Source organism: Amblyomma maculatum, chromosome 2 (assembly GCF_055883805.1).
Source record: "Amblyomma maculatum isolate TAMU_Amacu chromosome 2, ASM5588380v1, whole genome shotgun sequence".
Classification (NCBI taxonomy): domain Eukaryota; kingdom Metazoa; phylum Arthropoda; class Arachnida; order Ixodida; family Ixodidae; genus Amblyomma; species Amblyomma maculatum.
This window is the reverse complement of record NC_139345.1, coordinates 102,140,775-102,284,953: the sequence shown is the minus strand read 5'-3', so window position 1 is coordinate 102,284,953 and position 144,179 is coordinate 102,140,775. Positions and strand designations below refer to the sequence as shown.

The window sequence follows — 144,179 nt, the reverse complement described above, 5'->3', positions numbered from 1 at the left end:
GCTGGCTGCGGCGCTTCTATCTCCGCATCGCTGCAGGAAAGATGGTGACTTAGATTTAAGAAGGGCGACCCCAAAGCGGAACGTGAGATGCAGCCTGCCGTAGAGCGAGGTTTAATGGGTGGCAAATGTTTTTCACATTTCAGCAACCATACAGAGCTAGGCGCCAGAAGATTAAGCCCTGTGTAACATCGCTTTATCACGATAATCAAATTTTAGCTAAAATTACCTGGACTTTATTTTCATCCAAACCCGTTCGTTTTCACCATTTCGTCTTCAAATTTGAAATACAGCGTTATTGCGGAAGAAGGTAACAGCGTGTTTAGTGCTTTTTTTAATAAATGACGTCCTAGTGCTGAGTTATCGATATTCCTTAGCCATATTCAGAAAATTTTGATGTTCCTCAATTCTTGAGGAAAATACTGTCGAATTTCACAAGCTGAACAAAGGTTTCTTTGAGATGTCTCGCGGAGAGGTTGAGGTTATTGCTAGCCACAGGTCGTGCTAGCGTTTTGGATTCAGTCGGTAACTGCTCCACCATAAGCGGCACTTAAACTGTCAACAAGGTGCCCAGGTCAGACCCATACACACAGTCATACATAAAAGTAGATAATGTATTTAGTGCGAACCCGTGTCCTGGAGGAAAATTAAAAGAAGATGTGAGACCTGCTTTCTACAAGTCTGGTTTCCGCACCGGTAGACAATGTCCTAAAGTGAAATGCTAGGGACTCATCTTTTTTAGGGTGGTGAACAATATCCCTCTCTCCGCTGCCTATACTGGGGACATCACATGATGATGTAATGCTCTATATCCCCGCACACGCCACAAATTTCAGGTGTCTACATTTGAAACTCAGAAACTCGGAAAGCGTTTTTGTATTTATTGTTTTTTTTTATTTTGTTTTGTTTTTCATTTTTGGGTCCCATTACCAATCGATCTTGTGCGGAGACCTGCCCATGAGGCAGGCTACCCTTTGAAATATAGGACTTAGCGTTTCCATAGTTCTTTCGGCAAGCAGGTGACAGACCCATACATTTCTGCATATTAAATATGGCCTCAACAAACAATAACTTTGTATTCCTTAACGTTAAAGGCTCTGGAGGACCATCGCCATACTAGTCTCGCTGAAGCCATCAGTTGAAGCACGCTGCGATGAACTCTCTGCTGTGGTTTTCAACTTGATCCACGTGTTAAAACGGTTCGCATGCCCATATTCTTACTACAGCAGCATATCAGAAAACTTTGGTACCGAAGATCACTGAACTTGCCCAACTCCATTCCTGCGGGAACTTGGAACCAACGCTTTTCGGTAAGCTCTCCGATATGCTCTCTTCCCCGGCATGCTCTCCTGCCTGTCTCTGATATCAACTAACGAGGAAAAAAATCTCCAGTTTTTAGACCTATGCAGACTTGATCGTCTTACGCCCTTGTCCTGCTTGTTCAAACATCTCTTTTATTTCTGAGGCGATATGAAATACTAGGCGATACTGCTACGAAAGTACTGACGTGCAGCAGCGCTATGCTTTTAAACGTTGTCACGCGAGCATACTGAGTAGTTGATTTCACCATGGGAAACGAATTGCCGACGTGTGTAGAACACTTGTGATGAAACTGTAAAACAATGTAATATACTACTATGATACAATCATTGGCAAGAGCTAAATTTCTGTAGCGCCGCAACGTCTTGCTTTTAATTTTTCCTGCGACTGCAACAAATGGTTATAATTTCCACGGAAAACCAGTTTGGTGCGCTTTTGGCAATAAATGTGAAGCACATTGTAATATTGTAAAATACTGCTATGGACATGTTAATTGGAAGTATTGACCTTCCAACGTGCAACAAAATCCGTTTTAAAAGCAGTGCTGGTAAGACTGTACAAAAGATATTATAATAATGATGTATGTTTCTGAAAACAATTATGAGGCAATTGTGTAATATTGTTATATATGCTCTTTTGATAGCATTGGCATGTATGGCTTAACTCTCTTATGCAAAGCAAAATCTCTCCTTTTTAAAAGTTTCTCATACACCCGCACTGAATAGTTAATGTTGTTGTGCTTTGGACAATGTGTTGAACAACTGAAAGGAAGCTGCGCTAAACAAGGGTACGATTTGAGAGTGTACTAATTGTTAGTGTACAGTTTTATCATATGCAAAAATAGAAATTACTGATGGTTTAGTTTGCTTAAACATAGTGTGTAAGCGAAAACTTCATTACTTCTGGTTACATGTCGTAAAGCGCCTTATTTAAACATAGGTTTGATACCATTGGCGTAGCTTCTCGTAGTCTTTGTTCATGCCGTACTGAGTATGTACCGTCTTTGCCAAAAGTAACTAGGCTGCTCCGAAGGCTGCCAGAGTTGGCGCGCGGCCGTAAGGCAGCATTGCGTTCACTGGCGCCTGCCTGTGCTCGTCAGCTCCAAGGGTGCAGCAGCTGATGTACCTTCGCACCCTCATTCTCGCTCTTTGGATGATGAACCCTAGGCTTGTGTGATATGTACGCGGCGATTTCACGTGTGCGAAGCCCGGTTGTGCTTAGCGATGGGGCTCACTATAACAGCAGTTCTATTCGCTCTTTTTCGTAACTGCGCGGTTAACAAAAAACAGTTGATAATATGGGCACGGTGAGCTCCTGCTCGCTTATAGGACGAATGTCGAGATTTTCGAGACAGTGTTGCCCCGAAATCAGGTGTTCCGCGATTGAGAGTAATCATGTGCGCCTAATGGCTAAGCTTGAGGAAGGTTTCATTAGAGTTTGTTACTTAAACCATAAATGCATGAACTCATTAGAATCAGTCAATGAATTATTTTATAAAAAACTTACCCAAGACACTAACATGTAATTTGCAAAGCTAAAAGAGAGATAAGTGGGCTTCAAATGGTGCACAAGCTTTTCCATATCTTTGTACTGGAGCTACGGTACGTTACGTGGTAGGACGGAAGGCCCCTCGAAAGAAGCATATCAAAATTTCGAGTTGAGTTATCAATACTCATCTTACAGGCGCATAAAACACGCAGAAAAGAGTAATTGTGCTAGTGCGTTTCAGCAGCAGATGACAGAACGCAACCACTTATAATTATACAGTGAAAAACGCGACTTATATCTGCTTCAGAAGGGCGATTAGCACCGTTGCTATACTGAGTGCCCTCGCCGAGCCCAACCGGGCTTCGTACACGTGAAAACGAAGCCCGCACACCATATGCGCTTTGTTTTCATCATCCAGAGAGCGAGGGGAGGGGGCAAAGTTACGTCAACTGTTTTACCCTCGGAGCTAGCGAGCATCGATAAGCGCCAGCGAGTGCAACGCCGCCACACGGCCGCGCGTTTGCTCCGGCAGCCTTCGGAGCAGCCTGGTTACTTTTGGCAAAGACAGTACGTTGGCAATCCGCTTCTTCATCGATTGCACATCTGACAAGCTATCGCACGCGCTGCGGCTTTTCTCCGCCGCGGAAAAAGCACGGCGCATGCGCAGTAAAGCGTCCACCTGGCTAAGACGTCACGCACAGCGAAGCGCGAGGACCGGCGGTGTCGGGGGGCGGCGTACACCTGCGGCTCGGCACAACCAGTTGTCATGGCAGTGGCGAATGCGCTGTTGTCGTCTCTACTCCCTAGGGTGACTTTGGCTTGCATGGCGTAATGATACTTTCGCTTCCAAATAGCACTCGTAAACAACTTCCCGTTGAAAATATGCCCTTTTTCAGGATTTCTAGGCTTATGTACCGAACAGTGGACCACGTTTGCATATCTTTAATGCGTTTTCCTTTATCGCTATAAATATTCTCTTTCATGCTAAAGGAAATGGTAAACTCATTGTGGTGGACATCCATTCAGGGCGCTGGGCACGGTGATTGATCCCTAAGGGGCAGTGCACGCGCCTTGCACTTTCACTGAATGTTTTAATAGACATAATGTCTATTTTTGCCTAGGGTAGTTTCGCGGAGTCATTGATTTTGATCACGAAAAAGACAAACATGAAAGTGAAGGCATCTAGAAATTAGAGTAGCTTGTCCAGCTTCTAGACATTTATTTAATAGAGAAGTGGGCCTTTGAAGCCGGAGGCGCCATTAGAGGCGTAAAAATAAATCAAAACAGTGCAGAAGACGAAAGCACTCACGCGAGAGCTTTGTTTGGGTAGAGACAGTTACAGGAGGGGATATTTCTTACTTTTCTGTGCATTTTTTACGTAAAGATTTAAATTACGTTGCTTGCAGGCCAAAAGCAGGCGATACGAACGAAAAAAAAAAGACACGACGATTATGAAGAGCATGTTCTTACTTGAACTTAAAACATGTGGCAAGTCCCATATTTCTGAAAGCCCCTGGGTATTGTTGCCGTTTATACCTTCTTGGTCAGTTCCTTTTGAATATTAGCCGCTCTCGTGGACAGCATTTGCATCCCATTGTTCAATCGTCGATTTTTGTCTTATTTTTTCCGTGTTCTCTTGGAACGACTATACGACGGGGACCAGGCCAGAATCTGTCACAGTGCGCTCGTAATGGCTCGTTAGTCATCTGATTATTCTGCGTGGTCTTATTGGGCTTGTATACTTGATGGAAGATAGTTCCGCATTAGCCTTTAGTGCGGTCAGATTTCAGCATGTGGGTCTGCATGCTCAAGTAATTGTGCTCGTTCGTGTATTGGGATAAATAGTGCGTCTTTATTCTACTTTACTTACTGATTCTTGGGTATTCATATAATTTTTCTTTCTTTTCGGCACCCTTGATACCCTTCAGTATCGGACTGCCTGCTTATTCTGTTCATAGTATGGTTAAGCACGATGTAGTTACTGCCCCGCTGCTTAGCTTGACCTTTGCGTTTGTATAATAGCAATTTTGGTATGTCATGTCTTCTAACTAATGCATTGGCTCCTTGCGTAGTTTTTGGTAACATGCTATCGTGAAGATGCCTGTAAGCAGCCTTGCCACGCCTTTGCTATTTGTAGTGTTTTGGCTGTTAAGAGCTCAGTGTTCTACCATACTGCGCCACAATGGCACTCCCACATTTTCCTTGCTTTACTACTCGCTACCTAATACGTTTTTGCTTCTTTCCGGGAAACCTCTGCTGTTCATGTGTTCTCAATAACAGCATTTCGACACTAGGAAGGAGCGATCGAAATGTACTTCCCGAGGGATAATAAAATATTGATTTAATTTAAGAAGTCCGTGCGGCGATCCACTGCATATGCAATCGTATACACACATTTTGTGAGTGGTAATGCATGTTACATTTGATTGTACATGTCAGCTTACAACAAGATTCTTACGCTATCACACTGCCACAGGTAAGTGCAGTTAGGTGCCGCACAAGTTTCTCCGCTGGTAATGCTGAAATTTAAAAAAGGCGCGAAGTGAAAATTCGGGCAGCCACTTAAGCTCCGCCCTTAAGAGACTCATGCGTTTGTGCGCAAGGTTCCCGCCTGTGGGTTTCTTTGCGGCCTGTTGTTCGCGTACCTGTACTTTTTTACTGACTTAATCACTGCCCATTTTATTCTAGCCTCGGTTATTTCACACATAATCAATGGCATGCAGTCATTAGCTACTGAGTTATGTGAATGACTACCCGACACAAATACCTATAAAGCCCAGTTTAATCACACATAATCAATGGCATGCAGTCATTAGCTACTGAGTTATGTGAATGACTACCCGACACAAATACCTATAAAGCCCAGTTTTAATCAAGTAAAAGGAGCGTGTCTTGCTCCTCGGCCAAGAGTCTAGAAAGATTCGATTGCTTTCTCATCTTTCCATCTCAAATGACAATACCAAGTTGTCATCACTTCCCTGGCATACAGTCTTGTGACGCCACATCGTCCGCGAACGAATCAGTACACAAATAGCCCCTGTCAGAGCCATGCCGGTGAGTTTTCACGCACATAGCCAACCATAGAGAATTTCATTCAGACCGGGGCCTTTAGAGCTATACTGTTATTAGTTGTGTTGTCCAAGATGCCTTGCAATATTTTATTTGCAAACTCTTCTCCTCGACAAGTCTCGTTTTGATTTCCCGCTGCCAGTGAACAGTTAAGGTCAGACGGCAGTGGTTGTGACGGCAGGTTACTTAATATAAGAGATACATTAGTGCACGCATATCAATGGTGTATACATAAGGGAGAAGTACAGAGTTTGCTTATGAGATAGCAATAACGTGAACGTGCCATCATTGTATAGATCTTGTGACACGACGCTTCTATAAATTATAGGGTGAGGGGTTAAGTCACAGCAGCTATAAGTGGGCTTGTACTTCTACTTTTTTCGAGCAGAAGATTAAATAGCCTTCGCCTTAACTCAGCGCTAAAACATCAGACACGATATCTAAAGGCGGTGTGTTCGGTTCCCATCGGCGGTACGTTGTTGTATTTTTTCTTTTTTTCACTCCGTAGCCACTAGATTCCACAATTAATCATTATCTCACACAAATAAAAACATTCCCCGTGCTTTTGTTCGCGTTAATAGCAGTTGCCTCCATTATATACATCTCATAACAAAGCCCCTGATCATCCCGGAATTTCTTTGCTGATTAGTTATAGCAGGGTTACAGCTGGCATTTTTTTTTTCTTAGTCGGTTGTGATTGATGAGGACGACGTGCGTGCACATCCCTAGTCGTTAAATAAGCTAGCTAGTATTGCCTCCCTGTTTGCGACGTTTTGGGTTACATGTTTTTCCTTTGATAGCATTGAGTGTTATAAAACAGCGGCTGTGGTTTTGAGAGCGGGCACTGCAGGGATCTGCATGCCCCTATTTTTTAATATCATACTTTTATTAAGTATTTTTATTGTACATTCAGCACCTTTTTGCGCACGTAGGTTGTTTCCACCGTGGTGCTACCACTAAAATGTTTTTGCCCATAGCCTCGGGCAGGGTACGCAATTTTCATCACCGAAAGCATGGCTTACAGAAACATATGGGCTTCATGCCTTAGCACTGAAGTTTTATCGCAGGCCGTATAAATGTGTTATGTGTTAGGCTGCGTGTGAAAAAATTATAATATATAAAAGGGACAAGAATGCAGGTTGTTTTGTCTATTTTAACCATTGCAATCTCTGCTTGATTTTAGTAGGGTGGGGAGTATGAATTTTTAGTGCTTTCTATGATGGCAGGGAGAGGGATGCTGTCACGGTGTTTTATCTTTCTTATATACTCACAGTGGCGTCTATTGTCTTTAAACCTGTAATTGGCAGTTGCTCGACTTGAACAGACATATTTTTATAGTTAAAAGAAGCAAGGAAACTGGCACTTGTAACACAAAAACTGAATTCCGCACAAAGCAATATTTGGACCAGAAATATGTATGACTACCTAAACTACGATGAGGTCACGCGAAAAGACCAGAGATTGTCATGCGAGAATGACAGGTCCAGAGGAGTGTGCAAAACTTTATCACTGTCTAGCTTATTACAATAATTTATGGGCCTAACCAAGAAAAAGATTAAAAAAATAATAGGACTGCAATACGAAGTTCTATTTAAGGCTATCTTCTACCAAACATCCCTATTCCATTCGCATTAACTTCTCCAGGTACTTTAGGGGGGAATCTTTCCTTATAAGTGCAATTTAGAGAAAATTCGGTGATGTCAGTAGTGCAATCACAGATGATGGTAAACTACGTTATCAAGCAGCCGTATGACGCAAAACCTTTTGCGTCATAATGTCATAATGAGGGTTCATCCGTTAACAAGGGCCGATCTCTTCCGGAGAGTGTGTGTCGTTATTATTTTTGTAATCAGCAATGGATGGGTCTCCATGCGGTAGCAGCTTACCTGGCATACATATCAAACTTGTGAAGCCCTCGTTATTCGTACAGCATTACAGGTGCTGTAGTGACATTTCTTTTACATATAGCAAACGTCTGCCAGCCAGGTTGGAGGCTATCTAGCGACAGGCATTTGAACCGACCAAATTATGTACGTACCTTGAATTGCATGCCTTCCACGACTTTCGTGTTAAAATTGTGGTGCAACCGTTTTCTTTGTACAGGCTTCCAGGTAGTGGCATACGATTACTCGATGCATTCGGTATGCATCATATCAGGTTGAAGCCTGTCTCCATATAACGATTCGAAACGGAAGACGTGTGCACCTCTAATTTTATGCCTTTAAACCGAGGTATTGGTGATGACGGCTCGCAGACGCCTTGTGATGCACGTCAGTTTTCGTCAAATACGTATTACACATGAACTCCTACAGAATGCAATACCAGCGGAAGCAACTTTATCAAATGTCGAAAACTTCACTCCAAATAATTTTACCCGCGATTTTCGCATTCTACATGTAAGCAGTTTAAAGCGTCTCTACGAATTTATTGTCTTCTTTATTACACCTATAAACGTTACAGAACCACATGCATTTAGTGAGAACAGTGAGAGTCTCAGCTGGCTGAAGGCGACCTTGTTCTGCTTCAAATGATAAACACAGTCAAGGAACGAAAGAGAGTGGAGTCCTGGAATGAGGACCTGCCCATGCTTCTTCAGAATTCCAAACCTTTTTGGAAAGTTTCCCTATCTCTCTGTCGTGTAGACATCCTGGGAAAAAAGAAGTTATGGAGAAATATTTGCATTGTAAGGCTATTTTATTAAATGAAATCGAGATTTAAAGCACACAAGAGGCGAAAGCTTTTCTAGACTCATACTTGTTCGCGAGATTCCGCGAGACGGCGCAATAGGTTCTGACGTCGCTTCCCGATAGTTAGACCTTCATTCTGGCATGTCGAGGGAAGTAGTCTTGAGATGCTGATATTGCCGACGACGAAGACAAAGAAAAGAAAGAAAAATGAAATTATAACAATTGCACAAACATGTAAGATAGAAGTAGAAGATATGTCGACAGAAGAGGTAGAGGGAAGAGGTAGAAGAGAAGAAGGAGGAAATGTTTTCGCCATTATGCTTTGATGCGAATCTGAGAAATCCTGTAACTTTTTTTCCTTCGGTGAATGGCGAGTGCGCCCCTTTTAAGGCGAAAATCCTTAATAGGCTCTGCTGGCATGCCGAAATGTGTGTACAAAAAGTGACGCCAACGGGACAGTGATTTATCTGATAGAGTGTAGTGATAAGGGATTAGTGATTGATTATTAGTGATATAGGGGGTAGTGGTTGGTGATTACTGATTGGTGATTAGAGTATAGGGTTCGTGATTGATGGTTAGTGATAGCAGGGTCGGGGTATGCGATTACTGATTGGTGAGGAGTGATTGATGATTATTGATACGAGGGTTGCTGATTGATGGTTAGTGATACAGAGGTAGGAGATAATAGAATTAGTGATAACAAATAATGATAAGGGATTTGTGGTAATAGAACTAATGACAGGGAATTAGTGATACGATCGATATTAGTGGTAACGGGGTTAGTGGTAAGGCGTTAGTGATAAGTGAGATCAATGCCGTTGAAGGTAGTGGGTTCAGGTCATGCCATTTGGTTATGTGAGTATCACGTGACAAGGTCCCGTGATCGTCAAGTTGTGTGAGAATGGCACGTGGCTGTGAGAAAGCCACGCTACAGGATCCACGCCGTTCTGCCAATCCCACAGCTTTAGGAGCACTATAACGAAAACGCTCCAAGGATCACCACGTGACAGTAGCGAGGGGGTATCGTCCAATTCCACACTTACAGGAATACTATAACGAAAGCATGCACTTCAGAAAGTAAATATCCACTGTGCGGCTAGAGCCTTGGCATTGCTACCAAAGCTGCACAAGGGGCGCGCGACATACCGTGTGCAGCAGTAAACCCAGCTTTCGCATTTCTACAGTGCAGATTCTGCAGCGCTCTCGGAATTGTTTTTTTTTTATGAAGGTATTGAATTAGCAGAGATCTGTTATAAACTAAACGTACTGCATTTCTGTGGCAGGTTTTCAATAACGTCAGTATATTTCATAACGAATAACGTTAGCATATAGTACATGTATGTTTCCGCCATCGCCATTGGAAATCACTTCTTTAATAAGCTTAATGACTGCAGTTTCTCGTCGCTTGTAAACAAGATTTCGTTAACACACTAGCTCGGGTGTCAGTAGGGTGTGTTCAGGTTACATTCTTTCAAAAAATTTAAGCTACTTTACTCCCACTTTTCTTCAAGCTTCCCGGCTCGTAGAACATTTTTAAACTCTTCTAATTTAAATTTTCAATAAACATTTCTAAGGGTGATTGCGATACTCCCTGTTGTGAAATTTGAGCGCAGCTTTTCAAGAGTTTGTGCGATGTATTGAGGCAAAGAATTTGACATATACTTGCATGTATGTATATATGTTCAGTTACAAAGCACTCTTTATTTTTCTCACTAGCGAAGAATTCCTCAGAAGAAAAAAAGGGCCACAAGTGAGCAGCGCAGAGCTCGTGGCTCTGCTTTTTGTTCTTCTGAGAAATTTCTTTTGGCTCGTGACTCTCGTGGCTCGTGTCTCTCGCGCTCGGTTAAGCAGACAACGGGTTCTACCGCCGAACGGGCGCTGCGCTCTAGAAGTTGTGCGAATAGTGCGTTCATTTTAAACGAGACTACTTACTCACTGATGGGCAGATTAACGGCACTGGAAGGCACGGGGCTTAATTAAAACGAAAGGCAAACAAAAACGCTAGGTACGTCGCTCCTTCCTTTTTTCAAAAGAAACGAAATTCCAAACGCTAAAATATTGGCCTTCCATCCTTTTTTTATCCCACTAAACAGAAAAGGTTGTTGAATATTTACTGTGAGGACAGCAGACCTTCTCATCTCTGCGCGAGGATGGACTAAGTCTTACGCAAGAGATTGCAGCGACCTGCGAGAGCCGAGAAAATGCTGACACACGTTACAGCCACGGAAAGCTTATAAATATCTTAGGCTCACGTCCCATTCTCTTGATGCTGCCTCAAGGCAGGCGTTAGAAATACGTTAGCATAGTTTGAAGTTACTTATCCTCCAGCACTCCTTGAGAAAATAAAAAGGAAACGAAAGTGCTTGAGACTGCATACCTGAATCCAGTTTGTGTGGAGTCGTGCTTGCAATAGCCGCCGACATTAACTACTAAAGGCGAAAGTGAGAATATGCGGCAAGCCATACACCCCAGGGTACTAGTGGGGATAGCTTTCTTGACAAGGCAATTGTGCACGCACTTGCTAGTAACTCCCTCAGGGCAGCTAAATGTCCCGGTACCTTACTCGCCAATCTGAACCATCCACGGGTTCAATAAATTACGCACTATTTCGAGAGGTGGTAGCGAATGAAGCGAACTTCATATAACCAAAGGAGCAAAGGTGAAGTTTTGAGAGGAATACAATATCCGACAGAACATTTGCCTTTTTTACCGCCCACCTCCTCCTTTCTTCCCTTACCTTCGCAGACGTGCCTTTGTTCAAAGCTGTGAGATTTCCTCAACACCCCCGAGGATAATCTCTTGCAAGCCTTTCGGAGGCCGGTGACTTCGCCGCGGGCTCAGCGCAATATCATTTGGCAGCCGCGGTCTCCGTGAAGCTAACGGGCTCATATATATACAAGGCCGAAAATGGCGCTCCTCGCTGCGTAAATAACGACGGCCGTAAGAGGCAGCAGCTGTCACATGGTCGTCGCTTTGTAGAGCTTATCTCTTGGCCCAGAAAGTGCGCACGCCGCGTAGAAAGGTAGCGGATGCCATTGTAAGTTTTCTCCATGCTGGGGATCTCGGACGGTCGAGAACTCCGAAGTCGTTGTCTGAGAACTAATCTCGGTCGGTACTTGCAGCGGTGCAACCGGGGCTTCTTGCCTAACCGATATTCTTAGCGGACTTTGGCGAATACATGTGTGCTTATTGTGTACCCTGAAATTCGAGTTTCGCTGGCAGCGTTTCGCTTGTAATGTTGTGAAGGCAAACATGCATGCGTTGGTGCAAATTTGCTTCAGCGGTATATGAATGCCAGCGAAGTACAGAAAAATTGAAACATTGTGACACCAACACCAGTAGAGAGGGGTTAGGCAGGATAAAAACCACAGTAACAAGGGTAGGCGGCTTAGAAGACAATGATATATCAACAGCTGCCACAAACCGTAGTGAGAGCCGATAAGATCACGGAATCAAGCGACAACAGTGTTGAGATAATCTAACAGGAGAACGGTTGATTCCATGTAATATTGCGGTATCGGCAGCGTGAAGTCTGGTCTTAAGCGAAAAAAGCTAATCCGGGTCTGGTAGAGTTTTCATTTAAGTTTCTATTGTAGACTTCCAGTTTCAGAAGACTCATTTTGTTAACATCAGTTGCTATCGTTGATGCTCGACATGTTCTGGCTCTGGTAAGTTAGCAATTACCGGAACCTTAAAAAGACAACGAGGCGAATAGCCATGGACGGATGCAAAAGAGAGAGAGGGAGCGCATATTTTTCCAATTGTTTTAAAAAAGATGCTTCAAACTGTTCCTCCCCCTGCCCGCAATAGTCCCTGAGGATATGAAAGCAAATACATTACTTCCAAATACGTTCATAACAAAAGGTATTAAGCAACAAGACAAGCTCTCCGCAGTACTATTCACAGCCTGCTTAGAGGAAGTGTCCAGAGACTTGGGATGAGATCAGTTAGGGATACCCGGTTGATGGAGAATACTTAAGTAATCTGCGATTCGCTGATGACGTTGCCTTGCTAAGTAGCTCAGGGGATGAAGTGCAAAGTGAAAGGATGAAGTGACCTAGACCGCAAACCTGGAAAGGTAGGTTTCATAATCAATATGCAGAAAACTAAGCTAATGTTCAACAGCCTCGGAAAGGAACAGCAGTTCACATTAGGTAACAAAGCACTGGAAGCTATAGGTGAACATGTCTTGTTATGACAGGTAGTAACCGCTGATCCAGACAATGAAAGGGAGATAACTAGGGGACTTAAGATTAGGATATTGTAGCGTATTTGGCAAGTACTCGCATATTATGACTAGCAGCCTACCGGTATCACTCAATAGGAAAGTACACAACAGTTGCATCCTACCGGTACTCACCTATGGGGCTGAAACTTGAAGACTAAGGCAAAGTATTCTACTTAAGTTGAGGACAGCGCGGAAGGCTATGAAACGAAAAATGGTTGATGTAACGTTAAGTGATAGAAAGCGTGCAGTGCGAGTCAAAGAAGTAACTCGAGTTAATGACATTCTAGTAGAAATCAAGAAGAAATGTACTTGGGAAGGGCATGCAGTGCGAAGAGAGAATAACCGACTGTCCCTTAGGGTAACAAAGTGGATTTCCAGAGAAGGAAAGCGTAGCAAGGGGCGGCAGAAAGCTTGGTGGGCGGATGAAGTTAAGTACGCAGGGGTCAAGTGGTTGCAGGTAGCGCAGGACCGGGTTAATTGGAGGAGTATGGGAGAGGCTTCGCCCTGCAGAGGCAATAGTCCGGCTGATGAGGATAATAGGGACGTTATTTCCCACTAAAACTACTGACGTGCTTTTGTGTGTAACATTGGCTGCCTTGCTTTTGAAAAGATCAGAGAATGAAGCAAATAATAACAGCTTCTCATTTTTTGCGCATTTCTAATGGAGTCCTCCTACCAACCAGAAGTGCCACATACCTGAATGACGGATGAGATTTCGACTGAGTCAAATATCTTTTAATAATCTATCAATGCTATATATGTATGAGGACTGTTTGCATTCAGCGTATTCTACCACCTAGTTGATAGTGTGAATACAGTCTATAGTCGAGCAGCCTTCCCGATAGCCTGCCTTCTCTTTCAGTTCACGTAAACGTAAGGTTGCCGCAAATATATTGGGAGCTACCTGGGTAAATACTTTACAGGTTACAAAAGTAGGCCAATAGGTGCGCAATGTTTCACGTCCTTGATGAGTTCATTGATGAATTCTAATGGCTAAGATAACGTCAGCGTTCTTGGAAGTTTCTGGTACGCTCGTAGTAATGAGGCATTGCGCATACAGTGGGGCCAGTCTTTCTTGCATGATCTCTCTCTCTCTACCGATTTTTCGGGGATCGGCTGTTTCCTGATTCTTGCTTGTTACTTTCATCTTTTACATGGGTTCTACTGTTTTAATTACTTCGTTTTTCGCTATCAGCGGAATGACTAATTGTTCTGCCTATTGACTCTCTCATTATCATCTATAATCCTCAGCTATTTCGTAGATCTCGGCAAAACAGCTCGCTACGTTAGCTATTTTATCTGTGTATGTAACGACGCTGCCCGCGTTATCTCTTATGTCTTATGCCTGATTTTCGCTTGCGCCTAGTTTCCGCTTCACCGATTGTACGCCACCTCACAAGGCACGTTTGATTTTCTTCATATGCTTATGTCTGCTTCCATACTAATAATTATATATTTAACAGCTCTGCCAGGTCTCTTCTCTATGTCAGACTAGGGGTTTTCATGTTTGCACGTTCTTTAACTAGATCTTTTGTCTCCTTCGATAGCTTACAAATACCCTGTCTAAATATGGTGCCGCCTGCGTCTAATGTGTACTTCGTGTAGATATATCTGACGCATACTGTGCTGCATAAATTTATCGCCTCTCACTTCATTCTTCGACGACTGAAACCTGAGGTGATGATAATTGCAGTTGTCGTTATAGGATATTTTTCAGCACATCTCGAAGCATGTTTTCCTTTACATTGTGTATAAAGAAGCTTTTAAGATCATCCATTCGCATCGTGCTTCACACGTTGACCACACTGACCATGGTGGCTCAATGGTTCGACGCCCGGCTGCTGTGGCAGATGGCTCGGTTACAGTCAGTATCGTGGGAGCTATGCTTCGATGGAGACGGAACACAAAATCCACCAAAGGGCTGTGCAATATCAGTGAAAGTTAAATATTCCCAAGTAACCGAAATTATTCCTGAGCCCTCCCTGCGTCACCTGTTTCTCTTTTGATTTTTTACCAACTCTAGTGTTTTGTCTAAAGGCGCAGTAGAGGTGTACTCACAGCAGTGACATAGTAGCTGACCCTTATGAATACAAATAATTAATTTAAAAGCACGCATGTGTGCTAATCTCCGCATAGGGGGGTAGACAAAAGAAATAGATATAGAAGTTATGGGAGGCACTTGAGCTCCGCTTTTAAAGGTGTGAGGCGGTAGCGCAGGCTACCATCCGACATTCGCACTTCAACAAGGCTGTATGAATATGCCCGCGTGGCACACAAGTAGCGTGCCTCACACGGTACCCATGAGCACTGGAAGGTTGCTGCTTATTCCACTTTCCCACTTCAAATGAACAACTAGAGTCGGCAGCTGCTCTCAATTTTATCATATGACGCGTCCTCGTTAAGTCGCACAAATCATCGAAGAATCAATCGTCGGCGATGTCTGATGCCGGACACCACCTGGCAGCGACATTTCCATGATTGTTCGCTCACAGTGCTGATATCGGCACCGGGATTTTGGCGTAATGTCTCCTTTAAAAGTATTGCGTTGATATTGTGGAGGTTTATCTCCATCAAACTTATTTATCACAGCGTAAGCTGTAAGCATGACTACACGATCATAATGGCTTTTCTTCTCTATGCGGGCTTCTCGTTCTTCGTCGGGCCCTGCCTCGAGTCGATTGCCGATTCGCTGCTGCTTTTCAAGTTTCAAGTTTATTTCATACATACATAAAAGAAAATGAATACAGTCTATCTATATCGGCTGATTGATCAACTCAGTTGGACGCCTGCTCCAAAGCATGGTGTATGTGAACCGGCAAGCAGCTATGGCAAGACTGAGCAATCAATCGCCGCTGTAGCAGTTGTTAGACCCCTCCCTCAACTGCTCACGTGATATCACAGCGGAGAGCCACAATGTTCACGATCGGAACAATAGCTCGGTTTCCCCGGGTAGTGCTACGAACGAAGACGGAGGAGTGGAAGCGACAGCACAGTAGGCAGGGGCGCTCGCGCTAGGCCTGCTCTGGCGGCTCATAGAAAACGCGCACGTGAGTAACCTTTGAAGTTGCAGTGCGAGCAGTGGAGTTACGCTCTAAAACAGACGCTCTTGAGATTTAAAAACGCCCCCAGCCTGCATGAAGTAGTCGGTACGGCGGCTGAAGTCAGAGAGAAAGCGGCACATTGGCCATCTAGCAAACACAACACATCTTAAATATCATTCAGAAGTTGTGGTTCCGAAGCACACCCTGAGTGCACAGAATGCGAAAGATTGAGTGGCTGATTTTTCGGCTAGGCTTGTTCTCGGAGGCCTGCCTTACATGTTTCAATTATGAGGGCTTTCGCATTCTTTGTTACGCTCGCCGGGCTGCCTTCCCCATATTTCCACGGTAATTGTCCAGTGTCCTTGAAGTAGCGTTGTTTTGTTAAAAAGAAGTTAGAGAGCTCATAAATACGTCATGAGTAGCAGGTTCAGAATCTTCACATGGCGGCGTCAAGCGTACTTCGCTCTCATGCAATTGTCTGGCTTATAATAGACCTGTTTTTTGTTCAAAATTACTTATTTTATATGAAGTTAGGCTAGCCTACCGGTCTAGCCATCTGACTTATTTTTCACGCTTATTGTCCGCCTAAATAAGCCTCTTTTTTTGCTGCATGCACGCTCATCATATGGCTGTGAGTGTACAATAATACTTGAATGCGCATTTTGTAAGGTGCCGATTCGGCATAGTTGAAGCAGAAAGTTCAAACGCTCATAAGAGTCACCATAAGGGACAGAAACCCTGCTCTGGCCGCTCGGCTAACAAACGCGTGCCCTCTTAGTTTATAAGCTCTTTGTACACCTGGAGTATCAGCGCACATGATGTGACAATGTGTTTCTGAAGATTGAATATGTCGCAGTGAAAATTCTGAAATCGCTTAACTCTTTTAATGGACCCATTCAAACAGAATACGCTTTCACTGCCGTGTGATTCGCAAGAAGCTTCCGGGAAATTATGCAAGGTCAGTTTGCGTAGTTGGGCTAAAAACGATTTAAGCGTTCTAGTACCGCGTGACCATTGATGCATATTGTGTGTTGTGGGTTTGCATTGTTTATCGTGGCTGTGCTTTTTGATTCATAACCTTGCTACGTGTTTAAGCGGCGTATTAAGTGTGTTTTAAATGTAGCGTATGTTTGCATGGAATGAATGAAGCACAATAAATACAATAAAACTATATTCATCACAGAAATGTAGCTTTTTCACGGTTACAACTGCGTGGACGGATGCTCTAGTTACTGGTCTCTGCTTACTGACGCGGTCATTTTCCCTGTTACAGTTGATTCATGAATTAGTGTGGAGTAGCAGATGTGACGCTATCGCGGTTTACGCATCTCTCTTTCAATTCCTTGGAAGGCGAAACCAATTAAGATCCCTCCGCCGCAAGTGCTGCTTCTCCCTAAGTTCTGTCACGCACAAGTGGTCAGTCGTTGCTGTCTCAAGCCCACGGGTGTTGCTATTTAGCTTCCCACACTGTCACTTGGCCTCGAAATGCGAGCTAGGGTAGGATTTATTGAGGATCAAACGTTTTAACTAGTGATCGGTCTTGCAGCTAGCAATTTTATCCTTCGTTTCTTTTTAAGTATAAAATGTTTTTCACTTCCGTTATCCGCCACCTTGAGCTGACATGGAGCCAACACCGGGAGCGAACATACGGGCATAAACGTCTGAGCATACGAGCACCTAACGAGATTTAACTAGACGAGTTCTCTGATCTCTAAAGCTTCCGCTCCCTCCCCAAGGATGTCTCCACGGTTCCGCACGCCCGTGAGTAGCACGCCGCCTTACAGTGACGGTAGAGGCATCAACCGTTCGAAGCGCATTCGATAATTTGGGATCACGTCTGTCACTGTTGCAGCGTCAGCTCGTGTCGGTTCCCTCTTTGGCAGATGGTTTTATACACGCTCGGGTGCACTAGAACGCGCTGACTTTCTTACATTCTTGTCAGGTCAGCGTCTATTCGTGGCCGCGTACGCTTCTGCATCGTTTTGCTTTTCAGTACAGTCACCTTCACATTGGCTTAAGCCGAGTAATGGAGGCTAATGAAAGGAAATGTAGAAAGCGTCTAGCGCAAAGTGATCACTCTGAGAGGTATACGTCACAGCAGAAGAGAAATCGTTCCTGCCGACAACATACTGTCCCCTTCATCATCTCATTCTTACATCTTTACTCTCGATTACGGGAGAGGAACTAATTTTTTCTAACATCAGGACGTGCATGCCTTTGCATTTCTTGTTCATCATACTGGCATCTCCTCTCCCCTTGGCTGCATCTGGTCATTTACGAGTCATGTCAGCACAGGCAAACAGCAGCTGGTACGAAGGCCACCTTTCATTTGTTGCTGCTGAGCGGAGGAGCGCCTCTGAGCTTCCTCAAATTACTCTGAGCTTCCCAACCTCCTATACAAGATGCCCCTGGCATGACTCTCCTTTGAGTTTACTTGCGTTATTCCGAGCGAGGCTTCAGAATTAAAAACGGCTGCTTTCTTTGCTCTGGGTTTCAGTGTCAGCGCGTCAAATGCCTTTTTTACTGCAGGAAAGATCTTTCAATGCTTCCAAATTAGCTGGTAGATGCCGTTGACGTTGCACACCACCACGCATGTATACTCACGCACGCACGCACACACACACACAGCCATGATGCAAACGCAGAAAAGGACATCCCTCTTCAATTGTAGAAGAAATAAAGGAGATGATAACGAAGAGATAAAGAAGAAGGTTGACTAGAACGAAAATGCCTAAACTTACGCATAAGAATAAATACATGTATCGGTTAGGATTTTAAATAGCAAAAACAAAGAGAATCAAAGCAAAGGTAGAATCAAAACAGGAAGAGAATCGGCAATAGCAGAAAATCGAAATTAAAACTCATCACTTAATGAAAGTAATAGAAACTAAAAAGGAACAGGATTAGATACGAAATTGTCTCGTGAGTGAAAAAAAATGGTGTAGCATTTCCTTCTCATCTCTCCTAAATTCTTTCGTCGAAATTTCTTATCCGTCGTCTCCGAAGTCTCCACCGTCACATGTAGGCCACGGAACGTAGGCACACTTTATGAATGTACCGAAGTTATTTCTGCTGTTTTTTCAATCTCAGCCCTTCTCAAGGAAACGTAACCGGTGCTATTTTTTGTAGGATAACTTTAACCTTCCTGTGCATCCAGCATGCTATGTATACGGAATCAGCGACGAAACGAAGCATAGTAATATTGAATTTTCTTTTTGGGCGTGCTCAATTTTATGTACAGTCGATTAAAAACAAGGGCGTAGAGCGTACTTGGTGACACTTAAAATCTCACATTCTCTTCTCTCCTGGCATCATTTTGTATTCCCGGACGTTGTAGATTAAAACGTCGAAGAACGCGAAAAATCATTTTTCGGAGCTTGACGATAGCGGCTGTGAAAACACTAAAAAGGTAAGAGACGGATAGTCGCGAAGGAGCCCACTCCTAAATGTATTTAGGATGAGAACATCTCCCGCAACCAAGGAAGTTTGAATGAGGGAATGAGGAAATAAAAGGACTTCGGCGGGCGAGGCTGCGACGTGACGCAGGAACGACTACGGTGTCACCACGCTGCCTTCTCATTAGCTGAACCCCACTCTACTGCCCAGAAGGGAATAAGCGAAGCGGTTGTCAGCTTTATGGACCGTACGTGGGAGCATCCGGGCACACAGAGATGAGACTAAAACAAATGTTACTACTAATGCAGAACGCCCCAGTGCTAGCACACCAGAAGTTTTACTACCGTGGCTAATAATAGATACAGTGTCCCTGAAATTTTAAGCTGTTACTGATATGGTGGATGATCCACGATGCGAAAAGGAAGAGTTTGCCTGCGCTGTTATTATGAGTGCTGCTTGTTGCGCGAATGACGTCGGACTTCGTAGCCATCTGCGCAACTAATGTCGCAATTCTTTCAAGAAAAGAAGCAGTCGATCCGCTTACTCGATACCTCTAACCACACGAAGCTTTTAAAAGAGCTCTCAGATCTAATTAGGCCGTCTTCAGCGAACGGTCCGTGCATGCATTCGGCAACTGCTCCCAATAATTGGAAATGACTTTTCGGCATGTTGTACTTTCGTGCTGTTTAAAATAGTATAGACGACATATGATTGCAGAGCTGTTTCATAATGCCTAAGAATATTTAATACTTCAATAATTAGGCGATTACTTCACATCGGCGGCATTCACGCGGCTAGGAAAATAGATTAGAAACCCTTTCTTACTGAAACCGAGTAAGTCAACCTGGATAACATCCCCTCCGCTTCGGTGCTGGTGTGAATGTAGAGACCACGTGATTGACATTTCGAAGCTTCATGTTATTAAGCACAGAGTGCTTATCTATCCTAAAGAGCTGGCCGTAACTATCGCACAGAAGATTCATTGTAAGATACGTCATGCTGAGACTGTTCAGCGATAACGTAAAAAATGGGATCGAATTAAGATTTCCAGACATCAAGATACAACATACCCACCCGCCCCGTGGGCTTTTGTCAACCATTGATAATACTGGAACTGTTCCTTCCGAGATTTTCATATGAAAAGAGGCGTCAGAATGAATGTTCACTCAGTATTGCACGTAGCAAAAGCATCCCTTTAAATGGCAACTACCAGGACTTTTTTAGAGTTCAGTTCATAATCGCTTGAGTACTCATAGATTCCCTTATCTGGTAAAAAAAAAAACGTTATCATAACTAACTATAAAAGCAGTTTGAAAAAAAAAAAAACAACGAAAACCAGGAAACTTAAAGCGAAGGTAGGTTTTACTAACCTGTGACATCAAGAACGACCAAGCTACTGAGTCATGGATGCGACCTCAAAACATATCGTATGCACATTGATTGGCTAAACTGTTGACTGTAAATAACAGCTTGGGTAGATATTTCTCTGAAATCACCAAAAGCAAGCTCAGATGCTCTGTTAAGCAAAGCCAAATCTAATAACATTGAAAGGCGCTCAGTTACCGTAAAGTTGATACGTAGCGTGCATATCTCTAAAGCAAAAGACTTACTATCCAAGCAAGAGCCAAGGTCAACGGCGGGCCAGATATGACCTCGGGTTCCGTACGAAGAGCCAGCGCCGCAGCCCTCCTTCGCACGTGCAGCGCAGGGTCGGCGGCCTTCGCTTCCTCTTCTGCTGCTGCTTCACTCCTACTTCAAATTCCTGCTGCTTTTACCTTTTCATATACATGGCAAACTTCAATCGTACCGGCACATATCTCCACAAATATCCAATATCTAACAATACCACACAGCATTCAGTCTTTTTGTTGCCCCTTCCCTCCATCGCCACCGCTGTCCATCTGGTTTACCTCCTGAGACTTCCCCCTTCAAAATGCCCTTGACACCTTCGTGTCGTTTAGGCCCAGCTGTGGTTTCCTTGAGGCTCGCAGATAGCCATGGGGGTGTCACGCGCTGGACCAAGTGCTTCGGCTTCGTTTTCTAGACGTTCGTTCGCAGACAGCTTCGAATTGCTTAAAACGCAGCAAACCATGTCTGACCATGCTTAATCGAGCTTCTGCTCAGTCGACTAGGTTATCTATATGAGCGTAACATAGCTTAGCAACACAACATAACCAAGAATAGCTTTCACATTGTATAATCACGTTTAGCCGAGATAAGCTGCAGCCATTTCTTCGCTACTTTTGGCGACTCTTAGCGGGATGTCAGGTCGCAGCAACGATACCCAATCGGCAGAGCTAGCTGTGCGCGCTATTACTTAAGCTTAGCTGATGTTTAACTCGGATTTAGGCAATTAAGACGTACGAAAGCACTGCTTGGCGTGGTTTGGCAGTATTTTGCCTGGTGGTTTCGCTTTTAAACACTGGCGCAGAGTTCGGCGAAGTGTTAAACACTTTTAGTTGGTTTGGTTTTGAGAAGGGGAAGCGCGGTATGTGTCAATTGTCGGTGGGCACCTATGCCTGCAGTTAAGGCAAAATGCCAATGAGGATTGACAGTATCTGAAATAAATAAATGTAAGTGGAACAAGCTATGCTACCTGTTCGAATCTCTGTCTCAGATGTGCCTCTAAATTGACAAGCAGATCGATGTTATATGGGAAATGAAATTGTGTAGCACCAACTTGACCGCAGGAAAAAGAACGTTTTTGTCACAATTTGATAACATTTAGTAACGTGAATCATCTGAGGTTGACCTTAAAAATCTTCCTTGTTGAAGTCTCTAAAAGAAAGTTTTTAAATTTCATTCACGCAGCAAGAAAACATGTCACCCCTGGAAAATGTGGTACAAGAGAGCAGATAATTGAAGCCAAAGTAAAGTGAAAGTTTAATCAAAGTTCTGTGAAAAAAAAAAAAAAAGAAACTCCCCGTGTTTGCCTTTAAGAAAGTTCCTTGACATTCTATTGACAGATAACTTTAAGACACTATGTTCATTTCAGGTATAGTTTGTTCAATTTCAGCGTGTATTTTAACATGATGACATTACTTTCTGCACGCACATGAATCCATCTCCCGCGAGGGGAGGCATTCCAAGTTTGTTCAAGGTTCCTGGGCACGTAATTCCCGTTCGCGAATACTTAAGCACATTCATCCATGGTAGACACATTACCACGTTCGTCTAACGAATGCAACAATCGCTGAATTAAAGGCGCACATGCAACCACTCAACGATCAGTCGTTGTGCATTCAAGCACTCCGCCCGTTTCATTACCACCAGTCGCTATCGAAGAAACTAATTTGGATGCGTGGCGCCGTCGAGCAGACGGCCATTAGCGCTGCGCAGATGCCTGCCAGCTTCTACCTGCGATGCCAACTTGATTCCTAAAACCTGCAGTAAGACCTCTCACTCGAAGCATCATTTATTGCTCCTCTGACTCCAACGAGAGCAGCGAGCTTTCACGTCCCATGAACACGAAAGCGCCCGAATAGAGATAGATAGATAGATGGAGGGATCAATTGAAAGGAAAGGCAGATAGGTTAGCCGGAATGATTAAAATCTCGCCTGCTACTCTGCACTGGGTAAGGGGAAGGGAGAAGAAAGAGGATCATGATGGGTGACGATGTGGGAGAACGCATATGAAAAAAATATACTTGCACGGCATATAGAGTCACACGGGAAGGGCATTGCATGAGTGAAGCTTCAAGGCACTCTAGCTGTACGACATTTATAGCCCCCGCTGAGCTGCGTTGTGATCTGCATAAAACGTGGACCTGACTTATACACCCGCAGGAAGGAGGTAGTGCATAATTTTTGCCAAACAGAAAAACACCTGCAAAGAAACGAGTAGTTAGCCTTCAATCACAGACGTGGTTTGTCTAAGCGAATTGTTTAACTGCTGCGACCTGCTTGTAGCCGCAGCTAGAAAACTGTAACTTAGGTCAAAAGAAAATTCTCTCCTCCTTAGGGCGAGCTAGTACATCAATCGCTGGTGAAAGTCTTCTGCAAGAAAAAAGGAGAAAATATGGGGAGATAGATGAAAGAAAATAACCTAAAATTGTGCATATAGTGTACTCTGGTGGGGCCTTCAATTTAGGTTTTTTCAAGTTGACCACTTCAAATACTATCAAACATTGCCATTGACCTCAGCCCGAATGCTCTAGCAAATGGTCAATTTCTTAGCGTGTTTTCTCTTACGTGTTAAGCCTCTCTTTGTTCTCTTACGTGACGTTAGGCCTGCATAATTTTGAATCACTTTCCTCCCCGACCTTCTAGCACAAAGAATGATTCTGCACTAAGCTATATCGAAAAAAAGTAATGTAATCCTGATATCAGTGAAAAGCAAGTGTCAGTTATGGTTGCGGTTTCTAACCATTTTGAATGAGTGTCCGGAGTGAGTGATTCAAACGTCAGTGAGCAAAAGTTACAAACTTTTTTCTGCGAGTAATTTTAGTAGCCAATGGCATTTTTAATGCCTTGCTAAAATTTCGCAAATGAGGCGCGAAGCGTTACCTTCGTACAAACTTGTCTGGAAGCGTACATTTGCTCTTGTAGAAGCGCTAACAGACACTTTAGACGCATTTTCTTGCAAAGGCTGGCCCAGAAAAAAAAAGTAATAATTTCGATTTAGTTCCAAAGAAAGGAACTATTGTGCCATAAGCTGTATTCGCGTTTCGGAGTGACAGGATACTGACGTGAAACTGCGAATGTGCTTTTAAATGTCTGTCTCGCACCTTCAAACAAGCCTCGAAGCGCGGTTTATACAAGAAAAGATATTGACTCTACAACCGAACCAAAGTAGAAACGAGAAAAAGACAAGAAGTTTAGTTCCAAGATCATTCAACTGCTTACATGACTGCTATGATGCTGCTATGAAAGACTATTTTTCATTTCCTTCTGTTTGAGAAACCAGGAAATATGGAGAGTAGCAAAGAAATACTTCGATCTCGTCTTGTTTAATGCCTCCCGTTTTTCACTGAGAACACGGCGGTATTAACACTTTTTTCTTATCTTTTCTGGCTGCAAATTCCTGGTTCGCATCAGGACTCTTTGTGTTATGCGAAAAAAGAGGGGCGATTAAACCCCTGTGTTTACAGTCTCTCCAAGGAGCGTGGTAATTCGGGGTGATCCCTTAATAAACGTGAATCAGCCGTAAACTGCCGCGCTGAAAGCACGAATGGGTTCCTAAATTATCCCTTGGACTTTTGCCGCGACCGTTGAGCTACATCAAATCACGGACTTGCAGATGACAGCAATTTGTTGAGCGTGTAGCCGGTTACGAGCCAAGTCGTCTGCTTGTCCTGAGGCATAAATTAACGAAACTGGAAGTAATGAAAAACATTAATTGGATGAAAGGCCAAATAACATAAACTCTGAGTTTCACCACAGCGACTGTCAAAAACAATGTTTTGTGCTTGCTCTTTATGCATTCATGACCTTGCCAGAAACAAACACTTGCGATATCGAAACCATGGACCTACTAAGGGACCACCAAATATACCCAATTATTAAGACGGTCTGTAAAGTCTGTAAAGTTATCTTAAAAATTACCCTGAAATGGCTTGGCTTATGATTTGCGGGGTTTGACATTCCTAGCGAATCAGGCTATCAGAGACGCCGTAGTGGAGGGCTTCGGCAATATCGACCACCTGGGGTTCTTTAACGTGCACTGACATCGCACAGCACAAGGGCGCTGTGCTTTTCGCCTGCATCAAAAAGCGGCCGCCGAAGCCGGGACTCGATTCTACACACTTGGGCACAGTGGTCGAGTGCCCTAATCACTGCACCACCCCGGCGGGGCAATTACCCTGAAATGTCCCGAGCATTGTGTCAGCCCAGTATCCCGACAATGGTCGGCGCCGCTCTGAATGTTATAATAAAAAGTTTCATACCTAAGCGTTGGGTTAATGAAAAATCGCGTGTCTCCAATTCTGTTCTGTGCTTATCATACGTACAGCCTCGTAATAGTTACCGGAGACAGCGGAGGCTACGGGTCGCATGAGCCAAATACGAATGACCGAACTGAACTTTGGACTTAATGCGCCTTTACACATGATCACGAATTTGTTTACACCCTAACATAACATAAGGACGAAGTGGCGCCACTTGTTACTTCAGACAACAGTAGTGGAAAGAAACGCCATGATTTAACCTGACAACAATTGTGTCTTGCCTTAGGCGAAAGCCTTTAATGGCTCATCGTTGTCGTCAGAAAAAGTGTCACGCTTTTGCGGCGCTCTGATTGGCTGAGTTGAGGACGACGTCAGAGAGGTTTTGACCAATCATAAGGCATTATCGTTTGGCAAGCGCTGCCAACTCGGATCTCTCCTTTCACATGTTAAGACGATATCAGAGTCAGCCTGCCAAAACCCTTGCAATCACGTTATCTCTAGGCCACGCAAGCGCGCTCATACCGCTTGGTTAAAGTGAGGCTTTCTATGTTGGCTGGTAGCTTACGCTATTTAGTCATACCGATTTAGGCGTCCGTGTGGCTCATTTCATTTGGCGCTTCCTCAAATGCCGCACCACACAGCCTATAAAAGCAGATGCAGTAAAACTTGGAATCAGCGAAATTTTAAACAAAGGCTTTCGCCTTATCGCACTTTAGTAGTCCAAAGTGGCACACAAATATTTTTTAGCACAATGTATATGTGATCATGTCTTCTTCGTCGACAGTATATAAAAAGTTAGCCTCTAATGAAACACTGTTAGTAGCACTCTGTCACAAGCTAGACTGTGACGCACGCCTAAGACATAAACTATGAAGCCAAATACTCAACGAACGTAGCAAAATGTCTTGTACATAAAGCAGGATGAGGCGGTCTGTTCTGTAGCCTAATTATAGAGGCAACGTCTTATAAACCAAAAAAGTATTTATTTTGTCACAAATGCGAAGATGTCCCGAATTACCAGCAACGCTTTTAATTCTCCTACAGCAAAAGCTTGAAGTGTTCTGAACAACAGCCGATATGTAAACGAAAGCTCCGACGCTCTCCAATAGAAGTTGGTCTATGATAACACTACGCAATACGAACGGCATTGAATTTAGAGATGTCGGATGGACTAAGAGGTAATTTTATTTTTCCCCAGAACGGTCCGGTTTGTTAATAATCTTGTAAGCCAAACCACAGAAAAAAATATTTTAGAGCGAAGATGGATAAAAGTATTAGGAGAGCCAGAGGCAAAATAATTGCAAGAGAAGAGTGACTTCAATTCGAGGAGCGCAGATTGCGCAGAAAACCAGTTAATCTGCAAATAGCATGAACACAAAATTTTCAACTCTAGCATGCAGTACTAGCATGAGGATACCAAACTATTTCAAACTAACAGGGCCTTTAAAGACGAATTTGTTTGACGATCAAGAACTAAGACTGGCGCTAGCTTATTATCAGGGTTCTTCTGCACGCATAAGACCTCGCCGCGGTTTTGCAAGGGTTAGGGCGCTCGAATACTGTACCCAAGGACGCAAGATTGAATTCCGGCCGAGGCGGCCGCTTTTAGATAGAGGCGGAAAGCAAAGTGTCCGTGTGCTGTGCGACACTAGTGCACATTAAACAACCGCAGCTGGTCGATATTTATAGGGTCCTCCATTACGACGTCTCTCATAACATAAGTTCCGTTGTAATTGTAAACCCCCAAAGCTAAACCAAACTAGGCATAATAATGGTTTTGAACGGAGAACTTAAATGCAAAAGAAATATTAAATATAATAAAGCTGGACCGCGAAACGTCGGGCAAAATCTTAGTGAAAAAAAGCTATGGGGGCATTTTGGCTGCCTAAAGTGCATTATAGGCGAAACCTTTACCGCGCCACTTAGGCTGCCAATGACTGCCAGTTAGGACTCAGACCACATCATTATTTTTTTTTGCGAATGTTTATTGCGTTGAGGTACCAGGAGGCATCTGGCGTACTTTCGAGACATCATTACCGTACTCTGTTACCTCGTGATGTGGCCACTCGCTGTTGGCGGTTCGTTTCTGCCTCCGTTACTTTCATCCCAGGCGAAGCATTGCGCCGTCGCAAACGCTTTCGTTCTGCATCTCTCACGTTAGTTCTAGAAGAAGCCTAGAGCCGCCGTTGACGCATTCGTTCATTGATCTTGAGCCATTTGGTTTTTGGGACACCCGCCTTGCGCTTATCCGAACCGCTTGGTGCGGAATAACTTGGCCGCATGAAGCCATCTGACTCACTCACTCGACTGCAACGACACGTTTGGCGATGGAGCGCCGTCGCAGCGCGTACGGTGACGTCACTGTTGCTATGAACAGCTGCGCGTGCGCTTTTGCGCCACCTCCTGTCGCCGAGGAGCGAGGAGGGTCTGCGCCGGTGCGGGGCAGGGTCGCACCTGGCACTCTTCCAGCCTTTGATGTAACGAACGGACGGTCATCGCTAGTATGAGTGTTCAAATGCCTTCGCATTAAAAACTGTTTCAAGAATACAGTGCCTACGTCAATACGAGATTTCTTCCTCGGAGTATTGCAGACGAGCAATGCGAGAACCATGTCTAGACTTGACAATACAGTGAGAAATAGGACAGTCGGCGCTACTGCACTGAAGCGTTGCATCGGACAAAATCCATGTTTTTAGAAAGAAGTACAAAACGAACGCGTGCGTATCGCCACTAAGGCGACCTGACGGCGACTTCCGTGTGGAGCACAATGCACATTCTTGACGCTCATTAGAGGGGCCGCGTTGTAGAAGCGTTCAAAATAAGAATAGACGCTACAATACACATCTAGGAATGATGTTGCAGCACATATAAATACAGGCCATCGATGGTCACACCAGGTCTACGACCAGCAACAGTCCGGACAAAGACATGCTGGAAATTGACGCCTGCAGACATTAATCCATATTGTTTGCTTTTTACTGGTTATCTATAATTGTTTTCCAGCAGCTCTGCATAATGTACACTAGAGACAGTATTTCTAATGGATAACCTTTGTAGTGTCTAAAAAATATGAATTTGTGTCCTATAAAGCATATAAACACAACAGATTTCGGTGATTTTCCTGTCCAAAACTTTTTGATTTCCGCGATGAAGACTAGAGCCACACCACACGGCACTCTGTTTAAGGAATTGGTATAATGAACTGATGGTTCATCTCATGTATCGATTCTGCGAAGGAAATAAAACACCATACGTTAAAAGCGCCGCACAGGTAGCTCACAGAAGTCCACGTGTCATTCTTTCAACAATGGCCGCACTCAGCTGCTGTGGTACCGATTTCTCAGACACTTTCTGAAACCGTAGCACATTGTGAAGGTTAATGTGGTGCAACTATGACTTCGACTACATTTCACAAGCCATTTGCAGTGCTAACTATGGAACGTAGGGGAGAGCTTGGCCAATCAGAATGAAACGCAAATGTATACCTGTATCCAATGCACCATGAAACACGCTTTAAGAAGGTATTAGCAACACAACCAAATTGTGCATATCATCCTGATGGACTAGGTCGCCCGTAAACTTCGCACTGCTGGAGATATCGTCTGAAACAAAGTGCAAATTCAAATAAAAAATACCAATAATTTATCTAGGCCCACCCAGCGAAGTTTTCTTCAGTTCAATTCAGTCGTTCAGTCGTGTCCGACTCTTCGTGACCCAATGGACCATGTCACGCCACGCTTTACGGTCTCTCACTATCTTCCTAACATCACATAACTTCATCTGCAGTGCCTCGAGGATGCCTTTCTTAGTTTAGTTAGGAGTTTTCTTAGTATCTTCTAGTTGAATATTCTAAAACTTCCAACTTGATGTGGCCTAGCTGTGCAAAGTGCGTCGCTCGCAGTTGTTACACCGCTTCGCAATTTCATACCGCTCATAATTTCCAGAAACTTGTAATTTCCATGCTCATGTTTAGCGTTCTTCCTAATGCACATTTAATCAGTTTCGCACCTTCTGTTGCTTTACATATAATTGTGAAATATTTTTTTTTTCGCTGCACATTGGAATTGCGGTGTATATTCATTTCAACAACACCACTGTCACACCGCTTCTTTGTCTATTGCCACATGCTAGATATTTCTGAGATCATAACCAACATTACCTGATTCCAAAAACGTGGTAGGGCATTTTGAATTCTAGTGCGAGAGCTCCAATACATCAGGTTTCACCAAGCTCATCGAGTTGGACAAACTCACCTTGAATCCGGGAGCGTTCAGTTCGGTTTACAATTAAGTACATATGGTGTCGTGCATTGTGATGTTTGGAGCATTGAGTCTCTGCTATCCTCCGAAACACTCATTCGAGTGTCGGTGCTCAAAAATGTCAAAAACGTAACGCATTTTTGTCGCTTTTACGCGTTGATGGCAGTCTAGGACAGGATTCATTATCGATATCTTGCTGGCCCGCCGTAAACACCTTCAACTGCTTTAAAACATGAGAATATGACAAAGCAGAGTTCCCGCAGACTTTCTGAATCATTTAGTAGGGGTCGACAAGACTCCTATCGAGTTTATCATAGAACTTGATCGATTATGGTTGCCCGCATGCGGATGCAGTCACATGTCGTGACAAGGGTACTGTCAGCTATACACGAAAAAAGCGAGCCTGACGCTCCCAGAGCTTGGAGCAGACAGCACCAGACAGTGACAAAAAGTTCATAGTCTCCGCCTCCGTCTAACGAACTAATCTGAGTGCGTAGGAGCGACAGCAGCACCCGAAAAAAATATAACTGCACTAGTTTCCGGACACACCATGTATATATGAATCTTAACCTCATGCGTCTCTATTTTTACCTAGTAAGGCCGAACACTACAAAAGAAAAGAGCACCCTAGCACAAAAGAGGTGCGTATAGTTTGAATCGATATTTTTGTTAAGCACGAGACAGAGAGAAGTGCTAATGCAAAAAATGTTTTTGAGCTCTAAATCAGTAATAGCTGCATGAACCAGATTATAAATTACATCTTGTTTACGTGCGCTCTTAGTAAAGGATGCTATTCTACTCTACAGCACTTCAGACGCAAACAAAGTGAAAACCGAGAGAAAAAGAAAATAATCACAACAGCAGATCCGACCACAACCACACATCAAGAAAAACCTGTGGCAGGTTTAGGGTTCAGTATAAAGTGAAACACGTGAGGTATATTTGTAGCTACTTCACGCGCAGAAATTCGGAACTTCAGTCTTATTACGGTTGTTGATGAGAATAGAACTATGGGAGCCACCGTAGGTTTAAGCGCCGAGCCCTGTTTTTTTTTTTCTGTTTTTTTTTTGCAGTCCTTTTTTTATCGCAGTTATTGTCATTGTTTTACTCTTTCTCTCTTCTTTTTCTTTTCCCGGATAGCTAAGAACGGTTGTAAAATCAAAGATAACAAGGATGTTCACGCAGTTTTTCAGATGCCGAGGCTACAAATAGAATAGTAATAATGTCTTTGAGGAGCTTTTTTGTTTTTTATTTAGCGAAGCAACGCCATAGGAAGTCATAGGACATTCGTCAGGAAGGCGACGAAAGCAAAAGAGTGCCTATGGCGAAATAAAAATATTTCATATCGCCAAGTCAGAGCAGCTCGAGTGAGACCTAAGTTTTTTTCATTTGTGAACATATTTTGTTAAATAAACTTTTCAGAGACAGCTTGTCGAGGGAGTCTATGTTAGAAAGAAGAGCTTATCTGTTATATGAACGCTCCCGCAGTTAACTTCCCCACATTTGATCTTTCTATGACTCTTCTACTATGGGCCGAAATGAAAAGTGCGGAGTTACTGAATATTAAGATGTATCCCCTTAAAAGCGAAACAGCTACCAACGAGAAATTGTACACAATTATTTTGAAAGCATTACAACATCCAGTGCACGTTAAAGAACCCCAGGTGGTCTAAATTTCCGGAGTCGTTCACTACGGCGTCTCTCATAGCCTGAGTTGCTTTGGAACGTTAAACCCCACAAACCAAACCAACTACAACATCGTCATGCCATGTGCGACACCGCCAATGGCTAAATGACTTTTCATCTAGAGCCACAAAGTATGCTAAACACTTATCCATATACATGGGTGCCGAGAAAAACACATTTTTCTCCACGCGTGTGTTTATTGTGCGCCGTGTTGACTCTCCGTAGAATCAACAAACTTACGCTACCGTCCTCATTTCCTGTAATTACAAAACGCCACTGATGCTCATAATTATGCACTATAGAACAGCCCGCATGATGGCTGCCTCCAGGAGCCTTTCGTTTGTTTTATGGCCGTCGTACTTTTTGGATGGCATATCCTAGCGAGTGGTGCATCTCATTAAAAACACCTACGTTATTGCATGAAAAGTTCTGAACGGGTCGGTGTTACGCTAATTGCATGTGCGGTTGAAGGAAGCTTTTAATTAGTTTCAATTTGTTCTTACTGAACTAGGGATTTTCCCGGGGGAACGGAAGCACGTGTTTGAAGAGACTTCTGAAGCTTTGAAGTCGGAACCTTTTAGCCCGATTACTAATAATCTACTAATAAGCGAGGCCTCATTCTTTCTTCGTTACATTGAGTTGTGAAAAGAAAAAAAAACTGTTGATTAAACAAGGTAGCCTGTCTTTTGCAAACAGTGTTCTCCGTCCATTAGTTCTCTATCGCTTCCCTTTGCTTGATTTGCTGTAGGGAGCTAATATTATAAACAATTATTGACATTACCAGGTTCACCATCGACTCCAATCTCAATACTAAAATCTTGCTTTTCAGTGCTGCTTGCTCTGTGGTGAAAGCCAGCACATTTTAATGCAATAGTTTTTTTTTTTTTTTTATCGATGACGTTATCAGGGCGTTATTAGCGCGATTGCTTTTTGAGTACCTGTTAGGAACTTTTTACTGCTGCCGGCTTCCCGAAATTGCCGTGTTAGTGTACTGTTCATGTGTAATATGACACTCGCTAACGTTTTTATTAGATAAACTGGTTTCTAACAACTTTTTCTAGTTTATGATGAATTTTGCGTGATTATCTGCGAAAGAGTAGATCGGAGGAGTTTTCAGTCGTGGGGTACAAATATTTTTTTTGTGATTTCAATTTTATTATTTCCGTGTAGCAAGAGATATATGATGTGATTGGGAGTGCAGAACAAAACATTGCTGCGCCCCATTCTTTAGAAAAAAACGCGATTCTCTTAAAATAAAAAGAAGTCCAGCTCAACAAACATTCTTTCGAGAGGATAAAAAAACGCACGCAGTGATGTAATGCGATGATCGCGAGCGGTGAATTGGCGCAAACCATTTACAGACAGCTGTGAATATTTCCACAATGAGCAAAGCTGCGTGCGCAGGTCGGCAATGGTTAAGGACGATGTTGATTTTGGGCTTGACTAGCAAACAATTATAGGCGGTAAGGGGCCCGCAGGAATTCAGAACTTCTAACTATTGTGGAGTCATATGGACACTTAAGTGTCGATAAGTGTTCACTAAAGCACGCACACAGTAAACAATATCGCCCTTAACCATTGTCGAAGGGCACGCGCGGATGGCATCTGGATTTCCAAATTGCATCATTGCCGCATGGTGTCTCGGTCATGTCGAACGTCTCGGTATGGTACTGCACCCGTTTAACGCAGTAAATCACCGCAGAGCGCTGTTCCAAAGTTCGCCCCATGGATTCCTCAACGCAGCGACAAAATATGAGTACATGCTCAAACACGTCCACTCCTTTGGAAGGCTGCTGTACTCTCGCTGTGTTAAGCTGAGGGCTTCCCCACTTTACCTCGAAACTAGTTTCCGAATGACGTGGATGGGCGCGCTACGCTACAACTTGTCTGCTTACTCTCAGGACCGACCCTGCGTACAATCGTTTAAGAAAATGCCTAGACAGGAAGCAACGAGCGTGTTCATAGTGTAGAGCAATATACGCAGTGTGCTTTCCGCTGACGAAGAACGGGTCGTTTCAGTAAAGACCATTCCGAGCTGCATGAGGTGGTGCTGCGCAAAACATTGATGCAACAAGTTCGAAGCAAGCAGCGTTGCGAGCAGAGTCTATTGTCGCAATTCACTGGTCCTATCTTTATGACAGTTTCTTATTATCATCAAAGGCGATGACGATTCAGCTCTACTTCAATGTAGCCACTGTAAGGCTTGCGCAGTGGAGAGCTTTAAGTTCATTCAGAGCTAATTGCTATAGTTCACTAGTTCAGTGATGTTGGCAGAAGTAGGGAAACCAATTCGTTAACGCAGTCATGATAATCACTGGGAGGAAGCGAGCGCTGAAATGAATTTTCTTCGGAGTGCATAGTGGATGCGGCCTTTATGGAATTTCGCAGAAAACAAACGAGCAGTGCAATCACCTCAAGTTTGCAGGACATGTGATATAGGGTAATTGGTGATTGTTTATTTAAAGTGCAATTATGGAGCATCTTAGGCACGATAAGGGCAGTTTCGTGAAGCGTTAAACCATTAACAGCGCAGTGGCCGGCTTCCCCAGACAAAGCAAAAAAACCCCCAATTGTATGCACCGTCTTCGCCAAAAAGTAAGCAGTTGCATGTTTCGCTTCTCGCTTCTGTTCTAAACTCAACGTGGATTAGCAGGGGATAAAACTTAAGATGTGGGGACAGGAACTGGCCGTTATTTTTCACAGATTTTGCAGCTTCTAAAATGGTGCGAATTCTCTCCACCCCGAATGAGAGGGGGAACAAGCAGCCTGTTTATTTTTTGAAAAGACGGTACGTATGTCCGTTAAGCAGATGACGTTTTTGTTCGGTTTACCGGCTACAAACACACACATCTAAAACTGATAGTTAGAAATCGTCCTTCATTTAGCAAAGGATTACTTCCAAGGTAAGGGATAGTATTTATTACTCTAAAATGCCCGCATTGTCCTGTTTGCAGGTAAGCATAGACGTTATGAATGGTTCAGGATAAACCTTTATAACTCGTGCATTCTCCAATGCAGTCACACTACCGCCTTCAGTGGCCAAGAGCTGTGGAATCAATTGTCTGTACTCTATCGTCGTGTCTGAATTTAATCTGCAGAACTGAAGAGGAATAATGGGGAAATCATCATTCCTCGGTGATCACACTTCGTGATTCCCTGGTTTTGAGTTGCATAAAATGCCAACTTCCTTTGATTTCGCCCTCTGCGACAGAGCTCAAGCGTTTCGCAATTTTGCAGAGGAATTCCCTAAGGACAGCCATTGGAGCGTCGCAGGCGGTCGCGAACAATGCAAGTCTGCATAAGCCACCGTCACACAGCTTAACCTAGTGACTTCCCAAAAACTTGAGCGCTTCAGAGAGTCGTTAACTGGATGGGCCCTTCTACAGTGGCTCCGAAATAGATCAGAGTTGCCAGCCTACTTGGTGCACTCTTAGTTCGCTAGGCCATGAATTTAGAAAACGAAGCAAGTGTTTGGAGCAACCCTGACCTTTTGAGAGCCTCGACTACAGATTGAGAAATTTCCGCGGTTGTCCTCCTTCATCCCTAAGGGGCATTGCGTTTGCTTGAGCTAAATATATATTCAAGTCTTCACTGATGATTCCGTGGACAAGTTTTGCGGTGGTGGCGCAGTAGTGCTTTTATCCCTTTCTGAGTACGCCGCTTCCTGTACGCTTGCTTTACTACAGTCGTGTCGTTAACAATTGCTCAAAGGTTTGCCATTATAATGTAGCTTTACGACAGCTAAGTTCTTGTCAGGCGCAAACTGTTTTTATCTTGGCGGATTAAAAATCTGGTTTTCAAAGGTTAGAACGTAGGTATCCCTCTCATCGGTTGTCTCTAAAGTCTCAGCACTTGGTGCATAGAATGCCCAGCAAGTGCTCCCCTGTACGTTGCCAATGGGTGCCTTCAAGGTATCAAGATAATATTCCAACACTTGGTGCTCAGTCATGCCAGTACTTTAGAGTGACCATCCAAGAAGCCAGTCGTGACTAGCAGACTGCCCTCAAGTCACAACGATACACCGCGTTCGAGGAGTTCTGCTCGTATCCCAGCGTGGATGCTTAAGACGAGCATTGCATGGTGTTCAGTATGTTTCCCATGTGCTGTGTGTGGGTGTATAGAACATTATTTATTGTTCTGTTCAGCTTACAACGTGAAAAGAAGGGCCTTGCTGGCTTTCTTAAACAGGGCACCAGTGCAACATGGGTCTCTTCAAGGAATTGCATGTTTACCCGAGTGGGAAACAGTCGCGTAGGAAGGAGGCTTCTACTCTTCTAAGCACCGCATGGAGACCTCGGTCTGGACAATAAATGGACACAATTGTCAATTGTGGCTGACTGTGTACATAGTGAGAGAGATCTCCGATATCACTTACGTTTACTCTGATTACGGATTTTAATATCTTACTTCTGCTACTGTTGAGGAATTGCGGGTAGATTCTACAACGCTAATTTGCGAGTGGCATGTAAAAACTTCAACTTTAACTGCTTCTATACCTAACTTGTAGATGCGGTTAAAGAAGCCAGCAATCTGAGAGTTCAAGGTATACGTAGGGGATAACTTTTTTGTCTTGCAGGTGATAATGAAAATAAATATACCTGTGATGATTTTAGGCAGAAAGAATTTTATATGCAAAGCGGAAGAAAAAACAACACGCCCTCCCTAACGATCACGTGCTACGTGACGCTCTTTAATACCGTTTCTTGGGCTAGTTGGTTCATATTTCTATTGTGAAAAACTGCGCCGAAATAAACACACCACAAGACAGAGGACGGGACAAAAAGCGCCTTTGTCCCGTCCTCTGTCTTGTGGTGTGTTTATTTCGGCGCAGTTTTTCACAATAGAGATACGTGACGCTCACAGTATAAAAGTGTGTTCCACATATGCTGATGTGGATCAGGGGGGCGCAGGTAAACACTTTCAGGTTTCAGTTACAGTCAACGTAAATACCCAAGAAATCAGAAGGTTGTACAGCCGTCATTGTAGCTCAGTTGGGAGAGCATTCGACGCGATATTCGGAGGTCGCGGGTTCGACTCCCACCATCGGCGTGTTGTTTTTCTTCCTGCTTTGCATATTGCCACCTGGGGTTCCCGAAATTTTTAGGTGGCGCCTCTATCCACTTTCACTCCCACCTTCATCCCTTCCCTTACGACGCGGTTCAGGTGTCCACAGAGCAAGTGTGACAGATACTGCGCCTTTCCCTTCCTATGAACCAACCAACCAACCAACCTGGAAGGAAAGACGCTGAAGTTGGCTCGCGCGCTTTGTGCGGAACTCTGGCTCCTGGTATAGCGTCGCCCTGTCTTTTAGGCATGTCTAGCCCTATTGCCCGTGACACATTTTGGTGTCGGCGCTGAGTATCGATCCCAGTTCATGTCCCGCACACCTCCGCATGCCCAGTACTCAACTCCTGTGCCAGTCGACACCCTTGTGCCCCGTGCTAGCCGGATGAATCAAGGCCTGCCCCCTGAGCGCGGACCGTTGGAGTTTAGCACCGCCTGCCTCAGCTCTTCCTCGGCAGTCAGACCGAAGACGTTGAAGACTGGCTCGTCCAGTTTGAACGGGGCGCCTCATTCACTCAGTGGGACGACGCCGCCAAGATTAGAAACTTATTCTTCAGCCTGGAAGATGGCTATCGTACATGGTACGAGAACCGAGAAGCCGCCCTAACATCATGGCGCGAGTTCTGCTGACGCATCCTTGAGACCTATACCAGCGCGGATCAGCGAGAACGCGCCGAAAGGGCCTTACAGTCTCGTATGAAGATGCCGAATCAGACTGTAAGCACGTATGTGGAGGACGTGATCCGGCTCTCCCGACGATTTGACCCGGCCATGCCCGAAGACAAAAAGGAGCGCCACCTCATGCGCGGCGTTAAAGAACAACTGTTTGCTGATATCATGCGTAATCCACCGAGCACGGTTGACGGGTTTCTTGCGGAAGCTGTAACAATATAGCGGATGCGCCAGAAGCGGTCTACCACCTACGACTAGCCGGTACTCACCGCTTTAGTTGCGAAGCCGCTTTCGGCCTTTGGGGCCACCCAGAATCTTCGCGACATCATCCGCTCTGTTTTACGCGAAGAGCTCCAGAGGCTTTTCGGTGCTTCCCTGCCGATGGTCGTCTCTATAGCTGGCATTGTCCGCGAAGAGCTTCAAGCATTAAGGTCTTTGGTACCATCTGCTGATCCGCCACCGTTTCTCCCGGAGTACCATCGTCCAACGTATGCAGATATGTAATTGCGATGCCCTGCGCCTACTACGACGCCATTACAGCCGCCCGATCAAGGCTCACTCTATTGCGCACAAACTGAGTCGTACATCGGCAACCGACGACCACCCCAACGGGAGGTGGACTGTGGCGCGCCCTAAATCGCCAGCACATGTGCTTACATTGCGGGAAACCAGGTCATCTGTATCGTCAGTGCCCCTGTCGAAACCTGGGACTGCACGGATTTCCCATCGACATGCGTCGTCCTCAACTAGGTCAACGACCACGTGAGATTGAGGACTACTTATCCCAGCAGCGCATGGCGCCAGCTTTCCAGCGACAGTCACGCTCTCCGTCTCCCCACCGACCATCGTCGAAGCCCAGCTCCTCCTGGATGGCGCAGTGACGGTCGCCTAGTCCGCGTCGGAAAAACTAAAAACAGTGACCTCCGGGGGCGATGCCGCTTGCAATCGACGCGACGAAGACGCCCCGACAACGCGACCTGTGATCGACCACCACTTGACGGCCCCGACGACAGTTCGTACACATGGAGATAGATTCTCTCTGGATATACTCGTGGTCCTCGATGGCTATAAGGTTAGCGCATTGGTATACACTGATGTTGATTTTTCTATCTTAAGCGGGAAACTAGCAGCGCATCTTAAACCAGTAAGGACGTCATGGTCTGCCACGCAGATTGGCACCGCTGGCGGACGTGTCGTAACTCCGAGCGGTCAGTACACGGCGAGAGTCCAAATTCGCAACTCCAAGTTTGTTGTCAGCTGCCTCGTGATACCTGGCTGCTCCCGCGACAGTATCCTTGGTGTAGATTTTTTGGTGGAATTTTTTCCTGGAGTAGGGAGCCATTACCGATCTCCGGAAGAGTACCGTGACATTTTCGACCGAGAAAGCTGCTGATACTGACACCGAGAATCGCCAACGCCGCCGCGCCACCCTTCGAATTGCCGCCGAAAGCTTTTGCATTCCGCCACCTTCCAGTGTTTTTGTGACATTTACCTGCGACAAACGACGTGACGGGACGGCGGTCGCTGAGGGAAACCAGTCCTTTTTGCTCACCCACGGCATCACCTCGGCGCGTAGCCTTATCCACCTCCGTAACGGCCGATCTTAGCTCCTGGTGACTAACTTCACGAACGAACCCCGCCATCTTTTCCGTGCTACTGCAATCGAATTCGCAGACTCCTTAGCGGATGTTTCGGAATGTTTCATGTTCGGAGCAGTTGAAAACGTGTGCCCATCCCTTGACCGTCTTGATATTAGTACAGATCTCTCGGAAACACAGTACCAAAAACTGCGTTCTCTCCTCCTAGAATACAGCGCTTGTCTCGCGACCTCATCGAAAATTCGGCAAACGCCTCTTGTGAAGCACCGCATAATTACGCCCGACGATGCCCGCCCTATACGCCAGCAGCCCTACCACATCTCAACGATGGAACATGAAACGATTCAGATACAGATTAGGAGATGCTTTGTGATGGAGTCATCCCTGCAACAGCCCGTGGTCGTCCCCGGTCGTGCTGGTAAAAAAAAAAGGATGGGACCGTTCGCTTCTGTGTTGATTAGAGAAAATTGAACATCACTAAAAAAGATGTATACCCGCGGCCCCGTATCGACGACTCGCTCGACAGACTACGTTGCGCCTAGTACGTCTCCTCCATCGACCTGAAGTGCGGGTACTGGCAGATTGAGGTCCATGAGCGGGACCGCGAAAAAACCGCTTCTGTCACCCCAGACGGTCTGTATAAGTTTAAAGGGCTGCCCTTCGGCCTATGTTCAGCGCGAGCTACTTTTGAGCGCATGATGGACATGGTCGTCGCTGGCCTCAAATGGCAAATTTGTTTAGTTTACCTCGATGATGTCGTCGTGTTTTCTGAAACCTTTACCGAACGCATTCAATGCCTGCGCACAGTGTTAGACGCCCTTCGGTTTGCTGACTTAACACTCAAGCCAGATAAATGTCACTTTGGCTACAAAGACGAAGTTTCTCGGTCATCTCGTGAGCGCCGCTGGCGTGAGGGCAGACACCGACAAGACTTCTGCTGTCGCCACATTTCCCGTTCCTGCAACCAAGAGAAGTTTTAAACGCTTCCTGGGTCTCTGCGCATACTACCGCCGCTTCATCGCCAATTTTTCCAAGGTTGCCGCCTCCCGGACTCGCCTCACGCTAGATGATACACATTCGTGTGGGGCGCCGAGCAACAAGAGGCTCTTGCGGAGCTGCGCAGACGACTGCAAATGAGCCCTGTTCTTGCGTAGATTCATGAAGACGCTGACACCGAAGTCCACACCGATGCCAGCAATATCGGCCTCGGCGTTGTACTCGTTGAACACCAAGCAGGCATCGAAAAGGTCATCGCTCATGCCAGCCTCACGCTCTCCCGCGCTGAGACAAATTATTCCACTACGGAAAAGAAATGCCTTGCGGTTGTGTGGGCAACCATGAAATTTAGGTCTTACCTCTATGGCCGCCTGTTTAAAGTGGTCACAGACCATCATTCTTTGTGCTGGTTGGCTAACAAACCGCGACCCATCGGGGCGCCTAGCACGATGGAGCCTTCGCCTCCAAGAATTTGAGTACACCATTGTGTATAAACCTGGCCAGAAGCACAAAGATTCTGACGGGCTGTCGCGCGCACCCGTCGGTTTAGTCGAGGAGAGCACGGATGACGAGAGCGGTTTTCTTGGACTGGTGAGTGCTTCAGACGTAATGACACGACAGCGAGCTGACCCGGACCTTCTACCTGTCAATGACCAATATTCTTTTTCCCTGAAATCATCACAGGAATAATCCTTGTAAATATCAACTACAAAGCATAAAAGCATTATCCCTTACGTATACCTTGAACTCTTAGACTGCTGGATCCTTTAATTTTATCCCAACGAGCCCCTCATTTCCCCTTCAATTTCCTTCTCGTCGATGCGGTGATACTTTGTAAAGGATGTAATTGCATTTGCGGCACTTAAATCAGATAGGCCAACATAGGCAAACAGTTAAAATAACTGCAAGCGCAGTAATATAAATGTGCAGAAGAACCCCAATATAGTATGCTCATTTAGACTGACAAAAATCTTCAAAATATCAGGGTCATTACAATAAAAGTTTCTGGTGAAGACATGGCCCCGAAGATGCTATCTAGTTTGTTGCTTTGTAAAAAACAACACTCTAAAAAAACTTCCATTCTTCTCTTTTTGTCTCTTTGCTGAATTTTCCTTTTTCTTTCAGCTATCAGATTTTTCGTTTACATTTCGTGGAAGTGTCTCTTTAGCACGAATACAATGTGACTGTGAATATGACTTAGTTTGACTTCATATGAAAATCATAGCCTTTCAAGAAAATGGTACCGTCGTCCGCTGCTTTTGTTCTTTAAGAGACAATAGATGAGAAATGCACTAGACAGTCAAGCGCGGCAAAAGCGCACATGCTGCTCATCCACATCTTGCCACCATTGCCTCATGCTTTGCGCTGCTCAGTGCTGGGAACTTTCGGCCATGTTTTCTCTTCCCTAGTTTTTGCTGTACTTTCCCTCGCTTATACTTTCTGACCGGCCCGCATCATATTTTTTCCATGTTCGCAGCCAGGTTTACTTTTTTTTTTTTTTTCCTCGCGACGCATGCTTTGCCTCACGGCTCCAAGGCCCCCTGTATATGGCTTTTTCTCCAAGGTGGTGAGCCCACTGGTAAAGCCAATAGAAAAATTGTTTATTGTTTCTTTGTTTAAAAAAAAAAAAGCAATTGCCTCGCGATTCTAGGTTGCACGCGCGGCGCCATGTCATTTCTTGTGAAGTACGTCGGCGCGGCCAGACGCACTCAATAAAATAGATTGCCATCAATATGTCTTTATTACAGGTTGAAATATGTACAGTCGTCTATGGCAGTCGAACTAGGACTCTTATTTCACTTTACTAAATCCGCGCTCACTATATCGGGGTCCTACTCAAACGTGATATAACAGGAAAACTCATAAATACATGCTATAATACTATGATAGCGTGATCCAAGGGAACAAGATAGAAATGAACAGAGAAGCTAATAAATAAATAAATAAATAAATAAATAAATAAATAAATAAATAAATAAATAAATAAATAAATAAATAAATAAATAAATAAATAAATAAATAAATAAATATTAAACGAAAGTATAGTAAAAATAGTAATCTCAGTGCCTCTATTCAGTCTTGCTCTTCCTCAACACGCATTCTTGGGATGCATAGCAATAACTCCCCACCTCTCTCGTCTTAATGCACCGTGGCCACGCTTCACGTAAATCGACTCCAAGCGGAATGCAAAACAAGAATATCGCTTCATTACATGAAATTAGGCCGTTATTTTGGCTAACTAAAACGCGTCCAATCTCATCTTGTATTGCCGAAGTTTTCCTCAGTAGTGATTACCTATGGGTTCACTGTAAAGCACAGGTACTCGGCCCCTACCTGAGCGGGTAAAAAAGTACAGATGCAGACGCTGCGCGTGCTTTCTCTACGCCGCTAACGACGCGGCCATCTGCGCATACCAAATGTCACCTACGCCTGCCATCACTCCAGTGACCAGATCATTTCTATTGCTTTACACCTATAGAGCAAGAGAATTAAGCTCCTGTTTTAGTGCACGGTACTTTATTCCTGTGCGCAGGAAGAGATAGCGTGTTTCGATTCCGTTATCAACCGCGCCATTGCGAAAAAGATATATCAACGACGACCTTTCTTTGTTTTGTATTAATAGCTTGCCTTAGAGCATAAAATGATTATTTGCACACTTAGACGTTTATACTACGGGGTGTAACGCTGTTCTTTTTTTTTCAGCCCATATTCTCGCTGGCCTTGCTCAATTTCCGCAACCGTACAACCTGGCTGCTATGCGAATGTGTTGTAGACATTCTACGTATATTAGTAACTGCACCGTACTACGCGCTTCATTGGCAGTTCTGGTATCAGCCAACAAAAAATTTGGGGTAGGGACACTTGAGCTCGGACTTTAAGGATATATGACGCGATTACGGTAATGCTTCCGTTTGCTCATAGGGTCCTTGCAAATGTGTGTTCGCGTACATCGACTTTTCTACTTTCCCCTTATGTAATTGCGTTATTTCTTCATCTGACATATCAGTTACTGTCCTTATCATAAAGTGCTATGTCAAAGTCCACCCGACATATATATAATGTACCGCTTAATCAAGCCGTACGAACATGCCAGCGTGGCCTAGTGGTAGCGTGTCCCGAGGGCCCCGGTAAGTTGCTTCCGATTACAACCAGGAGAGGCCCGATTTGGTCGCCCTTGCGAAATGAGCCATGTCATGTCGTTTCTTGGTAACGAGGCTGTTAACAGCGGTAAAAGTATCCTAACTCACATCAGATTCAGCTGTTGATATGCTAGCGCATAGGGCTTTATAATTATACTGTAGCTACTATTGTTGAAAAATGAAATGTGTAAACCACGTCGTGAGACTCAGGTGTTAAAATTGGGCACTTTTTGAAAATGACGAAGCTTTTTTTCTGCTCTTAAAAAAACCTGCAATTTCGCAATAATGTTCGAGAAAAATTACGTTAACTGATATGCTGAGACGACTGCACACACAAAACCGTCCATACTATTAAATGCCTAAAATGATTAGGTACGAACGCTGCCTGCCAAAAGCCTGATGAAGTATTGCTCAAATAAATAGCCCTATTCTTCCTCTGGATAACAGCGAAAACTGCCGAATGGGGAAAGGTCGCCGAAATGCAATTTAAATGGTAATAAGGCCCTTAAAACAACTGGCTTTCACAGGGCTTCACTGAAAGCCTTTGCGCTAATTGCCTTCCACGTTATCACATTAGCACAGAGGGCTGCCCAATAAACCATTTTGCAGGCATTGTTCCACGACGCCGAAGAGCGTTGCCGAACATGGTGACAAGTCAATGGACGGCAAACCATTTGCACATAAAGCAGGTGAACCTCTGCAATTTTCTGCGAAGTACCTCTCCAGTGAAGCAGCAAGAAGCACGGCATTCAGCCGTCTAAATTTCGTCAAAGTGCTATTTCTCTACCATATTAACACGTCATATAATTGAAAACGAGAACTTTATCATGCTGCCTTAATTCCTTTCATTTGATAAATTATCGTTTCAGAAGGAATGCTTCGGGTTTTATGGCATAAACATATCTTTGCGTTAGGTATGGTTTCTTTCAAATCGTTTATTGCGCATATCTGGCTGCTTATTCCATGTCGGAGACAAGCATAATTGTGAGACAAAGCCACCGATATTTCAAAACGTAGCTCTGGCATAAAAATGTTTGCTGGTAACCTCCTTCCTTTGTGCTGAAAGCTGACAAGTTTGTAGTGGCCAACTCCTACTTGGCCAATAAATGCTGTCCAGATGAGACGTAATCACCGCGATTCCCATCTCCAATAAAGCGAGACAGGATTCTACGCAGGCGAGCTTTCATATCCAGATCACCGGCCCGTCGCCTATATTTTGAAACCATACAGCTCTCATCAAGCAAGCTACTGTGTCAAGCGCTCAAGCCACGCCGGGACGCAGAACTCGTAACACTTGCTGGGCGGTAGCATTCTGCGACAGACGCTTCATATTTGCATTAGGCAATCACAGTCCACTATGTCTTTCGGGTATGCAATTGGGAGCTCCGGTTTCCGGCTTCAGATGTCCGTCGTGTGTTGGGAGCATCTGCTTGCACTGACAGCGAGGAAACGGGGAAGTGATGAACATTTTATTAAAACTCGGAAGAGAGGGGAAGTTTTGATGATGACGAGGAAGAGGAAATTGGCTTCAGGAAATGTTATTCAGTGCCAGGGCTAAGGAACCGCTTTGTGATCTTCTGTAGACCGTGGGTAGTGAAGTCAATACGTGTCGACTGAAACTGCATAACTTCGCGGTCGGAAAGGCGTTGAGAAAGCACCTCTACAAAGCTCCAGTCTAAGGACATTTTGATCAACCCTGACTGCAATGACGATTGGGAAAACAACAAAAATGAGAAAGACTTTAAGCGAAAGCTGGCATTAGAAAGCTATGATCAAAAATATATAAATAAAAACAACAAGTCTTCTAGATGTGTATATAGAGGGGGTGATGCCTGCTATAGCATACGAGTAGACTACTTACCAAAATTTCTGCACTGTGAAAAGAAAGTGAGCACGGCTAATTAAAATGCATAAAAAATTCCAAGCACAGTGATAGATGTTGAATACTAACTTGCGTATATTTCCTAAATTACGCAAAATTACGAAGGTCCTGCCACAATGGTTGAGTGACAATGGCGCTCCAATTCCAAGGACGAGTGTTCAGCAGTGATAGCAAAATGCAAAGCATCTGGCAACTGAGGGATGTCAGTGCCCCGCCGAATACCCAGGCGGACAGCATTTTTGGAACCTTCCAGTGCGGCCTCCTTCCTTAGCATGAGTCGCTTTAAGACGTCAGACCCTATATAGTAAATCAATTGAGAAATATAAAAAAATTATTTTATAGCTGCGTTTGAGCAAATGCTTAAAGTCCGTGGATTTAGCTAGCTTTCACGCCCCCTGCAAAGCAAACTCGATTAGGCATCAAAATATTTTGACCGGATGTACCTAGAATAATCAGATACCTAATGCGTGCTTTAAAAGTAAAAGAAAAAAAAAGAAAGGAGCATGGTAGACATACATCTGAAAAAACTTTTTTTTTTTGTTTCACTGAAAGTAAAAAATTGGAAATATGAAATGTCGAAAGGAGCTCGGAGGTACAGATTTTTTCATTCTTCTGTATCTGTGGTCTCATGAATTGCACAAACTGACTTCAAACAGAAATATAAATTGTAATATTCAGCGGCGACACGTACGTCCCCTGCAGTGAAGTGACGCTTTGGCAGTGCCTGACGGTGTCGCCGCTTACCGATTTCAAGAAATAATTTCTCGTGTCAAACAAAATTTACTTGCCTGAAATCTTCTGGAATAAAAGCAAAGATGTTTATGAGTATAATGAGCTGTATGGACAATTTTTATCCGGATGGCCTTGATTACAGACACAGAATAACAAGAAAAAATGAAATGTTTTTACCTTTGCCACTAATAAAAACGGCTTTATTTATCAGCTGGAACTTATATTTTGCAATAACTAAAACAACCAAGGAAAGGAAAAAAAAGTTTGTTTTAGCTTACGCTCTATCTACATGAGCATAAAAAATTTCCTAAAACGCTGTAGTCTTTCTTTTTTTTTTTTCACTGACCCAAAAAAATGCGGGAAATTTTTATATTGTTTCTTTTATTACCGCATTTATGATTTCAAAAAAAACATCAAATTTTTACTCTTACGACGCTCGCAACAGATGAAGGACAACAGAAAAAAAGCTGCCAATAGGCGACTTGACGAGTCCGCAGCCCCATTTATAAGGCGGGTTCTGGACTGTACTAAAAAATAAACAAAGGCAATAGCAAATCAAGACAATTGATCCGTGCAGAACAAAAGTGAAGCACTTCGGCCAGATAAAAGAAGCACCAGGTAGGATAAATAAAAACAGCATTGTCAGTATTCTATCATCTGAGTTCAGCAATAGAACAACTGAATAAATCGAAATTAACTGACAGATTATAGCTTAAGGATAATGTCAGAGAATAACACAAGCTGTACATGCCAAAATTCAAGCGTCGTATAGCCACCTACCACGTTTCTCCACGCCTAGTAGCCTAGTAATATTAATTGTTCTCTAAATATGCTGATTCGTCCAGGCTATGTATATTAGCTTTCACTTGATATTTAAATCTGTCACTCAGACGGTAGCGGTACACTTTGGGCGCTGTAATAACATGAGCATGTAAAAGAAGTTTTCTAACGTTGCATTATAACTTGCATTGTGTACAGGGCACAGCCATCATTTTTGCAAAGAAAATATTTTTGTATGTTATAAAATGTAGTTGCACTCCAGGCAAGTTGACAGTAATTAACATGTGAATCGAGAAGAGACTTATAGGCCAATATTTTAGTTTTAGCAGAAAGCATTTATCTGACACGACCGACTACAACAATTATTGGAGAAAGTTTGGCTGGTAATAAGTTCACATCAGATTCCCAAGACATACTAGAGTAAATGTTATATATCAAGACATTTGTAATAGCCAAGAATATTAATAGGGTGAGATTTTAAAATAATGTCACCATGAGGAGAAACATGCGCTTATTTTTTTACTGAAAAATATTTTTTTTTTGTTTTGCTTTCGTTAATCTTCATATTGTGCCATGAAGAACAGTGCAGTTGTTTAACTAAGTTGTCATTACAATCAGAGATAAGTTTATCGACGTTGCTACCAGAAAACATTGTACTAGTATAATCTGTTTATATAATAAATTTTGCGCTCTGACTTATGTTAACAATGTGATTAATATACAGGTTAAATGGCAGGCGGCGGCCGAACATGCCACCCTGTGGGTCACCGCTGAACTACTTGAAATCACTATAAAAAATATGATCATAAAAAATGTAAACCACACGCTCGTGTACTGTAAACGTCCACCTACTGCAGCGGAAAAACTGGATTAATCAGGTTGAAAGCCTTGGGGAAATCAACAAACAGGTCGACATCTATGGCTTTGCTTTCGAACTCTGTTAAAATATTTTCTGTTTAAAGAAGCAAAACAAAGAGCATGCTAGTTCAACGTTTTAAAATAATATTTCCGATATCATCTTGTTTCATAAATTAAAAAAAAATATATTTGACCTACTTTCCCTTCTTCACAAAATATTTGAAAAGCGCTTAGGTCAGCAAAACTTTTTTGTCAACAAAATGGATTTTCACACAATTGGCAACGTGTCATACTCATCATCATCCTGGCTATACCCACTACAGGGCGAAGGCCTCTTCCATATTTCTCCAATTAACCCGGTCCTGTGCATTTTTCAACGCACTCTTCTTTTTTTGTTTTCCTTGAGAAGTATTGGCGATAGTCGATTCTAGGGCTGGGACGTTTAGCATAGAATGACTTCTATATAAACGTCAAGATAGGGTAGCACTGGCTAATGTTTCATTGTTGGCTATTGCGAAAATATCAATACAATTTAATCAACCTATAATTACTGTTCTCGCTGCTCATTGTAACAGTAATAACCAAAGCTTGTAATCTCTTCTCTTTTGCGGACGCTATGCTAACTGGTAAAGAGCTGGTTCAAGTTGCCTTGCATTCTTTCTTTGTCACATTAGACATGTACCACAGCTCTAACGTTTTCTGTTGTCTTAATACGCGTAGTTTGTCAATCCTCATTTTCATTTGAGTTCATGAAGTCCTTAACTTCCACCATATAATAGTATATATATTTTGATATATTATTTATTTATTTACCCTCAAGGCCCGGGGGCATTACAGAGGGGAGTGGGATACATAAAAGTATAAGAAAGTACAGCAAGGTTACAGAAAAAATAGAGTACAAGTACACAAAAAACATGCGCAAAAAGAAAAAGGAAAACAAAACTTCGAAATGCAGTGGGGATAAGTAAAAGCTATGTCAGGAAGTAAAGGGCAAACAACATCGTAACAAGCATAGATACATTAAAAGAAAAACAATGGCTTTGCGAAATGAGTCGTTATCTGTTATACATGCGATATCATGGGGAAGGTGATTCCAGCTGACACAAGTTCTAGGTATGAATGAGTCATGGAAACATTTTGTGTGACTAGATGGAACCCCAACTTTATGGCGGTGATCAATGCGCTCTGATATGTAAGATGGTCTTGTTAGTAATCTTTCTTTCAGGTAGCTGTTGTGGTAAATTTTATGAAAAAGGGATTATGATGCTACTGATCTGCGGTGAGATAGAAGTGGAAGGGAGAACTTGATTTCATGGCAGTTACACTACTTGTTCTGTGATTGTTTGACAGTATGAAGCGACAGGCGCGGTTCTGCACACCTTCCAAATCGGAAACGAGTGAATCAATGCCAGGGCTCCAGACAGATGCAGAATATTCTAATTTGGAGCGTACCAGAGTTTTATAAAGCAATAATTTTAAATAACTGGATGAACGAGAGAAATTTCTCCGAAGGTACCCTAGCATGCGGTTTGCGTTATTTATGATATAGTCAACGTGGGGTTTCCAAGATAGGTTAGAAGAAACGTACACACCTAGATACTTGTAAGAGTACACAGTCTCAAGAGAAACATTGTTAATCTGATAAGTAGTGGGTAAGCTGGAACTACGAGAAAAGTGCACATGCTTACACTTATTAATATTTAATTTCATATTCCATTCCTTACACCAATCAAGAACCTTGTTAATATCAGACTGAAGGCAAGAGGCATCATTATCATCATTAATTACACGTTAAATAACGCAGTCATCAGCAAAAAGGTCATTTGAAGAAGAAATGTTAGCCGGTAAGTCATTTATATAGATGAGAAAAAGGAGGGGCCCGAGAACGGACCCCTGAGGTACGCCAGAACGGACAGGTATAGAATGTGAATCAACGTTATTTACTGTAACGTATTGTGAACGGTTTGAAAGAAAACTCTTCAGCCATGCAAGCACCTTAGGGTCAATGTTCAGGTTACTTAATTTAAGGAAGAGAAACGCATGAGAGACCTTGTCAAACGGTTTAGAAAAGTCAATAAATATGCAATCTGCCTGAAGCCCGCGATCAATGATGCAATGAAGGTCATGTTTGAAGCATATTAGCTGAGTTTCGCATGAAAATGACTTACGAAATCCATGCTGAGTTATGCTGAAAAAGGAATTCGACTCTAAAAAAGAAACAAGATGCGAGTATATAACATGTTCCATGATCTTACAAAGGATATTAGTGAATGACATAGGACGAAAGTTGTGAGGACAATGTTAATTTCCAGACTTATGCAGAGGAATCACCTTCCCAACTTTCCAATCATTGGGAATACAACCTGTTTAAGAGATTGATCAAATAATTTAGTAAGGATTATGGAGCAGGATGACTTTGTGTTTATCAAAAACTTAGAATTAATATTGTCAACACCGCAGGAGGAGGAGACCTTAAGATTTTCAATAAGATTCAGAACGCCTGATACGTCAAATAGAACTGGATCCATGGGAACAACATCAAAAACAGGGCCCTCGCGATTAGCTATAGAAACATTGTCAGAAAAAGCTGCCGCGACAACATTGTTAAGAATTCCGAATTTGCGTTTCCGCCTAACATTCGTTAGGCGGAAACGCAACACCATCAGAAGACGTGAGTAATATTGTGGATGTGTCTTTCTTGTTGACAATGTTCCAAAATTGTTTAGGATTGTTAATCAACATAGCAGGTAAAGTAAGGTTAAAGAATGAGTCCTTGGCGCTTTTTAGCGCAGCTTTGTACTCTGCTGCCACGAAGAAATAGGATTCCCATCGTTGCTCAGAATTCGACAACTTGGCAGAGCGAAACAAACGCTTCTTTTTATTAGAAAGTCTTTTTAAAAGATTATTAAACCAAGGAGATTCCCTGTTGCACCTCAAGGATCTAAGCGGCACGAAAGTTTTAGTGAGACGTTCGACGGTGTACTTAAATAATTTCCAGTTAGTGTCAACAGAACGCAGTGAGAACCCATGTAAGTATTCGTTCAGAAAAAGAGCTAGTTCGCGGTTAATTGTGTCAAAATCGGCCAGTTTATAATCTCTAATGCGCTTAATCTGACTGACGTGGCTACAAGCAGGAATTTACACATCAAAGTGCAGCAAGGAATGATCACTGAGGTCAGGCAGGTGCAAAACCGAAGAGATAAAATGTGGTACGTTAGTTAGAACAATATCTAAAACGCTAGATGTGGATGAAGTAGTTCGAGTAGGTTTAGAGACTAACTGCAACAGGTTGAAGTCCAAACACGTCATCAAAAACTTTTTACATTCAGTGGAGAAAGGGTTCAGATAAGGCGAAGTATCGGTCCACACGATACTGGGGTAGTTAAAGTCTCCAGCTAAGAGAATAGGCATGCTCGGAAAACGTACAGTGATGAGGTTAAGGGCGTCATGTAATTCGTCAACAAAAGTCTGGCTCAAATATGGGGGACGGTAACATATGCCCAAAATCATCCTCTTAAAATTTGCACAAAGTTCCACCCAAACCAACTCCAAGCTATTAGAAAAATTATAGGTGATGCAAAAAAATTATCCGCGACAGCTATTAAAACTCCTCTGCCATATTTCTGACCTCTATCTAATCTAAACACATATAGGGCTTTCTACAATCAAACAGTTCTTTGTTGGCTATCATGGAAGAAAGCCATGTTTCCGTTAATAACACAACGTCAGCATCACACGAATCAATGACAGAATTCAGTTCATCGCGCTTAGGTAATAAGCTTCTTATATTGGTAAAAAGAACAGAAAGCGAGTTTACAGTACCAGGTGCCGACCCACCGCCCCTCGCACATCCCTACGACGCGGGACCTGTCAGGTCAGCTGTATCGTTACTTGAATGCTGATTGTGGTCCGGCGAAGAATTCAAACGATCAGCAGGCTTAGTATGCGACGAGCCAGATGTGACGTCACTAGTTTCACCATCAAAAAATGGTGTAGGTTCCCGAAGATTACTTTCAATGAAAACGCAATCGCGAAAAGGGTTATAGCTGTAGCATTGGCCATTAATATGCAGTTTGTTGTACCTAATTTTGTAATACCCGTCCTGCCCCTTAGCGAACTGAAGCAACTTTTTCCTGGCCCGGCGTGTTTGAAACGAGTAATCTTCACTCACGGTGATACTTTTATCTTTTAGTTTGGTAGACTGAGATAAAACCTGTTTCTTCGTTTTAAATGAGCGGAACTTCGCGATAACAGGGCGGCATTTTTCGTGTGAGAATGCACCAATTCTATGAGAACGTTCAAACGCATCCTTTGTAAGCACTGGACTAAAGCAGCTGGAAATCATGTCTAACAGCTTTACTTTGGTTTCTTCCCATGTTTCCAATGGACTGTCAGGCAATCCAAAAAATATTAAGTTGTCTCTTCGCTGCCTGTCTTCCAGCTGAGCTTGAGAAACCCGCAGTCTGGCATTTTCACGAACCAGGTTGTCCGCGAGTTCACGCAGGGTTAGCAACTCTTGTCGAGCTACGTCAGCGGATGATCTTTTGGTTTCAACCGCAGACAGCCTCGCATCAATATCAGAAATGCTCTTCTTCATAGTTTCTTGGCATTCTTTATTCTCAGTAATGGAAGTAACTAGACGTGACTGTTCCGTTTCCATTCTAGTAGTGCGTGCGTTAACACTTTGTAACAAGGTCAACATATCATTCAGCTTTCCTTGTTGTGTTTCATCTCCTTCATTTTCTCTAGACCGCGTAACAACACCAGAACCACCGGAACCAGGACCAGGGAAAAGCTCAACGTCTCCCGACTGCAAGAGCAGCTGGCAACAGCACATCAAATGACTGCACAAGCAAACCTAGTAGCACTCGTGGGCGTGGGAACAGCAGAATACAGGCATTACTAGACTTCTTAGCAAACATGGAAGTGTCATTACTGACCTTCATGAACAAACGCATCGTGTCAAACAACCGTAGAATGATGCTGTTCACACGCCCACTGGAAGGCGCGGGTCGCTGGCGTCCGTTTATATCCAGAGGAAATGGTGATGCCGTTGGTGATGAGCTGTACTTGTGTGAGGAAGCAATGGTCCAGGATGGTTGCCAGGACTTGTTATATCCAGCGAAGTCAAGTCATATTAAGTCAAGTTAAATCCAACGAAGTAGACGAGAATTCGTCTGGCTGCTTATTTTTGTTATTGCCTGGCTGCATCAATTGTTTTCTTTGGAACTATAACGTCATTCATCGGCTTATCGTTTCGTTTTTAAAATGGTATGTATGATTCCACCAAAGGAGGAATCTATGATTTTACTCTTCCTGCTCTCGTAATACCTTCTGAACAACTTAGTATCTTATTTGCAACTTTAGTAATTTATGCTAGTTTACTTGCGCTCCTGTTTGTCATGCTAATTCCCACAATTGTACTTAGAATAAAAAATATAAAAAGATAATCCTATTTATATCTTAATAGACAAATTACAGAAAAACAGTTTCTGAAAACAGCCGCTTTTTTGTCGGCTCAGTGAAACCTGAGCAGCATAGGACAATATCAGAAGATAGAAAGCGAGCAACAGCTCGAGGACAGAAGCGATTCACGGCACATTGCAAGGAAAGCCATTCACACCTCGCTCGAAGCGAAGTAATTCAAAATCCCTATTACCATGCAGCATATAGGTTCAATGATCGATAAATATATCCGGCAGTAGGCGTTTTCACTGCTCCTAGGTGGTACTGTTTCGTTTTTTTGTACAAAAAGATACTGAATAAAGGAGTTGGATTTGGATATGATGTGTTCCTAGCAAACGTCTACTACACGCTGTTTCTGTTTTTCTATAACGAGAAGAGTATTTTTTACCGCCAAAATCTCATATTCGGTGTCTTACGGCAGTAAAGAATTGTTGCACCTCTAGATGCATAGCCGCCGTAGCAGGCGCCTCGCTCTTCAGATTACTTACGCAAAGCAAGCAGCAACACAGGTGTGCCAAGGACTTCCTCTCTGTATACAAACCGGCATTGCTAACGGCATTCCCTCAACATTACTGAGACGCCCAAAATCAAACGCTATCTATTAAAAATGGTGAAATCGTAGAGCAGGCCCTAAAGAGTTGGTGCTTTGGATTACAGGGTTGTAAACCAGGAGAGGGAAAATGAAATTCTAAAGTTTGGATCCCGCTTCAACCATTGGAGAAGTAAATTTACCCATTCCTGAAGAAACTAGAAAGTACTGCTGGTCTACTTTCTTGAAAACTGAGTTTGCACTATTTAAGCAAGCTTTTATTATCTCTCAGAGCTTTCCTCCATATATAGCATTTCGCACGCCGAGCCACTAAAAAGGTACTTCCAGTAAACTGATAATACTTATATCGGATAACTGATAACGTTGGCTTTCGATTAGACAATAAACATTCAACTTTAACTTCAATGCAAAAAAATATATAGATAGAGGTGGTCTTTGTGAGAATTTGAGTGAACTTTTAAAGCTTCGCATGGAGCCCATGATCTACAAACTGATTTTTAAAACGTGCTTCTGTTACCACTAGCAACCGATTTAGGCGACACATTCTAGCGCGCAAACCTCCCTGATGTCAGTTAGGCTGCATGGGAGCGCCCAATCATTGGACGCTGGCTTGTTACGCTGGCGGGACGGGGCTGATAGGCGCCGTCGCGACTTGTTTTCTTGGCAGAGGAGGAGCATCAATTTAGATCGCCCATATGGTCTGTGTTATTAAAGCTACCTTTAAAATGTTTGCATTCCAGAGAAGTTTGGTGGGGTATCTATTAGTCGTGCGTGTTTTATAATTTTAGTAAATAAGTTTTCCTGGGCCCCTTCATCTTGATGTGGGCACTTGTAAATGTTAATAAAATATTTCTACCTACTTACTTGCTAATATTTCCCGCAAAGCTCACAGAAATGCTTTTTTTCTTTCTTGCAGGCCTTCCATGCAACAATCACTTATTTTTTTGGAGGCGCATAAAAAGGTAAGAAATATTGTGTGCCCACTGTTTTTGTTTTGTATGTCAGCTGAACGAGACAATGGGGATGGAGGTCTGCATAAGAGTACATTAGAGGCAAAAGACTTTCTTTGAATTGATCTATCTGAAAAAGGTCTGCAGCAAATGAAGGTAGAGTACGTGGTGAACAAATCAGTAACTTCTTTTTACACCTCGATGGATTCACCATCAGCCTTATTAAACGAGCCGTGTTCTTTCACCTAGCTGAGCAGTATTATAGGCGCATGTCAATGGATTAAACAATCTCTCTATCAGAGTAAGACATAAAAATTATGCGCTGCACGGATGCGTGTTTCACACGATGCCCGAAGTTGAGAGAATATATACTCCGCAGTAAACCATATGGGGCGTAAGCAGACCAATGGTGAGAACAACAGTGCAAGCGGTTTCATGCCTGTCACACGCGGGCCATCTCCGTGCGCACTGAGTCAATGGTCATCAAAAGTTTTGAGGGCCATTTAGATTCACGGCAGCCAAAAGGTACATTCAAGAACCATAGAGTAGGGGGCGTGTGATCCGACAGAAGCCGCCACGAATAACAACATTGAGAACAAAAGTGGAGCAAGACGAAACAAGGCGGATATTGGACAAGGACCTGTTTTCCATTGAATGTTTCACAGGACATTTCTGAAGCATTCACTTTGCGTCAGCAAAGGTGCCACAGCTCGGGGGTAATCTTGGCTACGTTCGTAGGTGTTGTATTTGCAGAACTTGTGGTGCTCTTTTTGGTGCCGGTTGTCGCAAAGCGCGCTCAGAGGCAAATTTAGGTGAAACGCTGCTACATGCCACAAAAGAAACGCATTAGTTCGTTTACATCTGATCACCGCACATTCGACAGAGCCCATCGAGCTCAATGGTACCTGAAAACCGCCGATCACCACCGAATTAGATCTCCGCCGGCTCAACGCTCGTTAAAACTACCCGTGTGACAGGGGTATTAGTTCGCAGAAACCAAGACAGCAGCGAGAGTCGCAATCCCATAACGATAAGGGATCCACAGAAGCCACTTCGACTTTAGAAAGCTGATGACTGGCATGTTTGAGTAAAATAAATCGACGTGTACAACTCTGCATCTGACTTTCGCGAGAAAACCGGATAAATTCAATTAGGTCCCTCCCGTTTACGATCGGAAGAAATAGCAGCCGCAGGAATACAAATTCTTTAGTCGTTAGACCTCAAAATCCTCAGACTCAGCAGGTCAACATTTGAAGCCTGCTTCTTACACACTCGAGTGGATCCTTAAATTGATTATGGTACCTGTCTCGCGAGACAGAAAAGAAGTTTGCCACAGAGCTCCACAAATTAGAGTAATATGAGTAGAATAGCATGAAGGAGATGCTAATTATGTGCTGGTTTCCAGTTGGCTTCTGGACAAATGATTGTCTAAGCAGCTTCATGTAAATCCAGAGCTGGCATCGAAGACCACTATGGCGAGAGCATGAACGAGAGAAATGATAAAAAACTAAACAGTAGAAGTTAAAGATTGGAAAGTTAGTAGGACACTGCAGCATAGCAGAACTGCGCCCAGAATGCCATGCCTATGGAACGTGGAAAGCCCACTTCGTCAAATATGTTGCACATACTTATTGCGCTGGCCCCACAATATCCCCTAATACGATCTGCAGAGAAAATATAAATACACATCTTTTTCTGTCCAATATCAGGTTACTTGAAAAAGTCCCGTTGCATTAGGAAGCACAAAAAATAATTCAGTGGCTCAGTGCTCCTGCAAGTGGCGAGCATTGCACTGACAGTTTTGTCGTGACATAGACTATCATCTGCGCAATTAGTTATGTTAGTAATGACCCTGACAATCGGTCCTTGCGTGCTAATGAAAGTTGGCGCCGGAGCAGATGCTTCAATTGGTGATGAATTTTTTTCCGAGACATTAGGACTTTTCTTCATAAGGGAGAAAATCTGAGAGGCCCAACTGATTCAAGCTCTTGTACTCGTGGAACGTGATGTGCAGGTTTCAGCGGCCATCAAGCTGCTACTAGAGCATCTTTTAGCGTAGAAAGCCTTCCTACATATTCTGAAAGATAAACGCCTCTTACAGGGGTAATAGGAAAGTTTCCGTAGGCGGGTAAGGGTGCAATCGAAGGCTCTCAACTACTTGAGCAGCGCAAAGAAGCAGCTCTATTTTTTGAAGGTTTATACCACCCGTTAAAACTCACTTTTTGGAACGTGGCTTCCATTCATTTTTATTTATTTTTTCACTAAAAGCACGACAGTCATGTTTGATGCTGACCAGGAAATCTGACTCTTTATATAACTTTTTATCTGTATTTATTCGTAGATACTGGGATCTCGTGTATCTAACCTCTGTTGGTTCATAACCCCTTCAGAAAAGGTTCCCTAAAGCAAGGTTAAAATGAATAAATTATTTTTTATAATCTATACTCCATACGTGCATACTCCAATAGAGTTAAACACTCATTGTTTGTCATAACGACTATAGAGTGCAATCAACTACCGATGTGTGTAGTGAACAGCCCGAATGTAGAAATATTTATTGATAACTTGAGAGCATCGGTTTGCACCCCCCCCTGCTTGGAGTCAAAAGACTCCGCAGCATTAATAAATAAATAAATAAATAAATAAATAAATAAATAAATAAATAAATAAATAAATAAATAAATAAATAAATAAATAAATAAATAAATAGCAGGGTAAGAAAAACGAAATACACGCATATAAAGACACTCAAATTCATAGCATTCGAATGTGCTTTCTAGCGGAGACTGCCGTTTAATAGGCCACGATGTGAAGCCGAAATTTGGAGCGTGCTACCGGTGACAGGATGAAAATGCTCCTAGTCCTAAAGTTCATAATGGCATTCACGTTTCACAGCGAGATCAATAGCACCAGGTAATTGTAGATCTTATTACCATCACGTTTTATCCACATCAGAGTTTAAAAAAATGCATTGCCCTTTTTGAGCCTATAACCAAAGACTAGAGACGTGTCTGACAAAAATATACCTTAAAGACAACAAATTGCTTAGCGCCATCTTTGCGAAATGAGGCTTTTCCGCGAATCGTTAGGAGACTGATGTGCATCAACAAAAACAATGACGCATGTTTTACAGCCATCGACTGAGGTCAATGCTACTAGGCGAACAATGGAGGCCCGTGTGGACTACAGTAAATGCGAGGTGTGCGGAGCAGCTGAACTAGCATTTTATCCCCTCTACACATTGATTCCAATTGATATTTATTAGAGTGCATATTCACGTCTCCGAACGGCGACAAGCTTGTGTTTTCTTGATGATGCGACCGTGTATGGAGCATTCTATATGCTCCGAAGCTGGTGGCTCTGTTGGCGAAGGAGTGTTTTTGGCTCAAAGCTTTTGCGCCCACCTCATTTGTGTGCTTTCAGATTTAGAGAGGTGTACAAAAGATACATAAATATAGCTGCATCCTGATTCGCAAACGCCTGTATTGAATTCAAGGACATAGACAGTGCTATGTCGTAATGAGCTAGCCAACCCCTCATAGCTTCATAAAATAAATGAACAGAGGGCGCTGTCACAATGGATGGCATCGACAGCAAACGCCTAGACAGGCAAATTCGAGATATAGAAAAAACAAAACTTCTGCGCTAATACGCTAATAAGTTTGAGATTCCTTTCAGGGCTATAGTATCGACTCCTCAATGCATTTCAGCTTTTCCTTTATTCTATTCCACTCTCTACAGAATTATTATATGCTGTCAGCACTGCTGCATAAATTGCATCCGCAAACACAGTGGTGCATGGTTGTCAAGTTTTATTGTTGATTGAGCGATCCAGTTTCTATAAATTATGAAGCGAAAAATGAAGTAGTCGGAAGACTTACTCCATGAGTATATCTCGATAAACATGCAGGACGTTGAAAGTTAAATTTTATGGATTTTTAGAACACCTACGAACAGCAGTAAACAAAAACTCTTATTGTACATAAGCTACGTGGCCGGCAAATGCACACTGTGAGAATAATTTTCATAGTAAAGAGAGAAACTAAATAAATTTTGTAATAACCTGTTGCTCGCAGTTAGCATGCATGCTTATGTTGAAAATTTGTAGATAGTGAAATTTAATGACTATTCTACGTTTTAGCGTTTTACTAATGCGCTTGTGTCCTGTGATATGCATCTGTAAATATTTACCCTAATCTGTCCACATGTGAGACAGAGGAAATCGGCTGGAAGCGTCTCCCTCTTTTGATTAACAGCGATAACGTTTCGCTCTTGGCCATAACCAATCGTTTGGGGAAATTTTCTCTTGAGCGCTCGCCCCTTTTGTTTTAATTTTAATTAGTTTGGCCTTCGATAACACCTGGTGAGGTTAGGTGCGAGCTTACTCTGACATTTATTGTAGTGACTGTTTTCTTAAGAGTTTTGCAAGAAAGGTTAAACATCCCTCACTCCAAAACTTCGGATTCTAATAAATATTTTGTTTGGTGACAAGCGTTTCTCAAACTTGTGTCCCTCACTCCGCTCCGCCTGCACAGTATTCGTCAGTTTCGCAATTCAAAAAAGAAAATCCTTGCCAATAAGGGAAGGTTACTACCCTCTTGCGCCTCTCCGCATTCTTGTCACGCAAAGCGCAGTACGCAGCAGCTGCATCCGTCACGGATGAGCTTCATCCCAGGTGGCACGGTCTTGCATGCCTAATTAGAGAGTTTGGGGTGAAATTTTAGACATAAACATATCAGGAGACAGGCGCGTACTAAATGTCTACAAAATATAAAAGTCAACAATTGCGACTATTTCAAATTTTTTAACATAAACACACTTGGAAGCTGGAATGAATATCAAGCTAAAATTGCGTTTAGTTCATTGTGCATATTATGATGACAATTATCCTGACAGTCTACCTTCACTGACTGCGTATCCCATATACTAAGGCAAATTACCTGTAGTGTTTTTGAAATTTTGAAATTCCTAGAATGTAACTTTACACATAAGTATAGCTCTTGATTCTAAGGATTCCTGAGATTAAAGCGAGTTGGGCTAAATAAAGAAAACAAAACTATCAACTTAGCAAAGCGTGAACTGATCGCGCGCACAACGCAGTTATAAACAAGTAAGTCGAACTAGCGGCTGTGATAGCGTTGGCCTACACAGCGTGCTACCCGTTATTCATCAAAAAACTAATCATCATCATCCAGACTATCACTGCAGGGCGAAGGTCTGTCTCCTATATTCTTCCAATTAACCCGGTCCTGTGCTCACTGCATCCACTTCATCCTTGCGAACTTCTTAGCCTCATCCACCTTCCTAACCTTCTGCCGCCCGCTGCTATGCTTTACTTTCCTTGGAATCCAATTTGCTGCGCTTAGATACCATCGGTTATTCTTTCTTTGCCCTGCATGCCGTGACCATGCCCATTTCTTCATGATTTCTACTACAATGTCACTACCTCGAGGTATTTCTCTGACCCACACTGCAGGCTTCATATTTCTTAACGTTACTCCTAGATTCTCCGTTCCACACCTCCCTGCGTTTTCCTCAACTTAAGTAGAACCATTTTTGTTAGCCTCCAATCTTCAGCCCTAAAGAGAAGTACATGTAAAATGTAACTGTTTTATACTTTCCTCTTGAGCGATACCGCTTCGCGAAATATGCTTCATAATAATCTTATTCTCCTCGCTATTTCTCTTTGATGATTCGGATCTGCTGCTGCTATCTGTCTTAAGTAGACATATTCACCTGCCATTTCCTGTGTTTTGCTACCTATTGTTAACAGCTGTTATTTCCCGAAGCTGTCCAACATTACCTTAGTCTTCTGCATATTAATCTTTTGGCCTACCCTTTATTAATTCTGAGTAATTAACTTCATGACAAGCCCGTTACAAGCCCGCAATCGTTAAGCGAACTATTGTGTCATACGTACGCTAGCATTAAACAAGATTTGCAAGAGCAGCTCTCTTGTGAGTTACCGACATAAAGTAAGCGATAAAGCTGTCGGACGCTTCCCGTGGCAGCTGCTACCTGGCTACACCGTCCTGCACTCTCACAATGCACATATTCTCCAAGGTAAGCTTCCTGCACTCGCGATGCCCCTCCTTCATTTGCGATCCTCTCTGTTCTCCCCTTATCGTACTCCTTCCATGCAATCATCCTCCGATTAGGCATTAATTTGTTCTCGTCGTACGCTTCTCTTTCCAAGGCACTCAGCTCCAAGCGGTACCCAGCGAAGCCAACTTTCGCGTACTGCAACTACGACTCCTGTTATACCACAGTGCGAAACCCAGAAACAGAAGCGAAATGGCTGTCGCTGTAAAACAAATGTTCAATCTGTATCGTCGTCCGCTACCAAGAAACGAGTCCTTGTCACAACGGGAGCACACGTCTTAGAGTAACGACATTGATCACGAGGCTCCGAAAAAGATCCGTCCTGAAGGGATGAAGCCCTAGCAAATGAAAATGACATGGCATTCACTAGCACATCCCTCGGAAGCCCATAGGAGTGCAAAGTGGCAGAGTACAAGGCCGATCATACACAGATCGACAATGATTAGAGATTAAGCGCCAGCAATTTAACTGATTGGATGTAACCCGAAAACTTGCACAATTTAGATTCTGCTAACGTAGGTATGAAAAGCAAGTGAAAGTATCGTTATATACGAGTTCGATATATCAAGACCTTTGGTCTTCACCTCTCAATAAGATGATTTGGTAGGGTCTGTGAGGTTCAACTTCCTGAATCGACTCATTTCATGAAGGATTCCTCAGCGGAGAGATCACTTGAACAATGTTAACCAGCACTTAAATCGTACCGCAGGCCGATAACTATAAACGCGATAGCGTTGAGTGCCACGTGTCGTTGAAAAGGTGGTGTCAAGGTTGTGGTTGTAATGCGAAAATCAAAATAAAGTAAAGAAACAATACAAATTTTGCGGAAACCAGTGGAGCCGAACACGGTTCATTCACCGTGCAAAGCGAGCACGCACCCACTCCGCCACAGAACCACATCGACCCCGCCGGGGTGGCGCAGTGGTTACGGCACTCGACTACTGTTCCCAAGGACGCGGGATCGAATCCCGGCCTCGGCGGCCGCTTTTCGATGGAGGCGAAAAGCAAGGTGCCCGTGTGCTGTGCGATGTCAGTGCACGTTAAAGAACCCCAGGTGGTCGAAATTTCCGGAGTCCTCCACTACGGCGTCTCTCATAGCCTGAGTTGCTTTGGGACGTTAAACCCCACAAACCAAACCAAACCAAACAGAACCACATCGCGTTTTCCTAATAAAGATGAACCTAATGTGTATATTGCCTTATGACTTTTATCTAATTTTTGGGTGCGTCATTATAAATATACTAATTACGGAGGTAGCAGTTAAGCAAGTAGCAAAGAAAATTTCCGTTTTGCTTACCTGCGATGCTGGGCTCACTGGAGAACTACTTCGATCGTACGGCGCTTCTGGAGCAGATGGCGTGAGCCGCCGCTCGATTCAAATCCTTATACATCCATCCACCGTCTTCAAAGCATCGGCGTTTAAGAAGAGGGAACAGGGCCTGATAACGCTATCGCGTTGAACTCTCTAAGGCGAAGCTTAAGCGCCCTCCAAATTTTTCGTTTTGCCTTCATCGAAACGCTACCGCCGCGCCGGCTTTCAACCTGGCTCACTGGCCGAACCCCTAACAACACAGCCGAAAGTAGTCATTTTCGTATATTTATTTTACCACCTGCCAGCTCTGGCAAGTGCCTTCCCGTGTACCAACAATGGTAGCTGGCAGGCTTTATACAGAGGGACAACATTTTTCACTTTCATGGCTCTCCCATGATTTCGCCTCATCTTTTCTTAATCCATGACACCTAAGTCAATGGTAATGATGTTCGAACAGTGCAAGAAGTACTGCAAAACGGCAGGACCCAGTGCCAGAAATCCGTGCAAGAAACCCAACTCTGATCCAAGTGAAATTAGTTACATAACAAGACGAATCTCCGGACATGCCTGCACCAACAAAGATCGAACTGGCAAAGATCTAAGCGAACATCAAATAAGGTGGAATATGTCAAACATTGGAAAAAAGCATCAAGTATTTAAAATAACTTTACAGAGCGATACTGAAAATGAAAGAGGAGACAAGTCCGCTGCGATGACAGCAATGGCGCAACACTTAATAGCATTGACACAAATCAAGTAAAAAGTCCGACAAAAAACACAAAACACAAACATTCAAAGATACTACTTTATGAGGCTGCAATGGGTATGTATCGAAACCAATAATGAGATGACCAATGGTCCGCCAAAATTTCCGATAATGGGCAAAAACTGGAGCCGGTAACAAAATATTGTTACGGTGAAATAACAAAGAGTTGTTTATTTACAGTGCTGATGAATACGGGATAAGGTGAGGTCTACTAGCTTCAAAACATCACCGCTTCTTTCTTCTCTTCTGCCACCCTATACGTCGTCGAGATCAGTAGCCTTACTTTTCCCCTCTGCTTAGTCGAAGACCTAGTGTGTTCATGAGTCGTACGAGGCTGGCACGGCTTCAAACGGGCAGCGTAACACAGGTTTTCGCAGACCGACGACTCATTGCGGTCAGGCGGCCTATTTTATAAGTTAGATGATTGATCTGTTTGACCACCACATATGGGCCGTCATAGTGGACTAAGATTTTTGATGTAGACCGCGGCGCCGAATTGGATGTCACAGGCATACTAGTCGCCTATGTAGTATGTGGCATGCCGGTGACTGGCATCATATCGTGCTTTCGAACATTCCTGTGAAGCTTCAGACAGGATAAGCAGGCGATGCTCTGAGCTTCTTTGGCGAGGCAGAGGATCTCAGCCAGGCAGGGATCTTCACAGCTTGAAAAGTGCAGGATGGTATCCAGGGTGTAGCGCGTGGTGGTCTGGCATACAGCAGGACGAATGGGCTTTACCCAGTCGTCTCATGCATGGCGGTATAAAATGCATATGTAATGAAGGAGGAGTGCTTGCCTTCAAAAGGAAGACAACAGGAAAAAATAACAGCCACCAAACACAGGGCTCAAAAGTACCTTGAGGAAGAGGGCCGGAAATCAACGGAACAATTATGAAAGCCTTGTGCAGGTGTCTGTTATATAATTAGGAGAAAAAAGCTGGAGCAAAACTGCCTTGCATTTTCACTCAAGAATAAGCTCAAGTCAACCATATGAAGCTTTTCCACGAGAATCAGTTACCTTAAAAAGGAACAGCTGGAAGATTTAAAGAAAGCAATACGCTGCAGAAGCAACAAGCCAGACAACTTTACACCTAAGTAAGGAAATGCAGAAAAAGAAATGTGCAACTAAGAGAGTTGAATACCATTTAATCAGCCTCGTGGCGGTGGTTCGGTGGATAAGGCGATCGACTGCTCAGACAGAGGAGGATTGTTCGAATGTGGCCGATTCGGTGGCGTTGCAGTTGAGGCAAAATGAAGAGCGCTCGAGTAGTCTGCAATTCCACTGCACAGTAAGATCCCCAGGTGGTCGAAATGAATCGGCAGCCCACAACTACAGAATCCCTCATAGTCTAAAATAGTTTGGGACATTAAACCCTGAAAACTAATTGCACGGAATCGATGATTTGCGATATATTTCAACTGAAATGAAAAAAATACGTACTGTTGTATTTCGTTTCATAATGCGTGATTTTCCGGGTCGAGCCAGTTTATTACGCGTTGGGCTGACTCCTGTTTTGGTTTTTCTTATACTTACACTGCACAACACGGCTAAATAACAAAGTTGGAGCAATCAAGCACTCCGTCTCAACGTTCTGCTGCATATGATGCTCTGGTTTTGGCTTGTGCACACCTTTTAGACGCAGATAGGTCAGGCATTCCAGCTATTCACACAGCGTCGTTGCATGGTGCTGAGTGCAGTAAGGGCTTCACGTTGCTGATCGCCTTCCCGCTCAGCAGCAGGAACCACGGGGTACTTTATGCTGCGACGACGACATTCACCCTTCTTTACGCGGCGGCACTCGAAAGTTTCTCCATTATCCTTAGCCCTGACAGGTTTACAACAGACGTGCTATCCGTAGCGAGCTTCAGAAAACACGCCCGTTCAGAAAAACCGCCTGCTATTGTTATTTATAACAGAGCAACCTCACATAACATAATACCGCACCTCTAAGATCGGTCACTTGATAAATGCGCCATATCATCAACTCTGTCTTCTTTTTCTTATCTTTAACTACACGGTGGATTTGGCGCCTTACTGTGCACAAAATTTAGCGTCATTCCGATTCCACTTCCCGATTCTTATGACTTATCTCTGTCATGGGCTTATTGTTCGGTTCAACCCTATTGTAGGACGCGCTGTATAGCTCTAGCATCGCTCTGACTGCTTTTACGGGGGTCACTAATTCGTGGCTCAGGGTGGGCTTAGTATGACGGCTCTTCGTCGTAAAATATACTAGGGCCTATTGAAGCGTGCTCGTGATAGCACGTATCTGGTGCTTGTTCAAGGGTCACTGGCCTGGAAAAAAATTCCCAACGAATCAACAATACAAGCAACACTTCCTCGCTTAGTTCAACAGGACGCTTTATTGCGAAGAAATGCAGAACTGAGTAGTATAGCAATATGTTTGTTTAGGTCCATACAAATTTGTATTTCGGTAATTATAAACCTCATTGCAGTCTGTGAGTTGGGTAGTACAGCAAGGCGGACATTGTTTACGTTGTCCAGCACATTGAAATAACTATTACATGTCTTTAATTAGCTAACAATTTTATAAACCTATTTTAACGAGACAATATTTTAGGGGGCAATATTTTAAAGTGGCAAACCCTTACTTGACAACGAGAAATATGAAGAGGGACTTTGAAAGGCAATGCGTTTCAACAACACGAGAGGAGCAGCTATTATCACAAATAGGTACCCATTTTCCGGCTATCAAACCAAAACTGACGCGTTCGAGTAGAGAGAAAGGAAAATTTTTACAAGTGCGGCCAAATTCTATCGCTTTCGCTTTCGACATCATCGCAGCGGAGCATTCCGCATACTTCTTCTTCTCCCTCGTTATTCCGCATACTTAAATGCTATAGTCTCACACTGTGCGCCGGGCGTCTTCGTCTTCGTCTCAACGTCGACGCATACGAAATTATACCACATCTTAGCGCGAGCGCATCGCTCTTTAGCTGACTAAAAATGGCCCCACAAGTTTTATAGTCGGCTTCCACTACGGCCCCCATTGGCCGATTTCGCCGGTCTTGGTCTAAAACCTACTAATTTTGAAAACCGAACCTCAAACCGAAACCGCCACCGATGTCAAACCGCACGTGCTAGTAAATCTCATTTACATCGTCCCTCTTTTTTTCTGTTGTCAGGAACGTTTTCTTCACCACACTTGTAAAAAAATTGTAAGAATGTAATAATTGTCCGAGCCAAATCTCACCCTAAGTTAGTGACACCTAAGTGGCCGAAAAGGGCATAACAGCTTCTGCAAGTGATTCATTTATAGAAAGGGAAAGGCACGGTAAGTGTCTCACTTGTTTCCTGTGGACACCGCAACCACGCCTTAAGGGGAGGAGAAAGGTGGGAGTGAAAGTGGAAAGAGAGAAAGAGGAGCCGTAGTGGAGGGCTACGGAGTAATTTCGACCACCTGGGGATCTTTAAAGTGCGCTGACATCGCACAGCCCACGGACGCCTCTTCGTTTCGCCTCCATCGAAACGCAGCCGCCGAGGTCGGGTTCGGACCCGGGTACTCCGGCACAGTAGTCGGGCGTCTTACCACTGCACCACCCCGGCGGGGCCTTCTGCAAGTGCAGCTTTAAGTGACCACGAAGAAGAGAGTGAGAAAGAGGCAGGCAACGAGCTTATTCACGTGACGTCATGCAGCTTTCCTGGCAACCATGGAACGCATAACGCAACATGAGAGAGGGAGAAAGACCGAGAGAGAGAGAGAGAGTGTGCCTATGGCGAACCAGGTACGGCGGCCGTGAAATCCGAGCTCTGGTTGGACGGCGTTGCAAACGGCGTCTCAAGTCTCCGACAAAAGAGCGGCGCGCAGCAAGGAGGGTGCTGGTAGACGCTTTTTAGTCTCGAACCGCCCAAAGTTATGGCGTCTCCATAATACAGGGTTAACACAACCGCCGCCTACTAAACATGATAGTGAAAAGGGTCTATACTAGTGCACAAAGCTAAGGACAAGAAAAAAGCACGAGAATGGCGTGTCAGATACTAAAACCAGTCGAGAACTCCGATTCAGCTGCCTAGCGAAAAGAACTGAAGGACCGGGTGCGGCACAACTTAAAACATCTTGACAAGCTGGCTTAGATTTAATCAGAGTGCGGCTGCCACCTTATATAACGACTTGGGAAGGATTGCTTACCACTGCTACAAAGCATTATTTTCTTAAACCTGCTACATACTTCGTTGCTTCATACTTCGCACTGTTGTGTAGGCGTCGTCCTCCGGCACAGACACCTGTTCGGGACAGCTACGGCGTTTCAGCGGCGCTGTCTTTTGTCGTCATGAGAGCGAAAGCCCTCTAGGAAGAAAATGTGACACATCTCTCGACGGCAACAGCAGCAGACCCAAAAATGCATTAAACGACGCCTGAAGGCAGGCGCGCAGCAGCTTTAATGTCAGAGTTTTCGTTATGCAGCGCTCTAAAGGTGTTTAATGCCGAAAGCAGCGGTATTAAACACCTCTGATCCTTAATGCAACCTCTTACGCCCATTAGGATTACTTTCTTCTTGATTAATATAGAATTATCTGCCCACTACGCGCCCTCAAGTGTGATAGATATAGGCTTTCTTCGAAGGGATACATTTCTTAGGATGTTTTGGCAATATTTTGTTTTGTTCTCAATCCCGCCTTTTTTTCTTCAAAGCGCAGAAGCGGGAGGTTCTCGTGAAGGAATATGTCAAGTTTATTTTGTTTCATAAAGCTTCGATAAACGTTTCTTGTACACTAGTCTAACCTCGTGTCATTTTCAAACGCCTATTACACCCCGCATGTTCATACCACGGCATTACATGTCGCCATGACTCTGCATAGTACAATTTGTGCTCAACGGGGAATTTCTCAGGCGACTTAAAAGCTTTACCGGGAACATTTAGTAGAAAGTCCATAGTGCTGGTCTGATGATGGAGATTAGAAGTGCCTTTTGCAATATTTACTTTTTTCGTCGCCAATGCATTTGGTGCACAAAACAAAATAGCCGGAGGCTTGGGAACACAGTATATGTAACCATTTTTCTTTCTTTTTACTTTTCTCAGTTATGTTTTAATCTAAAACAAGGTTACTTCCCATATATCATCGTTGAATTCAGTGCAGATTTCAGATAATCTCTTACAAATTTTAAACGAACAACAAGCTCTCTCTTGTGCATGGAAAGTGCCAGCTATTTGCGTGCAGCAGAAACGGCAACAGAAGGCACGCGTATTCGCGTGGTGTGTATGCTACATCTCAAGACGTATGTGAACATTTAGAGGTTGGTAAAAGTTTATTGCGGATGGAATAGCGCGAAACGAGACGAAATTCAAAGAAGTCACGCACAGAAGAACGCTGGCTCGCATATAATTTTCGACTCAGAAGACCTTGAACTTCATGCTTCAAGCAGAATCGAAAATAGGTGAGCAAATGACTCTCAAACTGTACTATCCCATCCGCCGCTGAGTAAACTTGTATCAATCATTCAGTCAGCGCCTTCCTTTCTCCTTCACAATGTCTTACTTTTTACTTTTGTTCTTGTTTCACTGTCAGAAGTTACCAAAATACAGAAGCGTCTGCCAGTTGACAAAGGAGTTTGTTTTCTAAATAATTCATCCTTGATATGAAATAATAAATATGTACAGGCGGTTTAACTCGGTTAACCACAGACTATCGTGTAGCAGCAGCACGTTTTTGTATGGTTATGGTTATGGCTGTTGAGTCTCAATAAATAAACAATATTTTGCTGACTTAACCTCACAGCTATGACTTTTAATGATACATTGCATGAGCTTCACAGAGATGACCGTTTTAGAAGTAATGTTTCTATCCACAATCACATTGCATGCGCGTCGCACATTGTCGAATAATTGGCATTTACAGCTTTGTAGTCAGAGAAGCAGGATGAAAAGGTCATCTCATCCTCCATAAGAACATCATTTCGAAATACAAGATCTCTGTACAATTGTTTCATTGCCGCTCTTCATCGGTCTCGCTGACGTTTTCTCTGCACATACTGCCTCTGTGATTCTTATTGTTTCGGCCTCTCAGCCGCGATTTCTCCCTCCGTTGATTCCCGCTGCTGCTGCCGTCTTGCCCTTTCTAGTTCTCTTTGTCACATACGATGATGCTCTTCGTCAGACAACTGTGACGGCCCCGGGGTATCTTCGATGCTAACCCGAGAAGCAGGGCCACGGCAGAAAGTAGTTGTGAATACAAAGCGAGGCGAGTACCCACCTGCCCGCAGCGATGCAGAGCCGGCGTAGAAGAGCTTTTCGCTTCGGTTTTGAATCGGTTTCGCTTATGTCGAGCATTCCTCCACCGCGTTTCGTCTGCAGTAAGTGACGGCTCGGTAGTCGGTACGCGTCCCAGCCTTTCCTCTCCCTCGCTCATCATGCAATATGTCTTGCTCACCAGATCAAAAAAACGTGCCTGAGGTAACCAGATCCTCCGTGACGGAGCTATATTCTTTGTTCATCTTTCTCTTGTCTGTTCTCGACAAGGTCAAATGTCAGATCGCTTTCAGGCATCGAAATTTGTCGAGACAGCAGGTAATAGTGCTGTATACAAAAAAAAAATTGCAAGGGTTTAACGCTGCTGAACCAAATATTGAGTGAAAGCATTAGCTGCGGGTGACCGAGCGTTCTTCTTCTTCTCTTTTTCTTCTTTCTCAGTCCACATATGAAGCCCCGCTTTAACCAGGCCGTATGAACGTGCCGTAGTGGCCTATAGGGGTACCGTGAATACCCAGGGTCCTAGTAGGCTCATTCTGACATAACCGTTCCATGTGAAACGAGAGAGACCCAAGTTGGCAGCTCCTGCCGACCGCTTGAGTTGGTAGCCCAGCTCTCACCCTAGTGTCACGTGGGGCGTGACGTCACAGCTGCACGTGGGTAAGACGTGGCTACCGGCCGCGCTACGCTGAAGGCTCGAAATCTAGAGTAGTATTGCTTTCGCAATAAAAGAAACGGTCGGAGGAGCTTCGTTTTAAGGCTGAGGCCCTCATGCTCCCGACCGCGATCGTGTCTTTCCTTCCATCCGTTCGTAACGTTTTCGTTCGTGGGAGGCAGTGGCAGCTGGCATGGCCGAGCGCTAACTGGACGTAGGGCTTCCTGACATTATGTTTGGCAGGAGCTGTCAACTCGACCCTCTCCTCTCATATGGGAGGGTGATATCAGAATCAGCCTGCCGAGACCCTTGCATTCCCGTTATCCCTAGATCACGCAGGCACGTTCATACGGCTCGGTTAAAGCGGGGCTTTATACGTTGGCTGGTGGCTTACGCTATCGCGTCATACCGATCCAGGCGTCCATCCACTCCTTTCATTTGGCGCTTCCTCGAACGCCGCACCACGCAGCATACAGAACCAGACGCAGTGCAGCAGGCATCAGCGGCGTTTCATATTGGTTTACAGGAAAGAAGAGGTGCAGTGGCTGATTGATTTATAGAAAGGGAAACAATTTTCCGCGGACATCCTAACCGTGCCGTAAGGAAAAGGAAGAAGGTAGAAGCGAAAACAGAGAAAAAGAGGTGCCGTAGTGGAGCGCTTGGGACCACAGCTCGATAGAGGCTTTCGTCTCATCGCAGTTTACTGACCCAAAGTTCCCCTTAAATTTTTAATTACGCGTCACCTCATACTTGATGAAAATATTAAAGAAATGCCACATTGAACAGCCTTCCCCATCTGGTCTAGACTATTGTGCTACATAATTTTGATGTACGAAGTTTCTCCTACGCAAATGCAATTTTGTTTTCTTCCCATTTAGGTTAGAGTGAGAACTGTATTAGTAATTTATGTTCACAATACGCGTGACAGAGAAAAGCTTACCAGAAATATTTGTTTTATGATCCAAAGCTAGATTGTTTACTATTTGTATACGTTTTTAAACGCGGTCTCAAGCGCGTTCAACGCAGGCGCGCCAATACTTCACCGACGTCTTTGTCTCTCCGGGACCACACCGCGAGAAAACCTTCACCGGCCACAAATTGTAAACTCCAGGCGCGGCTACTGTTACTCAATAAGGCACTCCACAAGGTGAACCGAGATATGTTTCGCAATTTCACGAGCTACGGGAGGTGATTATTAGTGCTCGGTCTCACTAATCCACTATTTGCAGGTTTCAAATGGTCTTTGACAACCGCCATCACATGGCCAGGTGGTGCGCCCAATTTGAAGTCCTCAGTCGTGAATTCGGCATTATCCTTCGCGTCTTGTATACCAACGTGGCCTCAGTCCCGCAACCAAAAAATGCAATAAGCATCATGACTGGGGACGAAACAAGCACCGTTAAAATCACCGGAGCATACAGAGGAGTGAACTAGAGCAAGATTGCAGAAGATGCTTACATTTCACTCGCAATAAAACACCTACAATATAAAAAGTACTCTACTGAAAATTAGATATAGGTAATTAAAAACGACGCCATACAAAGTGCCATCACCGACTTGCAGGCATCAAGCCGAACATATACACATTGTGTATGTTATCTTTACAGGCAAGACGCACTCTACTGCACTAGCATACCGGCATCCTCCCCTTCATTTGCTTTGTCTGGGTATCAGGAACGGAGCAGCACCAGGCCTTGCCCTGCTCCTTGGCAATGACCGCGCACACATGCTCCACTCAGATTTGGCCACTCGGGTGCCAGCGGAGGGAGAGGCCGGGGCATAAGACTTTCTGCAAACTGAAGATGATAAAAAACGATGAGAAGGCGCAAGATTCTCCTGCGGGACCTCCAGGCTCAGCGCTGCTCGTTTCACGAAACTGAGCACAACAGAACACAACGAAAACAACTTCCAACATGCCACAACTCAGCAATCGGCTCAGAAATCACCTGACACAAGCTCCAAACTCTCACGTATCCAAACCTGGTTCGCAAGCCTCTTTTCTTTCCCACGCAATACTTTGAATGCTGTCGGCAGTGAAGCAATATAAAAAAAAACATTCTACCATCCTGTATAGGAATTCCTGAACCCACAATGAAGGCAAACTATAAGGCACTGCACAGGCGTGGCACGGCCAGCGCCAAGTGTGAGCCGGGCCCAGACCTGAAGCTGCGGGCCCTGGTCGGGCTCGGACTTGCATCCGTGCATTAAGGGTCAATTTGCCCACTTGAATTACTATTGCAGACTAAAGCACAATTGGTGTGTTACAACAGGGACACAGATCAAATAAAGCCATGGTGCGCGCTGAGAAAAATATAAGGTATATTTACTTATTTCTTTTGCGCATTACCTCCTGGTGATGGTTGACTAATTAAGGCGCTCCACTATATTGAAACAGGGTACTCGGGTTTGATCCTGGCCGCATTGGTCGCGTTAGGATTTAGTCGAGAGCATGAAACCCGTGCACGCACTGTTAGGTGTAAGCACCCGTTAAAGAACACCAGTTGGTCGGAATGATTCCGGATCCTCCACTATGGTGTACTTTACTCGCTTAGGTGCCGTGGAATGTACATAAGCCATTTTGCTTTCCCTTTGTATTGAGAGGCGAGCTCGGCCATGAGTTTAGCTCTTGAAACCGCGTTAATAAAAAATATATTATCATTCCATTGGTTATGAAGACGCATAAATCTATAGACATTTCGAGCCGTAAAATATGACGGAAGAAACACCTTGAGGGCATACAAGGTTGTTACATGTACATGTAGCCTTCTTTTCTTATTCCGTTTTGAGAACTGCTTCTGAGTTCCTTTGTGCATCTAAGATGTCACTTATTTTTAGTTCAAACAAATTTCTTCTAGCTTTTCTACAATCTGAGCTTTGTTGTTGGCCTGTTCTTTATTTGTATAGCAAGGCCCTACTTTTTACAGTGAGTAATTTACCTCATGTGCGACTGCAAGTACGGGCCCGCGCAGGGCTTTGCTTAGCCTTTAGAAGTTGAGAGATTGAAACTTAAATTATGAGCTGCAGATGGGGCTCAGCCTTGCAGACTCTAAAGGTACTGAAAATCCCTGAAAAGCACCGTACTGAAAATCAACTGTTAAATTTCCTTAAATCAGGCTCATATCTGCGACCGGGCGAAGTACACGGCTATACATGCAAAGTTACATTCCTCGTTTTGAGAAAATTCTGTCATCAAAGTTAAATAAATTTACTACGAGATAGTTACAGAGACTAAATTTCGTGTTGTGGGCTCTGGCGCTGACTTTTGATATAAGCCTCCACATTGGTTTCAATCACCAAATTTCTTTCCAGTAGCGTGTAGCGCACGCATGACTGCGCGAATAAAAATGAAACGTGACGAAAAAAAAATGGGTTGTTCTCGTGGTTGCCCTAACTAGTCATTTGTCATTTCACAAGCTTGTATAAGCTGTCTGCATCATTACTACAGCTATGCGCCTCGGAGACCTGCTTTTGGGCGGCGAAGCTTGCGCCGTATAAATGACATAACCTCAATTTAATGGTCTCGCCACTGGAAGCAACCGATAGCTGGTAATGGACTTTTTCTGCTCATGTGTCAACTGGTCGGATCGACCGGTGTCGATGTACTCAGTAAAAGTCAAAAGCAGCCACCAGAGGTTAAGGAAATGTATATAGATATTTTTTTCAAACAGCTAAGTTCAGCGAGGCGTAAAATCTGATGGACGGTGCAAAAGCGTCAGTTGGCCCTGTGCTAGTTATCGGTGACTCATTTATAATCTTGATGCTCTTACTATATTGCAGTGCCGACACGAACACACCGGTACGGGCGAACGCGTGTTCTTTTAGCTTCGTTTTTCGCTTCACTCGGCCCCGCTGTAAATAGAACGTGACTTGATAAATAGTTTCGAGTTGCCTTCGATCCATGTTGCGTGAGGCATTTTCTTGGGTCTAAACTAACGGCTCACTATGTGGATACTAACGCATATGTTAAGTTATTACAGCAAAGAGATGCATTAACTATAGTCACTCGCGGAATGTCAACCAGCGCTGTTCTTAGCCTTAACGGCTTTCTGATTGCGCTGAAATGAGGAGCCACTGCACCGTCATTGATGATGAAATTTGGACACTGGAAGGAAATAAGCAGGCATCGTATTTGTGCAGTCCCTGGCGAATGGGGAAAGAAGGCTAAAACTTTATTTTCTAGACGAAAGGTGTCGACAGCGTCGAGTTGTTTATAGCATAGGGAGTCTCACATGAGGAATATGCGTGTGCTTTACCCTATGAAGAAGACGGGTGCAGGTAGATAGAAGAATCTTTGAATTCGCCCACAGCGACGGAACGCGCAAAGTACGCTAGAGGCACGTGGCCCGTGTTAGCTCGCTCGACTCGCACGAGGGAGTTATTGAACGCGGAAGGGGACGAAATGCAGTGGTCGCGTTTCTTGCTTGCACATCGATCACTGCGAACATCACCTCCACAACTTTCCTGCAAGAATCGAAGGGAAGCTCCGACTCACGACGAAGACAGCGGTGTAAGGCTTCGCGGCACCATTGTTCATTTATTTATTATTTATTTATTTATTTATTTATTTATTTGCAATACTGCCAGTCTCTAGTTGAGACCATAGCAGGTGGGCATTACATTCATAATATAGACAAAATGATGATGACAAGAAATAAAGCAGCTCTACAAAAATACAGTATTAGGCAATTCTTAAAGCACAAAAAACTGAAAATGTGTTATCAAATTCGCACAAACAGCTCACAAATAAAGAACACATACAAGTTCGAAAACGAAACAATGGGATAACAAGCTGTCGACTGCGTTAAACAAGCGAACAAAAAAAGAAAGCGAAATTTGTAACCGAATAATGTCAGCTCACACCGTGGCCTATAGTTTGGAACAAAAACTTGAAAATGAGTCAGCGTTAGTAACGGATGAGTGCAGGCAATTCCATTCGCTTGTTGCCAAAGGGAAGAAAGAATGTTTAAATGCATCACTGTGACATGAAAATTCGGTTAGCGTGAACGCGTGATGGTTTCTTAACTCTCGCTTATGAGATAATGAAATATACTGTGATAAGTCGATGTTAAAGGCGTTATGTAGTAGTTGATATAAAAATTTTAATCGCGCCAACTTTGCTCTTGCTGATAGCGTTTCGAGCCCGGACATTACAGCTAGTTCGGTTGGTGAATCTGTTCGCTTGTATTTGTTATGAATGAATCATAGTGTTTTACGCTGTATTCTTTCAAGCCTCGAAATGTTAGTAAGAGAATGGGGAAACCAAACGGTGTTAGCATATTCTAGTACTGGTCGAATAAAAGCCTTATAAGCTAAACGTTTAGTTTGTGTAGGGGCTAGGCGAATACATCTTCTAAGAAAAAATAACTTGCGCAATGCTGTAGCAGTGATGTTACTAATGTGTTCGTTCCATCTAAGATCTGAAGTCAGTGTGACACCTAAATATTTGTGTTTGTTAACAAAGGTAAGTGGAATGTCATTCATTTTATACACGAAATTAGAAGGCTGTTTTTTCCTGGTTACTGCCATCGCTACGGATTTTTTTGTGTTGATTGACATCTGCCAGTTATTGCACCATTCAGCGATTTTTTCTAATGACCTGTTAAGAATGACATGATCTTTGTGGCTTCTTATTTCTCTGTATATTATGCAGTCGTCAGCAAAGAGTTTGATCTTAGAATTAATATTGGCAGTAATATCGTTAATAAAGATAAGAAATAACAGGGGTCCCAGAACAGAGCCTTGAGGAACTCCGGAAGTGACTGCTACCGATCTGGATTGCACGTGGTGGTAGAATACGAATTGTGACCGTTGATGCAAAAAGTCCTCTATCCAAGCCAATATTTTGCTATCACCAATGAAGCCTCGCAACTTTGCGATTAGTTTCAAATGACACACGCAGTCAAATGCTTTAGCGAAATCGAGTAATATAATGTCAGTTTGGCTGCAGTTATCAATATTTAAAGCGAGTCGTGAACCACTTCCGTTAATTGAGTAATGGTAGATAGGCCAAGATTACCTCGGAAGGAGACTGCAGCCATGAAATTAGGAGACGCCTGCTTCTGGGAAAGAGAGCAATGGTTAGCCTTGACCGCCTAGTAAAGAGCAGAGACATTAGTCTGCCAACCAAGATCCGTATAACCCGTGCTATGGTCTTTCCAGTTGTGATGTATGGATGCGAGAGTTGGACTGTGAAAAAGGCTGACCGCCGAAGAATTGACGCGTTTGAATTGTGGTGCTGGCGAAGACTCTTAAGAGTTCCTTGGACTGCCAGAAGATCAAATCAGTCGATATTGTCGACCATAAACCCTGACTGCTCATTGGAGGGTCAAATTCTAAAGTTAAAGCTCAGCTACTTTGGTCATCTGATGAGAAGAGAGGAGTCGCTGGAGAAAGATTTGATGTTGGGAAAGGTTGAGGGTCGCCGGAGAAGGGGTAGGCAGCGAACGCGATGGTTAGATGGCATTCTCGAGGCATTGCAGATGAAGCTACGTGATGTTAAGAAGATAGTGAGAGACCGGAAAGCGTGGCGTGACATGGTCCATAGGGTCACGAAGAGTCGGACACGACTGAACGCCTGAACTGAACTGAGATAGGCCGCGGCGAAACCCATGCTGATTACGTGATAATAAGTTAGAGCGTTCTAAGAACTCAGTTAGGTGTTCAGAAATTATATGTTCCAACAATTTACACGCAGTGCTAGTCAGTGATATTGGCCTAAAATTCGATACTGAAGAAGTACTGCCTGATTTATGGATTGGTAATACCTTGGCTATTTTCCAGTCATCTGGCAGTTTGCAGGCACTAAGGAATTTACAGTAGATAAGACCTAGGAGCTTGCTGCATGGTTCGGCGTATCGTTTTAAAAAGGTGTTTGAAATTTCATCGGGACCGGTTGCTTTCTTATCGTCCAGGCCAAGAAGAAGATTAAAAATGCCAGCGTCGGTAATGACAAGATGATCAATTTTTGGAACATCATATATTTCTGTAGCGGGTATAGAGCAGTTATCGACTGTAAACACTGAGCGAAAAAAATCATTATGCGCATTTGCCGCTTTAACCCTCTCCCCGACTGGTAGATGAGAGGCATCGCTTTTATCCCCGCCAAAATGTTTCCAGAACCGTTGCGAGTTATTGGTGAGGAAATCTAGAAGTGTAACCTGGAAGTAGTGTTGTTTGGCTTGTTTTGCTTTTTGTTTAAAGCTTGAAATAACGTTTGTTAGTTTAGTTTTTTTAAGAGCTGTTGTTCCTTTCGATTTAATGTTTTGTCGAAGCCTCTTAACACGACGTTTTGCTTGAATGACTTCACGAGTAATCCAGGGATTTTTTGTTGCGGGCCTTTTTTGTTAACAGGGGGACAAAATGAGATATGCAGTGAGTTACAATCTTTTTAAACATGAGCCAAAGAGCGTTGATATCAGTATCTATACTAAAGGAAAATGCGGAAAAGTAGTTAAGTTCGTGTTCTAGATAGGTAAGGATGCTTGCATCGTCAGCTCTGTTAAACTTCGGTATTATTGTTAAAGTAGTTCGAGGTATGTCGGTAATTCCCAGGGGTACAATACAAATCGGAATGTCATGGTCGGAGATACCTTTGATGATGTTATTCTGTGTCCTGTCCAAGGGAAAGTTTTCACTGAGGAATATCAGATCAAGCACACTTTTCGATGTATCCTGTGTTCGCGTTGGACATGTCACTGTTTGGCGAAGGCTGAAACTTAGCATTAAATCGACTATCGTATGAGATGCAGGGGATGAGGGATTCATGTGAGTCCAATCCATTTCAGGAAGGTTAAAATCACCCATGAGTATCACACGTGAATTTCTACTGCGAATGTGGCGTTGCATGAACTCTTGAACAAAACATATGCTTTGTTTAGTCATGTGTCCATATATAGTACTCGTGGTTGTTATATTTTACCATTCGTCCCTTTCTCGTGCTCATCTTATATTTATAGTGTGTTATTTGATAAACACCAAGCCTAAAGCAGGCAATAGCGGTGGCGTATGCGCAAACCATGGCATGTGTCGCCGCCACCTCCACGAGCAATTGCACGAGTATTTAAAAAGCAAAAAAAATAGTTTCACGGTGAGTAGTGGCGGTAATCTAGTAGAAAAGACACGTTCCAGCGGAAGCTTTCATTGTTTCCTAGCAATGATAAATGCGTACTCATGTACGTGCGTACTCATGTACTCATGTAATCATAAGCGTGCGTACTCATGTAATCATAAGTAAAGAACATTGAACCATTTTTCGTTAGTAAAATCTTATTCTGTCTTCTTTGGACGGCCTTTCTAAAGACAGACCAGTTAAAAAAAGGAAACGTTGTATGTGTCCTCAGTACAGGGTTATTTTATGCGGTTCCAGCAGACGCATTACGTCAACGCCCCTCGTCACTCTATGGCGTACGCTGGCTACGGAGTAGTTAACAACGCTAACTGAATGCCCGTTCATAAACTATGTAAAAAGATGTTTTGACTTCTCTGCTCTTTGGTATGAAATGTTCCATGCCTCTTGCGTACTTCGGTTAAAATAGGGCGCCTAAACTCATGGCGTAATATAGCAATAAAACTAAATACGAACAGCACCGATTCTACGCTCTCTGATGTTCGCATAGGCTTTCCTGGTTCTTTTATCTGGGTGCTAACGAAAAAAAAATGCTAGGGCTCTCCATACTATCATGGGCGACCTATTTTGCTTTCCTAGCCAGTTTTAAATAGCCTCCTTAATACGAAGCGTAATAAACCGAGCGGAGACCACATCTTCCAGAAGCATACGTCGAAACAGCTTGTTCAGTCTTGATGCGCAGAATCGATCAGTTTAGTACGTTAAGATGTTGTTAAGTGAAACGACATTATTAGCTCTAGGCTTTTGCCCTTTCCTTTACCTCCTCCCAAACTGGCCACTGACTGACCCACTTTTAAAGGACTTGCTCCAAGAAAAGGGAGGAGGGGGGTTGAGGGGGCTGTAAGTATCTGTTAGATGTGGAAATAGCAGGATGCATGTAGTCATCCAAATGTAATCTTTACTTTTAATGAGTACTGCACAATCGAAGCTACTGCGCTCCTTCCTATCCGGTAGCTCGAGGACGCTGATAGGCTCCCGTTCATAGCTCGAACTGTACAGCATGAACACAGGCGGTAACTACCTCTGAGTGCTTACAATGGACACGCTTACAGGGAACAATGACGGACAATTTGACAAAAAGCTTAGCCTACACAAGAAAAGTAGGCACTCAAGGCCTTCACGTAAAGTTGCCAGGTTACTAAGCTGCATCAGCACTTCGCTGCTTCGAAGGCACGTCGCTGCATTATTTACCTCCCTAAGGGGAGATCTACGGCACGGTCAGTTTGAAAGAAAAAATAAATAATACGGTGCATTTGATATACGTGTTTATTTTAGGATCCAAATGTACACGATCTCAATGGGCTCGACTCTCAGTTCGAATAAGCAGGAAGTCGGAAGTATTCAGTCTCAATTAAGAAGGGCTTCTGTACGTGCCTCACTATAGGTTTCTTGTGTTTTTTTTTATGCAGTCAAAGCAGTCGAAAACGTTATCGGTACAATATGATATTCAGCGATTTCTAGGTAATATGAAAATAAATATTGTATGAAACAAATTTTCATCTACTGTTGCAGAGTCTTCAGAAGACAATAATTCAAGACCTGTTGTGCTCGGCTATTAACCTAAAGCCGTTCGCTGGTATTATCACGGGCTGGAAGTCATCTTTGGAAAACTCATATTTTGTGCCGATTACCGACAAAATAATATCCTCAAACTGAATCTCAGGACTCTTTTTTCTAATTTTTTTATGAAGCTGGTCTCTAGCTAAATTAAAATATAGGCAAATTAGGCTGGAAACTTGGATCTCCATCCTACTTTTATTAGAGTGCGTGAATTGTGATATTTTCTTCAGTTAATATGTTCCTTTTCTTTAGTCGGAGCTATCTCGGCTAAATTTCTTCTTCAGATTTTCATCTTGAACTCAAGCAGTTGTTTGCAACAGGAAAGCTTATTGAATGCATTCGGCTGGGAACGCATGGTTTTCACTGTATATATTTACCTTCACTTCAAAGCGTCTTTGCTTCAGCTGTGCTTTTTCACCTTGTCGAAAATGGTATTTCGATGCCCTACATCATAGCAGGCGGCGCGTTGCCAACATATACATTTTCTCTCGCTGGTTTCAGAGGCGGCCTTTCTGTCGTATTTCCATGGTTGAATAAGAGAAATGCGGAGATCGTCCTAGCCGCCGACCAGAAGTACAAACACGCTCCCTTGCTTCGATAGAAAGGGTTCTATAGCGTAGGCCGGCATAGGCGGCCTATAGAGCGTTCTCCGCGACTTCTTTTGCCCACTTTTGGTAAAGCGGTTCACGTGAGAAGTAGGAGGGTCTTGCGAGAATTTAATAAACGCGGCGTCCTTTCACCCAAGTTTCGTGGCAGCCCTGAGATCCGAAATTCGGAAAGACGTTCAACCGCGTGTTTAACCCTGAGGCGATGCGGGATATTGACGCGTTCCACGAGTCGGCCTTATTTGGTGACCCGTGCGATGCCTCGGGGCTAAGTTTCTTGCCAGGCTCGTCTGTTTGCATGTGTATTTCTTTACTGTTTGAGGTCGAAGAGTGTACCTCGATTATTTTTCGACACGCTCGACGATCAGCGAAGATTAGAACTGAGCAATGTTGCAGGAGTGCGATCAAGCTAGGATCAATTTATCAAATGACACAATCACAACGCTCTTGGTACCTAGATTGAATAACGTAGTCAGCACTACCGCAGTCTGTTCCAACCATACATGACTATCATGGTCTCGTTTGTACTCAAGAACAGTGGCACATGGCAGTAACGAGTTCCAGTTTCAGCTGTGGTGCACATTTTTAGTCTGTCGACTTCAGTGCACCGACGTCGCTCGCAGACGGACCTTGCAAATGCAGGGATCCTGAAATATTGCAAGTTGAAAAGGCTATACAGAGCTCATACCTGGGAAGGATGCTTTTTCTGAGGAAGTGAAAGAACACCTACGCGTTCATTTCCTGTATAGAAGTTCTACAGAGTGATGACGCAGTAGAGATGTATCCCTATATTCCACTCCTTCACTGTTCTCGCAGTGGGTTATTCACAAGATAAGGGGGTTGGTGACAATTCGAAAATCATAGGGCCTCCACTTTTCTAAAGCATAAGTGAGAAAATAGAGAGAGCGAGGGGGGGGCATCAAGGTACATGCCATGCGCAGAATAGGTTCCTGCCATTTCTTCATCAAAGCTTAATAATATGACTTGCTGTTATTTGGAGAGAGTGGGGTAGGTTGCCTGGTACAGTGAGCATGCATGACCATCCATAATATGCGGTGACATCGTTTTAAGCAGTACTTTATTCAAGCTTTCATCTGTTCATTGAAGCGGTAACTTTCATTTAAGACGCGTAAGGAAACGACGGACTGTATAGGTTCGTAAAGACATTCTACTTCGCTCATTTTGGAAGCTCAGACAGGCTTTTGATAAGAGCTATTCAGAAGACCTCTCAAGGCTCCAAGAACAAAGGAGCAGGTTTCAAGTCAGGGATTCAACCGTTAGCACCTAACGCTAAACGTTTAAACTCAATAGATATTAAAAGGATGCCGATATTTTGCTTGCGTCGATCTGCGATTTCCAGTTATGGTTAACAATAGTTTCCATTAGGTGAAGTGGACCCATCGCTGAAATATTTAAATATTTTTGGAGTTAGTAACTGTGTAGTTCGCGCTGCAGAGGAGCGCATTTCTCGTTTTCGAATAAAGCCATGCGGTACGCTCAGTTCTTGAACACTTCTCTTTTCACGTTCAGGCACGAATCTGACCATAGTCCCGCGAACAATGCACTGTGTGTTATCAGTTCATATCTTTTGGGAATCTACTACTCTGGCGACTGCATTTAACTTTACCGTAAACGAAATGAATAGACTGCCTTATCGCCTTTCTAAAGCAGTTACCTGCCTGCTTTTAGAAGCGCGCTTAATTTGCTTCTTTGCTAAATAACAAAGGTTTCACTTGCATAAAGGCGAGATATGTATCAGCAATCATTGTCTCTGGCTTTCTTAGATAGGGAAGTCGGGTCTATACAATTCAGAAGAAAAGGAAAAAATACTCTAAAAAATTGTCCCATGTTAACAGTTCGATTTACCACCAGTTCTTTTGTTTTTAGTTACAAATACTTTATATTGATAGATTTCTTGTGCCTCTTTATCTTCCCACGTTTTCATCATGATGTACTGCGCTAACTTTGCGCGCTAATGACTTCCCTTTCTGCCTCATTGTAGACCTGTATTTTATTTTCTTACGCGTTGTGGGTGGGCGCATGCTGTTTTTATGTTATTTGCATAGCTATCATAAAAACGTTAATACAGTCATAAAATTTGGATATAATGGCATGTTTTTTTAGGAACAGTATTGCCAGAAAAGTAGCAGATTTACTCCTCCTTCCCAATTTTAAGCGCTGGAATTCACCATCCCACTTTTAGATATATGTACTGGCGATGGTGAGAAAGTCACACTTAGTCAATCAGGCTAGTCTCTGTTAAAAAGCGAAGAAGTGCCTTGTAGGCTCTTCTCCCTTCTCCTCTTCTACCCTCCCCCTTTTAATCCCCCCATTCCCCTTCCCCGGTGCAGGGTAGCCAATCGGAATTATTTCTGGTTAGCATCCCTTCCTTCCCCCCTCGTTTTCTCCTCCTCCTCCTATTGGCGAAAGTCGAACTAGCGTATTTTTCGAACATATCTATTAGAGTTTGTCCATGTATGTATCGCACACATCACTCACCAAGAGTGCATCTTGCGCACGTTTTGGAAGTACTACCTTTAATACTTTGTGAAGAACGGTCGCCATTCAGTATCTGTACACACAGGAGTGCATAGCATGTGGTTATGGTGTATAAAATCCAACACAAAATAGCGATGCGACCGCCAGTGTGAAGGTTCTTTCCCACGGTTTCACCTATAAGTGCTCGGTTTGTTGCCTCTGGTCTAAGGAGGATATAAGCAGCAGAAAACGCGATTCAATGAATTTCACTGTAAAATACGGATTGGAGATTAGACTAGGCATTCGGCTAGAACGCTACTGATCAAGAAGGCTCAGATAATTCATGTCGTAAATTCGCTAAAACTATTAAATACTTAATTCTCAGAGCTGAATGGCTGTTTCCTTTATGGACAGAAATGACTTAGTTGAGCAATAAACTTCTCAGTTTTAATACGCGCGAGAAATTGTGAAAGCGCGTGTCCTGTGTCTGCTTCTCTTGTTTGTGTTTCCTGTGCGCTTTATCTTTAGTCGAGAAATTTAGCTCGACTGCCTACTTAAACGTAGTAAACCAGCATGGAACGGTGCTAAGATTTCGTTCCTTTTATGGCTTGGATATAAAGCTGCTTTCTATGGAGTGCGCAAGATTTTTAGCGTGTGGCTAACAATGCAATAATCAAATATATTCGGAGCGCATTGTTACGATGTTTACATAATATAAATTTTATGACTTTCTGGCCGATTTTGCTGCGCGAATTTCTATATTTGTCAGCTACTTGCATTTTTTCACAAACATTTTTTTTTACACAAGTAAGAATCACCAGGTGACCAGAACGGGTGGAAAGACAGTTAAAAATCCTTTAATCGCAATAAAAGAGCACAGTACGTGCAGTCCGATTCAGGGAATTGAAACAACAAAATAATAAAAACTGGAACAAAGCTGCCAACAAGAGAACCCCATTTCTTAAAGATAAATGGCTGAACTCAGCAGATCAATTGCCTTCCTCCGAAGAAATTAGGTTCTCATGCTGATGATTCGGTTACTTATTGTTTGAGCTAGTCTTTTTACTGAGCCCATTCATTATTCTTTCCGCACTGGGTTTTCCCTTAAGGCAGAACGTACCATAAAATTACTGCTGACAAATCAAACAAAATTTTTTCCCGCTTATTGTGCACGCTGGCGCTGCAATATCTAGCCGACAGGCAAAATGAATATTCCGCTTCAGCCATAAGTTTTAGCCTAGAGCCCAGAGGTTTCGAAGCAGATGTGCGGACTTTATTACCTAAGCTAGCCTCGTACATCATTCTCCATGAAGTTGGGAGCAAACGTCTTAACTATACAATAAAAAAAAAAACATGAAGCTCGGACCATAATTCCGGGTTTTAATAACGGACCCACATATACTCAGCGGGATGAGGAAAATAAAGCCGCGCCTCGTTCATCTGCGTTGGCATTATCCCTTCTGTTGTACAAATGTTTAAAAAGAAAGAATTTCAATCAGCGTCTGTTCCTACTTTGGGAACGCCATGCCCTGCTTGCAACTAAATGAACTCCTAGACGTCGTATCGAAATTGACGCTGCGATATATAAAAGTTGCGAGCCTGGTGCTACACAATATATGACGCTGTGGAACCGTTTGTGTATTTCTCGCGTATGAACTGTGATATTCCCAGATAACCTGTAGTTCACACATTTTACAGGTTAGAGTAATCGGGTTGCCTTGGAAGAAACCTTAAAAGCAACAAGAATTCCAAGCCATTTCTCGCGAACAGCTAAAGGTCTGCCAAATGATTTACGCTGCACTGGCCCTTGTGTGAAAGCGTGAAATGGTCACGCAGCCTTAATATGAATTCCTGTGAGACTGTTTATTACTAGTCTATAGCTAACAGCAGCCGGAACAGTGAACTTCAATATGCCGACAAAAGTGTCCCAATTTTTCAATGGACAATAAAGAAAGCATACGCGTGACGCTATTGCGGTAACATACTTGTAGCTCCTGTAACATACTTTAACTTTCGTCATAACGGTCTAAAGTTACCATGTTACCAAAGTTACCAAAGGGACCTGACTATGGACGTTGACTTTCGCTACGCAAAAGTAGTAATCAAAACGCCCCTTGTTTTAGATGTTTGCTCCACGCATTGTCAAAATGTCACTTGAGAGAGACCAAGTGGTATAGTTATCTCGAACCACTGCATTCTTGTTTCTATTCTTACATCAGTTTTATTGTCTCGTTATTATCTGGCACCATTGACGTTTCATCAGAACCAAAACGATATTGTTTCAGCAATATTTGAAGCAGTAAAAGGAACATTCTTCGCACCGCTGCATTTACACTCTTGATGTGGATGATGTCGAGAAAGTTACGCCTTGCAACAATAATACCTAAGCGGATGGCGGAGCGTTGTGACTTAAGATATTCGCAAATAATACAACCATTTCTCCCGACATATCGGTGTTTCTTTTTGCAACTATGCGTGGCAGAGCCACCGGCATTTTTCTTCTCGGTTTTTGCGGGGTATAAAAATGTCGTTATTACTGTTAATAACTTATATCATTAGAGCACATTAAACCCTTAGTATACTCTAATTTCAACTCGCTCTTTGCACCTTTCAACCTGAGTACGTTACAAAACCATTAAGATAAACTTGTCTAAAATAATTACCCACTCGAGCCTTGCGCACATTTAAATCAGCTTCGTTTTAGGATGAACGACCTCATCACGCCTTTTTAGTTTACCAATATTTTGGCTTTATTTGCACAAAGTCCAGCAACAATTATGGGCTAGGTTCCAAGTCTTGCTGGTGTAGAAACTTTGTAACACAGTTGCAACTTAAATTCCGTGAACGACAACGATTCTAAGAAAAAGGGGTAACCTAAAGACCGATGACACCTTGCTCATTATTCCACGCCTGAACGAATGTAATTAAGGCTTCTGCGGCGAGCTCCCCGTGACGTCCTAATTAAGTAGGCACCCCGGGGACTAGACAGCATGACAGAACTTCATTCTGTATGACAATGCCGTCGGAAACATGAAACCGCTGGGCCGCATGCCTCTGTAAATCCCATGGAAACTTTGCACTGAAACAAGTGACGAGACGAGAAATGTTGACATTTTGTTCCTGTGTTCTCCGCTTACACCAGTATGAGCGGTTGGTGGAAAGTGAAGGCCTAGAAATGGTAGGGAAGGATTCTTTTGTCCAGTGAAGTTCAGTTCGCGTTTACTGGACTATGTATGGTCAGCGCATTTTCTGCTTACTACGCTCGAACAGCGTGCGACAATCCCCTCGTTGAAAAGCCGTGTTCCAACCAAAATATCCATCTGGATCTAAACTCCGCACGAGCTTGGTTTACAGGTTTTTTCCAGTACTGAGAAGTGCACAGAAGCAGAATAAATTTGTCTGCATGAGCAATTGGGGAAAACGAGGATGTAGGAATGGTAGTGAAGGCCTCTTTGGTCCAGTGTAGCTCAATGCGTGTTTACTGAACCATGTATTGTCAGCGCATATTTTGTTTGTGCGTGTGTGTATATGTACAATCTATGCTGTTTCCTACAGGTTAACTGTGTACGAAAATTCGTTCTCGAAAAGCCGCGTCTAAACCAAAACTTCACCTTTGTTCTAAACTCTGAACGAACTTGGTTTACAGTTTTTGTCCGTTAGTGAGAAGTGAACGCAACCAGGATGCATATAATTGTTAACAACTGTAGCATATCAATTCTTCAAAACGAACCATAATGTAGCACACAAGCAGGCTTTCTCAGCTCTTTCATATGCCTGGTCTACTTTACCTGGTTTCATTTCTAGGAAGCCAGATCCCCTAGTATTCGGCAGCCATTCCTGTTGCAGCACGAGGGGGAAATTTGATCTTACCGGTTCTACGAGTGGCAAACTCTATGTGTACTTCGATCTGAATAGGGCTCCACAGGAAAGTATTTAGTTACTCAGTTGCAGCTTCGTTTTTCACATAGGCCCAAATTTTTGAAACAAATGGTCATCTGGACAACCCTCTATCGGATCGAAATTCAGCTTATCAGCATCAGATTACTGCTCGCCGTAATGGAATTCGAAATTCAGTTCAAAGGCGAACTCAACCTAAGTGTAAGTGTCATCATGCATCCATATAGCAGCATGCTAGTAGTCAAATCGAATGCAACCTTGTTTCGTTTGTCATACCGACGAGAACAGCAAGGTCGAACGCACCCGCCCTTTATGCGTGCACCCAGCCTGTATTCCCGCGCCACTAGACCTCACTGTGTACTTGTTAGTGCTACATTGGACGGTGAGCATATCGCAACAAACATTAACCACCAGGTAGAACCCAAACTGAAACGTTCTTAAAGGGATTTTTGGTGTGTACAAAAAGCATTGTGGATCGCTTTCAAGAGTAAGTATTTTTCTAGATGGAAAAGCAGCGTGGATCTCCACACTGTTTACTTAACATACCACGACATAACAAAAAGCTAAACAAACAAACATATTGTTTGATTGTGGAGGGGGCTACGAGTTTGATCCCGCCCTGAAAGATGTTGCAATGTGCAGGCGAAACAATTAGTATCTTGTTTCCTAACAGCATTTCCACCTCTCGTAAGAATTGGTCTTCGTGGTGTGCTGCAATTACACGCGTGCTGGCTGCTAGCGCAAGCATTACGCATACGATGGCTCCTTTCTGCTGGCCCCAGCGACAGCGTTCCCTCTTTGCGCAGCTCTAGTGCGGTTGCAAAACGCAACCTTCCGTCCGACCTCTTCTAATGTTTCGCATTACAAAGCTTGTCGTCGGGGTCGTTAATGACGCCTTTTTCAGGGAACTAGCACCTAACAAGCCGGGGTGTCGGTTTCTGGAGGATCTCGAAGGCTATTTGTCCCTTGCAAAAGGCGTTTTTGCAAGAGACAAAAAATATGGCATGTAAAGCGAATGCCAAACAAAGTTTCCAGCGTTTCACGTCTTTACCTTATTTTATATATACTGTTATTACATTGTCCGTTTTGCAAATAGGCACTCTGCTGTCATGTTACTAGCACGGTTGTGGCTTATTTAGCAGGTGTGACGCCTCTGCACATTATGGAGCGGTCAAGTTTTAGCCTGTCGTAGCCGTTTTCGAGAGCGATTTCTTACTCGCTGCGCTCCGCTCTCTGTTGCAATTTGCCCCTGTTCGGGCCGCATCCAATGAAAAGCATTTGCTTTGAAGCCGTTTCCAGGTCAGAGAGCAGATTTGTGGAGTCGGTGGGCGGGCTTCAAGTAATGTGATCAATGTATTCACCCAAATAAAGAAACAGTAAGGTACTTCAGGGAGCACATATCTCTGAGCAGCCCACGCATATCCAGCTAATGCGGACTCTCGCAGTGCAAATCTTCACGAGCAATCCACAAAACAGACGACTCTTGGCGGATCGAATCGAATGAATTTATTGTGTAAATAAATTAATAAGAACAATTTTTTGCTCTTCAGCACAAAAAGCAATATCGTTTGCATAAGCTGAAGGGTTGATGTTGCCAAAAATACGATGCTATGAGCGGCGCCACTATTCATGAACATAAAAGGTTCAGAGGCTGCCTTATTTCAAAGAATATATAAATGTAAATTTCAACAGATGGAGCAGTTACTTCAGCAGATACGTATTCCTTACTAGACATACCATATGAGCAAAAATAAGTATGACTGGGATTAAGCGCATCATCCCGGTGTTACTTTGTTGCGGCTTTTTTTTTTTTATATCCATACCGATATTACCGGATAGCTACAGAAGCCAATAAGCAACAGGGAAGTAGAAAAGAGTACTAAATGTAAAATAATAACATTAGGACTCTATACCGTCAAAATTCGCCCTTCCTTCAAAACATAATTCTAGGGTAGAAGCTTGCGTTGAAAGTGTGGAATTTATCCAACAATTTGATCTACGATTGCGACTGGTTGATAATTCAGATATATATATGTATATATATATATATATATATATATATAATAGCTTATTTATAACATCCACCTCTCCCCTCTGTTCCCTTTTCTATTAGAAGTCTTTCTCCTCCAGCAACTCACAGAGTTGCTGGAGGAGAAACACTTCTTGATGTTTCCGCTTAGTACCATGGGGACTTGACGATTAGGTGATAGATTTTTCCTAGCGTACTCCAAGCTATATCACTCGTTTTTATTTTTACCGTACTCTTAATGACGTAAGAACAAATCCAAATTTGTTACTTTAATTTCAGTAGCAAAGCTTCAGTGAAGCTTCAGGACCCAGAGGTAACGTGGAAGGAATGATGCCGAGTTTGAGAGTCGTGCGCTAGCTTGTGCGCAAAAATTTGAAGCCAGAGAAACTAACTTGGCGTCCGGTAGAATGGAGGAAAGACGCTCATGGTATGCTGTCTAGTTGAATGTTATGCAGTGAAATGTTTAAGGTCCAGGAAAAAGCATCACTTACGCTAGATTGTCCTTGTTTTAACCCTCCCAAAAGGGAAACTCAACCTTCGCACAGATTATTTCGTAGAAACTCTAGGGTGGGCAAAAAAAGATATGGAACAAAAGCGCAGTTCCGCCCCGCCGGGGTGGTGCAGTGGCTGCGGCGCTCGACTACTGTTCCCAAGGGCACGGGATCGAATCCCGGCCTCGGCGGCCGCGTTTCAATGGAGGTGAAAAGTAAGGCGCCCGTGTGCTGTGCGATGTCAGTGCACGTTAAAGAATCCGAGGTGGTCGATATTTCCGGAGTCCTCCACTACGGCGTCTCTCATAGCCCGAGTCGCTTTGGGACGTTAAACCCCACAAACCAAACCAAACTCGCAGTTTCACCCCTAGCAAACCTGCAAGGATTGCAAGAACGCTTTCGTAAACCAGGTATTGCTCGCAACTGGGAGTATAATATTCAACACACCATTACTATATTCGTGGACGCCTGAAATTTTCTGCACCTTAGGTAATCAAAGAGACACTAAAAGGGCATGAAGGCTAAGTGACATACTAGTTTCCCTTGCCCATGTCTGTCCCTTCACGTAGCATGTTATTCAGTGCATGTTAACGGTCCCAGAAGCGAACACATTTAGTTTGAACAGTGATAATATTTCGTGTGAAATCTTGAGCACTCATGCTTCGGTGGGGCCTATTGCATTTCCTTGAAAACTCCAGCAACAGAAGTGCCGGGTACGTACCTAAAACGAAAACACAACCTTACGCTTTCTTCGAACATACAGCGCAGTACGGAAACTGAAATGAAATATTATAAAATAGTTTTCTGGATTAAAATTACTAACAGTAGAGAGCTCAATACATCGGTTGTGTCCGTCGAGCCATCTTTGATACTTTGAATAAGTTATTTTAGACATCGGCGCGGTGTAATTCCGTTTTGTCAATGGTAGGTTTCGGCAACTTCTTCATCCTCACTGGTTGCTTCTCAGTGAGGTAAACGGCGATCGTTGATCAGAGGTGTCTCTGAATGCAACCTGAAGGTAACATACACTCACTGATTACGGTGCAGATAAGTATATAGTGTAACCGTTGTCATACTAGTCACCTCCTAGTTATGTTCATGGCTTGCTTTGCCGTTAATAAAAATGAAAACACAGGAAAAATATTAGTAATTTATTTGAATGTTGGAATTTGAAAATAAAATAAAAACTGCGCTCCCTGAACACATGGTTTAGTGCTGAGAAAAGTAGTGTTAATTCGTTGTGCCACAAAAGCTTTTTTTTTGTTGTTGTTGTTGTGTGTTTTTTATTCCACAGAAGCGATGGGAATTGCGGGCTTTAAAGGCGATCTTATTCGTTTTGGTGCGTCACCGCATATCGAAGTTATTAAACGTACTAAAGATGACGCGACGGATGCAACTGTCATGATCAGCGGAATACTGCAAGCAAATTTAATCCAACAGACTATTTTATTGTGTATGCATTTTAGTTTATGTACTGCACTGTATACTCAACAAAGCATATCGCTTCGTTTACTTCCTTTTTGTTGTGTTTTATTTTTTAGTGACACACTTGGCATTTCCGTTGCTGCAGCTTTCTGGGAATGGCAATACGTTTCGGCGTGCATATGCTGCTGGCAAGTGGGAGCATTCAATAAGAAAATTTGCTACAAATACACTTTAATTGGTAGCTGCTCCTGATAATACGGCGCAACCCGACATATTGTTTCTTAATCTTTGCAAGACTTGGCAACTATTATGTCAATACAACTTTTCTAGCTTTTCTTTTTCTTTTGCATTTGTGAGAGTATAAATGACTGACAGAAATGCAACGTAATCAGCAAAATTTAGCTTGCCCACTTCAAATGGAAGCTGACAATATGCCCTCCAGCGTCACTTTTCGGGCCCAGGTGTCGGACCTCAGATAATTGCTTGTCCGGATAATCGCACTTCCAGGTAAGCTAACCACGTCGGGCAACATATGAGATGGTAACGCGATAGAGAATTCATCAACGTCTTTAAGTAGGGACGGTGCTTGAATAATTTATGAAGGGAATTCCTTAAGGTGGATAAGAGCAGGATTTATATAAAAGGACTAATTACTCATCAGTGTCTGACCAAGCGCGAAAGTTACTGCACAGTTATTTCTGTTAACACTGTGCAGTTTCCTTTTGTACCTTATGCGGCGGACGTTAGCTAACAATTAGTTGTTTGCTTTAAATGCTAAAACGCCTCGGGGGATTCCCCTAAAGTTATGATTGAACTGAACGAATCCGCTCAGACTAAGTTGCTAGCAATATGGGGCTTACCAATTCATATCCCCTCTCAGGACTACTTTTTTTACTAGGTAATCAGCACTAGTCAACGCTTCATGAGCAAGCCTCCGACCCCGACGTAGCGGAGAATATTGATTTCATGACCACGCTATTTTAGTACTGAACTGTTCGAAAACTGCCTCAAAAATATTAGAAGTCCTTTTTGAAATTAAGTTTTGTAAATGTTTAACGCCGAAACGTATTTGATGCCATATAATGCAGAAGAACATTTCTACCACATTCTCTGATTACGGCGTAAAACTTCAGTCTCTCTTTCTTTTCGTTTCTTTATTGCTGTACGCAGTGAAAACAAGAATGCCCAATCAGAAAGCAATAAGGACCCCATGCCCTACTTTATAGAATGCCCTTTTTATCCGGCGCATCCACGGAAGCGCCATGCCTGACAACAATCTTGGTAAGTTCTGTACTACCAATACTGGACACCTTCGTTAGCGCGGCAGTCTTTTTTTCTCCTGTCCGTGAGTGACCACTTCTCATAGCACTGCAATAAAAGGTCCAATCGTTCGTAGCGCCAGCTGCCAAGACAGCTTCGAGCATCGTGTACTCGTAGCGACCGCACTACAAGGATACTCGCCTTCCGGAACTGAATTAAACACGAATATATTCCAATAGAGTAAGAAGAAAAGCACTGAATCGCTCTTTCCCATCACACATTAGAGATTACAGAAAAAAAAATGAAGCGAGTTCTTAAAATAAAATAAGCGATCGCTTTAAGCAGAGCTGTTACTAAATTTTGTCAGCTTCAGCCCAATAATGTATGTGGCGCTACGGAAGCAGAATTTATATTATTTGTATTGTAGTGTACCTGTCGCATCACCTTTATGCTGCACGTAGGCTGGAACATGCAGAAGTGAAGCGCTCCGGATTAACTAAAGCCACCTGGGATTATGTGGGGCAGCCGCCCCGTCAAGTTGCTCTTCGATGCAGATTTATAACGGCTGCTATTTTCTTTGTACAAAAGAACTTAAAGATTATAATTTTATGAGCACTGTTAATGCACTGCCCAGCGATGGTTTTAGGTTTCGCATTCAGCGTGATGAAGCCTCTGTGGCCGGGGCACGGTTTTGCAAATTCGCAACTACGGATGAACCCGTAGCCACTGAGCCAACGCGGCAAGCACCTGCCGTTAAAGGAACATTGAGGTCAAACTGGTGCTATGCTGAGTCGATGGACCCTTACGGCCTTCTAGCTGAAAAATAGATCCCTCTCGACAGAAACTAAGCAACAGTAAGGTTGAAAAGAACGAAAACAAAAAAATTGCGAGAGCACTGCAGAATGTGGGCTGGAGAAATGCAATACTCTGAGCGTTGCTGGTACAAACGGCTTTCAGTTCAGGGTCCTTCTCCAAAATGCCGTCTGGTACCGATGGAGGCGAAACGAAGAGGCGTCCGTGTGCTGTGTGATGCCAGTGCACGTTAAAGATCCCAAGGTCCTTTCTCTCTTACCACTTTCCCTCCCACCTTCCTCTCTTCCCTTAAGGCGTGTTCACAGAACAAGTGTGGCAGATACTGCGTCTTTCGTTTCCTGTGAGCCAATTATTATTATTATATTAAATTTTTATTAGATCCGACTAAAGACTCAACCAAACTTGTCCGCTCAAAACTGCAATACGCTAATTCTGTATGGGTTCCTTTCACCAAGACGCTTATTGATGCTTTAGAAGGTGTGCAGAAGAGATCAGCGTGTTTTATTGCACTTAGCTATGATCGTTCTTCCAGTGTCCCAGGGATCAAAAATAGATCTTATCCTCTTGCACGGCGCTGGAAAGGGTCAGGTATGTGTGTATTTCTTTTAATTTACATTAACTACACTTTTAAAGACGCATTGATCACTACGCCAACTTATGTATCATCCCGCATCAATAACTCACGGAAAGTCGGCGTTCCTCGATCGTTGCAGTACAACAACCTGCATAAATTATTTCATTACAAAACATCGTAGGAATGAAACCACTTACCACCAGACTTTGTAGCAGCAAATGACCCTGATGATTTTAAGACCAAATTATAAGTGCATTACAGCCTATCAGGCCTCATTTGGTTCACTTCATTTCGAATATTGGGTATTTAGCTCTGTTCATTTTTTGTGTGTATTTGTTTAGTATTAGCCTTCTTCCGTCATACCCAGTTGCTTGCTCAATGTTTCTACAAATGATTCAGTATGTTTGTGTTTACTTGTTACTTTTTTTGACTGCTTTTGTGGACTTATTTCCTTTGTCTTTGCTATTCTTAATTACTGTATTGCATGGCTTTTCGAAACATGTATTTTATTGCAGCCAGTTTTTTTTTTTTCTTTTTGCTATCACTATTACTATTTTTGTAGGCATATGTATGTATGCACTGGCTTCTTTTTTACAAGTTTGATTTGATATTTTTGTACCACTCCTCTCAATAATTCCCTGGGTTCATGAGGATATCAGAAAAAAATAAAAATTAATTTTTTTACAGCATTCTCAATTACCAAAGCATTGTAGAGGATTGTAGAGGGACAATAATATTACAGGCAATGTAAGCCTATACTCTGGACGTTTCTTTCAACAGCCAAACAGTAATAGATGACCAGCGAATTTAAAAAGCTGTATTATATCAAAAACGTAGCAAAGGGCTGAATTTTTAATGATGAAAACTCGAGTTTTAGGAGACGCATAAATGAAATGCTTTTCAGACAATTGGAAGCAGTAGTGACAGACGATGTTTTTCTCGCCTCTTTAAATAGCTATGCGACTGTAGTGCTACAAGACGAAAATAGGGCGCGTTAAAGTGGACAACTTCAGGAGACTAACTTAAGTTAGATTCATTACAGCCTCATAATAAACGTTCTGTTCTTTTTTGTTTTGAACACGCTTCTTGTAAAGTAGATTATCTTTTAACCAAACGTAAGCCTTGCAGAAATTACGGCATAGATACCCGAATTTGCAGTCAGCATTTCACGTTATTGATTCACTGTGCTTTTTCACGATTATTGGTGCAGGTTGGGAGGGTACTTAACTATCAGCTCGATAATATAGATTCGCGCTTTGTCAGATTTTGTAGCTGCAATATGACAAACGCATTTTTTCCATGTATTAGTGTTATTCTACGTTCTACATTACTTTCACCGATGAACAATGTTGTTAATGTCAGACTGTGGGATGTTAGCGTTGTTTCGGTTACAAATTTCCGCACAAACAGCGCAGTTCTCAGAGTAAAGTTACATGTAGTTCCTTGTTTCAGAAGGTGCCCACAAGAATAGTACGAAAAACAAGGCACCTAAATTAAAACGCTGATGAATGCCAGACGTCATGGATGTTCTTTATGTGGGTGAGAGTAATTACGTATTGGCAGTGGCTTGTATAGGGGCATCCAATCCAAATAGAAGCCTGTAAGGCGAAATGCAAGAATGCAGAATATATATCACTGGCTTATTACTAGCCTAACAGAGCTATTTGAAGGAGCCCAGAAAATGATACTATCTTGTAACGTTCGTTAAAGAAAGCGTACCAATTGTGCGTAAATGGCATCACTTGCGTTTTTGAATTAAAAAAAAAATACGCCTGGCGCTATGGATTGTTTAAAACAGTTTGCTGTAAATATTAATAACTTAGAGTAGTAACGACGTACCCCGCTCGACTTTTTTTTTTTTTCTTTTGCCACAAAAATTTCGACTTCCCCTCTAAAGCAGAAATAAAACGGCTTTTCAAATTATGTGCGCCTTATAAGGTTCCTGGTTAGTTTTTCTTTATTTTATTAGAAATGGGAGACTAAACAACGAAAACATGAGCGGAAGCATATAGTTTTTTAGTATTAAATTCGTGTGCGTTAGCAGGGTGCCAATACAACGCATCCCAGATTTCACAATTATTCATTACTTGTCCCGAAAACGTCAAAATGGCTAAGGTTAGACACGCATGCGAAGAGCAGGACGATGACATATTCATGAAGAAACTCGTCGAGACATACATAAGGGACACCGAAATTAGAGAGCTACCCGACTACCAGGGAATTCCAAATGAGAAGTTAGATGCGCCCATCACGAGAGCTGAAGTAAGGGCGGAGATAGCGAAACTCAAAACCAAGTCAGCTCCAGGGCCAGATGGAGTCACGAATAAGATGCTCAGGAATTTAGATGACAACTCGATAGAGGCCCTTACCAGCTACATGCAGAAATGCTGGGAAAAAGGGGAGATCCCACCGCTGTGCACAGAGGCTACCGTGATCCTGATCCCAAAACCCGGGAAGCAACCGAAACTGGAAAATCTCCGGCCTATATCGCTCACGTCATGTGTAGGAAAGTTAATGGAACACATCATTCAGACCAGAATTTCAAATTATATGGAGGAAAAAGAGAAATGGCCAGACGAGATGTATGGCTTCAGGCCCCATCTGAGCACACAGGACGTCATGCTGCGGCTGCAGCAAGACATAATTAATTCCAGAACCAAAGATGCGAAAGTCATTATGGGACTGGACCTAAAAAGGGCCTTCGACAACGTCAAGCACGAAGCCATCTTGGAAGGGCTCCAGCAGGCAGGAATAGGGCTAAAAACTTATCGCTATGTCAGAAATTTCTTAACGGACCGCACGGCGGTTATAACTTTCCAGGAAATACAATCTGGGGTGATCAGGCTAGGCAACAGGGGGACACCTCAGGGATCGGTACTGTCACCCACCCTTTTCAACATGGCCATGAGAGGGCTCCCGAAGGAATTGCGGAAAATTGGGAATTACAACTTAAATTGCAGCCTGTACGCGGACGACATCAATCTCTGGATCAACAGAGGGAGCGACGCAGAGATCAATGAAACGCTGCAGGCGGCAGCAGACGTCATCTCTAAGTACGCGGCGGACAGAGGACTTAAATGTGCGCCTGAAAAATCAGAAATCTTCGTGTATAATGACAAGACACTCAGGAATAAACCTCCCTCTGACCCACAGGTGTACGTGGAAGGAAGGGAGATACCAAAAGTAGAGACAATACGAATATTGGGACTCCACTTACAAACACACGGAAGGAACACGATCACCATTAAAAAGTTAGAAAACCACGCGACCCAGACATTAAACCTCATCAGGAGGGTCTCATGTAACGGAGGCGGCCTCAAGGAAAAAAACCTCCTGAGATTGGTACAAGCCTTCATCATTAGCAGAGTGGGCTATGCCACGCCATATCTGAACCTAAAGGCAGATGAGAGGAGAAAGATAGACGCGCTCATCAGAAAATGCGTTAAAAAGGCCCTAGTCCTCCCAACATGTACATCGACGGAGCAGCTACTGGCCCTAGGACTGCACAATACGATTTCAGAAATCACGGAAGCGGTTAAAACCTCGCAACTTGAAAGACTCAGCACGACGCGAGTGGGAAGAGCTACGCTAAGTAACCTTGGAATAGCCACAGACAGGGGGCAAAAGGAAAGGGTTGACATTGACAGGAAAATCAGGGCGCACCTAAGAATCCCTCCCCTACCCAAAAACATGCACCCTGAGTTTAATAGGGAAAGGCGACAGAAAAGGGCGGAAACGATAGAAACAATATATCGGAGCAAACCCCCAAATGAAGTTGCCTACGTAGATGCGGCAGGAAACAGACGCAGTCGATACATGACCATAGCGGCGGTAGATGGGGGAGGCACCCTCATCACGGCGGCTACCATACTAGGGAAAGAAACCGAGATAGCGGAGGAAGCTGCGATAGCGATCGCTTGCGTTGGCACCAAAGCTAGATATATTATTAGCGACAGTAAAACTGCAATCCAAAATTTCAGTAGGGGGAGGGTAAACCCCCTCACCACCAAAATTTTAACACAAGGAGTGATTGATAGGACGATCAACATCATCTGGACCCCGGCGCACGAATCTGTCAGCGGTAACGAGGCGGCCCACAGTGCAGCTCGAGATCTCTACCTCCGAGCTGTACAGGATGGCTCGGCTCAGGCAGAACATAATAGAGAAGGGCGATTAATCTCGTATCAAGACATTACAGAACACTACAGGCAATGCCGGAGGCGTTTCCCCCCACCAAACAAGGCGTTAAATAGAGGTCAGGCAATGGCGTGGAGACGCCTGCAGACTGGAGTATACCCAAACCCAGTACTAAATAAACATATCCGATCAGACTGCGAGGACGATAAATGTAAAAGGTGTGGGGCGAGAGGAACCCTCGACCATATAATTTGGGAGTGCGCTTACTCCCCAGGCAGGGCGCAAAACATTAGCAGTAGGGAAGCCTGGGAAACCTTATTGCGAAGCTCAGACCCTGAGCTCCAACTCACCGCCGTCCAACTGGCAGCAGAGGCCGCCGGCGAAACCAAACCGGCCAGCATCTAATGCGACCATCCCGTGCGGCTGGGCCGCTAAGTCCCCTCCCCCTTACAGGGGGGTGAGACAGAGCGGCCCAGGCGGTGTGGTCCTTCTCTGTTGGACAATAAAAGTTTTCAACAACAACAACAACCTGCCACAGACACACAAGAAGAAGCAAAACACATTGCAGGACTCTGTTCATTTAAATGCGACTATGGAAAGGCGGTTTGATTGAATAAAACGCCTAGTGTGCATGCGGTAGCTGGGTCACTGCAGCTGGGTCACTGCAGGGAGGAGCATTGACTTAAATGTCGGTTCTATATCACAGAAATCCGGAATGCATGATTGCAGGTATAGATAATTTTTGCAAACTGCTTGTGACCTATGACAAAATTTGCTGTCACTGTGTTAACTTTAAGGTTAAAACTACAATCCCTACAATTTAAAATGTCTGAAGTGTCGGGATAGTGGCAAGAAAGACCGCTCCTAGGACACACTAGTAAGGGTCACTATTTCCAGCACCTATTGTAGCACTCATGACTCGAGATCCAGTACACACTACGCAGAATAGTAGATAAAGATGGCGTTGTGCTCAAAGACAACGCCCGATGTCACCCTTCCGGTGATACGTTACAATATTTTCATATTCACAGAGCAAATATTCCCCAAAATCCACCGTATTCGTATAACTTAGAACTTTGAAGACATTTCTGAAGTGCAAATATTCCCCTCGTATTGAGGATGGATTAGATACACTGAATACCTTGATGTCCAGAAACTGCCTCTTTTGATTGAAAGAACAGCGATAAAACGCCTGTGGTTCGGGCGTTTCGTAAAATAGCATTCCAAGCAATACAAACGCTCAGACGTCGGACTAATATATAATTTCAGCGTAGATAATATTTCTTTCAAGTCCTGGCCATAGTATTTTACGGGAAAATTTTATTTCCATGACGGACCCTTAATCATTTATCATACTTTCATTATTTTCTAAATTCACTCTCCTTTCTACGCCGAGAAGTCATTATGATTTTACGCAGACGTTAAGAAGTATACAGCTCGTTGCATTTGATTAGCCTGAATGAACTTCATATGCAATTGTAAAACGTTAAGTTGTTAAGGACCGCCAACTAACTCCCTCAATGAGCTGAAAACCGACGAATATGAGAGAAAGAAAAATTAAGAAATACATTATCCAATTGCAGCTCAATTTAAAAAAAATAGGCTGCAATTGGAGAACATTTGAACTCTTCATGACAGTTTTTTTTTTTTTGTGCTCTTTAGCCTTCACTTTGTGTTACCTCAGTAGCATAAATTTAACCTTACAATTAGTTCTAAATTATTCACATCGGAACTGTTGTTTATCTCAGTGGCATTTAAACCCATGAACCCTGTATGTCACATTGCCTTCATTTTACACGCATATGACAAACCGACCTTCTGCTTTCTCAGGGTCTGTGATCGAGAATGCCTACACAGAAAAGTGGCTAGCCTGACTGCCGTTCGTCGACGCTCAAGAAACAGCATGCCGCTCAGCCGACCCCACTTTTGTCTCTTCGCCACCTTGGTAAGTTGCTAGCCACGTTGAAATGTACAAATTTGCACGTAAGGAAACGAAGCCTACTATATTGTTCTGAATGCCGTTCATTCCTGCACCACCAAACACTGATGACATTTTGCCTTATTGCGTAACCGCATCAGCAACCAATGGCTACTCGTATATACCTTTCGCATATGCCATACTTTCTATTTTATATTTTGCAAAACGCAGTGAGCTGTTATAAATAAATTCAGGCGTCTTTTTTTTTGGGTCCATGAAAAACAAGCACTGTTACCCCCCTGTTCTAAGATGAGAAGTATGGGCACTTAGTTTGAAGTTAAGCTTGCAAGGTCCCTGTGTCAATCTTGTTCCTGGTTCACCTATTATAATTGATACCTGTCGAGTCGGTATTAAAACGGTGCTCATAAACTCAAAACATGCGCAGACCTTAACTGAGGTAAGTCTTCTGGTACGTGGAGAAAGAGGCAGCTTTTCGGTAGGGAGGACCAATGAAAAATAAATTCAGTTCATTTCACACAGCCATTTTTTGTGGCGTTATCATTTTAAATCTTGCTTCTGCACTGTTTATGACATGACACAGCACACGTCTCAGTAGGTGAGGGTAATTCTTAAGTAGTTTCGCATTAGGAAGGTCCCTTGCTCAAGAACCGAATTTAGGCTGCCTGTTCCCTTCAATAAAGGTAATTGATAATAAAGCATAACCTTTCTGTCCATTGCACTACACTCGTCCCCAAAAATACTGCTTTCTTTTCACGGAAGCGCAGGTTTGAATAAATGAGCAATATGAGTTACGTATATATAGAGCGTGCTGCGGGGCTTAGCTTTATGTTTAAGGACTGGCAATCTCATAACACTAAAGTGTCCCATTCATCCCTTGCCCATTCTTGAATAAAGCCATCAGTTGCGATGCAGAATATATCTTTTCGCCATTCTTATCTTCCTCGTCCTGAGTGTATTAGCACCTCACTGTCATGCCGTACTAAATCCTTGCTTCGAACATGCTGCTCTTAATTACTGCACTACAACTTATTTATATATCACGGGGAGCGTCACAGCAACCAAGCACTACGAAACGCGTGCCGTCTGTGCGCAAATAAAAACAATATGCAAGTCTGGATATTTTTTTTTTTTTGCTTTCTTAGCATCGTTGATTGCGAACTCCTTCATTATAGACGTGAATGAGCGATCAAGCTTCTGCCGCAGTGCGAGAAATGCGCCATCGTCAAATAGGAACTTGTTTCCGAGTTTTCCTTGCATTGGGGCGGAGCATATCAAGTAAACACAAAGATTCGCTGCCACGTAAAAGATAAGAAAAGGAAATGCCGGCAGTTACTTCAAAAGCTCTGGTTCACGCGCAAGTGAAAAAAAATGAAAAGACAGCGGGATTACCAAGTTTCATAAACACGGCCAGCCTCGGTATCAGCAAACTGTCGTTTTGTCTTTTCACAGTGTGCCTAAATGTTAATTAGTCTGTGTCAATCCTTACACCATGTATTACCCCAAACCTTAATGAGGGCACATCAGCTCTATACCTTTTCTCGCGAAAAGTTCCTAACCAGTGCTCACTTCAGCCATGGGCTTACCGTAGCCTCATACCGTCCTCTGTCTAGCTAATTCTCGAGCGCGAACACAACAGCATACGTTATAATGGCGAATTTATGATTCGCACTGTGTCAAGTAGAGTCCGCCACCAGTAAACAACCGAGAGTTATTCGGTGTAAAGAACTCGTACTCAAGAATTAGTTTAAAATTTACGGAGATGTAACCATCAATTGATGCGCTTGCTGTCAAGCAGTGATGCACTCAAAGTAAGAACCCGAAGAATTTTACCCGAACGAAAATGTAAGATATTGTACTTGCTATATTTCCTTCTTTTGTGCAAACGACTGAAACTCCTGCTCTTTCACTTAGCTTGCTGCTGGAAGCTTAGGAGTGGCACGGGCACGGAGTTCTCACTTCGAGAAGGCACCAGGGACGTGTCGCATAGAAAGTCAGGAGTATTTAGAGCCACACCTCTTCAGCCGGTTAACCTGCGGGCGCTGTTACAAGTACATGCCCAACCTGGCCTTCAAGAATGACGCCAGACTTAAGTAAGAGCCTCTCTCAGTTTTTCCTTATTAATTTGCTTGCTGTATTGCTGATTGTCTAACATAATTTGCTTATTAAACTTAGGCACTAGGTTGGCACATCTTTTGAGAAATCGTCACCAATGACGAAAGCACAATATTCACATAAGCGCAGCCATACGGCTGCAAAGGAAAGCTATATCGCTTTCTTAAAAACTTCCTGGTTAAAGAAATATTCGTCCTATTTCGGGGACCGAACCTGTGACCACCGCCTTTCCAGGGCAGTCGCTCAACCAAATGAGGGGATGTCAATGAGTAATTACTTCCTTATCACAAATGTAGTCCACTTTGGGGGATGCCTCTAAATATTTGTTCAATGCTGTTGCCGCTGCTGAGTTTGGACGCATCGCTGATCCTCCACTCGATGTCCACACTTTCAGGTACTGCGAAGAAGGCATGTTGTGCCCAGGTGAATGCAGCGGTGAATGCTTCACACCGTACGGCAACTTCAGTGACACGCGCATTCTCGCCACGTTCGAGAAGGAGCTTTATGCCGACCGCTGGCTGAGCTGCTGCCGGGCGGCTCGCGAATGCTGCAGGGAGATGATTGAAGATGAGCTGGCTGATCTCACTGGCAAGAAAGGTAGGTGAGCAATGCCAAGTGTCCGCTATGTTATACAGGAGTGGTTAAGTGCTCAACAAGGAACCAATTTATTGTTTATGTTCACCATAAAGAGCACACGATATTTCATGAGTGCTCTAGATTTGTGCCCACCGCTTGCTTGTTCCAGTCATGCACGAATCTGTGAATTGTGGCCATGAGAAGTGTGGTTCACTACTTGCTTAATTACATACGAACGATAGGAAGTGGTCAGGCGCACACCCAGATATCTCATTCTTTTGCCAGATGATACATACTCTGGCAGACTAAAGGTTATACCAGGTACAAATCGAGTAGACAAGTGCTGTTGGCATTGTTGAGATTGACAGCCCTATAGAGAGAGGGGAATTAGAAGGGGAATGGAGGGAGCTTACACCCTCGGACCACTTCTTTAACTATGCATCCAAGGCCACGCAGCCGGAGCGTTCGTCACGATGTTACTACATCATGTACCTCAATCACATCTTACGTCAGTTGCGGTTTCGGTTTCAGTTCCACCTTTACTTGAAACAATATAGTTCGAGCTGCCAATGACGCGGAAATGTGTTTCTTTCCACCCATATATGTTTAAGTGAAAGTAAATACGTGGTTAATGAATATTACATGCTACCTACGTTGTCGAAACAAGCGGATTGCGAAAGAGTAGAAAAGCCGGCTAGCAGCCGCAGCAGAAGCAACTGAGGTACGCTTCGCGGGGTTCCCGACAGAGGACGCAGCCCTTAAATTTATACAGCGTAGTGTGCAAACTTTAAAATGTTCTACACTAAAGCTTTACTGGCTTTCATTGTAGTAATTGAAGGCTTTAGCCTTTGCTCAGTGGGGCTCGTGAGCTGCAACCCGTGCGACCGACGACCAGCCATAGTGAGAACAAAAAACCATTTCCTTTCAGTAGTCGAAATGAACTCAGATGCAAGATATGGCTATTGCTAGAGAAACCGCACCGCTAATCTTGCGTTTGACTGCGCAATACCGTACGAGGCAGGGAGCGAATTAGCTGGTTCAACGACAACATTAGGCAGGCGCAACAACAGAAACAAGAAGGCCCAGGGTGGTGGGGCGAGGCAAGAAAGCATACACGCTGATGGAAAACAGAGTTCCACGCTAACACACACTCACGCAAAGCAACCGGCGAGCGTCTCCGCTCCCGCCGTAGGAGCCCAATCAACACCTTGCTCGCGGCTTATCTGAGTGCTGGTCGGCTCACGTATCCCCCCTACGCGTCAGTGAACAGAATGCCCGACATGCGCAGTAGGTTTGGCGCCGGCCGATCCCGTCGGATGGGTTCTTCACACGCGCGCTCCGACGATTGCGCAGGTTCGTCACATGTGTGAACTAGAGGGGCCAAAGGCTCCACCCATAATATATTATTGATTAAATAATAACTCGAATATTTTAGCAATGGCGTATAATTCCAGACCACGACCAGCGAAATTTCTCGAGGGAGCTCAGTGAGCTCATGCGTTTGGGCTCTGTTGCTTTGGCTGCATAGCCAGAAATACTTGTCCAGAAGTAGAACTAGATGTCCAGCTGGCGATCCAACGCGTGTGCGGGAAATAAAGGGAGAGAAAGGAAAAGGAATCGGGGAAGGCGAAATCTTGTTTGCTATTGTCGGCACGCCTTCAATGCTCGGTTACCAAGGGCGCACAATGAAAGGAGGAGGAGGAAGATGAGGAGGAAAGGCAGGGAGGTTAACCAGTAAAAGCAACCGGTTTGCTACCCTGCACTGGGGGAAGTGGATGAGTGGATATAAAAGCTTACTGCAATGAACTCAGCCATGGAACATTTGAAAATCGGAACAGCGCCTGCACTACTTTTCTTTAGGACAAAGGTGTAATTCTAAGCACCAGAATCTTGGCTTCCGCAAAAGGACGGTATTCTAAGCGGCGGAGCGTTTCAATGATGAGAACATGCTCACGCTCGAACCGAGCACTAACAAAGTATTCAGTCGTTTCACGCATCTGCAGCTCTCACACGCTGGGGAGTCAGCTAATGTGATGAGATGGGAATAGGCATATTTTTACGCCATTACCAGCCACAAGCAACACAACAGCGCAGAATCGAAGTGGAAGAGGTTGGAGGGCAGTCAGGTGTCGGAAGGTGTCGAGAGGCTGCAGGTGGCATGCCTTGCCTTCGGGCATAGACGATGACGCTAAATGCATGTTTTGAGAAACGTATCACAAAGGTTTTGCTGCATCAGTTCTTCTCATTGGCATCTGGAAAAATTGAGTGTTACCTTGGGCCGATGAAGTTAAACCATCTACTAATCCTTCTAGAGTGCCTCTTGGAGGTGACGTTAAGACCTTCCTGCGCCCGGTTGTGCACATGTCCACGGTCCCCACGGCATAAGAAAGAACATGCATTGTAGAGCGACTCCAAATTCTAGGTAGAGCTCCAAATGTGCTAGTCTAACGTTATGTGGGCCTAGTGAAATTGCTTGCTAAAACAAAAGTTTACCATTACACTCTACTGCTGCATTCATAGCGTATGAATGCGGTCGTACTTAAAGAACTATCTTAGCCTTAGCGGTACCTCCCAGCATATTGCCAATCACTGGGAGCCGCAAAATATAAGAAGCTCAAACTAATCCTTTTGCAAACACAGCGTAAATAAACTTTTGCAAGCACAGAGTAAATAAAATCCGTTAACGTACTGCACCTGAGATCTCATTTTTTAATGTAGAAGTCTACTTTGTGCCGCTTCTTTATTTCGTCTTTTGGTACGCCCATACCTAAGGAGTATCTGCTTTTGTCACAAACCGTAGAAATGGTCGATATCCTGCATTTAGTTTGAAAACCTGAATAAAAAGCCACTATACCTGATTCTTACTATTTGCAGACGGCGCTTACTGCCCTGCAACATGGGATGGCTGGACGTGCTATAAGGACACGCCTGCTGGGGCTACAGTGCAGAAGCCATGCCCGGCACATGCCTACTTCATCACTGAGAAGCCACAGTGCATCAGTAAGCCAAGCTCTCTTGTGACACTACACTTTCATTGTTATATTTCAATTTCCTATAACGTCATTGCACCTTAGCAAATGTCGTTATACGTAATGTTAACCCTGAATCAAGAGTGATGCGTCTCGGTTGCTCAAGCAAAGTACAAATTCCTCTCAGACTTACAAAGTGCAAGTCCCAAACATGAACTCGTGACGTCCCAGAATTCAGGCACTAAAATGCACTGAGCTTCTGCCAAAAGGGACTTTGTTTTAAAAATTGAGGTACAGGGTGGTCCACTCTTAGGGTGAACGTGCGAGTGTGCAGCCGCACATTTTAGAGCGCTCATGCTTTTAACATGGCCGCACATGAAAGCAAAGTGGAGTGCGTGCAGGATGATTTGGAGGGGGTGCTTTGCATCATTTGCCAATTAACTTTTATGCACGGCCAGGACAGATGCATTGGCACTTGGAAGAGTGCGGTCGCATACTTGCATGTTCACGCTAAGAATAGATCATCCTGTACCTGATGTTTACTCTACCTGTTCTCATACAAGAATAGTGGTCCGCTGGAGACTTGCATACGCTCAGTAAGCCCATGTCGAAAATATATTTCCCCCTTTTCGCCTAAAGTAGAAAATGGTAGGAATGGTGACAGCTATGCAGAGCGTAAATTCAATTATGATAACATCTAATTTTCTGCTATTTTAATTTGATTCAACTGGTTGCGAAGCATGCTTAGCGGAAGAAAATATTATACCCCTGTCATAGTGGAGCTATCGATCCTTGTTTAACTTCATCTGCATCGAGTTTTTTAGCTGTATTAGACTCGATTGGACTGGTTTGGATTGATTTGGACTGGATTGGATTGGATTGTATAACACTGGAATGAACTGTACTTGATTGAACTGGATCGAATTACACCGAATTCGATGGGATTAGATTGGATTGGAGGGGAGTAGGCAGCCCAGCGCCAGGCACACATGCTTTCGCTAGGTATATACTGGCCTAGCTGAGCTAAGCCACGGCCAATTGTTTTTCCTTTTCCCTTCGTATTCGTTATAAAAAAAAAACAGGCAGGTCAACAAAATGGGTGTTTTCACGTTTTGCTTGCAAAGAAAGGTAGCCACCATGGCCGGGTTTCAACCCATGTCCTTAAGCTATGTAGTAAAGCGCCCTAAGCACAGCAACTTCAGCAACTGCAACTATGTGTGTGTGTGTGTGTGTGTGTGTGTGTGTGTGTGTGTGTGTGTGTGTGTGTGTGTGTGTGTGTGTGTGTGTGTGTGTGTGTGTGTGTGTGTGTGTGTGTGTGTGTGTGTGTGTGTGTGTGTGTGTGTGTGTGTGTGTGTGTGTGTGTGTGTGTGTGTGTGTGTATGTGTATGTGTGTGTGTGTGTGTGTGTGTGTGTGTGTGTGTGCGTGTGCGTGTGCGTGTGCGTGTGCGTGTGCGTGTGTGTGTGTGTGTGTGTGTGTGTGTGTGTGTGTGTGTGTGCGTGTGTGTGTGTGTGTGTGTGTGTGTGTGTGTGTGTGTGTGTGTGTGTGTGTGCGCGTGTGTGTGTGTGTGTGTGTGTGTGCGCGAGAGAGAGAGAGAGGGAGCGAGAACAAGCTAGGGAGTTGAACGTCCGGATGCAGTCCTGACAGTAAGACAGCATGAAAATTCTTATTTGCCTTTCTTCTGTTTTTTCCGTCCTGATGAGCATTTGCACAGGAGAAGCTCTGGTTGTAGCTCACCAAATTATGCTAATTTACTGCACATATTGCACACAAAGTCCATAAAATGTTTGACTGATGTACATCAATAAAACGGCGCAAAAGTATCTCATGCAGCAATCGCTTAACGAATAAATGTTCAGAAAAAGCGAACAGGCTTGTTAATTCTTCATCCGTTTCCATTTTATATTGATTTTATTGATGTGTTTCCCGGTTGTCTCATCGACAAGATGTATTGAGTGCTTTGTTCTTTAGTATGCATTTGCCTCAGTGTTGCGATTTCAACATGGAAAACCGACCTGCCCAAAGAAGCAACACACGTGTAATCTAAGTGGTGGTTTTAAAGTATAAAAATATGTACCCGAGAATCTAGCAGAAATTCAGAAAATTAACATTGAAATCGGATCTAGACAGCATTTCTGACATCTAGACCTCGCTTAGGTAGCAAGGAGATAGTAATCTCTAAGGAATAGGATTAATGGCTCTGCCATGCGAGTAAAGGCTTACGTACTCACTTGAGCGTGAAGGGCCCACTATAGTTCGGGCACTTGCCCCATCACACGCATTCAAGCCCGCGGTTTGAAGAATTGTTGCTATTCGTAAGGGAACATGTATACTAATGTTTGGCGGTAGGCGGTTTAAGAAAGTGCCCTTCATGAGATTCCTTGGATACCGCTTCCACATACTGCTTATCGCTGCGTGCCCTGCTAATATTAAACATTGAATGCCCACTTAGCTTCAAGGCCAGCATCCTCACGCATGTATATTGTTGCCATCATAGTCACTAAAAGCTATTTCACCATGCGGCCGAACACGCCTCAAAGTATACGAGGTACTCGCTTATAAAATGAAGTATAAATATGCGGTTGCAACATTTCATTGCTCTCGAAAAGGCTAACAGCTGCATTTAGGTTAGACGCAGTAATGCGGCCAGTCTCCATTATCTTCTGTGTTTTAGCAAATCTTTTGTAGCCATTCTCGCCGCAACATTTTTTTGCTTATTTCATCGTTATTTTTCTGTTTAACTTTACTTAATGCAGAGATGTCCAAGAAAACATGCTGGCATAACGGAACATGGTTCTACAGCCAGGAATACGGCAAGGAGTACACATTTTACGACTGTGGGTCCTTGGAGGTAGGTGTTCAGATACCACGATTTTGCTTTTCTGTCACAACTGAACGAATTCTGTGAAACTTTCTACAATTAAGCACGAAACTAGCGTTAATTTGTAGAGTTTTCTTGAAACATCTGCAAGCGAAGTTTTTTGTTCAAGTAGATGAAATGGTAATTTACGGTAGTATACTTCATAAATAGCGATAGGACTAATAGCTGCATTGTCGACGTAACGTACCCAGCACTTAGCTGCTGCAAGAGATTGCGATAACAGAATAGAGGTCACTAAGGTCGCGAACCTGATCACAATGCGATGACTGAGAAACACCGGCGATGCTGGGTATAAGACTGGGCTTAAATTCAGTGAGACCAGGTGGCAGACCAGCAGCCGTTTGTGGGGCGGCACTGCTGGCGGTATCGACGACGTGCTCGGCATCACTGTAGAAAGGCAAGCGCAATGTCTAACGGTACTCTCTACACAGCATGAACGTCGAGGCTAGTCTGAAAGTATTTTTAAATGAAGACTTTGGTTATATAGCGCCTCAGAACACGAACTTTATGATAAAAAGACATGTAAAAAAGAAGCTACCTTGTTTTTTAATGGAAGACAAGGACGTCAAACAAATGGAGGTATTTGCGCTTAAACCCGTCACATAATGCAATCTAAATAGGGAAACTTCCTGACATAAAAATTACGGCTGATATGAGTGGTGTATATACTTCCAAAAACACAAATTAGCAAGTGAAAGCATACGTGGAGTTGGAATTGTTCTCATAGGCGTTTAAAAGCAGATCATTAGCCGACTTCTCTGCAAAATTAATGATGGCCAGGACTGCTACTTGTGCCTTTGTTATCACAAGTATATTTTCCTTCCCCTTTGACATCTACCAGTGTACCCTTTGCAGCTCGGAAATTAATGTGAGGAAACTGGCCGTAGGCTCACCGACCGTGGCTCCTGTTCTCACCGACCATTGGCGCGGTGCACCTTCACGCTGCTCCTCATCCAGCATGATTTGAAAGAAACGAAAAATGCGCACAGGTGTTGCGTGTGACGCGTGTTTGAGTACTGAGCCCATTTTGATGAACATAGGACAGAGCAGGATATATTACGATGCCTTAGCAATTAGGCGAACCCCTTTATTTGTTTTTTGTTTTTTTTTATTACCGTACAGTGTACGCGCCAGTACAGGAGCTTTACGCTACGGCTACCGGTGCAAGTTTTAGCGCTGCGGTTGGTTGAAGTTGTCAAGCCAAGCGCACAGCAGAGCTTTCTATCACTAAGCAAAGTTTCGTCAACATAAAAGAACGGTGCCACAGACGCCTAGAACTGCGGAGAATGCTAAGCAGAATAATGATTGAGTCGAGATTTTCCTTATCGGAATTTTTTGAAAACCGTGCAGTTTTCATTGTAAACCATGAATGCTCCTTTTTTTGTCTCATTGTTTTTAATATTCTTGTGCATAATGTTCTGCTCGACCGCATAACATTTGCAGTATCACCGGTCCATGACCATCTTCTCCATCGTGCTTCATTCACTCTCCGTGGTCGTCTTGGTGCCTGCCATCGTAATCTTCTCGGCCTACAAGTACGTCATTCCCTGCACATTTTTTAACCGAGAGGGCAGGACGCTAAAGAGCTTGGAATGTGCACGAATCCTTCTCATATGTAAGGACCTATATATAACTTCAACACAATTTGCCCAACCATTATTTTCCAACCAAATTTTCAGCTCGTGTTCACTGTACCCCCTGTACGTGATATGCACACACACTTTGGAAACGGATCAAGACATTTTGCTTCCAATAGGGGAGGTGCTTACTCGCACTCTCGACACCCTTAACGCGTTTTTGAGTGATAACTTTCTTCACTATCCCAAAATATTTGAGCACAAAAATGATCTGAGTCACCACTTAAAGGCTGCTTCGGCTCGATGTAATGCAATTGGTTGCTTTAAAGAGTGGGTATAAGCCAAGCAGAATATAGCTTGGTAAATTTTGAACATCACCATTCCTAAAAAAGGCGCACAAATTTAAAGAAAGTAGTGCATAGAATCTGAACAGTACATTGGTAAAATGAAAGGTGAAAACAGTAACATGTTCATAAAAGCTACAATTTTTGTTATTGGAATCACATTTTGCAATTTTGGCAATTGTTTCAACTGCTAAATTGACAATTGGCAATTGTAGTAGCTTTAGTTTGCTTCATATGGTTGTCGAAGCACGTTGCCTGTTGGTTTAAATTTCTTTTCTCAACGACACATCTCCAGTTAGGAAAAAGCACAGGAAGTAGCCTCTACGCCTGCTCTAAGTAAATATTTTGGTATTTGTGTTTACAGCATGTTCGCTGTGTCCATCATGCCAAGTATTTTGGATTAAATCGTTCTTCATCATCGGAGCATTCAAGGACTTGAAGACGTTGTTAGATTAGATATACCCCCAACCTATTTGTGCAAATTCGTGCATCTGCCTTTCCATTCCTTTGGAAGATTGAAACTTCATTTTCAATGTGTTTTATATTTACTTCTGTGAGCTAACTATATTCGTATTGTAATGAGAATTGCGTGCTTTAGGACAAATGACTTTTCTGTCTTCTCTCGCACTGAAATATGCTTCGAGGTTAGTATTGAATAAATACATCATCCAATCCGATGTCATAGAATTCCGAAACCAAGCTCTGCAAAGCCCTCAAATTGAGGCCTTAAATGCCATTTCAGTAACAGATAAAGTACGTCTTTAAGGGTTCTACAGGAACAAGGAAATAATAAAATGTATTGTGAATTTATGGCTAACAACGTGCGCTGCGGTATATTAAAAGCACGCTTGTCCTGACCACCAAACTTAACATTGGTTCGAAAGAGCTGGCATCTTTTACAACTAAAATGATAAGGAAACAAAGAGAAGGTTGAGAAAGCCACATGTGTACCTAGACCTAGCTGTATCTGCATATTGAGCAAAATAATACATGCAGTGTACTGCCTTCTGTATCATAGAAAATTATATAGCATTTCATTCGTGTCACGCGAATGTTTTGATTCGGGAAAAAATCTGGCATAGAAACTTTGTCAAAGATCCTTGCCCACTCCGCAGAAAATGAGACGAGAACATTGTGACAAAAATATGAAAACAGATTATCAACGAACTGTAACAACTTCCACAGAAAACAGTTAGGACACATTACCGTGCTTATTTTGTACAATTCATTATACATGTATACATTCCCTTGGTCACGATTATCTATGTTGTGCGAACTAGCCCTTCTTTTTGTTTTGTTTTTAATATTTGAGTGCTACATGTAATCTCATTTGTTTTGCTTTCATCCTGTCCTGAATATTTTCTCTCTTTTTATGAAATAAAAGAAAAAAGAGAAAGAAAAGAAATTTGGATATTGGCTAGCGTATCAGGTTACCATAATTTCTTGGAAAAATATGAGTTAGATACAATCGCCTGCGTTGATAAAAGCCAGCTGGTTAGAGGACAGCGTCCTACAACGCAATGTCGTATTTATGCAGGATAATAACTTCTAAAGCATATCGGCAAGGGCATAGCGGGATGTAAAAGGTTAGAATCACTTTTCAGCTGAAATTGCATATACTGGAAGTGATCTTTTTTTTCCGAAGATTTTTTGTTGATTTTCATATTCTTTTCGACGCAGGCAACTGCAGGTGCATCGTATAGTTCTGCACAAGAACTTCTGTGTAGCCATGGTGCTGTATGACATTAGCGTCATCCTCTTCGACTCCGTGTTCATCCTAGATCACGTCACCGAGGAGAACAACATACGCATCAAAGAGAACCCGGTACGCAGAGCCCAGTCATGTGTGGTGCTGGGCTGACTTTGTTTACGTACCTCGTTACCCAAAGTGGCGCAAACATTTTTTGCTTCTGAAACATGCCGTTTGAATCTTGTATAACCGCATACACCGACGTTTTTTTTTTGTCTGTATATATGAACATAAAAAAGTAAATCGTTTTTAGATTGACGACCACGCTTTACTTGTAGCCTGTGTGGTCAGGTTTGCTACTGGTTATGAACCTGTTATAGCTATTCGGAAAAGTCCTTCTGTGACTTTTTTGTTTTTTTCATTGCTAGCTAAGGTTAAAGGTTACTCACTAAAAGCTAGCGGAATTCTATATTACAGCTACGAGCGCTTGCAATCAATAGCATCAATGATTTTGTGCAGGGTTTTCAGTAGGGTTACGGTAATCAATAAACGCGTTTATTAGCATACCTGGAGGGATGCCATGCTGTGGCTGGAATAAGGGTCTCTGTGCTTGTGAGATTAGTGGCAATGCATATTCGTCGTAGTGGTGTTTGATATTAGAACCGGTAATATGTGTAGTTCTGTAGCTGCGCGGACGATTGTTAACTGCTTGCAGTTACAATGTAAATGTAGACTTGGTGAGATAAAAGGCCATAAGACTTCTTATTCAGCAATATAAAGACGAACACTTCACTGTCAAAATTTAGAAGACTAGTTGGTATACATTTATCAGTCAGTATAAAATGTTATTGCAGAAGGCAACGCAAAGAGGGGAGGAAGTGGGGGAAGGCTATACTTACTGCTCTACTGCTTTATTTCGAAGTACCTAAGACGGGCGAGGAAAAAGAGGGAAAGTACTCGAATAAGGTTTTAATTTACATGTTTTCGGACATTCTAACGATTGCTACATCTTACGATAGCGTCGTTTTCCGCATTCTAGCAGCAAAAAAGAGCTATCGAACTCTCTGCATTTTGTAATACCCATGTCTGAATCCGGAGACATAGGTAATACCTTTGTAATACCTTTTGTCTCCATGCGGAGACAAAACCAACAGGTTCCAAAAAGTATCGTGCTTTTTCTGGAGTATATTCCGAAGATTAGTTCCCTGACTGCGCTTATTCCGATTACTATTTTTCATGCAGAACCTCTGCAAGGTGCTGTACAGCCTCTCTCGCTACTTCCGGCTGTGTCAATACGCCTGGATGTTCTGCGAAGGCTTCTACTTGCACCGGCTTATCGCTTCCGCATTTGCCGAACAGAAGTCACTGGCCGTCTTCTATGCTATCGGATGGGGTGAGAACACTATTTTATATTTTAATGGTCGGTTTTGAAGATGAAAGGTGTACGTTGTAAACAAAAGCCATTATACAATCTTTTGTTCACAGGCTGCCCTGCAATTTTCGTCTCCATTAGCGCCAGTCTCCGAGCATTGCGGTTGGGCCACCCGTAAGTAGATATAAGTATTGATTTTTCCTTCTCAGTGTTTCTTGTTTTCAAACTCATGGGCTACTGCTTAATTGGCTTCTAACGATAACGTGGTACGCATGAACTGAGATCAGTTCCTACGCAATCTCAAACTCAGGTTTCAAGCGCCATTTCTCTACGAGCTGCCGAAACGCAACAGATGGTCTGCGCCATGCGCAACGATGCGATGTTGTAACCTCTGTGAGCATTTAAGCATGTTCGTGTCGTGCCAATGAAAGCACAAGAAGTCAGCGTGCACAACAGTGTTGTCTAGTGGTAACAGCCAGAGAAAAAAAAACTGATTTGTTGACCTTTGTTGAGCACTATGTGTAGCGTGCGCTATAGGCGTCGCGAGCTCTGCCACTCTGGAGTGTTCAGGCTGCATACTTTCCCATCAAGCATTAAAAATTACGACTTTCGTTAGAAGTGGATGCCACTGGGGCGCAAAAGGGAGGGTGGAAGGAAAGCAGGTGCGCAAAATTGCAAGTAAGGTGATTCAAACGATCGGATTCATAGCGCGACCACCGTAAAATTTAGCTTTCAGTGACCACCTTGCGCGTAGGCATGTCAGCCGTTTTTTCTTGTGTAAACAGTGACCACACGAAACCAGGCATCCATTTTGTTTCCTCGGCCACATCAGAAAAGTGCAGCTCGTAGCTACAGTGTTACTTCAATGTGTTTAGATGCCATGCGCCTTCGATCTGTTTGGTAGAATTGAAATATACCACGGTTGAGCATCATGCTGAAGAGGTTGTTGAAGAGAGGTGATCCGTAATGCAGAAAGTTTCACCCCGGAACCACCTCGCTTACATTTGTAGCTGGGTGAACATTTTTGGAGGCAAATATTGTTTTTGCAGGATTCCTCAGGTTATTGAATATCCCTCAATTTGTAACACTGCGTCTCCTTTCTAAAAATAACGGCTTGAGGGGCTAGTTGGTGCTGCATACTATTACGAAATGTGGCGCAACAGACACAAACACCAGAGAAGACACAACACACGCGCACACTACCAACTGTAATAACGATCTGAAAACACTTCTTCTTCACCACTCCTCTTCTTCCACACTCAAGTACATCTTCTCATCTTCCTCTTCTTTGCCAAGGGGATGTTGGCACCTTCTTCCTCACAGAACATAAACATCATCCAAGCATGGCAGTCACCAATTCTACACTGTCTTGTTTCTCCACACCTCTGCTTTGCCCAGAAACTCATGCCATGCTGGACAGTCACAAAGATCACCACATAGTCACATAGTCACGCAGTAATAACCACCACCACACATGTACGTTAGGACATGTCCATCCGCAACACATCACTTGTGAATTCCCTATGTATTGAAAAAACTTTAACCTGCTACCGTCTACGAAGCCACAAAGTCCATGTACTTGAGGGAAAAAGAATATTTAAACTACCATGGCCACAATACGTGAGAGGTGTCCAAGAATAACAGCTTTAGGCCAAGAATAACAGCTTGAGGCCCAATAATGAACTCGTTCTTCGCATTACTCAAGAGGATTGCTCAAAAAAAGTAAATTATTTTCTACATAAACTAAACGAAGCTTCACTAATACATCTGTCTTCTTTCTTCTGTATCCAGTACGCCTCTAAAATTTCGCGCGCCATCTTATCCCGACTCTTACCTAAAATGTTAAGCCTGCTAAACGACGGCTCACACTTGCATTTCTGACAGTGCAGGGGTAAATTTGACCCCTTCCCATTTTCTATGGACTTCTCGTGTTCCCTCATTCTATCATTGATACATCTTCCAGTTTGCCCTATATATACTTTACCGCACGTCAGTGGAATCTCATAAATAACTCCCAGCCGACATCCAATAAAACTCTTTACATGCTTCTTTTCGCATTGTCTTTTCTTTCTCCCTATCAATGCACATAATCCACCCAGTTTTTTGGGGGCAGAAAACACAACTGGCACCTCAAACCTACTTGCCACCTTTTTCAGGCAGTGTGCAACTCTATGTATATAAGGGATCACTTGTGGTCGTTTATTTCTTAACATATCTGCCGTTCTTTTTTTCCCTTTCATTTTCTGAAGCAGAGACTCTGCAAACCCACAAATAATCTTAACCGGGAAACCAGCCACCTCAAGCCTTTGTAATTGATTATTGAAGCTTTCCTCCTCCGTATGTACACATAATTTTAGCAAGGCCGACTCCAAACAAAGGGAAGCCATCCCTCTTTTAACAGTCTTTGAATGGGCTGAACCATATGGAAGTAACTCTTTTTTAGCCCTGGGAAAATACTTCCAACACACTTCCCCATCACAAATTTTCATATTTAAATCAAGAAACTGCCTCCTTTCTAATTCGCCATTTGATACATGTGCCATTCTTGGAGCATTTCGGATAGTTTCCTTTGGTGCACCAGTCGGCAGACCGAAGAAACACGGTTTTTCTGAGCCAGTATACTGTATTGAAGAAGAAAGTGATGACAGTGTTACTTCAATGTGTTTAGATGCCTGCGCCTTCGATCTGTTTGGTAGAATCGAAATATACCACGGTGGAGTATGATGCTGAGGAGGTTGTTGAAGAGAGGTGATCCGTAATGCAGCCACTTTCACCCCGGAACCACCTCGCTTACATTTGTAGCTGGGTGAACATTTTTGGAGGCAAATATTGTTTTTGTAGGATTCCTCGGGTTATTGAATATCCCTCAATTCGTAACACTGCGTCTCCTTTCTAATTCGCCATTCGATACATGTGCCATTCTTGGAGCATTTCGGATAGTTTCCTTTGGTGCACCAGTCGGCCGACCGAAGACACACGGTTATTCTGAGCCAGTATACTGCATTGAAGAAGACAGTGATGAAGCCGAAAAGTTTACACGAGATGTCACCCTTCTGTTGCGTTCAAGAAATTAATTATTGCCTGAGCGATATCCCAACAATCACAGCATTAGGCGGCTGGAGAGAGAGGGGTACTTACGAAAATTGTGCACAGACGTTTCTCGTTATTTCAAAGAAGAAAAAATGAAATAAACCTCATTCGCATGCGGCACTACTTTACGCAGGGACATTCTTTATGCCAGCAAGAATCCAGTCTTTCGCTTACTCAGATACACGTGGTTTCGAGGTTACACATGGTTCTCTGCATCACATTTTAAGGAGTAGGTTTTACAGAGTGTGCACTGTTCCGATGTGCTGTCATACATAAGTACCATTAAGTGGGACGTTAAACTTTTTCCAGACTTTAATATCCAGGTTTTTTTTATTTCTATACAAGATTACATTCTATAAGTTCTATAAAGGGACGTGTGGACAATTGAATACAATTATGTCAAAATACTGCCGGATTCTACCCCCCCCCCCCTCAATTGCAGCTTTTCGTGAACACTATGATGTTTTATACCGGAATAGCAACAACAAATGTCATACAGGTGCCGTCGGGCGTACTTTAAAGACAACCTCCCATATATGGAGGACGTTCTTTTTATATGCGGATTCCTGGCGATATGCAGCACAGCTATTAGATTCAAAAGATTATTTCAAGTATGTTCGTTGGTACTAATGCCACGAGGTGGAAATGGGAGTGTGGAGGAAACAACATCCTACAATTCAAATCCACTGTTTCAACATTCATAAGCTTAGCAATAGCATAAGCTTAGTTCATAGGCTGTTGTTTCAAGAACGTATAATGGATGTGTTTTGTACATTTTATCAGTCAAATAATAACTTGCATATATGGAACATAAGTTGTGCTTCCATTGAGAGGCAGCTGCCGCACTTAATGTTTAGACGTTTTCTCATGTTGGCGTTATCCTGCTGGAAGGGGTTGGGAGCTCTTGCTGGTCATTTACTGTTCTAGTAATGGCAGTTTTGTATTTTTTTTTTTTACATTCAAAATGATTCGCTTCCTATTTCCGCGCCTATGCTTCCAGATTTGTTGCGCACATAAATGCCCTCCTTGTTTTGCGTCGGCTAACCTGCGCATCAGAAGACTACTGAAGAGGGCTTGGGGATGTTTCCAGTATTGTTTGTGCTTTAACTGCATGCCTTTTATCAGACAAGTGCATGTCTCGCCTCTTCAGATAATGTTGGACGCGGGTATTTACCGAGTCATTATTTTCTCCCTACGTTAGTGGACAGCTCTACTGCATCTCTTGGATATCGTCTTTTTTCTCTTAATCTGCACGGAATATTATACTTCGTTCGGGCTGCATGCACCAGTTGTACCAGCAGAAACTTTGCTTCGAGACCAAAGTGAATTTAAGCCGTAGTGTGTTACTAGCCATTATGGTCGCCAGTCTTTACGTATTGACCGGTTACTGCTGGATGGGCCATGATAAAACATGCCCATATCGCAAAATATTTTTCAGACGTTGCATTATTCTATTTATTGCTCTTAGCAACCTGCGAAGAGCGCAAGTATTAATAACAGAGAAGGCCACTACTATATTGGGCATTATACTTTCCTCACGGATATATGTCGGTACATAGCGAGCATGATGAAAGTCAACATGTCTTAAGTAAGTAGAAATTTCCTTCCTGAGTAAACAAACTGGTGCTTGATCATTATATAATATCCCCTGGTGGTGACAAGGCCGCAGGCAACAATCGAAGAGACTGGAATTTCACTGAAATGAACTCTCTAGTGGGGTAACTTGTGACCGCAATATAAGCAACTCAGCGGTGGCAATGGCAACAAGCGTGCTTATAGATCGTCAAGCCCACTTCCGCCATTGTTGAACTACGATTGCTCGGCGCACTCTTAAGTACAACGATCGTTTGCTCTGGTAAATCGAAACAGACGCTTCCGGCTGGAACCCAATTCGAAATACAAATCGGCGCATCTTGCGTGGCAAAGAAAATCATAAAGCCGCATCTCGGTGACACTGAGCGCACATAAACAAGGAACCGAAGATATGTGTACGTGGTACACGCAAAATGATGTGGCCGCACGGCAGCGGCTGCCAACAGCAATAAGTAAAGATTGCAATTATTCGCGCCAATAAGATATATGGCGGTATGCAGGATGCCGTCATGCGAGAAGTGAAGCCTATATTTTTCAGTCATTATAGGCTGTCGTGCTGCGCTCTCTCGACTTCATGCGAGCGCTCAATATCATCACGCTCAACATCCTGCTCCTGTTTCAACACCTATAAAGTGCTGACGTTGCTGAAACGTCCACCTTGTGTAATTGAATGTAATTTCATGATGCAGATGCTGGATGGATAACTTCGACGGCTACAACTGGATCACGCTGGCTCCCGGCCTCTTCTGCCTTTTTGTAAGATTTTTCTCAATTTTCACCCTGAAATAAGAGGGCATAAAATGCGCTAATATGGATGTCTAGGTCGTGAAATATGTTATAGTACGAACCTCCAATGCATGCGACATTCATCCTGAAATGAGCCAAATGTGAATTCAGTGGGCTATAGAAGGTTGCCTTTCGAATATGCTTCAGGTTTGCGGAGAAAGATAAGTCGTGTCTTTGGCGCTAAGGAATGCCAATAAAAAGGAAAATCATTCCCTATAAAATTCGTATATATGCATTTCACCTGCCTGCAGAACCACCTCATCGCCTTATTCCGAAGGTTTGTATAAGCAAACCTCTTTTTTTTTTTTATACTGCAAATTACGTCTGCAGCGGCTGAGAGGTAATTTCAAATTTTTTTTCTATATTTAGATATCTTAAACCTTCAGAAGCATCCCTGAAAACTCCAGTGGTATTGAAGGTACTAGAACAGTTTTGCCTCTAAAAAAATATTCTGCGTTTCCTTTCAGCGCCAAATTGCTGGCGCTGAATGATTTTTGAATGTTTTTTTCTGAACGGTGACCCACACAATTTGCGTTGGCCTGCGTGTCGATGTCAGCGTTATCACGACAGACCTATGTGACATAGAATTTCGATATCGTCTCTTTTAGGTCTGTTTCTGTTAGTTAGCAATTTAGTGAATGTATTTTGACTCTGTAATTTAGTGAATGTATTTTGACAAAAGCCTATAACACGTTTTCAATCCAAAAAATTTCAAGAGGAATTTTCCGCCTGTGTAATGTACGAATTGCGAGGGAGCAGTTACATTCTGTCGACACAAATTCACTTCGTCCTTGCGGGCAGTGTATCTTAAAAATAGAGGCTCATTTTGCACGAAGAAGCACACCCTTGGATTTAAAGTTAGCTGGAAATGCGATCTCCTTTCAAGTTTGAATCACAAATTACAAAGTAGTGTGAGTGAAGTAGTGTGCTACTTCAGATGAAAACGCACCCTCTATGCCTTACTCGGAGTAATGCTGGTATGGATAAAATCAAAACATGATCTTAAGTTATAGCAGAAGAGGGCAGGGCAGAAGAAAGTTTTGAAAAAAAAAAAAAACAACATCAAGATAAATGAACAGTGGTTGAAGGACAGCCTCAATGCATTAGCCTTGGTTTTGACAAGAGGATTTATTTCCGTCTGAACGAAGCGCTTATTATCGCCAGGGGTTTAGGTACGAATTTTGATCCGAGAAGGAAGCACCGACAACAAGAACGAGAATTTGATGCGGGAAAGTGGTGGCACTTGAAAGCGCCGTCCACCGAGGGCTGCTACAGCAATGGGTGTATGGGAAGAGAGGGTGTCGAGATAGCATGATCTTGAAAAGCTGTTTGCCCCGGCGCAGGTACTGTGATAGGTGTTATAGTAGTTGGGAGTAAAATTGACTTGGAAGAACTGGTAAAAGCACTTGACGAGCTCGATAGAACCATACCGCATAGGGAAACAACACGAAAGTAAATAATGCAGCGATAATTTCACAGGAAGAGTGACTCTTAAAAACATGGGAAGCCATGACAAAGGCAGTCTATATCGAGTAGTCCTTGAAAAATGAGCAGGAAAAAAAACAAACAAGAAAAGTTGAGAGAAGGGGCAGGAAAAATGCGTGGAGGCCAAGTATTCTTGAAAAATGATAACAGGAAGAGTGGAGCAACAGGTAAAAGTACACGAGGATGCATGATACGAAAGAAAAAAAAAGCAAATAAAAGAGTAGCTGAATAATTAACAAAGTAAAGATCAAACAAATTAACGAAGTATTGCGAAGACACGTGCTGTGCTATTTTCCCTTGCAATTTTATATTTGCTGTCACATAGAGCGACATCTTATTAAATGATAACGTCGGCGATGGAATGTACCTAGAGATTCCACGTTTCTCATCTGTCACTTCTTATCAACCTGTATCTTGCATGTACTCGCCTATGAGGCTGAAATGTGGAGAATACGGAAATGGTTGTACATAAATGAGCACAACGCAGCGAGCGATGGAAATTAGAATGGCAGGTGTAACTGTAAGAGACAGGAAGCGAGCAGAATGAGCCAAAGAGCGAACTCGAGTTTATCACATTCTAATCAAAATATGGAAGAAATGGGCATAGGCAGGGCATACAGTGGGTTGGAAAATACAGCCTATTAGTCCCAAGGCTCACAGTGTGCGTTTCAAGGGAAGGCAGCCATTGCAGGGGCTTGGAGAAAGTTAGGAGGGCGGATGAGAATAGGATGTTTGCGGGGCCAAGTGGGTTCACCTTGCATAGGACCGGGTGAATCAATTTGATGGATATGGGATAGGCCAATACTACGCAATAGTTTTATACCGGCTGATCATGATGATGAAGTGTATTGCTGCTTGAAGCAAGGTTTTAAATTTAGTTATATATTTATATAACAAGCTTTCATTCAGCAGCAGCTGCTTCACGAGCCCCTGGCAGATGTTTTTCTAGTAAAATTTTTACGCGAAGAACGGAAATGGCCGGACACATCCGTCCCTCCGATGTGCGAGTCTTTTCATTGACATAAGGTAAGATGGAGTCCAAAGTCAGACTCCGCCCGCACCACTAATGTATCGCGGGGTCTTTTCATTGACAGTAGTCTATAAAGGACGCAGTCCCATATTATTCTCTCAACAGAGAAAATTTTATTCCTGAGGCGTTTCGAGGGTTCTAGAGTGTCGCGCAGCAATTTTTGACCTTGGTGGTCAGGAGCCGGCTACTTAGCGCTGCTTATAGATCGAGCCCGGACACATCCGTCCCTCCGATGTGCGAGTCTTTTCATTGACATAAGGTAAGATGGAGTCCAAAGTCAGACTCCGCCCGCACCACTAATGTATCGCGGGGTCTTTTCATTGACAGTAGTCTATAAAGGACGCAGTCCCATATTATTCTCTCAACAGAGAAAATTTTATTCCTGAGGCGTTTCGAGGGTTCTAGAGTGTCGCGCAGCAATTTTTGACCTTGGTGGTCAGGAGCCGGCTACTTAGCGCTGCTTATAGATCGAGCCAGCGCACCAAGAAAACTAGCAAAATGAATACGCGATAATACGAACCACGAGAAACAAATTTCACGAGTAATGTCAATAGGAGATAAGTGCCGTATTCGCCATAATTCAAAGTCATAAGAATGGTGGATCAATGCGATCATTGAAAATTTGCAGTCAGTTTTAAAACAACTGACTATATATATGCCACTGCGATTGCTTCTGCGAAAAGAAGAAAATCATTGCATCTTGACATACAGACAAACGGTGTTAACAACTACAGAAAGCAGTGTGCTTTTCTTTTAATAACGCATGCGTCGTGAGGCAAATGTATTGACAGTTGCACGCTTTTGTATTCCTTTTTACATATTGTGAGCACTGTGTGGCGCTTCATCTTCCACACTGCTGAACGTGCTGCTTCATCTTCATCCTGCTCCCTCTTGTAGATACCCATCGTCATCGCGGAGTGTGTTTGGCTGCAGTGTGCGACCAAGGCTTCAGGTCTGTAATAAAGCCTGATTCCCCAAGTCCGACCTTCGCGTTACCTTACACGTGGTGGAGGTGCGCCTTGATTTCGCCGCTGCCCGTTTCTTCTGGCCAGGCCTCGCCTCAAGTGTGGCAAAATACGTCGCCTCTTGTCTGCCATGTCAGCGCCGCAAACGGCCCACTTCTCCTCCTGCTGGCCTACTACAGCCGCTACCTTGCCCTGCTACTCCTTTTGCCGTTGTTGGCATAGACTTATACGGGCCACTTCCATTGTCCGCACGAGGTAATCGCTGGATCGTCACCGCCGTCGACCACCTAACACGCTACGCTGAGACCGCTTCCCTGCCTAATGGCTCAGCACATGAGGTCGCGACCTTCTTTTTGGAATCGCTCGTACTGCGCCATGGGGCCCCTCAAGTGCTTCTCAGCGATCGTGGTCGGACATTTCTGTCGAAGATTGTAGCCGAAGTTATTGAAGCCTCAACCACACATCACAAATTGACCTCCAGCTATCACCCGCAGACCAATGGGTTGACTGAGCGGTTCCACCGCACGCTTTCTGACATGTTGTCTATGTATGTCGACCAGGACCACCGAAACTGGGACGTAATACTTCCTTTTGTTACGTTCGCCTACAATACGGCTGTACAGCGGACCACAGGTTACACCCCGTTTTTCCTCGTTTACGGCCGTTCTCCCGCTACCTTTCTTGACGCCTCTTTTCTTTCTACACATGCCAGTTCCTCATCCTCTCTTCCTAACCAGTTCCTTTCCCGAGTGGCCAAATCACGCCGGCTTGCTCGCGTCAACACGGAAGCTAGCCAGGAAGACCGCAAGTACCGCTATGATGCAACCCATCGCCAAGTTTCGTTCCGTCCCGGCGACGAGGTGTTACTTTGGACCCCATTACGCACTCCTGGCCTTTGTGACAAGTTACAGCACCGTTACATTGGTCCTTACACAGTTCTTGCAAAAACCTCCCCGGTCAACTATCGCGTCTCCCCTGTTTACCCTCCTCCGGACTGTCGTTACCGTGGCACTGAAGTTGTCCACGTTTCACGTATGAAACCTTTTGTTCGGCGCATTCCTGCGGACTAATTGCGGCCAGGCTGGCCGCTTGAACTGCGCGGGCGAAATAGTGTGAGCACTGTGTGGCGCTTCATCTTCCACACTGCTGAACGTGCTGCTTCATCTTCATCCTGCTCCCTCTTGTAGATACCCATCGTCATCGCGGAGTGTGTTTGGCTGCAGTGTGCGACCAAGGCTTCAGGTCTGTAATAAAGCCTGATTCCCCAAGTCCGACCTTCGCGTTACCTTACAATATCTTTACTGGAATCCTTTGCCTGGGCGGCAAAGCTCATGCATATTCCGGTACTTTTCAAGTACATTACTGTAACTTCAGTGCAGTTTTATTGGCACTAGGTCTGGCCATACGTCCTTAAGTGCATTCAGCTTGCAGCATGTTTTTCTCAGATGAGAAGAAAAAAAATTGGGGCAGTTCGAGAGTTAATTAAAAAAAAAAAAACTACAAGCGTGCAAAACCAATGCAAGAAGGGCGCTTTAAACTGCATTGAATCCGCAGATGAAGGCTGCTTCATTGTTCCATTCACATTATCAACGGTGAAGCGTGAACCTGGAGTAATTTACCTGTTGTTCACCTTACTGGGCTGATAAAATTATGCAAAAAGTATTGGCACGTAGTGGCCGTGAAGAATAATGAATGTGCAGGTTTTAAGCACCTACGTAAGACCACGTGCAAAGAAGAAACCGGAACTATTACCCTAACTAAAACGGACGTATAATGTTTAACAACATTCCAGGTTGTGTGGATAGAAGCAACGCGCAGCGAAAAATAGCCCCTCTAGACTTTCAGTTTAGAAAACGGGGCTAGAACGTGCGACCACCATTGGCCCCAAGCAAGATCTATGTATGGGCGCATAAGCCACACTGTCGGTTGTGTAATGCAGGCACGTTATGGCCACGGGCTCATCCACAATGAGCAAAGGCAATCAACTAGACCTCTCCGCGCATATTTTTTTCTTTCCGCAGATAGTGTACGAGCAATGTTTGACTAATACCATTGTTACACGAGCAGAGTTAACCGCGCTTGTTTTAACCGCGGTTACGCGAACCGTGATTTTAGCGCATGTTACACGGCGGACCAAACTGTGCTTACGCCACTAACCGCGGTTATCGCGAACCGAGGTTGACGATCTCGGTTTGTGTCGTTAACTGAGAAGATGGCAGCATCCATGGACCGAGGCAGCGCTTCGGCAGCGTCCGCGTCCTTGTTGCAAACTTTTCCAGGCAATAATTTTGCAACACAAAATGTACTTTCACCGAAGTTATGTTTTATACCAAATTATCCTTTAAATAACGCACATATTTGCGTACGGCATTTCGTTCCGCTGAATTGTTGCGTCACTTCGTCTTTTCCACCCAAGAGGGCGTTAGCTGCCATAACCGAGTAAGGCTCCTTATAATCGACGACTTTGGAGTGCTGAGTGAAAACTACGAACCACGATTTGGGATAACCACGGTTCAGTTAAGTAACCGCGGTTACGCTAACCGCGGTGTAACAAGGGTATTATAGAGCTATATTAACTACATAGCTTAGCTAGCGTTTGGAATCCCATTCTGTCAGGTGAAGAAAAGTACGTAATGAACTAAGCAAGAAAGCAATAAATTGTTTTTTTTTTAATGGTACGGAAGCAAAATGTACGCCGTGACTTTAGGTGCAACAGAACCCTTAATCTTGTTGAGAACGCAGTGCGTCCAAACTTACTTGGCTGAGACAATATCAGACAATATCACCAAAATGTTATTTTCGACCACAGGTACTTAAAATGCGTTTTTAAATAGGACGAGGATCGAATACCGATGGGAAATTGTTTCATTTACGAAACAAATCTGCTTGACCGCAGGATACAATCTAGGTTGCCGATTAAACCGTGACGAGTGATCGACTAGAAGCGAACAAAACATGAATAGTGTATATCGTAATCTTCAGACAGTGGTAGCTTAGGTGCTAGGAATTTATAAACCATAATATTTTTTTTTTTGTGGTTGTTATTAAATCAGGGTCAAGTGCATCGAATATTAGAAACTAAGCAGTGGTGCTATTGACACGCGTCAATAGCAGGGTTTCCAGCTTTAAGCAGTTTCCTACCTCAGTCTCAGCGGCATGTGCTCTCAACAAAGTTTTCACGCAAATGTGGCACCAATAACAAAAATTTCTACCACTGCGGTGGCTAGCTAGCCCGTTGTTCTAGGTTAATTTTTTGCTTTGCACCTGTATCGGAATAAGAACGACAATAAAACGATTTCCGCCCAAGTTCGCAGTTCAAATACCAGATTTTCTTAGTCGCAAGAAAACGCACACTGAAAAATACACTGAAATATTTATCAGACGAGGTTTCATGGTTTTAGAAAGGAATTTTCGCTGATGGCATTATACAGGAGAGGATGTAACTTGAGCTGCTGTTTCACGTACTACTAGACGTCTCAGCTAAATTTCTTTCTTGGCTTTCTAGAGGTACGGGAATCATTCAGTACTAAAACTTCTCATTTCCCTGCTCTCTCTTTTCTTTTTTTTTCAGGCCAACTTCGTCTTCCTCTGCAACATAACCCGGGTCCTTGTCACAAAGTTGAGGAGCGCCCACACTACGGAGCCAAGCCAGTTTCGGTAAATATTTTAAAAGTTGCGCATCGAAAATGTAGTTTCTTGTACAAGACATAGACTGAGCGTTCAAGAGGGCAGGCAAGAGCATACATGCGATAATAAGTTTGTTGAAGAATAAATTTATATAAAACATTCACGAATCATCAGCTCCTTGCCTTTTTCTCTTATGTTTGCGGATTGATCTGCGCGCTGTTACACCTGTCGCAATCGATGTTAGATTGGGATTTAAAGGACATTAGTACTAGCTCGATTTGTAATTCGGACGTGCATAAATATGCATGTTGTTTGTATGGTGTGATTGCTGCCATTCCTCGCTGGATAAGCTAACTTGACGGTAAACTAAATAGTGTTTTCTGAGATGCGAAATGGACTCGTCATTCTCGTGATAAAACCGATCGCTTATATTTGTTTTGCATGTACGCATATATTACCTTTATGTGCTAACGAGCGTACGACATTATCGACACATCACAATCTCCTGTAAACTATTTCTATATTGCATAATTGCGACATCAATGAATTGGCAGTACTATTTTTTATTAGCTAATGGGTTCCCAAAATACGTTTCACTATTACTGTTCATAGCTTTAGCGCATCAGTTCTATTAGACAGTAAATAAATAGGCTTTGGCCAGCGAAGTTTATTGAACAGCTTTTAAGGCCAGACATATGCAGGTTCTTTTCCATCAATGAAAAAGGTAAAAAAAGGGGGGAGATAGCCTTCTTCTGGCTTTCAAGTGTGTGTTTTCAGCGAAAGCACTCTCGAGAATTTACATTTGATTGACATGTCTTTAAGGCAGCCGAATTCGCACATTATACTCTAATGCAGATATTCAAATTGCAGTTATGTATTCAGTGTAAGCGCGTTGACATGAGCCTCCGCATATACTATGTACACAGAGAGTGCAGTTTGTTTCTTCTCGCCTCTTTTTGGTTTTTTCAATGCGCTTGCAATAAAGTTCTAAGGTCTGTTATTGTTTTGTGCAAACATTCAAGCTCCTTAGCAGCAATGACAAGCAAGAAAACGAGGCGCACGCCCATCCTATGTTCTTGCCTGTTCTTTGTTATTTTCTTTTGTTTTCAGTGTTTCTTCTAACATGACGTAACAGCTATGAGCTTTCAACTATACTGCACTTCACCTTTACTAACGTCAGGTTAGCAAAAATTATCACAGAATATTCATTGCTTTCGGCCCTGCCACGGTTTGACCAACCAACACAATACTTCTAATTACGCTCTTGCAGTTTTCTCTGCAAATGTTCAATTCTTGCCTTCACCTTGAGTCTAGCATTTAAAGCTATATTCGGTATGAAATAGAATGTGTAGCTTTTCTTTACCATTCTTCCTGAAAAAATAGTCATGGGCGTTATAACATTCGCCACATTATGTCCAGGAAAGCTGTTCGAGCCGTGCTGGTGCTCTTCCCGCTGTTCGGCATGCACTTTCTGATGACGGTGTATCGAAGTCCAGCCTACTGCGGTGCTTGGGAGGTCTACCAGTACATCAGCAAGGCGTCAGATGGTCTACAGGTAGGCTAGGCTTCTTTGTCTACGTTATTTCATTTATGTTTAGGATGCAAAGATGCGCTGTTCTCTCTGTTGAACATTTTGTCGGTCATCTCTAAAGCATTACCGCTCATTCTAAGCATGGTCTTTCCTGCCGGCTTTCCTGCCGGTCTTTCCTGCCGGTCCTCGTGGACAGTGCTATAAAGACTGAGACTATTGCATACTTGAGAAATTCTTAAAATCCGGCTCCATAGCAAGGCTCTTTCTTGGGCTAGTTGGTGGGGTGGTGGAGTTGGGCAAGTTGGGCGAGTTGGTGGAATTATACACTTCATTGCCTCTAATTATTTACCTAATTAACTCACATCAACCATTTGCTTCTTGCAAATCTTTCCTTAACGCTCTACATGATGGTACCATTCGTGTTCCGATATACCAAGGAACTCCTCTTTTATAGCTCCAACAAGGTCACGCCTATGCGAATCCCGCCTACATAGCCATACAACGCTTAGACATTAATAGTCTAGGCACGTCTGATTCGCAAGAATACAGCTGTGTACTTGGAGACTTCATCGTCGAATTTCTCAGATAAGAAAAGCGCACAACTCGCAGATCATGGCACGATCGCGCGACGAGTCTCTTCTGTTTCTCTTTTTGGAGCGCTTTCTTTGGTATATGGGATTTCGTGCTCGGCATTAAATTAAATTGCAAGTTGGCGTTTTGTCCTATTTCGCTCTCATGTTCGGGTTGGTTTCGCGCTTCAGGCTTCGCCAAAATGAGCTGGCTCCATTTCTTGAGTGCACAACTAAAGCTCACGTGCATTTGTTATAATAATGGTAGATATTATTGTTCCACTTCACTTGTATGCCACTTGATTATACGAAAGCACGCATACGATCATCAGAGTCGATCAGCACCTTGCTTGTGTATTGATGGATACCATAGGAACTGTAACGCCAACTATTGACGAGGCGCCGAACGGGACGACGGCACGTACAACAGAGAGTCCTGTGGCAAGGCCTCCCCCACAACCACTCTGTCATGCCATTTGGTGGTATTGCATCATGAACGGACCTCTATCAGGCGCCAGATTCTCCCTATATTTATAAACATTATGACTACACCATTCTTCTTGCAGCTTTTAGGGCAGAGTCGTACGAATTCATACAACAATTAGTTTCACCTCCTGTTCATATTGAAAGCTGGTTGGCGATACCAACCGGCAACATTAACGCCTTTTTTTTTGTACGCCGTGCAATAAAGGAGTTTAAAACAGTTGAACTCTGTGCCGGTCCCTTCGAGCTAAAGCACCAAATAAACCAAGGCCAAAAAGGGCTTTCGCACTTCTTCACCTGTTTAAGCACAGTTAAACTCTGGCTACTTATTACATGGCTAAATACATAACCTTTATTGCGAGAGGTCTGTTTGAAGCTTCTCGTATTTATTAAATGCATTCTCATTTACTTCTTTTGTCTTGATTTTCCTTTGTTTATTGCAGGGATTTTTCGTAGCTGTGATATTCTGCTACCTCAATGGGGAGGTAAGTAATGTGTTAATAAGAAGCAAATTATTAATTGGAGTCCGAATTATTTTTCAACAAGGCGCCCGAGTTTCACTTCAAATATTAGAAATTTATACATTAAGCTATGTGTTGTTTTATTTCTACTGCTGTAATTATAAACATGCATGCCATACCAATGTGTTAATAAGAAGCAAATTTTTGAGTCCGAATTATGTTTGTACATGGCGCATGAGCTTCACTTTAGATATTAGAAATTTATACATTAAGCTATGTGTGGTTTTGTTTCTTCTGCTGTAATTATAAATATGCATGCCAAACCAACCGGGGTATGATAGAATTTTTATGCAAGGAATAAAAAAATACAAAAGCCCGGACTTGCTCCTGTCCAGTCTCCTGTAATGACTAAGATCCCACAGATTGAAACCATTTTATAGCTACGTTTTTATCTGTCTAGCACCTGATCTACATCAACATAGTCTAATATTTTGGGCAACCTCCTAAACGAGGATAAGTTCGTGGTATCCAAGAATTCGTATTTCCACGCTCAGCCATACGTCTTGGGAAGGAAGCTAATAGCTTCCGCAAGAACTTGATAGCTTCTGATCATAAAATGATAAATGATGAATAACAAAACACACATTCCCGGCGAAATGTAAGTAGTTTCGATAGTTTGCCTCTCAGTTGTATAATGCTGCACTTACTTCTTCACTCAAGCTTATGTCTGCAATGCAAGGCAAATCATTGTTCCCACGTTACAAGACATTTTTATTGTTTTTAGACGCCGTAATGGTATAGCATTATGGTATAGAAACAAACCTTGCTCCCCGGCTGCTTTAGGCAAAGGCGGTACATACTTCAAAACGCTAGAAATATATGGCGTAAACTATACACATTGCATATAATGTACATTTTAAAGGACCATGTCAAAATCAATTTTCACACTTACTTGCAAGCACAGCACGACAGCTGCAATGCCACAGTTTAAAACTAATTCATAGCGCTTTTCATTCCTTCCTGGAACTATAGACGAGTAGAACGCCTTACCGTAGTAGGTTTTGATATGCCATCCATGCCATCAGTCGAATTTTTTGTAACGGCCGTGTCTCTTTATCTATGATGTAGCAATTATTTCTTTGTAAAGGGGTATTTTTCGTCACCGTTTAGACGCTTTTAGAAACCTACATTTTTTTCTCTCTTTGTTGACTGTATTTTTTTATGGCTGAAAACCAATAACATGTTTTTTTTTGCCTCAATGACATGTTTTGTTAAAATGCAACTCGGCACTGTTTTCACGACCAATGTATCCACTCCTGCTCTGAATGCCTAGAGGCAGTTGGCAGTACATCATAAATAAATAAATACCTAAAAAAAGCGAGCTGCGTGGCAGAACGTTTAAGAAATCAACGATATACTTCAGCAATGTGAATTTTCATAATGCTTGTCATCTCTGTATTTCTGCACGCTAACTTAGACGAGAAGGTAGAAAGTGCCAAAAATTGCATTAGGCTATTGTATTGTCAGGATACAGATTCTTGAAGACTTAAAAAAACGGGATAAAGATTTTAGCAGATTTAGAAGATTTTAGTTTGAGATGACTTAATGTGTGATATCCTAATCCATGACAAAATGCATACAAACCATTTAGTTTTGTCGCACTAAATGTATGTAGGAACCATTGGAGCTCTAACCACCTCTATTAAATGAAGGACTGCAGCATGTGAGTACATAGCGCTAACTACACGAACCAGCCTTAGATTCACTCGAGCTATTTTGGTCTGCAGAATAGAAGACGAAGTCCAGCGCGTAGTATTTCATAATTAAGATGCGAGTCCTCGGCGCCAAAACCACGAAACGTACTTTAGCAATGTTCGTTTTGACTGTCGTGCCTGCCTGGAATACAGCATGACTGAAATACAAGTACGCCTTGTATTCCAGGCATGCTGCATGACGTACAAAGCGACGCGTTTATTGACTTTATTTTTGAGCTTTCGTACTTCAGAGATCAAACCTTGTTTCCAGGCTGTATTTTCTTTAAATATTCAGAAAACGAAACACTGCCGCAAGACAACTTGCGCTACCTATGGGCTAAACAAATGGCATGAATCCTCCTACCTCGCTTTTTTATAGCAACCGTAAGTTCTGTCGATAAGTATGATAAGTACTGTCATTCTTGTTGGAAAGTTTGTTAGCCCCCCTTCCGTTCCCACAAAGGCTTTGCTTATTCATTCATTAAATTCATCTCACAAAACGCGAAGTTTCTCAGTATAATGAGCCAGCTGATTGGACTCAATAACTTCTGGTGACTAACAACATTACCTTTCAACAAGATTCCTTACAAAAAAACACATGACGCTAAACCCCTCGGCTTCACAATGATCACCATGGGTTCAAGGTGGGCTCCAGAGCAGATAATTTAAATAAGGGGATCTCCGTGTTCGCGACCAGGATTTCCCTGAACCTTTCTTTCCCCACAGGTTCAAGGACAAATCACACGGTCTATCGAGCTCGTGAAGTTGGAGTCGTCGCTGGCCAGGGCGAGCGACCGGAGGCGCTCGACGCGAACACAAGTCCTTGCTTGCTGAGGACGAGGGCATCGGTACAGCCTGTTACCCCACCCCGTCACCAAAAGATCCTGGTGTTCTTTCGCCGGCAAGGCGTGTTTAGTTTGATCACCCTACGATTTTGTCATTCGTTGTAAGTACGGAATACTGCGTCTGATATTTCTTTCTGGCCAGAAAATTTTAGGCATTACTCTTTACAGCATTGAGTTTCCAGCAACCGAAGGTTGAGTTGAGCATTCATTGCTCATTCGCAATGAACGGAATGCAGTCTAGTCGTCAGGACATGCTTTCCACAAAAAAATTTTACCTGGCCTATATTTTGACAATTTCCCACCGCCCATATACATGGCTAATTTACGTATCGCATTTGCTTTTTACATTACACATAATGAACATGATTATATAAAATCTGGCTTATAGAAACCTTATGTAGGGTGTTGGAAAACTACCACACGAGGCTTCATACAAATAATGCCTGGTTTCATTTCCTGCCTGAAGCTATTATCTGAATATCGCATCGAAGAGACTGAGTATCCAAAAAAGACGCCTAATAACCGTTCTCTTTATCATGCCAGCATACTCTTTTTGCAAGACAATTAGTTCCCAGCGAGATCTTAATATTTTTTGTCATTATATGTGTCATATGTTTGTTCGTTGTTGACATCGATTCTTTTGTTTTTCTGTTTATTGAGGTTATACATATGTCCATAGTATTCACTGCGAGCATGATTGTAGCTATGGCTTAAAAATTCAAGTACGCGCACAATTTGACTTTTCAACTCTACAATGTTTATTAAACTAAACACCAAGCTGCATGTAGCCTATATACATTTGCTTTTTCTTTCTTCGTAGATGGTGTTTCTCCTACTGCATAAACACGGCAACCACTGAATGCAGCAAGTTTTGGGGCAATAATTCTGCCGGGCGCGGACTTTCCTCTCATATCACTCTGGGCCCACACAAGCTCGCTCAGTCGGTGTTCTTTTCCATCTGAAGCATCTGTCCGTCGGAGATGACGCTGGGCACGGTACTGCACCGCCGTCTTTGGAGAAGAGTCAAACAAATGGCTCAAATGGCTGCGCCGCTGTATCGACGAGTGAAGGTGCATTTGCTGTTGGAATTTTCGGCAATATCTTCCTCGCTGCTGTTCCCTCTCCAAAACTTCTTTGCAAGGAACCAACTACAAGAAATTCCCAACAGCTGGTTGAAATCACCGGTTGGAAACAAGCAAGGCGTGTTTGGCTACTCTCTTTTATGTCGGCTGCAAGGAACTCATACCATCGCACTGGCGAGAAATGTGCAAAAACAGCAATTGTAAAATATAACATGACTTCTTTGTCACTCGTAAAGTATTTGGCTCGATTGTACAACTGTGTGTCAAGTGTCTCAGTGAAGGTCTTATATTTGTGGTGCGGTGATGACAAATTGCGAGGCTTCCTCAGCGTCATTAAGTGACTTTCTGAAAAGTGAACACGATCTCACTGCTGTTTCGATCGAGGTGTCCTGTACTTTAAAGCCGAATGTCTCATGATGACTGTTTCATTGTTATTGGCGTATTGTAAGAAATCTTTGTTGTATGGTGTGTCCATCTACGAAGCTGTTGTGTCCTGACTTTCCTTACCAGAAATTGATGTTATTCGGTGTCTTCCATGCAAATTTTTTTTGGTCCCACACATTTCTTTTTTTGGCCACAACTCGCAACATCTCCATGCAGGCTACGTTTATTTTCACATGACATGAGTTGTTTCCGCTACATTAAAATGGCATTTCACTTCACAGTTTTCTTCTATGGCCTGTGTTACGTTTTTATGGGCAAAGACGCTCACTTGGGGATATATTGGCACATTGTTTCTTTAAAAACACAATCGGCCCACAGCGGTGGCTCAGCGGTTAGGATGCTTGCATGCTGAAGCCAAAAACTTGAAATAAAATTACGGCCGAGGCAGTCGTTTTTTCATAGAGAATGTCAGTGCACGTTAAAGAACCCAAGGTTTTCAGAATTTTCACGGCCCGCCATTGCGCGTCTTTTTATAACGTTAGCCACATTGGGGCGTTAAACCATACACATGAAACCAAAACACACCCTGATATTTAAAGCGACACCATGCTTCGAGAGAGATGGAGAATATTTCCTCAAAATGATTTTTCTTTTTCTATAGTAATCAAATAACTTACTACTCCCGTCCAGACACTTCCTCCTGTACAAATACCCGAGTTGAGAGCTTCTGGCAATTGGGCTGTGTCATGTGGACTTGCAACGTCACGCAACCCGCCATGTAAACAATGACTGGCATGCATGTCAGCTGCCTCATGCGATCTGACAGACGCAGGCTCTTGACCTCCTGCCCATCACGATGAAAACGGCTGTGTTGGGTTATTCTCCCTAAAAAGCCCCCTAAATGTTTTCGCACAACCACCATGATTTAATGCTTTCGCGTTAGAACCTCGCTGCTGGAAAAATCTAACCCCCTTTAAGGCCTCGATTGTCACGTGGCAAAATATCAGATGAAAAGGGAAAGAGGGAAGGCGGAGAGTTCATGTGGTTTTACAGGTGGCAGCGGGGGGGAGGGGGAGCGAGAGAGAGAGGGGGGGCATTTTAATGAGTCTGCCTGGTAGTGAACCTGGAATGTCACGTTCTGATCAGGGTGAAAAAACAGATGCAACAGATATCAATTGCACGTACTACTCGCGCACACACGCAAAGAGTTTAGTTCCGAAGGGTTTGCAAAAAAACCCGCGTCCTTGAGAAAAGTTAAGGCTTTTATGGCTAGTGCAGCTGAAGACCCATTGCACCAGGGACCAAGGACGTGCTCAGTACGCAGGGTTGTCCGGAAGTAATCCTAAATTAAGCGTAAAATAATGGGAGTACGCATTAGGCATTTGGCAGCAGTAGATCAAGTGTTCGAATTCTTATGATGTCATCTACTCAAACTGCATGGCATTGGAAGTCCCAATTCGGAGCAATTACATGCAAACGTCTCTACTGATGTTCCATGTCGCACCACAGAGAGTGCTGCGACCGCTAGGACTCAGCCGCAAGAAGTATGGGTGCATCTAGCTCTTTGTGAGAATTGAAGGTGAACCCGCATTTATGTGTTGCCATGTACTATTTTCGTAGTGGCATTCTTAGCTTTATGCTACTGTGAGCGAGTAACCACTATACCCCAGCACGGTAACGTAGCTCGCGAACTTAGTGTCCAGCCTATGCGAGTCGAAGGCAACCTTTTCCTGAAACTTTGTTGGGCGAGTTGGTACTTATTTATTATTAATATAAACAGCGCGAACACGAAAACAAGGGACAAGAAACAAGAAAGCCACAGTACATGCGCTGTGAATAATAGTGGTGAATAATAAGTCCAGTGTATAGCGCGAAAGTATGTGAAGATAACCCACGCTGTGCGAGGTTGCGGCAGAAGATATGGAACAGCGGCGGGGGAGAGTAATGATGGGGTCAGGCGTGTCACATTATGGTTGATTGGCTAGCTTGGGACGTCGGAGTGGGCGGCGATGTGTCACATGGTGGTGAAAGGACTAGATCCCGCTACCCAATCGCGCGGTCAGAACTCGTCAGCGGTAGCGGCTGTTCTGTGTGGAGCTGGGGGAAGAGTATAATTAAATTTTATTTTATTACTCTCTGAGCCTGTCTGGCATTTCTAAGGTCTGTAAGAGAAATGATAAATATCAAATCAGCACAACTATCAGCGTCTTTAAATTTATGAGGATCGTGGATCCATGGGCATGCAGAAGGAAAACAGTAAATTTAAGTCTGACGCAATAAACGATACAATTAGATACCGATTAGTCTTGGCATTCTAGACCATGAATATTAGGATCTTCTCGTCGAGATCAATAGTGCGCTTGGGGAAAAAAGAGGAATAGTTTTGGCCTATTTTCAGGGTACTATGTTTTACGAAATGCACTAAGACGAGAATTGCGATGTGGTATAGAAAACTGTGGAAAGTGAAGATTAATTTTTCTATGCGAGACACTGCCAGACGAGAGTAATTGCACCCAGTAACGTAGACTAGCATACACACCAGGGCGAAAATCGCACTGCGATCCTAAACATCTCAAAGGCAGAGAGAGGTGTGGTAGTTTGTGGTCCGGAGGAATATGTATTTTACCCACGCAAACTAAAATCGATGCAAAAACGAAGAGAGTATAAAAAAAAAAGATTTAGACAGCATTTTTTTGTGTCTCCCTTTGATTGCGGGATCAATATATGCATACCAGGCATACCAGTTAAAAGGAGAAAAATCAAGTAGGAAAAGACCGGCTTCAAATTCATAGTGACGTTGCCTTATGCTCCAATCAACATCAAAATTGTTTAACTGCTTAGCGGTAAGTTTGAAGTACTAAAAAGTATTTCATATTTTTATATGACCACTGGGGTATACTGTATAACAACACTGCGCACAAGCTCGGCTGCAAATGCTATCAAAGAAGCACCCTTGTTGAGGTGACCACCATGATAAATGCGCTTGATAAATGCTTTGAACATTGGGATGTACACGGTCGTCCACTTCTACCTTGAACACCGCTCTGCGTGGCCAGCGCTCCGCGGAGCGCCTCTCGCGGGTGCCTGGGGAACGAGCGCGCAAGCGCAGTGACAGCTGTAGGTGGGGCCTCCGCTGCGTCGTCTGTTTAAGCGGCGGCTCCGCCAAGGCGCGCCTTGGCGGAGCCGCCGCTTAAGCAGACGACGCAGCGGAGGCCCCACCTACAGCTGTCACTGCGCTTGCGCGCTCGTTCCCCAGGCACCCGCGAGAGGCGCTCCGCGGAGCGCTGGCCACGCAGAGCGGTGTTCAAGGTAGAAGTGGACGACCGTGTACGAGCTTACAGAACTGGAGAACCGTACCACTGCTAAATCATTTGTAATTCAGCGGAAAAGATGTGACCCCGCGGAGAATTTTCAAACAATGCGGTGAGCTCTACCCTATAGCAACGAATTTCTTGATGCCACAATTTTATCAGTATAAGAAAAGTACTGCTTGCCAAGCGCAGGAAAGCTTAATAACATCACGTTTTCCACCATTGAAGGGAACGGTGCTAGCGTCGACCTAGCCATACAAATGGGATCACGGGAATGCTATTACTACTGCTGGAATAGGCGCTCAGTTTAATTTGTGTGCTTTAAAATCTAGAAACCAAGTTTTCGCCTGTAGGTTTGCTTGTTTGCGACTGTCTACATCGCATAATTTATTCCTGCGCCCTCAGTGGATTGCTGCAATTTAAGCTGTTGTCTTGGTGTATTCCGAACCCGCTGTTAGCTGGTATATTGGGGTCAAAAAATAAGCTGAGAGTGCTTGGTTAATCAAGCTCGGAACGAAGAGAGAAGCCAGCGGTCATTGTAATGTGCTCTTCTAGTACTTCAGCGGGCAAGGTTTTGTTCGTGGAGCTGGCGGTAAACAGTTTGGTGAGTAGCGGGCGAAGGAAGGACCAACCTGCACTCGTTTACATTCCAGAGCTTACCACCCGTGAAGCTGCCGAAGTCTCATTGTTGGAAGGATACAATACGGAGCAGTACACCAATGCAAGAAAGGTTCATTCAAAAGCAGGGAGTTCTCATATTGCTTCTAGATGCAGGCACTGACTCCCGACAACAAAAGTTTCATCTAAACCAACTCAACCATTCTTTCGCAACGGGCCGCGGCATGCATGATGAGTCGCCTATAGGCAGCTTCTGCAGTACTAAAGTAGCAGTTTGAAATGATCTAGAAATTAACCGCACATTCAAGAGTAAAAACAATAATAGTCTTAACCAGTTGAAATAAGGGTCATAAAAGCTACCCTATGTGGAAAAAAGAAACATCCGTACGGAGACCAAGTGGAATAATCTTACTCAAGGCGCAGGAATTCGTAGTGTGGGTGGAATACACGCTCGCACAAATGCGTTAAATGATTTCTGGGCAACGCTCTATCTGTCAAGCTTGCCTATACGGACAGGGCCGTGCCGATCGCGCCAGCACTATCTAAAGGCACTCCGCATCTGTTAGGTACTTGAGAACTCCAGTCCTCTCACAGAGAGCTCTTATTGCCGATATTTTATGACCGCTTACTTCTAGGTAGTTCTAAAGCAGCTTCAGTTATTTCCATAAAAGCAGCAACAACTCTGGCCGGTGAGCCACATCGTCGCCATGAGTTAAAGCTCACGGGTCTGTGTTTTCGCAGCTCGCCCAATGGCCGGGCCTAATACCTAAAATTAGGTGTAACCATGCCCAGACTAGAGTGCATAATAAAACATAAATATGCGTAATACAAACGCGCAACTGCCTAGGACAGCATTACACCGCAGCAGTTCAACGCGTTTTATTCTGCTTGGTGTGTTTGCGGTCGCTGCCGAGGGGTGGCGCCGAGGTATGGCATTGCACACAATTTAGCTCGCGTCTCGGAAGGCCCACAGTTCTTTCTTGATCACTTCTCTCATATTAAAGATAGACGTAGAGACCTACAACATTTTAGATTCATGATTATTTGCTACGATAACAAATCTGTCATTTTCACACGGCCGCACTGCGCACATTCACTGCTTGAGCGCGAACCGCCAGCCCTAGCTGCGCATGAGCAGCTCATATTCGTGACAGGCGTGTGCGCCAGATAGCTGCAGCTCTCACGCAAACACATCTACACTTGCGCAGGCGCAATTCAAGCCTCCTGGAACATAATCGCAGCTGTGTAAGGGGCAGGAAACTTCTTTAGAAGCCAATGTCCCCAGTCTCATGTCGCTAACAGGCATCGTACTTAGGCTCGTGTACTTATTTCCATTCATCAGTGCAATTGTTCTTATGCAAAAAGCAAGAATTTTTGCGTTGCTGCAAGTGAGCGGCGTGACCTCGTCAATGGAGTGGGAGTGATGGAGAGACAACGCATCGCAAAAACTAAAGCAAGTAGTCCCAAGACTTCTCACTGGCACGGCACGATATGGTCTGGACACAACATGGTGCTTCGATAAGACTTTGTTCCTGTGGAGCAGCCGACCCCGCGTATGTTTTACGCCCTGAAATTGCCACTGAACAAAGATGTCGACCTCCCGATTACTGCTAGTATCATTGAGAAAGTGGAAGCCGAGTGAAGCAAGGTGATTTCCTCTGTTTTGTCCACAAAAATACTTCAGGGTGGCATTTGGCACAGCATCTGGGCCACAAAAGGGTTTGATAGGGCGGAATTAGAGGGCTTAATACTGCAATAAAAAATGTACGTTTTCTAGTAGGCTTACATCAAAGTTTGAAATAATAAGTCAAGTTGAAAATCAGGAAAAGTAGTACAGGCGGGAAAGCAGATTCTGTGCAAGACACTGAGTAATAAAATAGCTGTTACACTGATTAATGACTAAGCGTATCGATATCCTGGCAGGTACGGTTGATCACCTGCAGAATAGGCTATGGGACCGAGTATAATTAAAGATGGTAATGACAGATTTTACAAAGGCACTCCCAGGACAGGTTGGAAAAGGAATTCGACGGACACGCTTAATCTGCTTAGGTATATGAATACGACAGCATTGCAGGTGAAACTGTTCAGACTCAGCGCTGTCAAAGAAGCATGGACCGGCAGGTGTGAATCCAAGAAATGGCTGATTTCTGTGCTGCTTTGAGATATTTTTGCTGTCTGGGAGGGGGGGGGGGGGGGGAGTGGGGGGAGATGATTAATAAAGGTTGCTTGTTTCGGTGGTGTGGTTCTAATGAGACGTTACTGTTGGTGAGTAGAGAAAAGGGAAATGAGGAGTTGGTCAAGTGATGGAGGAGTTCCTGACCCACGCGGACAGCGGACGGTAGACGAATGATACTCAATGTGAGAAGTTTGGCTAGTTGGAAGGTGTTCATGGTCGTCTATCTTATTCATTACAATTAGATTCATGTGCTCTGGTGGAAGGTCAACGATCCGTGAACCTGGCTTGTCAGAAATGTCGATATGGGCCGTCATGACACAGTCAAAGCACTCAACCTCGCGAAATGTATAACGTCAGTTCTTTGCTCGTGTGCTAGAGCACCTTGCAGGGCCCGTCGTACTGCAGTCGGAGAGGCTGCGACACTGCTTAATGTAGCAAAAACATATGGAAGCAAGTTCGTAATTTCCAGTGTATACTGACAGGTCGCGAATCTGTGCAACGAAGTGGTGAGGCAGGAACGTTGCCCATGATGACGCACGTGCCTTTCATCTTGGTCTCTCAAACACGCGGTCCACATAGATGTGTTATACGGCCCGTCGGCGCCCAAAATATCTGCTTTTGTTCTGAACGCACGTGTCCGCTTCACGAGTCTGCCTTTCCACCTTACTTAAATATCAACAAAAAGATCTCGGCCCTAGGCGATACAGGTTCATTGTTAAATGAAAGCAGGCATTATTCCGTTAATCAGCGCGAAACCCAGAACGATAGCAGCTGCCTTCAAAACCAAAGATCAGGGCCGCCCGTTCTCTTTCATCTGCTACTCTAGATTTTTTTCTCCTGAGGGTAAATAACTCTGGTGCGTATAATCATTGCACCCTTTTTGTCGGTTTCTCGGAGGCATCGTGAGGTGCCGCCCGTTCGTTGTCAAAACAAAATCAAGCCCGAGCCGCTTTATTTCCCACGATGAGTGGGAGGTTGCATTTTCGGAAATAGATGTTTTGGTTTGTGTTATGCAATTTGTTCTTATTAATTGTTTATGTTTGGTACTGTTTTTATTTCAATTTTAATTTCCGGCTTTTGAGCCGCGAGGAACTAAATTTGCGCAATGCGGCCACCATAGCTGCATGATTCTAAGACCCTGATTCTATAGAGGCTGCGAATAAATCTCCGGTTAGTGGCACGGTTAGTGGTTACATCATAGACAAGCTCCCAGGCGCTGCTACCAATTTTGAATTTCAACGTCGTTCGGATACTAAGAACGACGAGCGGCAGCTGTTCTGTACAGCTGTGGCTCTACGTTTACGCGAGCGCTGCCTACAGTGCCTGCAAATCCTTTTCACCATGCCTGCCCTCCAGGGATGATAGGCAATTGTTCTGATATCAGAAGTTCCTACCAACATCGTTATACTAGCGAAAAGAGCAGATTCAAGCAGCCTGTCTCGATGAGTCGTTGTTTTGGACGAAACACATAAGCGAGCCACCTAGTAGTGATATGATCGGAGGACCAGGGCATAGGACTTTACAGCAAGACGTTGAGGAAGGCAGACGACGACAGGAATTGTTCAGGAAAAGAGTTAACTGGATATTTATTTTACATATTCACAGCACATATGTTCATGCAAACGTGCAAGCACCTTAAATGAAGCGATGTAGCTCTTGACCAACTGAGAGCGAAGACAAGTCATAACTAAAGCAGCCCTCGTATGCTGCTTCAATCCCTTATTGAGCTCGAGATCCCTACAGCTGTGAAACCCATAGTTTCCCAATTGTCCAGTTGGCGCTGAGTCGCTTCTTTCGGCTCTGCCCAGCTTCGTCGGCTCCACCCAACTGTCCTATCAGTACATCAGGCTCAAATTTGCACGCACGCACAAACACACAAACACACCTCCTCACACTTTACCTGGAAAGATTGTAAACCCCCGCAAAATAGCTAGGCCGCCCCTGTTGCTCCCTACGAAGCGGCGATGTCCCCGCTGGTTCCAGCCATAAGTCTTAAATTTTGCTTCACTGGCGCCGGCCAGGTGATGTGGCACACATCCCAAACAGCATAAACCCTGGTTCATACCAGTACGCCTTAATGACCATCGACCGACACGTACAGCACCTTCTCTCAATACACAGCCGCTTCCCTGAGAACAGCTAAGGAAGCCATCTCCCGCTACGCGGTCACAACACGACGGCGTGTAGCTGCTCCCGGTTTGCCCCGCCATCCTGGTCTATTGTTCAGAACAGTGGTGAGAGGGATCAAACGACTCCTATTCTGTTTGCCGACAAAAACGCTTGACTTTAACTTGACGAAGACTCACCTCTCTATGTCAATAAGATAAGGATACGTTCTTTTTTGTACTGATTTCCCCGATCAACACGCCTCGGTCCGCTGCCACATTATCTAGAAACCACAGCTTCCTCTCCAGCGGCCCTCTCGAAATGCGAGGACTTTCTGGAATGATTTATGGCTGGTAGCTCGAGCATAACAGTGAGAAAGAAAAGAACTCTGTAGCACGAGACAATGGTCCAGTATTGGAAATAGATCAGCAAAAAAGTGATCTTACAAACGTCCAGCATTGCCAGAATGTTTGCAAAGTAGGAGGCCATTTTACAGCAAAAGTTAATGAGCAGGATGTCCCACTTTCTCCCAGCGTTGGCTGTGTCATTATAAAATATCGGCTACAAACGATCAGCGTGCATATCCGTCTACGAACGTGAGGAAATACAAATGGCCGACATAAACTGACGGGGGTACGATTATATCTATGTACACGTGGTCAAATCGCTCCTAAGGTGCAGCGACTATATAGGCAAAGGAGTCGCAATATCACTGAACTTTATAGCGTTAGCAGACTATGCGTTGATAGGGAGGGCGTTGATAGGGAGGTGTGATATGTCAATAAGACCGCGTTGTTGGCCTCGCTCACATGCCTGATGTCGGACGTAATCTCGTATATGTAAGGTATTCGACCTAACACACGTATTGTACGCATCCCTCTGTCCGGAATTAGGGGACTCAGGGCGCACGTAGGGCTTCGTGGTCGTTAAATACAGTGGAATCAACTCCATTAGGATAGCCATAAATGAGTCGGATGGCGGCGTAGGTGACAAGCAGTTCTGGGCAGTAAGTGCTGCAGCCTTGCCCTTTTTATTTTAGCGGGGAAGGAGCAACGGATGTGTGCAGGGTATGTGAGGCGAAAACTTTCAGCTGCCAGACTCTCTTGCTCAGCTCCTGTAGCACAGCGCCAATGACTGCGTCCGAAATGTCGACCATAAGGCACTGCGGTATGCCCGGCTGTGATTATGCTAGTAGAGAGGCCTTTGCCAAAGCCTTCTTGCCCGATGAAAAGCGTCGCGTCCTTCGTCGCAATCATGGTCTTCGAAGTGTTCTCTACTGTTGCTTGCCACCAGCGTAAAGGCTACAAGATCTCCACGCACTGAGGTACGGAACTTTGAAAGAAGGTTGCTAGTGCAAAGAATACTTGTACTGGCTCTATACTGACGTAAACTTGCTGACTTCGCGGCTTAGGTTACGAGCTGCGTGAAGATGCTTAGCAGAAGGCGCAGCTATGACCGCCCTACAATATGTTTTTGAGTGCGGATTCGACATGTAGTTAAGTCCTCTCTGCTGACATTGCGTTCGGCGTGTGCGCATTGCATGCGGCCGTGCTTGGCGCTGCACCTGGGAGCTGTATTCGCCGAAACAGCGGTTTGCGAGCATGAAATAGGAGACACCTATGTAGTTAGTTCGAATCCCTGTAGCTAGGTAGCCTACCACTTGACTACCACATGCATGTTAATGTGCAACAAAACAATCGTATGATGGCACCAAGAAAGCCGCAGGACAAACCATTGTGCAATAATTTTGAAACGACCATAAAAAAAAACTGCCAATATCTGTTGATTGGTGTGTCGAGTACGTATATACGAAAAACCTGTATATCATTGTCTAAGTGCCAGTGGTCTTGGTGGCTGATAGGTTCAGAGGCTTCCAAAATTTTGTTACCATGGGTGGGATATAATTACTATTCCGGAAGAACAGACGAACGAACTCTGCAGTTTTTCTCGTAATGGAGCATCAAACGTTTAAAAATATCCAGACGTGGTTAGGAAATGTACCTGGCTTCGCTCATAAACGGAGACAAGGTTCGCATCTCCGATGATGAGCGTTGGGAATGAATTCGCACGTGTAATATCTCGTGGTTTCGAGGTTGTGCGCAAAACTACAGGAGATGCGGCTGTTTCCCAAACATCGTCCCAAAACGCCAGACTCGATCAAACTGCGATCCATACCGACACAAATGTGCGTGTTTTACTTTTTACTTGTTAGCCAGCCCAGTCGATGACTCACTGCCTGTAAACCAGGACCAACCACCAGCCGAGCTATCTGGCCCACCAAAAATTAAGTTGTTGTCTAGGCGATGTACCAAACATGAGGGGCGACAAGTGTTCCTGGCCTATATGCGGGGAGTCCAGCCTGCAGACAGTTATTTTTTTCGTGATGTAATATTACTTTGTGTGAAACGTTACCATATCTGAAGATTGCACCAACTAGCCTAATATCTCTGTTCATACATACTTTCAATAATTAACTAATTATTTATTACTGCCAGCATAAACAAAGGTAGGTGTTAATAGTTGGTTAGTTATATGGAGTTTTATGGCGCATAAGCAACTGTGGCTATCATGCGCCAACCGCAAGGTTAGACGATCAAGTGGCTACAGTAATGATGCTCGGATTTGGTTTAAAACATTGGCTTCCTTTAAAAATCCGTAAACAAGTGAAAAATCAACAAGTGCTTCTTGGCCTAAAAGCAATGCGGGATGAAATGGGATGTGTTCTTTGTAAAATACAGTAAAATATTTTTTCCTGTGCTCCTCGAGTTGTGAGCATGAGATTAAAATATGATTTACTGTTAGCTCATGTCCACACATTTCACATACAGGTTTGCCTTTTTTCGTTAGTAGGAAGTTATGTGTTATGTGTGTATGGCCTATGCGCAGACGACATAAAATTACCTCAATGAAACGTTTCTGATGTTCACATGATTGCCATTCTCCTAATATGGGCTTTATGGAGTGAAGCTTGTTCTCTGCTTCGCTTTCCCAATCAGCCTGCCATTTAGCTCGTAATTTCGTACGTACTAACTTCATTCCGTCTCTGTGTGGCATGCTGATTTGCTTTATTTGTAAATTTTTCGCACTTGCTGTGCATATATCTGCTCGTTCATTACCCTTTATCCCAACATGACTGGGTACCCAGCAGAATTTGATAGTATGTTTTCTTCTTGTGATATTTACTATGTTGTGTATAATGTTTCCTATCAGTGGTTGAACAGCATTTTTGGAGCTTATTGCACTGATGACGCTTAATGAATCTGTGTAGATGATGCTGTTTTTGATGTTCTTATCCAATATTTTCTCCACAGCAACACAGACAGCGTAGCATTCGGCTGTAAAAACTGATGCACACTGGGGTAGTCGTGTTATTTTCTCTGTGTTATTTTGTACTATTGCACTGCCAACAGTTTTTGAGCCGTCTGTAAAAAATGCAATGCAATTTTTATATTTTTCTTTTAATGCAAGGTATTCTTGCGATATATGCTCATGTGGTGTGCGTGTTTTTTGAAACTGCGTTAGTGTGAGGTCGAAAACTGCTGGGAGGGTGTACCATGGTGGGAGTGGTTTATTTCTTGGGGCAATACTTGGCAATTCACTAATGTCTAAATCTTGGCACATTTGTTCGAAGCGCATGAGAAGCGGCTTAATCAACCGGGGCTTGTTGTTGAAGACTGTCCTAGAGGGACATTCCGTGACTACTGAATGACATAGATGTTTTGGTTGAGAGCGAAGTTTCAGGATGTATGCATATGTTAGGGCGCATCGTCTGTCCTTTAATGCAGGTTCATCTGTCTCTACATAGAGGCTGGTTATTGGGGATGTTCTGTACGCTCCAACTGCTAACCGTAATCCAAGATTGTGTATCGGGTCTAGTCGTTTTAAATAGGATGTCCTAGCTGAACCATATACTATAAAACCGTAATCTAACTTAGAGCGCACCACGGAGCGGTAGATTTGCAGAAGGCATGCTCGGTCGGACCCCCACCGTTTTCGCGACAGCACCTTTAGGACGTTAAGTGATTGGGCGGCTTTCTTTTTCAGATTGTTTATATGGGGAAGAAATGAAAGTTTCTTGTCGAATGTGATACCCAAAAATTTATGTTCATGTTTCACTGGTAGTATGGTTTGGTTGAGGTATAACGTGGGATAATTCAGTAAGCCTCGTCTAAATGAAAACACAACGGCCACTGTCTTTTGAGGAGAGAACTTAAATCCACTGCTGTCTGCGCAGGTAGCTAGTTTATTTAGTGTCAGTTGTTGTCTCTCACAGGTGGATATGTTGGAGGAAGTGCATGCTACTTGCAGGTCATCTACGTAGACGGAGTACATTATGGACTTTGGGATTATTGCAGATAACGAGTTCATTTTCACTATAAAGAGAGTTGTGCTTAGAATACACCCCTGCGGCACGCCGTTTTCTTGTGCAAAAGTCGTGGAGAATACTGTACCTAAACGGACTTGAAATGTACGGTTCGTCAGGAAGTCATTCAGGCAGCTCAGCATCCTGCCATGAATACCTAGATCTGCTAGGTCGCGGAGGATACCGAACCTCCACGTGGTGTCGTAGGCCTTCTCCAGGTCGAAGAAGACCCCGACACAGTGCTGCCTGTGGGTGAACGCCTCCTGGATTGTGTTAT

General features: G+C 43.6%; 1 protein-coding gene and 1 long non-coding RNA gene across 2 annotated transcripts; both read left to right on the top strand.

Annotated features, from left to right (window-relative positions):
- The first annotated feature begins 53,709 nt into the window (after positions 1–53,709).
- Positions 53,710–92,141, top strand: LOC146199432 (uncharacterized). The gene is made up of 3 exons (XR_014704750.1): positions 53,710–53,756; positions 90,569–90,679; positions 92,004–92,141. It is a non-coding gene; the product is annotated as an uncharacterized LOC146199432 (long non-coding RNA).
- A 7,755-nt stretch (positions 92,142–99,896) lies between these two features.
- On the top strand, positions 99,897–131,575 carry LOC146199431 (calcitonin gene-related peptide type 1 receptor-like). Its single transcript, XM_084592126.1, has 15 exons — positions 99,897–99,929; positions 100,033–100,211; positions 100,628–100,830; positions 103,684–103,809; positions 106,533–106,627; positions 108,101–108,192; positions 110,259–110,403; positions 111,511–111,661; positions 111,754–111,814; positions 117,013–117,079; positions 124,161–124,246; positions 125,636–125,771; positions 127,243–127,284; positions 129,741–129,960; positions 130,680–131,575. The coding sequence occupies exons 1-14, from the start codon at positions 99,897–99,899 to the stop codon at positions 129,846–129,848; spliced, it is 1,524 nt and encodes a 507-aa protein (XP_084448252.1). The 3' UTR covers positions 129,849–129,960; positions 130,680–131,575.
- The last annotated feature ends 12,604 nt before the right edge of the window (positions 131,576–144,179 follow it).

Bases quoted from the DNA above. Each gene is read 5' to 3' on its own strand.
- LOC146199431 (XM_084592126.1), top strand. From the start codon at position 99,897: ATGCGCTTGCTGTCAAGCAGTGATGCACTCAAA. The intron at 100,831-103,683 runs GTAGGTGAGCAA...TACTATTTGCAG, and splicing joins TGATCTCACTGGCAAGAAAG to ACGGCGCTTACTGCCCTGCA. The intron at 111,815-117,012 runs GTAAGTAGATAT...TTCATGATGCAG, and splicing joins GCATTGCGGTTGGGCCACCC to ATGCTGGATGGATAACTTCG.